Source organism: Marmota monax, unplaced genomic scaffold (assembly GCF_021218885.2).
Source record: "Marmota monax isolate L192 unplaced genomic scaffold, Marmota_monax_Labrador192_F-V1.1 WCK01_AAM20220418_F8-fsc00076, whole genome shotgun sequence".
Lineage (NCBI taxonomy): Eukaryota > Metazoa > Chordata > Mammalia > Rodentia > Sciuridae > Marmota > Marmota monax.
This window is the reverse complement of record NW_026692843.1, coordinates 1066154-1210332: the sequence shown is the minus strand read 5'-3', so window position 1 is coordinate 1210332 and position 144179 is coordinate 1066154. Positions and strand designations below refer to the sequence as shown.

The 144179-nt window shown below is 44.4% G+C and overlaps 3 protein-coding genes across 5 annotated transcripts; all 3 read right to left on the bottom strand.

The window, feature by feature from the left end:
- Window positions 1-32049: 32049 nt before the first annotated feature.
- On the bottom strand, window positions 32050-97915 carry Bub3 (BUB3 mitotic checkpoint protein). Of its 3 annotated transcripts, XM_058580725.1 has the most exons (9): window positions 97763-97915; window positions 97210-97404; window positions 96638-96707; window positions 94908-95059; window positions 91660-91818; window positions 89562-89739; window positions 89112-89328; window positions 34269-34365; window positions 32050-32256 (listed from the first exon to the last, which is right to left on the bottom strand). In XM_058580725.1, exons 2-9 carry the CDS (start codon window positions 97402-97404, stop codon window positions 32065-32067), a joined length of 1260 nt encoding a protein of 419 aa, XP_058436708.1. In that variant the 5' UTR covers window positions 97763-97915; the 3' UTR covers window positions 32050-32064. The 3 variants fall into 3 exon arrangements, with proteins under 3 accessions (XP_058436708.1, XP_046304798.1, XP_046304799.1); XM_046448842.2 differs by lacking the exons at window positions 32050-32256; window positions 34269-34365 and adding an exon at window positions 85937-88160; XM_046448843.2 differs by lacking the exons at window positions 32050-32256; window positions 34269-34365 and adding an exon at window positions 85937-86911.
- Window positions 97916-101415: 3500 nt separating this feature from the next.
- Hmx2 (H6 family homeobox 2) lies at window positions 101416-109606 on the bottom strand. The gene is made up of 3 exons (XM_046448873.2): window positions 109491-109606; window positions 103448-103716; window positions 101416-102551 (listed from the first exon to the last, which is right to left on the bottom strand). Exons 2-3 carry the CDS (start codon window positions 103713-103715, stop codon window positions 101998-102000), a joined length of 822 nt encoding a protein of 273 aa, XP_046304829.1. The 5' UTR covers window position 103716; window positions 109491-109606; the 3' UTR covers window positions 101416-101997.
- A 1651-nt stretch (window positions 109607-111257) lies between these two features.
- Window positions 111258-115657, bottom strand: Hmx3 (H6 family homeobox 3). Its single transcript, XM_046448704.1, has 2 exons — window positions 115162-115657; window positions 111258-114534 (listed from the first exon to the last, which is right to left on the bottom strand). The coding sequence occupies exons 1-2, from the start codon at window positions 115559-115561 to the stop codon at window positions 113861-113863; spliced, it is 1074 nt and encodes a 357-aa protein (XP_046304660.1). The 5' UTR covers window positions 115562-115657; the 3' UTR covers window positions 111258-113860.
- Between the last annotated feature and the right edge of the window lie 28522 nt (window positions 115658-144179).

Sequence of the window (144179 nt, the reverse complement as noted above, 5' to 3'; positions counted from 1 at the left end):
AGATTTTCACATGGATTCTCATGGCATACTTCCTGTGTAAGCCCTCTCTTCATAGGTGCAACCTAGGGATGCAACCTTGAGGTGACAGGGAGCCCCAGGATTGAGCAACAGCAGTGAGCAGAGAAGCAGCAGAGATGGTGACCAGAGAAATGGCAAAGCCTAATGAGAGCTGAGGCAGTTGTGGGAGAAGGTGGTGGGCAGATGAGAGAAATAATGGAAGACTCAAGTCTGGGGACACCTGGCCCCATTTGCAGGACTGGCACCCGTGGAGGAGATGAAGACCGCAGAAAGGGACATGATGCCAGCGGGCATCCCAGGAGAGACCTGGGCTTGAGAGCAAGGTCTCGAAGGAGATATGAACACACCAATTAAAGGCAAAGAGACAGTGACCATGCCCTGTGATCACGTGAGCGTACCAAGGGAGACACACATGCAAATATTTATTTGGAACCATTTCTAAATGTGCATAAAGGACAAGAATTTAAATTACCCACAGACGTGAATGGAAATGTGATCAAGTCCCTTAGGAAAAAGGAACTCTTGCCCTGATGGGTTCTAGTCAAAATATACACGGCCTCTTCTTCATCGTTTAATTGGGTGGGCTAATCTCCTCTCTGCCATAGAACATTGGCAGGGGTGCTTATTTTCCTAAAAGCCCTAAATTCAAAGATGTAGGTTTGTGTTTGCCTGTAATTAGCGTGATGTATCTATTCAGAATAACTACAACATCCCTTCCTGGTAATGAAAAGTGATTAATTACCAATTACAGCAAGTATCCAATTCCATGCAGTTCACCACTGGGCTGTGTCTCTGAATTGCTAGCGCTCTAATTGCAGACATTAAAAGTTCTGGGTAATTATTGTTGAAAGATCAGTAATATTAAAAATATTGGTTGCAGCTATTATTACATTTGCTCTAAATGCAACCAAGACTTAAATTTCTGCCTGAGCTACAGCCATCTCACAGCTATTCTGTGACTGGTTCGGAACAACTGGTTTCATTTCGCTTGCTCAGAGACTATTACAACAAGTCTATTAACAGCTCTGGGCTCCCATTTTGTAAAGCTTTCATTAAGTGAAACAAGCTAAAAAAAAAATCACTAGTAGGTGCCTTTAGCAAAGTAAGGAGGTAATTATCTCATTTACAGATAACTACGTGCATTTCATTTTTCAAAGCACAAAGAGAAAACTAGCTCTAAATGACACTTTTTCGTACTCATTAAATTCACCAGAGAAATATCAAATTAAGACTTTTCAGTACAAATGCCACCATGAACTCTGACAGCAGTTATCAACAACAGCGACGTTTGAGGGAAATGTCCTCATGCCCAACACAGAAATCAAGGCAGAGACCTGGGAGCTTGGAAAGGTTTCCAGTATTGTTGAGTCTCAGTGCCCCAAACACCTGAGTTATACTTCGAAATGGCTTCTCTGTGAGCAGGTCGGGCCCAGTCCAGAAAACTGGAGGTTCCATGCACACCGAGTGGTCCAGGACATGCAAGGTGGCTAGTCACCAAGACAGATGACTGCAGCTCAGTTGTAGACATACAGGTGATCTAAGGGCCAGTCAAGGCAAACCAGAGAGATTACTAAATACCAGTCAGAGATCCCACTGACCAGCTAACATAAAGGTCAACAAAAAGAAAGGTCTTTTGACCTTTTTCTGTAGAGATAGTGGGAGCAACTCTACAGAAAAAGAATTCACAAAGGACAGCTACTTCAACTGGGTCTTGAAGATGAACAGGAGTTGGTTGGTTGCCTAGAGCTGCAGATCAAGAAAGGACATCCCAGCAAGACTTCACACATTTGTAGAGGACATCGGGGCTTCATGATGTTCTTGGAAAGAGAGGAGATATTTTGGAGACTAGGCTGTGTCCATTTCAGTAGGTCATTAAATTTGGTGCTATTTCAGAAAGGCTGTCAGTATGCCTAAATAAACTATGGCTCACACCAGCAATGCAATCTGACCATATGGAATTTAAATGCTTAGGAAATTAGTTTAAAAGCAAGAAAAAATTGTACAGACAGATTATCTCAGCTATGTAAAAATCATAATGTGAAGAAGGCAGGAAATATACCAAATTCCAGCAGAAATTGGCCCCTGATGTAGGGGGCAGGTTTTTCCTCTCCGAACTTCTCTGTAATTTCCAAGCTTTCAGGAATGAACTTACGTTTCTGATGAGAAAAACAAAGAGTGAATAAAAATGTCTGCAAAATAAACAAACCCTAGCCAGGGCCTAGAATCCAGAGGCACACAGAAAACGTACACAAAGCCCAATGATACCAAATTCACTCAGAAAAGCAGGCCTGGTGTCTGAGAGCAAACTCTAAATCTGCACTCAGGCCTTCTGCGTGACTGAGCACCTACTGAGAGTCTACGATCACTGATCACGGGGGCTAACTCCGCCTGCCCTCCCTGCCTTTCATGCCTCAGCACCACGTGCTGCTCTGTGTGGTGAACCTTTAAAGGCGCCATCTTGACACCACCTTGTCATGGTCATGGGAGATGATCACTGGAAAGAATGGGGTGCTCCAGGATGAGACCATCCCTCCCACCAGGACCAAGAGCTTCCAGTTGCCATCACGAGGACTTTGGAGGCAGAGCACCATGGGCACATGAAGCATCGTGGAGCCCGCGGGAAGGAATGCCCTGCTTGGTGCTATGTATTCATTCTGGGCACATCTATTGTGTAAGTGGTTTTCCTTTTAACGTGCTGTATACAGCAGGCAGGCCTGCTGCGAGGAAAACCAAGACTATAAAATCCGATTGATTGATATGACCCATCACCATTTTTAGGGTCCGTTGCACAAACTATTTTGACAGTTGAGGCTCATAAATTAACGAGCAAGTCCAAAGTGACACAATGAAGAAGATGTTGTGGCCGCTTCAATTTAACCACTGGGTGATTACTCAGAAACTCGGGGTGCAGAAGGCTGCCTCCCTCTTTTGTTCCTGCTTAGCTGAAAGATAAATGTCGGAAACTAAGGACCCCGGGCACTCAATAATAAAAACCTTTTAGAGAGGAGAGCCTTGCACTAGTTAAAGAAACCTGCTCCATTTTTCTAGGGGAAAAAATGGAAGTGAGGTTTCCCAATGGCAGACATCAAGCCCTTTTATTGAGACTAAAAAGTGCAAAGCCACAAAGGGGGGAAAGGAGGGGAAAAGGAGGAAGGGAGAAGAGAGAGATAGGAAAGGAGGGCGGGGAAGAGACAAATAGGCTGGCAGAACCATGACTGAGGGTGGGTGACAGGATGGACGGCTGGGGAATCAGGAGAAGGAGCACAGAGCCCTGCGTTGGGAACCGCTGCACCTATGAAGTGTTAGCAGGATTACCAGGAAAACCCACAGCTCCAAATCCAGATTCCCAAGGAGTTACTGCAGCACTTCACAGCAGGGGGTTTGCTCAAAACAAGTGGTGGCTGGAGTGTTTTAATCCCTGAAGAGAAAGAAACTCATACGTGAGTGGGGGGGCTTTGATCCTGAAAGGAGATGTCTATATGCATAAGTCACCGAACATAGCCCCCCAAAGGAACTTTTTGTTCACATCCAAAAGTAACTATTGCCGGAGAATAAGCAAAAAGGTTTAAGAGATGGCCCTTCCCATGAGGTGTGGTGAAAGGCAGACCGGAACTCCCATTTCATAATTGAGTAAAATGCACTCTTTCTCCTTTTCCTTATGAAAGTAATTCTCTGGGGAAAAAAAAAAAAATCAAGTGAATTGAATTACCCAGGTACAAATGGCACCCTTTCGGCTGAGCAGGCATCACCCGTATTTCAGTCGGAGCAACTTTTAAATTACTTGGAGAATTCGTGGAATGTTTTTCAGTTTGACAGCTGTCGAGCCAAAAAGCATGCTGCAGTGTAGGAAGTAAGCCCTCTGAAGATTTATTTTTTTAATGGATTGGAAATTAAAAGGGCTTCAAAATGCCCTTCAGAGACCCAGCTGGGGGAATTGGGCTGTGTTACAAGGAGACTTTTCCTTACAAGTGCTGAGAATTGGGACTGAAAGGGCAGGTCAGAGGCACTTGGATTGTGTCCACATGAAAAACAAGTGTTTGAAAAGTGAAAGATACAATCGAGCCAGGGGTGGAGGGGTTGTATTTTGTCCACACAGTACCAAATGCCAGGTTGGCCGGACGTCTTCTACCAAGCCTGAGTCACAGAGAGGGAACCAGAAAGGTGTGCTGAGAGATGAGCCAGAACAGAAGAGGAGACCAAGGCACAGGACAGGGGTGGACTTTCTCAGGGACTCAGGACCAAGGAAGGGATAAAGCAGGATAGATCTTGGGTATCAGCAATCTCAGAGGGATTCTCTACACCAATAGGCAGTGACCCCAAGTATGGCATTTTCGTGGAGGAGGAAGAGCCATTGGATGGTCAGATTTAGTAAATTTAAAAAATTTTTTTTCTTTAAATATTAAAAAAACCTCAGGACAAGCAGTTAATTTGTAATTCAAATAAACATTGAGTGATTTTTAGTATAAGTAAACCCCATACAGTGTTTGGACTATACATACACTTAAAAAATTACATATTGAGTATCTACATTCAAATCTAACTGGGCTGCCCCTATTTTATGTGGCAATACTTTAAGAGACATTTCTTTTGTGTATACAGGGGAGGGTTTGCTAGGGATTGAACCCAGAGACACCTTACCCCTGAGCCACATCCCCAATACTTTTTAAAAATTTTTAAGTATTTTTTTAATTGTAGATGGACACAATACCCTTATTTATTTATTTTTATGTGGTGCTGAGGATCAAACTCAGTGTCTCACACATGTCAGACGAGTGCTCTACCACTGAGCCACAACCCCAGACCTAAATTTTTTTATTTTGAGACAGGATCTCACTAAGTTGCTTATGGCCAACTTAGAGAGTTGTTGAGGCTGGCCTCGGACTTGAGATCCTTCTGCCTCAGCCTCCTGAGTCACTGGGATTACAGGAGTGCACCACTGCACTGGACTATAAGGGTTATTTCTTGAAGAAAAGGACAGAATCTGATGTGCCTCTCTTCTCTTATCTATAAGCAACCAGAACAGTGGCAGGCCCCAGGGAATGAATATCTGAACCAACCTGGAAGATGATGCCAACAGGCATAAGTGGTTACCTAAGGATTTAAGCTGGAGACATAGAAGAGCCTGCTAAAATGGCAATTCTCAGTACTAAAAGGTGGATACAGTAGAAAGGAAGCTACTCTTGTTTAGAAGTTAAGTCTTTTAAGTTAAGATGAGCCAAGTCTTTTCTTTAAAGTAACCTTCCAAATAATCCACCAGTTACTTCCCAGTAACTCATTACTTCCCAGCCTCATTACTTCCCAGGTTGCAGGTGAGGAAACCGAGATTCAGAGAAGACCTTGATGAGTAGCAAGAAAAGGGATTTTCCTAGTGTCCACCCCTAGATCATGGCTCCTTCCACAAAGGTGCTAAGAATGGCAAACCCCTGGCATATTACAATATGTGCCGGGCATTATTTCAATTTTATCCTAGTTCATCTTCTCAATGACATGGATAGATTATTTTCCTCATCTTCCCCTGTAGAAACTGCATCACGAGCAGTTAAGATACTTGCCCTGGTCTCAGAGCCAGGACTACTCTTCCAGCTGTCTGACAGGCGAGCTCCCTGCTATGCAGCTCCCATCACGCCACCTGTCTCCTCCACGATACCCACCCATGTGCAGTTCAGACACAGCCAGGCCCCATCCAATGTTCTCAGCAGAACGGAAAACAAAAACATGCTCTCAAGGAGGACTGCGCTGGTCTCCATACCAGACCCGCTCTCTACATGCCTGTGCGGGAAAGCGGCCACTCTGCTGGATGAGCAGCCAGCTGTGGAGCAGGGGCACCCTGAGAGAGGCGCGCCGTGTTGGGATAGAAAGCCGGGCTACAACACAGAAGCTCTCCACTCTGAAATGCAGACTCAGGCTTGCTCTGGATTTTGCCATAACTGCATACAAACTAAAATTCCATTTGATGGACATTGAATTTTAACTATTTCTAGAACAACTGAACAAAAGGCACTAAAAGGATGTGCTGCCTGTGCTGTCCACAAATCGTGTCTGCCCAACTTAGTTTCTGCTGGTATATCCGGATGCCTTGGAAAAGATCCCACTCAGCGGGAATGCTCCAGGCCTCTGATTCTCACACTGCTGGCTTCAGCACTGCCCCAGAACCCACGTGCCAGGCACTCTGCACAGACCCCACCAGGGACAAGGCTGCTGGGATGGGGCCCTGGGGGGAGAGGCCCATCTGCAGGGGTACAACTAGGTCTCCCTAAAAAACACTGTGCTACCAGATGCAGTTCTCACCCTTGGCTATCAAAAGTGTGAGTTGAGAGCAAGACTCTGAAGTCAGACAACTGCTCCCACATTCCAGTATCCCCACGTGGGATGACGGGCAAGTTTCCCAAGGCGAAGCCACCCTCATAACACAATTGGAGCACCCAATAAATATTAACCAAAAAAAATCAATGAAGAAATACATCCTGTTTCTGAACCCTGAGCTCTGTTGTGCTATGAACTAGAATCACAATGTAAAGATGAAAAAAATGGAGCTTGCAATGGACACAGCAGTATACCCCTAATCAAAAATTAATTAATTCCCAGTATCAAGGCTACTGTGTAAAAGAGTAAGATATATAAAAATAGAACTTCCAGAAAATTTCTTTCATCAAGATGGGAAATATACTTGTTTCTGCATTAAAAAACCACCCTCTGCAAGTTGGGTGTTCTGTTAATATGTTCTTTGCATTCAGTGAGGTAAAGGGGAGTCACTTCCTGTCCAGGTGTGCCAGCTGCTGAGACCTGCAGAACATGGCTTCAGTCCTCCCCTGAGCCATGCCCACATCAGACTCCTGCTTCACAGCTCCAGTCACCACGGTATCCTCCTCCCAGCACACCTGCTCCTGACTGACACCTACTTCCTCAAAGGCTGAGAACAGGGCACCCCAGAGTCAAGACTTAGAGTGCCACCACTGCAAAACCCCACAGGTATCACAACAGCCTTGGCACACAGGAGCCCTGCCTACCATGCCCTTCCTGGCCAGGAGGCCCAACTGCAGAACCCTCTCCCTCTCCTCCAGTTCTCACCTGCCCCTTTTGGAGTAGGACCTTCCCCAGGGCATCCACGTTGATGTTCTGTGACTACTGTAATGAATTACCCCAAACAGGTGACTTCAAACAAGAGAGATTTATCCTCCTGCCGTCCTGGAGGCAAGATGACTAAAATCATTATCACTGGGCCAAAGCCAAGGTGCTCCCCCTTGAGGCCTCAGAGAAGACATTCCTTGCCTCTTCTGGATTCCCGTGGCCATGTCACCCCAATTTCTGCTTCATCTTCCATGAACTTCTCTCCCTGTCTGTCAAGTCTCCCTCTGCCTGCCTCTCATGAAGAATGACATCTGTAGCTGCATTTAGGGCCTGCTAGATAGCTAGGATAATCCCCTCATCTCAGGATCCTTAACTTAAATCACATTTGGGAAGACTCTTTTTATCTATAAGGTGACAATCTTCACAGGTTCCAGGGACAATGACCTGATCATTGACAGGCTGCAGCATCCCTCCTCCAGGGCCCTAAATTGGGAGGCCTTTCCTCCTACTCTACCACTGCCCCCCCCCCCCCCGCCCCGCGCGCGCGTGCTCAGTTCTTTCCTGTGGTTTATGCAAAGCAAAGCTTTCCCAGGTGATGGGTTTGGTGCTGTCAGTATGCCGGCACTACTCTCCCAAGCAAAATCTGGAAACCTCCGATGTGGTCTGACATTCTGAGCCCCAGAATCCAGCTGCAACCCCAGCCCCATCCTCCAGAGAGTTAAGAGGATCTTTAGATCCCAGAGGGAAAAGGATATAGAAAAGCAAAGGGCTGCCCCAGGGGCCCTAGGGAGCCCTGCTGGGATGGTGAGCAGGTAACAGTGAGCTGGATCGCCCCAGGCTGGGGAGAAGAGGGTGGAAATGATGCTTTTCTGAGTGACAGTTTCAAGAAGGGATGCTCAGAAGTGCCAGGGACACTCCTCTCTCCTCTCCCCCCAGCTGCCCTCTAGGAAGGACTGCACCTCTGGAACATCTGCCGAACTTTGGTTTGACAAATACTTGCAGAAAGAAGCCCATTTTCAGAAGCCAAGAACGTGAAGGATGAGGAAATAGGGCTAGGTGGTGACTTCAGGCCCTCTCTGCCCCAGTCCCACCCTTCTTGGGGTCTTGGGTCTCAGTAAGCAAAAGCCCTCCTCATAGCCCCAAACTCCCAGCCCTGCCTAGCTAAGGTTTCAAGGACCCAGAAGCTGTGAGCACACTGTTCCTCAGGCAATGCAGCTTTGTTTCTGAACCTGCAATTGAAGGCAGCAGCCTGACTCCCGCCTCTCTAGCCCAGAGGGGCCTGTGAAATCCTCAGAGCTGTTGAGTGGGAAGACCCTACCCAACAGCTCTGCTTTGGGGTGACCTCTCAGTGGGAATGAAGCAATTCATGTTGGGCCTGGAGCTCAGGTCCTGGAATAACCACAAACCTAATTTCTACCTTTTTCCTATTAATCAAGTGCAGGTGTATTGCTAATACTGGTCAACTGGGGTTCTGTCTGCTGCCCACCAGGTTTGGGCATTTAAATTTGACCCTCTGCTCTGCCCTAACAAGAGGCCCCGCAGAGGTCCCTGGCTGGGGCCTGGCAGCAGAGCTACTGGGATCCACACACAGCCCCCCTTTCTTCCCTGCCAGCAGCGACTACCCAGCACATAATTGCAAAAGGAAAAGAGCCGCTTGTTTGCTGCCTCATCCGGGAATGATTAAAGGTAGAAGTTTTTCAGACATTAGCCACAGAAAGAGTATAGTTAAAGCTGCTTTAAAAAGGGAGAGGCGTATAAAGAGATGGTACTCAAAGCACTATTAAAAGCATCATGCTTGTTAAAACCAGTAAAAAGGCCGGGAATCGGCGAGGGAAGGCAGCTTCCTCTCCAATTACCGCGAGGGGCACACACCTTGACGGTGTCTTTGAATTGTGGCCGCCAGCCCCTGCCCCCTCCCCTCCGCGGCTGCCCCCTCCCCGGGCCATTCATCCGGCACATTAGGGAGGAGGCGGAGGTGACAGCGCTCCCCCAAGTTCACTCCTCGCTTGTTACAGGCGACCCATTTAGAGCTGAATGACTATGTTCAGAGACGGCACAAAATGACACCCTCCACCTCTTCATGAAGCCACTTGGTTTTGTCTTTTTTTTTTTTTTTTAATCCAGGAGAAATAATTGATAAACCGAACGAGCAGCCGAGCACCTTAAAGGAGGGCGCCTCCCTCACCACCTGGTTAAAATTCCTCCTCCTCTCCCCACCTCCCCACATCCATTTTGCTCGGTGCTGTTTAAACAATACTTCATCAAATGCAGCCTGGAGCAAATAAGAAAGCTCAGTAGAGTAAATAAAAAGTCAAAAAAAAATCACCGGCTGGAGGGTAAGTACTTTTATTCCTGTACTTTCATTGCCTGGGGAATTATTATTCCATCGCCCGATCTGGGAGGGAGGGAGGCCGAGGAGGGCGGTGTTATTCACAAAATGGATTGCTTCTCTCCTTTTTCACTCCTCTGGCTCTCGAGAGCCCACTGATTACAACCAAGTGTGGCCATCCATTCCGTCTTATTGACAAAGGTCCTTAATTACCACGGCAGCAGTAATACCTGCTATTAAATTCTGCTAAACAGAGGCCGCAAATTAGCTGCGGATCTCAGGCACCTTTTGTGTGTAATTACGGGAGTGGGATTGACGGGAGGCCAGATAACTGACCCCAGCCGGAGCAGCGGGGAAACCTTTGTTTATCACCTGCGGTGGGGGCCAAAATGTGAAATTAAAAGCTCTCCATCAGCTGAAGGCCTTCGCAAGGCCCAGGGGAAGAAAAAAGGAGGGGAAGGGAAAAAAAAAAAAAGCAACAGGCCAAAGCAAAGCATGCTTACCGGTGTTTATAAGCATTCTCTGGCCTGCAACTTACGCTGACAGTTGATTAACCGAAAGCTCTACTAATTCTGTAGGTAAGTAATGCAAAGTCCAAAATGGCAAAAATTTCGGCCACATTTTAAGGTATATTCTATATTTCACGGAGGCCTTTAACCTGCATTTAAGAGCCTGTTTAATGCAATTGCGGGCCATAAACACCTGTCACTTACAGTCTGAACTTTTCACATCGCTCCTTCTGGAGCCCCTGGATTAATGAGAACCGTGCCAAATACGGTAGCTCTCATCTGCAGCCGGCCCAATTTATAAATTCAATCCTGACGCCTACTTGGTGTTTCATTGAAGGCAATTACTTTGGGGGAAATTTCATTTAAATATATTCAACTTTCCTTTCCATTAAGGTGGAGGTAGGGTTAGCTGCCCCAAGCTTGCAGAGAACAATGAGTGGTCAGAATGCAATAACTTAACACAAAACGCTTAACATCAAGATAATTAAATTTCATTAAGGTTTTAATCACTATGAATGGAGGCTATTAAAATTCATGGGGTTCCTATCACACTACAGACAATGGGCCCTGGGCCCTGAACAAGCCTGGAAAGCCCACTTAAATGCTTGTCCCAGAAAACAAGTAACAACTGGGCAGTGGAGCTTTTCCTCCAACCACCCTTGAACAATGACCAGTTCTTGAACAGGGTCTGGGGGCTCTCAGAAATGGGGTGCCCTAAGCCCAGTCTAGTGTTTAACTTCTTATTGGAGCCCAGTATGAAATCTTTATCTGCCATTCATGAAATGATAGAAATTTAGGTGTATGTCATTTGGCCCCATGCCTTCTTTGAACAGGTAAGGAAGAATTTAAGGACCCAGGCAATGAACACATCCTCTTTTTCAGGTCTGGGCCAAACACCACCTCCTCTGGAAAACCTTTCCTGTTCTAGGAAAATTTCAATGTTCTCCTTCACAGCATGAAGGATAGTACCTCTCTGAAATCATTAGCTTATTACACAATAATTGTGTGACACTCTTCCCATTATACACAAAGTCCCATGGAGATATTTGGATTTCTATTCCCCAGTATACTGTGGATGTTTGGTAAGGATAGATGGATGGATAGAGGGATGGATGTATGGATAAACAGGAGCTAGGTGGATGGATGGATAGACTGATGAGCTAATGGAAGGATAGATGGATTACAGGATAGACAGATAAATGATTAAACAGACACAAGGATGAATAGATGGGCCGTTCACAATGTAGCAAAGCCCAGACTCTTCATTCCTCTCTTCTCTCAGCCCACAGTTACCTCTTGCACACATAGCTCAGCTCAGCTCTTCCCTTAGACTGGAGCGTCTTACCTTGCCAATCCTGTTCTACAGTCCTCGTATCCTTCTCCCAGTTTCCCACACATCATGGTAAAGAATTTTTCCCTCACCCCTTCACAGTCTCACATGGATTCATTCATAGAACTCACTCAACATCTTCCCTGATAGGAACGGTGCCCCTTGTGGATCACTGAGAGGTTGCAGTCTCTGCCCTCTGATATCTTCAAGTCTAGGAAACTAATAGCTTTCATGGAAGAGTAGGCAAGTAAGGCAATGAAGTGGCTGACGTCAGGAGAAAACGGCTGGCTTTGCTCCCACAGCCAGATGCTCTCGTCCAACTTCCTCCAGGCAAGAGGGTACCTAATGCAATCACCCTGTCTGAACTTATTCTTTTATTCATTCTGTTGCCATCAACCTCCTTTTGCCAGGAAAGATATGGCCTCAGGCATATGCACCAGGCAGAAATTGGAGAATGTTTGTAATTCAACATGGTGAGAGATATGGAGAACATGCTCTGGGGACCATAGCAGTGCATCTTGAAAGGCAGGTAAGCATTTGCTAGGCAGATGTATTGTTTTTCCAGAGTAAAAGAGCCAATAGGATAGATAGAAAGGGATTCATTATGAGGATTGGCTCATGATGGCCAAGAAGTTCTACAATTGCCATTTGCAAGTTGAAGACTCAGGAAAGTAGATGATGTAGTCAGAGTGAGCCCAAAGGTCTGGGAACCAGGAGAGCTGATGCTCTCAATCCGTTTGAGGTCAAGAAAAGACAACATCCCATTTAGGCAAGAGGGGTGAACTGTTCCCTCCTCCAACTTTTATTCTATTCAGACTCTCAATGGATTGAAAGATGCTAACCCACATTGTGGAGGGCCATCTGCTTCACTGAGCCTAATTCTATGCTAATCTTACCCAGATACATCCTCACAGACACACCCAGAAATAATGTTTGGCCAAATATCTGGGCACCCAGTACCCAGTCAAGTTGGCACATAAACTTAACCATAACAGTAAAGGAAAGAAAGGTCTAATCGCAGCAGAGGGTCAGGTCAAGCTGGAAAAGCTAAGCAAATCTACCAATAGGAGGGAGAGCCACAGTCATCACAGGATAAAGTTCAAACTCAGTGAACCAGGAGTCCTGGCTTGCCTTGGTCACCATGTGTTCCCAGATGTCAAGAGTTAACTGCCTGAGGGCTGGGGTAGTGGCTCAGCAGTAGAGCGCTCACCTCGCTCATGTGCAGCCCTGGGTTCAATCCTCAGCACCACATAAAAATAAATAAAATGAAGATATTGTGTCCAACTACAGCTAAAAAATAAATATTTTTTTAAAAAATTAACTGCCTGGCTTCTGACAGGAATCGGGTCACAGGCCCTGAGAGGAGCTAGAGACCAAGGCTATGAAGAATGGAAGATCAGGGACCATCTGTACTGTCAGCTGGGGGTGGTGGGAATGGGAAAAGAGATGGCCAACAGGCACTGTGCAGAGAGCTTGAGAGCCAGGCTAGGGGATTAGACGTGGCTATTCAGGGGGCTCACCAAAGGGAGTGATGTGGCAGGACTCTGTTTAGAAAACTTTATGAATTTCCATTTTGGCCTGTTCATTTGGGGTATTCCATATTCCATATTATCGAATATGGAATAGATCAGGAAATGAAAGACCAATTTGGAGTTCTGGGGACTGTAGGAGATTTACAAAAATAATTTTCAAAAGCCAGGTTTAAAAGTTCCACACCTGGGGGCTGGGGTTATAGCTCAATGGTAGAGCACTCACATAGCACTTGTGAGGTACTGGGTTCAATCCTCAGCACTGCATAAAATTAAATAAAATAAAGGTTCATTAACAACTAAAAAAAAAAAATTCCACACCTAACAGGGCACACACAGGTGTCAAGGGAGACACAGCAGCAACAGGTAACACCAAAGCCTATTCTCTGTCTATAAAATAAATCATCAGTGAGTTGCCTATCTCATTAGCATACAAGGCTCAGTCCAGCTAAGCCCTAGCATTAAATTCCATTCTCCACCATTTGGGTTAATATCAATCTAAAGAGTTTCTGGCACAAAACCACAGCCAACAGAGCCCAACTATTAGAAATATGTGAGGTTTTAGAAGAAGAAACCAAAAGCCCACCCTTTTAAAAGGGGAAAGGTCAACCCTAGGTCATATTAGAAATTATCAGAAAGGACTGATTACATTGTTAATAGGGCAATGAGGAATATGAAAGGAAATTAAACAGTATTGACAAAAGGATTTTCCTAATTATCCTATTAGGGATAATCCAGGTTTTTTTTCTCAGCTTGATCTATTCCTCCCAGAGGCCCATCTCATAGTTTGTTTTGTGGCATGTTTGGTGTTTGAACTTTGGAATGAGGCCAAAAGGATAATTTAGTGATCGCCTTTTCTCTCCTTGGGCCTACAACACAGAACTGTGTAAGCCCACAGTCCCAGACTCTCTACATCAGGTCAGAGTAGCCTTTTGCAAAGCAGGGATACCCCATGTTGGGCAACACTTAGAAACTCCATTTTGGGTAAAAATTAAATTTTAGTTTCAACACTCCAGAAGTCCTTCCTTAAAGGAAACTTTTGCATAACAAATAAATCCCCATTCTCATTCTACTTCGCCCTTTTGGTAAAATTATTGTAAATCTGGATCAAGCTTCTCCCAGCAATGAGACAATGTGAAGTTCTAAAGAACTCCCTCCCAGTTGTTACGCCCAGAAATGCTGGGTAAAATGAAATACACAGATAACTGTAAAGAAAGAGAGGAAATCTCCAGGGGCCAGTATTTAAGAGGGCATTTGAAACCAGAATGGCGAACACAGAAGGGAACAGCTCAAGGTCCAAGAGGGTACCATACCCACACACAGCCTCTCCAGCTCAGGACTAAAGGCAGACCACCCTGGAAAGGAGTCAGGGCTCTGGCCCATGCTGAAAGAAAATCACCAACTGAGACACAGCATAACAGAGGGGACCCTGGAAGCCTGCCCCTCCATCAGAATGTGACTGGAAAATTCCTATCTTGGGAAGAAGCAAAAAAGTAATATCATCTGATGAGGCTCAGCAGGGGTAGAGGGAAATGTCTCCCATCCTCCAAGCAGTTAATACCCCAAGCACAGGGAGGTGAGGGTTCCAACTTTGCTCAATCCACATGATACAGGAATCTAAAACAATCAATGTGTGACTGTCCCAGCAGAAAAAGCAGCCATTGCTGCAGGGAAACAGGCAGGCCCACACACTGTGGGGGTCGTTGCAAGATGGGGGCCAGCCCTGGGAGGGGAACCAGCCCCATCTAACAAATTTGCCCTTAACCAGCAATCCTATTTCTAAGAATATCCTGAAAAAAATGCAAAGCCATGTAATCACAAAGCTATTTGTTTCAATGTGGATTATAATACCTACATGGTACAAAATTTCCAACACCTAGAATAATATCACAATGCCATACTGTGCAAACCAAAAAGTATGCTATCTTTCTCTGAGAAAAAAACAAGTGTTTGAGTGTTTGTTTTTTTTTTTTTTTTTGCTTATATTTCCAAAAAGAAATAACAGAAAGATAAACCAAAAACTCATGAAAATGGTTACATATAGAAGGAAGGAAGAAACAAAATAGAGGGGAAAAGATGGAAACAAAACTTCTGTATCTAACCCCTATTGTATACTGTAATTGTTTTTTAGTTTAGAACCATGTTTTGCATGGTTAAAAAGACAAAAAAGCAAAAAACTTGAAAACATGCTGAAGCAAATGCATGTAACTATATAGCAAGTGGGTGGTACAGACAAACAGAGCAATTTCTAGACAGTTGCTTCAACTGACTATAACACACAGTGTTACAACTGTATATCCCTAGTGGAACATAATCTAAGGACAAAAATAACTGAAAAGAAATCTTAAGCTGTGTTCAGTAGTTTATTTATCATATAAACATGGCTCTTGTTATTTTGAAGCCATTAATGATACAATCTACAATAAAATCAAGAATGATGTTAGTCTAACAGAATCAAGGTTTTCATCATAAAAGAGAGACCATATGGTCAGGCCAGCTACTGGAGAGGCTGACACAGAAGGATCTCAAATTCAAAACACCGACTCTAAATTTGAACTTAAAATGTTAGTATAACTTTATAGTTATTCATCTTTTTCAAAAAAAATTACACATCTTGGCTTTCTTTACTGAAAAGCCTAGAAACATGACAGTCCACTAGTAACGAGCACACCACATACCCACCCTCCACTGTGTCCCAGAGGCACCAGGTCTGACTGGGGAAATGAGTGATCTCAGGGATGGGTATAAAATGTACAAGATTAATCTGGGTATCTTTTTATGCCAGAAAACAAAGTTGTGATAAAAAGCTGCTGGAGTTGGACCAATAAGACTGGAACCAATGTGAAGAGCTAGGAAACCAGTTGGCTTTAAAAAAAAAAAAAAAAAAAAAAACTTCTTGGGTCACCTTTATAGAAGATCTAGGAACCACCAGGTTGTCTGGAGGATACTTTCTGCTTCCGAAATGGCACCTTGTAGCTGCTGTATCCTGTAGAAGGACAAGTGAGCTTCACACTGTGCAAATCCTCCTTTATAAGGGATTTAATCCCATTTACAAGAAGGAGTCCTCGTGATCTCGCCACCCTTAAAAGCCCCACCAACTCTTAACACCATCCCATTGGCGACACTTGGATTTCAGAGGGGACACATTCAAACTGTAGCAGGGATGAAGGGAAACTTCTGGAGGTGGATTGCAGTGATGGCTGCACCGTGATGCAGACATGCTGAATGCCACTGAACTATATTTCACTTTTAGAATATTTAAAATGGGGGCTGGGTTGTGGCTCAGCGGTAGAGTGCTCATCTAGCTCGTGTGAGGCCCTGGGTTTGATCGTCAGCACCACATAAAAATAAACAAATAAAATAAAGGTGTTGTGTCCAACTCCTAAAAAAAATGTTTAAAATGATAAATTTTGTTATGTATATTTTCCTATATTTATATATATTTGACCCCAATTTTTTCTTTTTTTTTTCTTTCTTACTTGACCATATGTTTTTTAAATAAAAGTTCTTGTTTTATAATGAAGCTGGTATCACCTGAACCCTGACAAATAAAAAATGGAACACAGACATTTCTATGCCGCTTAATGTGATCCAATCAGGCCACATCTCCAAAGCCTTATGACCTCCAAAGCCCTGAATCTGAAAGAGTTGTGGAATTCAAACTCGTTTATCTTAGGAAAAAGAAGGATAAACTATAGAACACCAGGTGGAAGAAACCTGAAAAATTCAGACCATGGGGCACTGCATATTTTCTTCAAAATATAAAAAGCTTTTTAAAATGAGGACATGGGGGCATGGTACACTTAAGAAGATATACAATGTGGTATGTGAAGCTGATCTGACCACTCACTCGAATAAACCAGTTTTTAAAATGACAACTGGAAAAATGTATATATGGAGGATAGTAGTATTGCTATTTTTATTTAATTTTGTTTAAATTAAACAAAATTTAATTTGAATACATTAAATTATTAATTTAATTATAATGGCTTAGTTTTTATATTAAAGGGGGAAATTCTTATTAGCTGCAATTATTTCTACATGGAACGACATATCTGGAATTGATTAAAAAATATTTCCTCATTATAACAAATGCCGACAGTGCCAGGTGTGGTGGCTCACACCTGTAATCCCAGCAACTTGGGAGTCTGAAGCAAGAGGATCACAAGTTGAAGGCCAGCCTCAGTAACTTAGTGAGGACCTAAGTAACTTAGACTCTGTCTCAAAATTTTTAAAAGGAGTGGAGATGTACCTCAGTGGTAAAGCATCCCTGGGTTTAATCACCAGTACCAAATAATAATAATAATAATAAACGCAACAGTAATAATAATAATAATAATAATGAGATGAGTAGATGATTAACACTGCTAAAATGTTAGTGCTACCTCTGGTTGATACGTAATGTTCCAATGATCTCATATCATTTGGAACCAGGATAAAGAAACTGAGGCATTCTGTTAGTATAAGTATGCATGTTAAAATGTTAAGTATAGCCACTAAATGGACAAAAAATAACACATATAACTTCCAAATCTTGGTTAACCCAACACAGGACTGCTAGGAAAAGCATCAGAATTAAAGCCAGGTGACCAGAATCTCAAGTAGAGGAACTAGGAAGGAATTATTCTATATACAAACTGTTACCCAATAATCAACTTGACTTTGAGCTTAAAACATGCAACAAGCCCAGCAGAAATTAGTGAAGAATTGGGCTGGCACTTGCTCTGGTGGTTCCTCTTGGGCCAGATGCCACACGGTAACACTGAAACCACGGACCAAGAGTTTGCACTAAATCTGGAATCGGCCATGTCCCAGGGAATGGCCGATGGCCCCTCCCAGTTGGCACAGCCCACAGCACAGGCCAGGTCTCTGTCCTGCATGTTCTCAAGCGCCAAAGCACTTACCCCTCATGAGCTGAAACTGTGGTGACACCACAGCACCCACCTTACCACCTCCACTTCATAGAGAAAACTGAAGCTTCTCACGAGATGCTGCTTGCTGGTGTAGCACACCAGGAAGTGCTGGGTAGGGTGAGTCTCACTAAGCATTCAAGGAGTAGGAATGGGTACTGAGAACCCAGGTCTATCTGAAGAAACCCATTCCTGAAGGCAAAGCTCAATAATGAGAAAGAACGGAAAGTGACACCTAAGCCTGTGCAGGTCAGGAACGGTGCATTGCTGGTGAAAATTACAAAAATATCAGAGATGTGTGGCCTCAGGGGTGCAATTTGGATTTACGATATTAAGAATGTACAGTATATTGTTGTTTTATAAGTTCTCACTGACCACACAGAGATGGGTGAATCTTGAATACCTAAGCATATCCTGGAAGCCTAAGTAGACTCTTCAATTCATTCTCAGAAGATAAAAATTACCAACAAAAAGTGTATAATAATTGTACACAACCATCTGCTAAGAGTTTTAAGCAAAATTCTTGCATTGGAAGGGAAAATAATTTGAGGCACTGAGGCCAGGAAGTATCTGGGGCATGAGGTTCACCTCAGGCAACCATCCCCATTTGCCTGAGATTCAGTGGCCTCCCAGTTCATTAACAAAGACACATTGTGGGTTATCTGAATTGAGCTAGTCACCCACTGGTGGCCTTGAAGCCAAATGCATGACACAAGTGATTCCACCAAATACTTGGAAGTATCTGCAGTGGGTGCAGCCCAAATGGAACTAAAACTCACTTAGCTGCTTCTGCAAAGGGAATTCTGGAATAAGTAATATTTTGGAAGTACAATTAAAAGATCAATCTTGAAATTGAGATCTTCCCCCCACTAAACGGTGGGTAGGAGCCTCCAACTCCCTGGGGTCTGTTTTTAATGGAGGGTCAGCCCTGGAATCGAGGTCAGAACTAATATACCTACCTACTTTCACTTTGCTTCCCTGGTCATGCCAATTATTAAGAGAAAAATTTTACAGAAGGACTGCCAACTTAAGTCCCTATAATCATGGGTCCATCCCATGAATTAAGACCAAGCTTGGCAAATGTGCTGAGTGAGGAAGAACAATTACCAAGTTCACAGCTCCAGCTTCTGTTTATCCTGAGACTGTCCAGTATCATCATTTATTTCTTGCTGCCTTCTAAGTTTTATTAAGCTGTTTAGAAAAGTTTTAGCCATGCTTTATGGCTATGTGAGCTGCCCTGTATCCATTTCACAACTTGATTCATTCTGATTAAATTGTTCAACTGTTAATGAGTTTTAGATTGCAATATGGAGAGGCAAACAATTCAGAACATTAAGGCAGTAAAGTATCTTAATATTTCACAAGTTCTCACAGAAAACATAAAACAAAGGGCTCATTTCTGAGAGGAGAGACTGTAATAATTACCCTCTGTAAAAATAAATGTGCTTGGCTGCCCATACATTCTCAGGCACCTGTGTATTCACATGTAGAGAGCAGGCGGCACACTGAGATCTCATAAATATCCAGAGAAATTCGGATACTTCCCAGCCAATTTCAACAGACGAGATAACCATTTTGACGTATTATTCCAAAGCATTTCTGGGGCTAGACAAAAAATTGATTCCTACTCATTTACTTCACAGTCGAATGAGCTCTGCACAGGTGAGATGCTGGGTGGCCCAAGCGCTGAGGGCTTGAGGGCTTTGGGATGGACTGGAATTGAGACCGGTGACCAATATCCAGCCTTCAGCAGTGCGGGTCTCTCCTGCTCCCTCCCCAGCTCCTGCAGGTTCTCAGCCTGCCTCTGTTTCTGGGGGCACAGTGTTTACTTGGACAGTAACTGAGTATAGATTCAATGGCCTCACCCTTCGAATATTTTTCACTGGAACAGCCCCCTTCTTGTGAACCCTCTGAGAGAATAAACACACAGCAAGAAGAGTCTCCCAAGTTCCTGAGGGTCATGAGATGGCACTGATCACTTGAACTCTGGGGGGAAATTCAATTGCTTCATTTTAAAAATGGGAATTAAAATCCACTTCCAGCCTGAAGGCAAAGGGCTCAAGCTGATGATGTCTTCTGTTCCTTCCAGCTCCAGAAGCCGTGCCTGGAAGACACATGGCTTCATTTCATTTGAGCAGCTCTTCAAATTCAGGAAAAGAAGATAGATTTGAATTTGGCTATGAAGATGGGAGAGGTCTTTGCACACTTTTCTTAAAGGAACAATGCATTACTCAGGGATCTGGAAAAGTGTATGCCATATAAATTGCAGAATATGAAGAATAGTAGGGCCTCTGAGGCTGGCAGGAGCAGTGATACCATTGTATCTTTATAAGTTGATCATCTCAGGGATTTGTCGAAGTGCCAGAAAGGTGATAAGGTCCAAATGACCAGGTTGGCATAATTAGAGACATTTTACAAATGAGACATATTATTAGACACAATATTAGGCCACAATCAAGGAAACAGCAGAGCTGGGTCTAAGACTCCAGTTTCCTGACACAGACGATCTGCTCCTCTATTCCACGCTGCCTTTTGGAGAGAACACTGCACATGAAGCCACCCTAAGAAGAGAGAGAAGCCAGGAGCACGTGCAGGAGCGAGACATCTCAGTTCATCCAGACTTGGTATCCATGACTCCCAACGTTTAGAATCACTGGGACAGTACCTCTGCATTTCCCCTTCCTAAGAATCTCCCTTTCCATTCTAATGTGAGAAATTCCTATTAACATGAATTTTTAAACTGAATTAATATAAATCTGTTTTGCTTTAGGAATTTTAAAAGACTGGAAGCACTCCTAGTTGGACCAAACCATATTTGGAATTGGTGATCTGTAGCAGTGAAAAGGCAGAACAACCATTGGGTGTCTTGTGATAAAATTAGCTGCCAGGCTCCAAAACCTACAGTGAGACCCGAGTCACCTGGGCCTGGCTGCCAAACTCTCAAGGCAAAATGGCAACTGCCCCCCTTCACTGGGCTCTCCCCTGCTTCCCCACCAACTGCAGCCTTGCATGTAAGCTTGCATTTCAGCACAGGCCTGTGTGAAACATCCTAATTGTTTCCAGAAACAAAATTTTCAAAATGATGCTCATTACCAAATACTCCATGAATGCATTGAATCCTAACCTCTCACAGCATCTCTCCTTCCCTGAAATCTCCAGCCTTCGTGTCCTTTGGGCCTGATTTCAGCGGACCCACCTTGGTTTGCATTGCATCACCCACCACATGAAACCACAGAATTCTCCTGGAAACCAGCCAAGTTGGCAGCCAGGGTGCCCTCAGCTATGCCACAGGGACTAGGCTTTGAAAGGGATACCTCAGACAGGAAAAAAATATTAATAAGAACAACAAACCAACCCACGGGCTGTATATAACTGTGGATATTCATTCTATTATAAATAAACACTAAGATGGAAGAAGTAAAATGTTTATGAGAATCGTTCCCTCTGTGTAGTGTTTGGATGTTCCCGGAAGCTTTTTTCCCCCTTATTTTGGTAAAGTACAAGATATCTCAATAGCAACATAAACGCCATATTGTCTACTAGTTACTATAGCAACTACTATCCATGTAATTTGCTCATGCCTAAATTAAAGCTACCTAGGGTAGCTTTAACTTGCATCTCTCACATATTACCTTTTGATGGTGTTTTTCTTTAATGAGAATTGTGTCTCTTAAATTGTAGGCAGGATGCTGTAGCAATCTGCCTTACTTGAAGCTGACTTTTCTTCACCTGACTTTGTTTCCCTTATTACTCTTAGGCGTTCATCAAAGAGAGAACATACTTTCTTGATGGAATGTATGTTTCATGGGAGAGGAGAAAGGGAAGAAGAAGCAAGTTTTCCGTGTGAAAAGAACTTAAGCATCTTCTTCGCTCTGAACTTCACTGCTCTTGACCTCAGCAATTCTTTTCTGCCTCTTCATTCCACACAATGCAAAAGACATAACCTGAATGAGAACAGGACAGAAAAAGGTACTGAAATCCACTAAAGAAAAGGCTCAATAGTTAATCAGCTCTTCTCTGGCATCCTTCCCTCAACCATACAATATAAACAAATCAAGGAGTTCTTCAATTTTTGTGACCAGAAGCAATGTGGTGAATTAAGGTTCCTAAATGCTAGCACTGGATAAATGAATTCATTATTGAGAAAGTTCTGGATGAGTCAGTAGCCAAGGATTTAATAACTCCATTGAGGATGCCTGTTTGTGTCTATTCTAGGGTAGAGTTGGAAGAGAAATATTGCTATGAAGGAGCCCACTTAATATGTCTGCTTTTATTAAATATTGCATTTCAAACTAAAGATTTACTATGCTTTTCTAAAAGAACTCAAAATTCTCCAAGATATGCAACGTGGTTCTCAAAAGCTGTATCAGCATGTAGGTGGTTACAACTACCTAATGAGTTTTGACTGACTAAATATCCACCTGGAATAGAATCAGGATGCACTCATAAGAAAGCCTTCGGGGTCACTGTCCACCATGGAAACCCTCTAACAGACAGCTGAGAGTCTCCAAAATGCCACTCTGCATAACTCCTGAGGGACTCTCTATAGGAAGTCCACCTTTAATATTTTCATTTGTGCCCTCAATACATTTCCAGCATTCTTAATTCAACTACTCTCACCTAATTCATATGCAGAATTTTCTTTAAATTGGATCCACTTTGAAAATCCTTCTTTTCCCTGCAAAGCTTTACCTAAACCTCAGTGCCTGAGTGCCGGCTACTCCCAGCAGCGTAGAAGCTCAGAAAGAGTCAGAAAGCACTGCGTGCTTCTGGACTGCAGCAAGCCTTTCTATTTGCCGGTTTAATCCTCCAGACTTCCCGGTTTCCCATTTGGTCCTTCACATCATCTTGGGCTAATCCGTCAAGCATTTTAGACAGCGCAGCCAATCTCCAATTGCTGAGGACTTTGCCACAAGCACCATGTCTGTTAATAAGATTTTCATTTGGAAAGATGCCAGGGCGTCCATGTTTTCTCTCACATATAAATACTAAGATTTAATAACCGCAGGTTTTGTTTAATGTTAACGTCAACTATTTAAAAGAGAAAAAAAAGAAAGAAGGTTCTCAAATGCCTGGCCCACAGTGAAATACCCCACTGACAGCTATTTGCAAGGGTAATGTTGTGGAAAACAACATCCATCTTGGAAACAGTTTCATTAGCCCCATCTAGCTGACCTCCCCACATAATGTTGTCAAATGTGACGGGCATCAGATTATTGGGAATATGGAGATCAATAAATATGCAACACCGGCGCTTAGAATGCTTCTGGCACCGGAGTCATACAAATGCCATCTAACATGGCTCAGAGTCGCTGTCATCTGTCACACCAGCTAGTAAATAGACAAGCTTAAGGGGAAGGCTATCCGTAATGGTAAAATATATGAGTGAAGATGAATTAGACAGGGAGAGTGTAGTCAAGGTTCTGATGCATGAAGGTTCCAAATGAAAAACACCAGGCAGACCCTCTGGAGCAACAGCCTGCCTTCTTTGGGGAATTGATGTGAATTCTTGCTGCATGGTCAACAGCTGCTCCATGGGCCCGCCTGTGAGTTTTCCACGTCTGCTGCCAACCGAGTTATGTCTGCTTCGAGGATGCCTGCTAGGAGCCTGAAGGGTCTCAAGTGCATTTCTGCACAACACAGGGAGCCAGAGCACACATTCCCCCAAATTCTTGTACGTGTCAACCACAATGTATCTTTCCACATGATAGCTGCTGGGGCCAAAATAAGTGCCTGCATTGTCCAACTACTCTCACCTCAAGTGCCTCCACCTTTGGGCCCACCAATGAGCTATTTGATGGAGTTGCTAAGTGAAACTTCAACCCAAGCTGATGATCATCAAACTCCCAGGTAATCAGACCTTTGAGAGCCTCTTCTGATGGCAACTTCTGCACCAGGCCACCCACTTCTAAGATCTCCAGTGCTGCCTGCCCAGTCTAAGGGTGGCAGAGCACCACAATGGCCAGCCCACTCTGCACATGCACACTCTGCCTGACAGTTGTGCGCCCTGGTTCCGCCCCCAGAAGTTCGATCAGATTCCCCAGCCCAAGTGCCACTGCCTGGCTGACCCATTTTCATAAACCCCCTTTCCCCTCCAAAAAGTGCTTAAATCCAGTCACATCTGCCCTTGGGTTAAAGGAACCTAAAGCAAACTGAATTCCCCAAACAACAAGCACAGCGGATGTGAGCTGCGTTTGTGCAGATGTCCTCAAATGGACACTATGCACCAGAACAAACGTGTCCCTCCAACCCAATTAATGGTGATGACCAGTGATGACCAGCATGCTCCCACCCCTCTGTGTTTTAAGAAATGTCATTCATCTCTATGGAAAAGAGAACAAACAAGAAGCATAAAGGTATTTTTGAAGTATACTGTTATGAGGTACTTGGCTAGTAATTTGCAGCCTAGGTACACACCATACCTTTTAGCACGGCTATTTATCTCTCAGAGAGAATGCTGCCGTACTTACGATAAAGGCTCTGTTGGACCTCTTCATCAATAGCAAACCTTTAAGCACAGCACATCTCATAAATAGGAGTTCCACTAACACAGACTTCAAAAGGATAGAACTTGATAATTCAAAAATAGAGCTATATTAAGTGTTCCAGCAGTCCATCCATAAAAGCCGTTGTATATTCCAAACGCCCGAGTCCTCCAAGCAACATGACAGGTCTATTAGAATAATAGCAGGGGAAAGCATAATTACAAGTAATCATTGGCTGGAAAGGAGCTAGTTGTTTTTGTAGAGCAAAATACCGCGCTGAGCCCCTCGGAAAATGCAGCCCGAGCAGCCGCGGCGAGGGCAGATAACCATCGAAAATAACCATGGCGCAAACCCTGCACTATTTATTTCTATTTATTAAGAACTCTTTGTATACCTTAATGTTTTCCTGGTGAAATCATCTTAATTTGAGCCCACATTTTCTTTGGACAAGATCATGACGTAATTGCTACTTACCAGCCACTATTTTCTATACATTTGTTGGTCAAACAGTTAGGGTGTCTGCCTTTTCCAGCCCGGCAGAGAGATCATTCCGCCAGGCAGGGTTCCTGGATGGCTCCATGGAGCCATATTGTATGGACATATGTGCCAAGAGGAAGAGGAGAGGTTGGCTGGACACGAGCTTTTTAATCCACAGATTAATGGCTCTAGCTGTCAAAGGATTGGGTGCCTCCTCATTGAGGTGGTGAAAAATGGGCTATTCCTGGGCTGTTTTCCTGGGAGCTTGACTGAATCAGATACCAGAAAGCCCAGTCCTCTGCTGGCTTTTGTTTTATCCTCCTCCTTATTTGCACAGATTCCCTATCAGAGTCAAACATTTCAGAGTTTCCAAAATGCAGGAAGAATAAAAGGTCTCATCTGAGCCTTGTCAACAAGCCCAGAAGGGAGTAAGGACAGGGATTTTAGCTCATTTTGCATAAGTACAAATCCAGGTTCAGAAAGTGAAGGGACTCCTGGAGGGTACACAGTCAATGTACACATGGGACCTGGGTCTTCCTTCCCACTGCGCCCCCCCCCTGCATCCTGCCCTGACAAAATGCTTGCAGTGCAGCCGATCTCCGTCTCACCTGTTCTCTGGGAAGCACCTGTGAAGATGAAGGTACATGTGTGGGCTACCACTGCAGGTGCCAGCAGGGCCTCAAGACATTGCAAGAGGCAGGTGCCTCAGCCCCAGCCTCCAGGTAGAGCCTCCGTCAACAGGGTGTGCTGTCTGCCAAGGTCAGATCTGCCTGCACCACACCATCATTCACCACTCACCTAACAGCTACTGACTCAGGAACAGGGTACCATGAGTCAAGGGAAGGGGGCGGGAGGAATACACCAAAATAAAATTTCTAGCCCAGACATGAGAAAAACAAACATTTGATGGCACCCCAACAACAGAAGATGCTGCTGGTGTTGAACATAGGACAGACACCAGGGAGCCAGTGGCAGAAGCGAACACTTGGAACTCCAGCTCTTCCACTCTTCTTTTCACTGCTACCAGGCCACTGATTTAACCTCATTGATCCTCAGTTTCCTCACCTAGTAGAGGGAGTAACAATACTGCCCAGCTCAAAGAGTTGCTGTAAAATAGGTGATTCATGTGATGGGCCTAGCCCTGTATGTCACAAGCAGGAAATACTCACTGAGTGGCCTCTTGTCTCAAGTGTCGTAGGAACCCAGAGGAAGAAATGTGGCCCATAAACCCTGCATTCTTAGGAAAGGTTCCCTGGAGATGATAGGAGCCCAGCTGGCCCTTAGAAGGGCAAGGGGTAGTTTTAAAAAACTTGCACCCTGGGCCTGGTCATGGTGACCCAGAAGCTCAACAGGTCTCCTGCCAGAGACTCATGTTAATAAAACAAGGAGAGAAGAGGCTGTGGAGCTCGGGTTTGTAGGGGAAGAACATGCTTCTCACCGAGACCCCTGGCAATATGATATGAGTTGGGATTTAAAAACATTTTGGATTTCAACAGTATATCAAAGCTATTTATAAACTTGTAATACAAAATTCTACCCCTTCCTCTGATTCAAGTTCAAAGTTGGTTTGAAATAGTGAAACCAATATACCATCAAAGCCAGATTAGAACCCTCAACAATCCCATGTATGTAGGACGTTAGCTACTGGATTTTCAACTTCTCAAGAGCAAATCTTCATCCTCTGGTGAGATAAGGTTCCCATAATGCCCAGCAAGACCATGTCCTTGGGGACAACAGGGAAGAGGATGGTGGTGGTGATGATGATGGTGGCAATGACCATAGAAGCCGGGAGTAAAGAAAGTTAATCCCAGGGTTAGTTTTGAGAAAGAAATAGAGCGCAGTGAAGAACGCTGATCCACCTTCCACCAGTGGGAATCGCAAACATCGAGGCCTGAGACAGAGGCACTGCGCCTTCCCTCAGCTTCTTCTGAATGGGGGGCGGGTTGGACTAGCTGGGGATCCACACTCTGAGATCTGTCAGAGGGCTTCCTGTGGAGAAGATCATGGGCATTGCAGGCTCAGAAAAGACACAAACAAGTTACCCCAAGTAGGCAGGAATCTGTAAGACTTAATCAATGCCACCCTTTCTGTGTTTGGGAACGTGACCCATAGCTGGCTCTATGGAAACTGCTGCAAGTCCCGGCCCACTCCTCCTTGAACCCACCACCAGGTTTGTCAGGCAAGTTCTGAAATCACCTCTTGAAGAAAGCCTCATTACCCAGTGACATGTTGTAATCCCAGCCAATGCTCCCAGGAAAGTTTCAATGTCCATTACATTAGCTAGCCTTAAAATTGAATACAAATCCATTTTAATCAATATGTTGTAATAAATAGATATTAAGGCGCCATGGCACTAATGTACAGGTAGACTAATTAAAGCGCTGGCATTTGCAGCACTCACATACCTCAATTTTCTCTACAAAATCCTTATTGAACCACTGCTTTAAAAAAAAATAATTGCATTTGCAATTAGAAACACTGAAGTTACATTATCGATTTTCTGCTAAAAACCTTTTTAGTAAACAAGCACAAACTACATTCATTAAATGTAAGTGCTTGGAGCTATGGTGTGAAATTCAATTCAGCCATTATCATGAATTACACTGATTATTGCTGTAATTATTTTCTCTTGGATACAACTGCATTTCTGTCCCTTGCTAGTTCTGTTGGACATATAACCATGTTCATTTTATAGCTAATAATACTCAACTGTAGTCCCAGCAATTACTATCACTTATACAAATCATTAAGTTAAGCTACGGGTACCTAGTAAGATTCAAAAAAATTAAGTAAAACATCCTTTTTTACCCTTGAAATAACTAATAGCATTGGAGAACAAGGAAAATTACAGATGTTAACTGATTCACATTGCAAGCTTTAATCACTTCTACTTGACTTGTCAGAAATTTCCGTTGTCCTAACCACACATTCTGAGAAGAAATCCACCAACAGATGTCTTTCCCCACCTCCCCAGAAATGAGCAGTCAGTAGACTGGCATACACATCTGCAGCATTCTCTGGGTAGAGACAACCATGATCATACAGTGTTTTGCAAGAGAACAAATTCTATGCTTTAATCTGAGCAAACCATGGCCTTGCATTTTATGCGTTTTTGTTTAGGATTCTTATTAACCAAACAGATTTTAGAAAAGAAATTTCCTTTTTATTTTTTCTTCCAGAAGCAGCTAGGTTTATATTGTTCTTTTAGTGAATCCTCTAGGGAAAATAGATATTTTCTAAGGAGACCTCCCTTCTCCCCTGGGGTGAGGGCACTGTATGGCCCACACAAGGGTCGTAGAAGTAACTTGGCAATATCCCTCCAAGTAAATGTGGTCTCGGGGGATCCCACAGGGAACTGAAGATTGGCCTCAAGAGAAACCTGGTACAGAAGAAAGGGGTGGGGAGGAGGAAGGGAAAAGGAAGCCATATTTTAAAATCTGTATGTGCATATTTCACCACAAGAGGGTTTGCAGATTCAGGTTCATAAGCTGGGCACAGAACTCCAATCATTGGCCAAAGAGGCCCTGCTCATGTGCCCTGGCTGCATTCCAGAGCTAGAGACCAGGAAGACCTCACTCACAAAGAGCAGAATTGCTTCCTCCAACTAGGCTGCAGAGCCCTTTGGAAAGTGAGCTTCCTGGGCCTCCTTGTTAGCAGCTCATCAGCCATCTCAGCGTCCCAGCTTTATCTCCTTACTGCCCTCCCCACTGGGCACTGGGGGCCCAGCTCTGGGTGGGGTCCCAGGTGGGATGTAAATGAAGCAGAGTTACCCGAGGAGGAGACCCCAATCCCAGCAGAAAAATTTGGCCTTGGGAACTGGTGAATCCTTCACCATTTTCTCACACTATATAATTCACCTTTTTTTTTTTTAAGGTGGAAAAGGGCAGGTGGATTATAGATATCCATAAACAACATTTTTAATAAATAAGAAAGAACAGGGTAAGTAGGGGTGGCATGGAGTAGAATTCAGAGATACGGTTTATATAACTGGTTCAGCACCATGGGGTCCTATAAATCACCAGAAGCCATCTACAAGTTTGGTACAGAGCTTCCTGTGGCCTAAGCAAAATAGCAAATAATCCTGTAAGCATAAGACTCACGGTTCAGAAAGATCAAGTATAGATTCTAAAATAAGAAGAAAAAAAAAAAACTTGGGGCTAGAAAAGGAAAATGGAAACTGACTTGTTAACACTCAGAAACTAAAAATTAAAGCATCTTTTTAAAAAGTCAAATATTACTTGTTTCCTAGATCTTGCTCTCTTTTTTTCAAATAATATAAATCTCTAAAGACCATTAGTTGCAATTCGAATGCTATTTTTTTAAAATATTTATTTTTCAGTTTTCGATGGACACAACATCTTTATTTTATTTTTATGTGGTGATGAGGATCGAACCCAGCGCCCCCGCATGCCAGGCGAGCGTGCTACCTCTTGAGCCACATCCCCAGCTCTTGAATGCTATTTTTAACTCTAAGAAGAAGTGTAAAAAAAAAAAAATAGGACAAAGTAGCATTGTCAGGGCATCTTCCATGCTGAACAGCTGGGAGATGGGATCGCTCATGATGCCAAAACACATTTATAGGACTCTGAACTGGCTGATTTGTGTCATCATTTTGGAGTCATTAGAATCTCTCCAAAGCAGCTAAATAAATTTTCTGACCATTTGAGGCCATTTAAAGTATTAATTGGTATCATGCATCCAGTATGAGGTCACACTTGGCAATTCTAAAAAAATTTTTAAAGAAGATTTTTTTTAAATGGATATTTCTTATTTCTCCTGAGAAATTACTGACATCCACTGTGTCTGGTTCTGGAAATTATTAGAAATCAGAATTCTCAGCCCCCTTCTTGTATCTATTTTACATGAGTGGGAATTTTTTTTTTGAAGCAATTAAGTAATGATATTTATACATCAAAGGAACTGGTCGAATGAAGAGACAGCCACTGTAAGACAAGCAGTGGAGTGTACTCTTGTTCTGTGCCCTCAGAGAAGGAAACATTTTTAAATACTCACAATTTGACTCTGTCCTGTTGTCTCACTGGCTCTGGGTACTTCCTGGGGAATCATATTAAAGAATTCAAAGGCAGGTTTGAAAATTCAGAAAAAGGAAAATTAAATTCCTAGAGATAGTCAAGAATATCTTATTCATAAAGAGCCTTTTCCACAGGAGCTTGGAAACCTGTAATATAACCTTCAAAGTAAAAACGGTTTGTTGCATTAGTTCCGCTCAGCTGACCATGAATTCTAATTGCAGGAAGAATCAACTATGCTCAATACCTGGGGGCAGAAGCACACAAAAGTGACCAGGGAAGCCAACAATGAAGAAGGTAAAAAATGAGCATCCACACCCCTATTCAGCTCAACATGATCTGCAACAAAACCCCAAATTACAATGAGGTCAGTATCTACCTCTCATCCCCAGAGATTAGAAGAAAGAGGGGTTAGTTGTGGTGAGGTTGGGTTTTGGGGGATAAAAATAATACCTGCTTTTGCTCTCCCTTCCCTTATTCAGATTCTCTTCTTTTATTCTTTTTCCTTTATCCCAGTTATTGCCATTCCTCCGGAGTGTCAGAAAATTTATCACATTGATTAAGCATCTAATTCTGCACATCATGTCTGGGAAAGGGAGAGCTTAGTTGGGCGTAAAGATCAGCTTGGATGTGAATTTCTGCTTTGCAACTTACTAGCTGTGTGACCTTAACTGAATCACTAAACCTTTCTGGGCCTGTTTCTTCATCTGCAAAATGGGGACAATTCTGGAAATAAAATGAGGCCATTAAGGGATCCCTTTGGGAGAGAGAGCTAGCCCTGTGTTATGGGGGAGGCGGGGGGGGGGGACAGTGGTATACTAGAATCATCTCATATATACCAGCTCCCAAGAGATGATCATTAAATTATCAGAAATTTTGCAAGTCAAATTGTTACCCCAGCTATTATTAAAAATTAACTTGTTTGGGGTGTAGCTCTGTGGTCTAGTACTTTCCAGTCATATGTGAAGCCCTAGATTCAATCCCTAGCAACACATACACACACACACACACACACACACACACACACACAAATAACATATAAATCTAAATTATATTGAAAATAAGGGTAGGGCTGGGGTTGTGGCTCAGTGGTAGAGAGCTTGCCTAGCATGTGGGAGGCCAGGGTTCAATTCTCAGCATCACATATAAATAAATAAAGTAAAGGTCCATTGGCAATTAAAATATATATATATATATATATATATATATATATATATATATATATATATATACTCGAACTCATCACCTCCTAATCATGTTATTACATTTTATTATTATGAGTGCTCTTGAGAGTATCTGCATCCATAATCCACACCAGGAAAACCCTCCGGTGCCCCTGACGTTTCTTCCCAGCTCTGCCCTTGTGCTGGCAGCTTTGATCCCGTGTTCGCCAGCCTCCACGTGGAAGCGCTGACACCATGGGTGGGCAAACACTCCAGAGAACCGAGTCTCAGCTGTTTACCAGAATTCCAGAATTCCAGTGAGCGAACTTCCAGTGGCAGGGGCTCGCAGACAGCAGAGGTGGAGAGTCCTGGAGCTTTCCTGCCCCAGGCCAGCCCTCTCCAGAAGTCTCCTTTCTGTTCCTGCCTTTGGAGCAAGACCCACCTCCCACATCCTTCCATTGAAGTCCTTTGTTAGGTTTAAACTAGCTCAAGTTGGTTCCCGTCTCAGCCAATGAACAAGACACAAAATCAATGAGAACACAGTGCTCTTTCTTCAGGTCATTTTAATCTATTCTTAGCTAAGCATAATAATAAAGCCCTAATCACTAGTCAGCCATTGTTGAAATTTTTTTAGTGTCTGTATAGCACAGTGTATCCTGGAGATATTCTTGCTATTTCTTCCTCAGGGCAAGAACAATGGAGCATGGGTCTTGTTGGCAGGGTCCCACAGCCCCCTCCGCTTTCTGGGCAGTGCTTGCAACTGCTCACACTGACATTTATGGAACTACTCCCGGGCTGTGCGTTAATTACCGTGACACCACACCAATGATCCAATTAGGCCTTAACTGTAGACTTAAGAGAAAGCTCTGTTCATCAAAGAAAGATGGGCTGGCTGGTGGGAGATAGGAACATTTGTCCTAACAGGTGATCCTCACTGATCCCAAAGTCTGAGCTTGCACTTCACACTTTACCTGGGCTCCAGTCAATTCAGTTTTCTGAGAAAAATCAAAATGCTTTCAATTTTCGATTTTTTCCTCCAACAAAAGCTGAAGCTCCACCAGACAGCTTGTCTCTCCTCTCCTCCCTTCCCCCACCGAAACTTTCTCCATTCCTCTTGGCTAAGTCTATCTTTTTTTTTTTTTAATAAAATGCACCCATTGTAAGTGAATATTTTTTTTGAGAGAGAGAATTTTAATATGTATTTATTTATTTATTTTTAGTTATCGGTGGACACAACATCTTTGTTTGTATGTGGTGCTGAGGATCGAACCCAGGCCGCACGCATGCCAGGTGAGCGCGCTACCACTTGAGCCACATCCCCAGCAAATAATGATGGTTTCTGACATAGTGCAGTCTGCAACCTCTTCAAATCTGCTGGCTTCCAGGATACTGAGATGGCAGGAGCTCCCTAAATGGCAAAGAGATGCTGATAACGAAACCCTATTCCAAGTCATCCTTCCCACCCAATGAAACAGGTTGGATATCTCTGTGCCTACCAAGTCGACTTGCATAAAGTGCATGTAGCAATTAAAAAATTTATTATGAGCTCTCACACATACCACAGACTCTTACTATTAGCATCTACCTCAAAAGCAGGCAGAAGGAAGGATCTAAGTAATACAGATGTGCATCCCAGCAGCCGGGCAGATTAACTTCAACTAGCTCATCAAAGTCCTAAATATATTCAAGTTCCCATTTGCACATATTCCTGAATTAGGATTTGGAAAATGAGCTACTTAACCACCATCTGATCTTTTCAATAATCTGAAAACAGGTCAGTCACCAAGCAAATTGTACACAGATATTCTATACACAAATAGAAATGACAAACATTTCTCAAGAGGCAGCAGATTGGCCGAGTACAGTGGCATACGCCTATAATCCCAGCAGCTTATGGGCTGAGGCAAGAGTATCACAAGTTGAAAACCAGCCTCAGCAATTTAATGAGGCCCTAAGCAACTTGGCGAGCTCCTGTCTCAAAAAATTTTAAAAAGGGCTAGGGATATGGCTCAGTGTTTAAGTGTCTCTGAGTTCAATCCCCACTCTCCCCAGAAAAGTCAGTGGTTGACCACAATTAAAGACCCCTATCTTAAAGCTCCCTTTTCTCCCTTCAAGGGCTTATTATTACTCAGACATGGTTTAACATATCTAGCTACAATTGAGCAAAAAGGGTTTTTCTTTATGACTGCAGTCATCAAACTACAGCCGCTGGCCAAACCCAGCCTCCCACCCGTTTTTGTATGAACTTTCAGCTCGGCTTGTTTTATATTTTTTAAAGTTTTTTGAAAAAAATCAAAAGAATATTTCAGGACATGTGAAAAATAATATGAAATTCAAATTTGTGTCCATCAATAAAGTTTTATTGAAATACAGCCCCTGCCCATTCAGTTATTTATAAGTTATCTACAGATGCTTTCATGAGTCAGTGCAAAGTCAAGAAGCTGAGATGACTGGCCTGAAAAATCCAGAATATTTACTATCTAGCCCTTGGCATGAAAAGTTTGCCAACCTCTGCTTTCAGAAAGAGACTGCTGAGTGTATTAGTCTATTTAGGCTGCTGTAACAAAATACCAGAGGCTAGGTGTCTTAAACAACACAAATTTATTTTTTTCATGGAAGATCAAGGTGCCACCAGGGTGACTCTTGGGGAAGGGCTCTCACCCTAGATTGCAGACAGCCCCTTCTTGCTGTGTGCCCACACAGCCCCTCTCTGGGACATGCACCAGAGAGAGAGAGAGAGAGCTCTGGTATCTTTTTCTATAAGGTCACTAATCTTTTTTTAATATTTTTTTTAGTTGTAGATGGACACAATACCTTTATTTTGTTCATTTAATTTGTTTATGTGGTTCTGGGGATCAAACCCAGTGCCTCACGCATGCTAAGCAAGCACTCTACCACTGAGCCCCAGCCCCAGCCCCAGGTTACTAATCCTAACAGATCAGGACTGGGCCTGGCCCATGGGAGCTCTCCCTGACAACGGTGTGCGGTGAGTGAATTCACCTCCTCAGCTTCCCTGTGCACACTTACACTCTCTTCTTCCACAGATGCTTCCTGGGGCCGCCTCTTGGACTAGACTAGCTGCCTAGAGAAAGGCTCTGTCTTATCAGAGTAAATCCATGCCCCTCTGACTGCATCTGCCAGAGAGTACATGCTCAAGAAAAAGTCAGCTCTCTGCAAGTTCAGAGTAGTGAGAGTCTTTCAACCAAGACTACAAATTATTAGAAAATGAAATAGTATTGAAGCACCCTTTTAGCTGGCAAGTTTATTCCTTAAAGTGTCCGTAGAGTGACCAAAAGAAGGGAGTTGATCCCAGGAAACAAGAAAATACCAGCTTCTCTGTTGGTTACTCAACAAGTCAGGGTGCAGCCCAACCAAAGAAACACCTCACTTTCCAAGGCTGTGTTTTACCAAGTGTCTTACCCGTTGGATTGTGCTGCCTCTTGAGAAAACATGAACCCCAGGCAGGCTGTCGCATTCATTTTCTCTCTGTGAACTCCCTTTGTTTCTTCTCACATCCCTGAGAAACAGAAGAGCATCTACTCTAAACTTAAATGAGTAGAGACATATCTCCTTTAGAAAACTGGCCCAGGCCATGGTGACTAGAATGGAGACCCAGACAGATGAAACCCCACCCAGGGAAGCACCAAAGGACTCCAGATCATCGGGACAGCAGGTGGTGCTGGACACCTGGCAGGCCTTCAGAAGCCAGAGGAGGAGAGGGTAGATGTGCAGTTTCTGGTCAACGACAAGGAAGAGAAGGGAGACCTGCCCACCCCATCCCACCACCTACACCATGCTGTGGGCCCAGCACGCAGCCAAGGCCAAGGGTGTAAGGTGACTAGTTACTGGGCGGCCCCCCACTGATCCCTCCAGTTAGAGAGGGAATATGCTGATAAACAGGCCCTCTAGGAAAAACCAAACTATACAAAATTGCTCTGACTTGTAGTGTTCACAGCTTTCCGCGGTGTGACTACCTCCACCATGCTGATTTCAAGCTATCAGTGGGAGATCACTAAACCTGAGCTGGGAAGAGATGCCAAGCAGTGGCTCTCTCAAGCCAATCTGAGCTGGTATGAGTTTAAAGCAGAGATCTGGAGATGCCTTCGAAAGGAGTGACCCCTGAGCCAGGTCCTGAAGGTGAGGCAAGAGGCAAACAAGCAAAGAGAAGGAAAGGAAGAGGTGGGAAAGGACATTGCAAGCAAAAGGAGCAGTGTGTGCAATGACCCTGTGCAGAGGCAATGGGAGCAGGACCTGCTGAGGACAGTGTGGTGAGTATGGAGGCAAGGTATGGGAGGGAGAAGTAGGAAAGGAGCCCCGAGTATGGTCTGTGCCCTATCCTGGGACTTTGCTGATCCTCTGGTTGGCAAAGAGTCACTAAAGATTTTAAGCAGAGGAGGAACCTTGTACCTTCACATGGAAGGATCCCTCTGGCTCTCGGGAATAAGGGCAAGATGAAGGGAAGATCTACAGGGTAGATCCAGATTTGTATGGTGGTGCCTGACTAGAGTCATAGCAGGAAAGACAGATGCTCTTGGGAGCTAACCAGGGTAGGGTATGGGCCAGAAATAGTGCACAATTTGATGGACAGGGTGGGGAAGTGAAAGCAGGAGATAAGGACTTACGCAGGTTTCAGCTTGGGCCCCAAAGTGGAAGGCAATGCCAATCAACAAAGCAAGAGAGAAAAAAGAGACCAGCTTGCAAGGTGAAGATGAGTTCCTCTCCTCTTGGATTGTTGTTAGGATTGTGATGCCACCCAGACTTCCACATGGAAATGTCCAGCAGGCATCCAGCTCTACAGGTAGAGAACCCGAGGAAGAGGAAAGAGCTCAGACATACCACTCCGGCTTAAGTGTTTTCCCTACAAAATTGAGAGGTTGCCCAGGTAATAGTCTTGGGAGATGGGGCTTAAGAGGTGGTGAAGCCCTGAGGGCTCTCCCATTGTTAATGGGATAATATGCCCTTATAAAGGGGTTTGATTAGAGAAGTTGGTTCTCTCTTGCCCTTCTGCCTTCCACCATGTGAGGATACAGCAAGAAGGCCCTCACCAGATATCAGGACCTTGATCTTGGACATCCCAGCCTCCAGAATTGTGAAAAATAAAATTTCAATAAATTACAAATTGCCCCATTTGTGGTATTCTGTTTTTCTAATACAAAACAGGCTAAGACACATACAAATATATTTAAGAAAACCATGGTGTCCAGGGCAAGTGTAGAAGTGAAAAGAAAATTGCTGAAAATAATATCCTGAAAGCACCAATAGGGAAGAGAAGTGGGCAGGTCCAAATGCTCCTGGTTCCAAGTAACACAATAGCCAACTCATGCAATAGATGAAATTGGAAAGTCCAGAAGTAATCTCTGGCTTCAAGGCAGCCATGCATGCTTCAGGGATGCATCTTCCTTCCATTATTTTTTCAGCTTCCTCAGTGTAGAGTTTACCTTAAGGCTGATTCTGGGAACTACAACTTTCTTCAAAGAAAGAGGATCTCTGGCCAGTACTTGGTCTGAGCTTCCTTATATTGTACTGGCTCAGATCTATGCCCAGACCAGCCAGTTCCCCTGACCAGGACTATAGAATGTGCTGACAGGCTTAATCCAAGTTGTGGGTTCTGCCTCAAGAACCTGAGGTGCCATCAACTTCTCCTAAACCACAGAATCATCCAAGGAAATTAGAGCTGGTTGGGAAAGAGGAGATATTAGATGTTCAGGAGGCCACCAACAAATGTTCATTGTCAGGGTCCTCCAGGCAGGAGGCTGCATCAGCAGACCCAGAAGAAAAAACAGGCAGGGGTTTTAAGATGGAAGTTTTGAATACCACCAAAAGGTCAAATAAGAAATGGGGATTGATTGATTGCACCTTAGTCTTATGACCAAGAGAGTAGGAACCTGCTTACCAAGATCAGAAAATATTTATCCAGAACCCCAACCATACCAGGCTGTGCTAGACTCTGGGATGCAGTGTTGAACAAGACAGACTGTCCAAGTCAGGCTACAAGACTAGTGGGGCAATGGACAGCTACATAAGCACTTATTTAGGAACAGTAATGGAAAACTGGGAAGAATCTGCAGGGGCACCCCAACCCATACTTGAAGGCTAAAGAGAAGTTTTAGCACCTGACTTATGAAGACAATAGGAGTTGAACAGGCAGAGGGGTAGAATGTGAGTCACACTGCAGGCAGGGGAAGACCATGTATGGAGCTCAGAGATGAAGAAGGCTTGGTATCTTCAAGTGACTTTATGAACCGAGGTGTGGCTTGAGCACAGAGGATATGTCAACTTTCCCTCAACCAATGCCCTGCATGGAACAGGTCAAAGCCAGCTCCAGAGGCCTCACCCACTCAGTCCATGAACCATGTCTCTCCAGGTATGGTCATCAAGCAATATGTGGTGTCTCCATCCCATGCTGGGACTTTAGGGAGGCCTGATATATGGTGCTAAGTTCTTCCACTTGACCTTAACCTACCACAACACAAGGGTTATCTGTTTGTTCACTGCCATATATATCCCTGGCACCAAGTAGAGTGCCTGGCACATAACCGGCTCTCAATAAATAACTGTAGAATGAAGAGAAGGAGCAAGCAAGCAAGGATACCACTGACCTCCCTGTGTGGTTCACTTTTGTGGTCACCCTATGCAGGTACCCTTGCACGTGCCACACAGGATTAAAGTTCACAGGTTACCCTTGAAACCATCTCTTTGAGGACTGATGTCAAATCTCTGGGTGACTCCTTCATTTTGTTGAAGGTATGGGCTTCGTCTGCCTGTTTCTATTTATAATGAAAGCTGAGAAGGCAGATACCAGGGGCAGGAGAGGCCCTGGCTCCATCTCTAGGTTCCCTCTGATTCCCTATTTCCCCATGCCTATTTCTATTTAAAGGTATGCTGTATTTTGAAATGAAATTGGTCAGGATCTTTCCACCTTCCATTTCAATGAGGTTGTAGTTTAATTAAAAGTAGAATAACATTTACATACATAATCATCACATCGCAACAAGAGGCAACTAAGAGCTTATGAATGCATGTCCTGCCTTGGCGCAAATTTCATGAAACATTCCTGAAGATTTTCTGATTTTCACTTTGGGTGATAGTTTTTGGCTATATCATTAAGAAAGTTTGTTAAATTAAAATGTGTCTGAAGCATAATAGAGACATTTTTGGTATCAGTTTCTCATATTTGGAACAAAATATATCACAATCTTAAGCAGAGAGATGACAATTTAGGTGCATATAAATGATTAGTGTTTTTCAGCCTCTTTCAAACAGTACTATTTTGCTCCACCCTTGAAACACTCAGTCAGGTATGTAAGGGAGACATCACCCCTTATTTGCCAATGAGCAAAACAGAGGCCCTGAAAGGTGAGGTAACCTATCCAAGGTTAATGGGGTGACCAAGTCTCAGTTCTTAATAAGTACCCTTCCTGCTGCCTCATGCCATAAGGCAACAACACACCCATCAGGTTTTCTGCAACTATTGTTTGCCAAAAGTTAGCATCAATCAGGTACAGAGTGGCGGTCCTAGAGGAAAAACCATAGAGTTAAGAGTTAGGAAATTATAGAAGGACCCTGGCTCTGAGAAACACCCCTCAAATAAAGCTGCCAGGGTTCAAATTCAGGCTGTGTCACTTATTACTTTCATGAGCCATGGATCGTGGTATCACTGGTCTCTGGTAAACACCTGAGGTTTCTCCAGCAACTATTCCCAGGGCTCCCATCTGGGGGTCCTCATGGATCCCAAAACAATGACGATAACACCAGCATCAGGTATAGCATGTTGATCTAAGTGAAGCCCATCTGTCCATTTATTGACTCGTCCATGGCCATGTGAACAAAACTAGGACAATCAGAAAGAGCCCCAGGACTCTTGAAGGGAATGCTGGGACAAAGTCATCCCACAGGATGTCAAAAGGGAAGCAAAGTGAGATGTCCTGGGAGCTGCTGGCAGCCATCTTGGAACCATGACGGGAGTCGGCCTGAAGAAGAAGTGGACACTCTAGAAGGCAGAGACCCGAAAAGAAACGGGGTCCATGACAACCTGGTGAATCTCTGATGGAAACCTGCCATTAATCTCCTTTCTTTCAGTTACTTGAAATAATCAATTGCTGTTTAAACCAGTTCTGCCATGGGTTTCCTGTTAACTATAAGCAAAAACATCAGAGTGTTTCCTCAGATGTAAAACAGCAGTAATCATATTCTCCTTCATGGGTGTCTTTAGAGACACAGACAACCCACGAGAATGGATGGCAGGTCCTGGGTATGGCAAGACCTCTACACACAGTTGGAATGATCCCATCGTCTTTTTCCCCATTGTCACATCTAGTTCTTTGTGCCAAAAAAAGGCAGATATCTCAAAGATGAATATCACATTTAACCTGAGGGCCCCAGACAAACCACATTGCCCACACTTTTAATCACAGGCTCATTTAGGATATATTTTCAGAATATGTCATGTTAGAAACTGCCATAGCAGGAGGGCAGAGCTATTTTGTCATAATCATATTGCTCATCATTTTCTGGCATTTGGTGATTTTACTACCTTTTTCCCAGTATCCCCTGGGTTAGTGTCCTTAACCTATTATGTAATGATATTTCAGGGTCTAGGAGATAAATTGCTCTCTGTGTAAAATATGGCAGTGGATCTATACCCCTAAGCTCCGATAATTAGTTTTTAATGTAACTACAATTCTTTTGAGGAGATGTTTTTGCACTCTAAAATCTTCTTAAAAGCATCCCTTAGGCTGAAATTAAGTTGGAAGGAGTGTCATGGAGGCTGGTGAGAGGTGAGGCAGGCTCAGGTTACCAGTCTGACATGATTCATGGGCCTTGGGCAGTGAGAGGCCCCGCCTCCCTCTCACCTCTGTGGCCAGACCTGTTCTTACATGCAGCCGCCAAGGCAAAAGGCGAGAATGCACTTCATCACCAAACATGACACTCAAGTAAGGGTTACAAATGGGTTTTCAAGGAGGGGGAGGCTGAGCTGGGTGGGCCTCACAGGGGGGTTATAAGGGGAGCTGGTGGAGGGCGCCCACAAGGGCCTCCTTTTTTATCACTGCATCAAAGAGCTTTTCTTAATCCAAATAATTGGGATTTCTCTTCTAATATATCAGCAAATGTTTATTTCAGGTAAGGCATTTAAAATTCATAAGGGACCACAGTCCATCTGTTCCTTAGGAAGAAATGTCAAATTCTTCCCGAAGTCTTTTGAGCCATGAGTCCCAGTTATGGATTCCCAGTGTTACCCACTTTTTCCCTACTGTGTGCAAAAGCGTCCTCACATCATTTGAATTTTCTCAAAATAGGGTTGTTCGGTCTCTGCAAAAACCAGCAGGTCACCTTGCCCACAGGCAGCAGTACATAGACTAGAGGATGCCATAACAGGACATCATCCATGGCAATGTTATTAGCCTCCATGCAATCAACCCAGGACAGGCCTCCTCAGCTACACAGAGCAAAGAGAACAGGAACCAGCACAAACATGAAGAGCCAGAGGGGACAGACGCCACAAAATGTGAACTCTCTGTGAATTCCAAAGAAATTCCAAATCCCCACATGTCCAGCAGGTCATGAAAACACTTCCTTTCCCTTTGCCCAAAGCTACCCTTAAAAAACTTTGAAGTGTTTGAAACAAACAAACAAAAAAAAAACTAGAGAACTTCACTTTGATCATCAGATTTGAGTAGAGGGGAGCCAGGCCCCTCCCAGGTCTCTGCCAGGCTGTGCTCTGCAGGTGGGAGGCCTAATTGGTGCTGAGCTAAGGGGAATTGAAGGTTTAGTCCCTCTTCACAATGTGAGGTCCTTGTGGTCACAGACAGATTCCCAGAGGAACTGCAGTGACAGAGAGAAGAGAGTTGATACAAATGGGTTTTCAAAAAGTACAAACAAGATTTGATCACACATGAAAAAAAAATAAGAAATGGACTTTCAATCTAATTCAGAGAGGACATGCTACAAAAGCATATGCTAATGTAATTAGGGCAGGCCACTTTCTGATTATCTAACATGATACCCAAAGTAGAACTTAGAATCCCCAGAGGAGTTGATGGGGCGGGAGGGGATTCCTTTACACTGTATTCTAAAATTGACACTTTCCCTCTTTTTTTGATGGGGGTATGCAGGCTGGTCATCTAGGAGGAGCAGTATGCTCTGTTAATGGCTGAGATAGATCTGTATAAGCCCTGAACCCCAAAGAGTGAGTGACAGGCCAGACCAAAGACCAAGGATCTCCAAAGTACCCATCTAAGCAAAGACAGAGGGGAAACAGAGCTTTGTACCTCCAGAGATTTCATGGGGACATAAACCTGTCTGCCTCAGTCCATTCAGGCTGCTATAACAAAGATACCATAAACTGGGTGACTTGTAAATAACCACTTATTTCTCACAGTTCTGGGTGCTAGGAAGCCCCAGGTGCTGGTAGATTTCACGTCAGGTGAGAGCCTGTTCTTTATAGATGGCATCTTCTCACCATGTCCCCCACGAGAAAGGAGTGAACAAGTTCCCTTAGGCCTCTTTTCTCAGGGTAGCAATCCCATTCATTACCTAGGCCCCACATGTCAGGTCCCAAAGGCCCACATCTTCATACCATCACACTGGGATTAGGTTTCAACACTGAAACACTCAGACCACAGCCTGCTGTCAACACTGGAGAAACTGTCTTACAGAAAAGAGATTGTCCCAATTTTCATATCATATCAGAGGGCACAACAAGGGCCATGTCTTTGAGATAAAAATTGCAGCTCTGCAAAGGAAGCACATTCTGAGATTTTGAGTCACCAGACTAAACACTGAGCTTCCACAAAAACTGAGGCAGCCTCCTGGAGGCTGGAAGCAGATGACAGCAGGATGGAGACCAACCCACTCCCTTTCCAACCTCCTTGCCAGCTGCTTGATAGGCATCACCTCATTTCATCTTCTGGGGATAAACAGAGAGCATTGCCAATTCAGAAGAGGAAAACCGAGGCAAATGCTGGTAAAGAAGAGCCAAGATGCAGCCCTGCTAGCCCAACTCTGGAACTTCCATGTTTAACCACTAAATTGTCCATCCATCTCCTCTGCCACAGAAGGGATGCCTACTTTTGCTGGAAGATTAGACTCAACATTCCGTCTAACACCCAAATTAAATACAATCGTGCTAAAAGCAAGGGATCTCCTAGAAGGTCAGAAAGGTGAGACCTGGTTGACCAGGAAAGGAGAGGCCCACAGAGTCTGCTAGAAAAGGCAAATGTTGATGCAGGTGAGAAAGGAGGGACATGCTAGGCCAGAGATCAGGGAGAGCAAAGAGGCAGAGCAGGAACAGGACCAGAGAGAAGACTGCAGTGGCTAGAAGATCAATTTTGAGACCGTAACTTTAGAATGCTTGATAGGGGCCAACTACAGAAATCACCAAATATCAGGATAAGATTTTAGAGTTCATTGGTAGATAAAAAGAAATCATTGAAAAGTTTTAGGGCGGGCTGGGGATGTGGCTCAAGCTGTAGCGCGCTCGCCTGGCATGTGTGCGGCCCGGGGTTCGATCCTCAGCACCACGTACAAAGATGTTGTGTCCCCCGATAACTAAAAAATAAATATAAAAAAAAAAAAAAAAAAAAAAAAGAAAAGTTTTAGGGCAGGAGAGTGACACAATAAAAGCACCAGTTTAGAAAGATTAGCCTGGCAGCAGGGTCAAGAATAGATTTCAACAGACACGCTGAAAGAAGGGCAAACCATTTAGGGGGCAAAAAAAAAACAAAACAGAGCAGTCTGCCCATGAGGTGAGGAAGCCTAAGAAGATATGAGAGGAATCAGCATTAAGGAACCGACATTTCATAGATATACTTCAAAATAGGGATCTGCATTCTAGGTTAAGGACAAGGCTGCAGATTAGTGCTGATCTCCATGATCAATGTGGCTTAGCTAACTTTGCTGTATTTAGCATATGTACACTTTCTTGGAGCAGCTCATTAAATAAATAAATGGATGAATGTGTTGGCCAGGTTGTTTCCTGTAGTAGACAACCCTGGGCTCTTCTTGGTGGTCCCCAGTGAACCACACCCCCTGGTATCCATGCCTTTCCACAGTTCCCTCCCTTAAATCTGGGCTAAGCTGCAACCTATCTTAACCAATAGAGTACAACAAAGTAACATCATGCCAGTGCTGAACCTGGGCCTCCAGAAGGTTTTGAAGCTTGTGCTTTTAACTTCTTGTGGCCCAGTACTGCCATGTAAAATGTCCAGCCAGGTAAAATGTCCCTACTGGAGACTCCAGAGGGACAGACTTGGCTGAGAGAGATACCTGAGACAATGAGCCACACACACATGACCCCTTAGGGTTGTGCAGCCCCAGGCACCACAGCCTTCTAGCTGAGCCACAAAACATGTGAAAAAACATTCTGGCTGTTCCAGCCACTGTAGACATCAAGCGGGAAAGGGGCAAACCAATCCCACCATGCTCTGTTCAAATTCTCAGACCACAGAATCATGGAAAATAACAAAGTTGATTGTAATTTTAAGCTACTAAATTTGGGGACAGTTTCCTACACAATACTAGATAAGGGAAACAGTTATCTCCCAAACCCACTAAAAACTTATTTCGGTGAGAACTACTTCCCCCAACCCAAGGAGGAAGGGCCCAGCAGTCATTCCTAAGGCCAAGTGAGTGGCCTTAGGAAGGAGGTCAGAATTGAAGCTGGAATAAAGTCGCCTTGGTCCCTGAAATCCCAGCTAGGATGAAGGCACATAAACTCCAGATTAAGACAAGTATAACAAGACAGCTGCCTCAGTACAGTTCCTGCTACCCTCCATCATTAGGACTTGCAGTAATACAAATAATCTTCGATAACTTCCAATTCCCATTTTTCCTTACTGTAGTATATAGTGGGTTTCTCTTACTAGCAACCACATATGTCTGTGTGTGTATGTGTGTGTATGGTTAAGAAGGCTTCCATTTTTGCCTTCCCCACAAAAAAAAAAAAAAAAAAAAAAAAAAGCTAATGTTTCTTTTGAATTGAATGAACCCCCATTCAAGCTAAAAATAGTTAAACTGGGCTGTAAGGGTAGATACAGCCTTAGAATACCAACTTGAAAGGAAGGTTGAATCCACAAGCCACAAGCTGAGACCATCCTGCCTATACCACACTGAACGGTTTTCCAGTTGATACCAGAAAAAAAACACCCCAGGATGAGAGTAGCCTTTATTTATTTATTTGTTTGTTTGTTTGTTTTGGTCACTTCCAAGAATGCTGAGACTTGCCCTGCAGTTCAAAGTTTCTCCAGGAACATGCAAGCAGATGGAGCAGAAACCTGTCCTGACAGATGTGATCATAAAATTCCCACCAAATGTAACTTCAAGCAAATTGAACTGATCCAATCTATCACCAGAGATGGGAGGTGGAGACCAGTTCTTCTGTATCAAGTGCAATCCTTTGCAGAGGAAGCAACCCATAACTTTCTATTGTCAGCTTCATCTCCTAATCTGTTCTCAGGCAGTCAAGCTATGGCCACAGGTCTGGGGAATTAAGCTAAACTGACACCATTTCTTGCTTGGACATTAAGAAGTATGTCCTCAGGGGTGATGAACCTGGAGAGACTCAAGGCCAGATCCATTCAGGGGAAGTGTCATGCTAGGACACATCTATGTGAGAAATAGGGCCTTCCCTTCAAAAGAAATGAGTAAATGAAGAACATATATTTAACTGTAAGCTTTCTTCTCCACTCAACTCGTTCTCCTCCAGGGATGTGTGTGGGTAGCAAAGCAACTGCTGTTGGCACCCCCTCCCCTGCCTGGCCTATAGGTGCTAGTCCTAGAAGAGAAATCTCACTATGTAGTTTTTCCAAGGCTGAAAACAGGCATTTGATTGGTTATTCAATCACATAAGCAGCATTAATGCAATCCTGAAGCCTTCAAAGGAACACCTCTTTTCTACAATGATCATGTATATAGAGCCCCACAGTTTGCCAAGCAAAACTGCTACACGTGATTGCTTTGGATACTGATGATGATAGCTAATATTTATTTAGCAGACACCCCACTAACTGCGTCGCATACTCCAGGGCATTGCAGCCTTACAGCAGCCATATGAGGTAGGGATGTGATCATCCTACTGCACAGAGGAGTAAATTTAGGCCCAGAAGAGAAACCACTTGCCCACTCAACTAGGAAATGGCAGCCTCACATACCATATCAATTCTGAATATTTGTCCTAGAAATGAAGGCTTATGTCCTCAGAAAATCCTGTACAAATTTTTGCATTGCAGTTTTACAAAAGAACAACACCAAAAAAAAAAAAAAAAAAAACTAGAAACAACTCAAAGGGTAATGGTTAAACAAACTGTAGTGCATTCATACCAGGGAATACTTTCTGTAAGGAAAAGGAATGAACTACTGATTTAGGCAACAACGTGGATGGATCTCAAGGGCATTATGTTGAGTAAAAAACACCAACCTCAAAAGAAGTTGTATACACCATATTCTCCCCTGCTCCCCGTGCTGGGGATGGGCCTCACACATGCCAGAAAAATACTCTACTATTGAGCCACAAATCCAGCTCCTATAGAGCATTCTTGAAGCAAGATTTAAAAGGTCTGTGGTTGTCACTGGTTAAAAATGGCAGGAGGGAATGGTAAAATACATGTGACTCTAAAGGGGAACATATTTTGGGTGATGAAATAGTTCTATACCCACACAAATGATAAAACAGCATAGAACTATCTGAACATATTTAACCAATGATGTCAATTTCCTGGTTTTGATGCTGTACCACAGTTATGAAAGATGTAACCACTGGGATAAACTGGTGAAGAGTAATGCCCCCATATCACCTTTGCAACTTCTGTGAATTTAAAATCATTTCAAAATAAAAAGTTTTATAGTAAGTTACTTCCTCTGTGACATTATCCCCACCACCCCAAAAAGCTTCCCTTTGATCCGTAGTCCTGTCTCCATCTGGTTTCCCACCAGTCTTAGAACAGGGGCTAAGCCCTCTTTTTCTTTTTTGTACTTTCTCAAACAGAGAAAAGGAGGTAAAAGGGAAGGAAATTTTCCTTGGAGTTCCTCTTTCCTCAAGTTCCTGGCTTAAAGCAAACTAATATTTACTAATGACTACAAGAGGGTATGACTTACTCGCAATTCAATCAAAGAATAACCTAGATGCAATGGAAGAAGAAAATCACTGACAACTGACTAAATCAAGAGAAAGTAAGGTAAATTCTAAGTGACCACAGAGAAGCTGGCTTCTTTCTGGTCTGACTGGATCCTTCTGGCTGCCCAGAAACATATTCTTTTACCCAATACCTGCATCTCCAGGAATCTGGCTGCTGTATCCTGCTAATGATTTAAAAAAATAAAAAAGTGAGAACTGCCAATGGAGGCTAAAAGTACTGGGTAGAAGTTTAATGGGAAACAGAATATTTACAAGGTTTGATTATTATTTACAAAGAAGAAAATAATAATTTAATAAAGGCAGATACTACTTTACTTACTTAATGTTAATCCAAATTTATGTCACTTGTAATGAAACAAATCAACATCATGTGCCCCCTGATAGAATATACTAGAAAGACAACATCTGTGGTTTCCTGCCCAAACACATAACCTGAATCCAATCATGAAAAAACATCAGGCACACACAGATTGACTGACACCATACAAAACAAAACTGTTCTGTATTATTCGAAAATACAGCTGCTGCCCAAATTGCCATGATTTGACTTACAGTGATTCAACTTTTTTTTTTTGCTTTACAATGGTGCAAAAGTCATACATATTCAATAAAAACTGTACCTTGAATTCTGAATTTTGATCTTTTCTGTGGCTAGTGATACGCTATGTGATAGTCTGGTGATGCTAGGCAGCCGTCAGTGTGTCATCAGCAGGGGAAACAATTGTGTCGATAAGCTATGATGTTCAGTAGGTTAAGAAATTAAATGCATTTTTTACTTAATGATATTCTTAATTTATGTGGGGGGTACAATTCCATTGAAAATTGAGAAGCATCTGTGTCAAGGTCACAAAGGCAAAGAAAGGCTGAAGAACCATCCAGATTAGAACTGCATGAGTCATGTGGGATCCTTGATTTGATCCTGGAGCCACAAGAGGGGAGGGAGTGAAGGTGGACACTTACTATAAAAGACATTTTTGAAAACTGTAGCAATTTGAATGTGGCCTCTGGATCAGATAGTGGCATGCATGGATGGATGTGACATCTTCCAGTGTTGATAACCTTAGTACAGTGTTTTACAGGATGTTCTTATTCTCAGGAGATGCACAACGAAGCAGTTATAAGTAAAAGAAAAACTGTAGAAATATGTGGCAAATGGTGAATTTAGGTGATTGGTAACATGGCAGTTCTTTTCCATGGATTTAAAATTATTTCAAAATTAATAAACTCCACATGGACAGATTTCCACTGAGAGGAAAGGCAAAATTCTGAATTGACAATCAAAAAGGAAGGGAGGGAGGAAGGGAGGAAGAAAAAGAGAAACGGGGAGAGGGAGGAAATCTTCCTTGGATTTCCTCTTTCCTCAAGTTCTTAAATGCACACCAGCTCTTTGCAGTCCCCAGCATGCTGCTCAACTGCTCAGCGGGGGACAGGAGAGGCCCCTCCTCTCCCAGCAGCTGTGCTCAGGCCCAAGTGAAAATGGCTGGAGGAGGACCAGGCAAGTGCAGGAGGCCCGTGAAGCATCTGAGACAATAAGATAACCAGCCCCTGCCTGAACCATGGCAATTTGATCAAAATGGTCCAGGAGATGCTCTCTCTCACCTCTTCTCACAATGGCAGGATAGCCCTATTTGGCTCAAGCCAACCCACAGATTTTGCTCATTATTTTTCCTGTTGAACTCTTGGTCCACAGTGAAGATCATTTGCAAATAAAACCCAGGGTTTCAGAGGGGTTTATGAGACAATCAACCAGGCAGGAATATAGTCTCCCATGTCAAATCAGCCTCTGACTATCCATTATTATTCTTTTTTTTTAATATCTCATTTTTTCCTCTGTGAAAGTTGTTTCTATTCATCTCACTTTACCATTGCCCAGACCAATCTTCCTAAATTAGCAGAGGCCTGCAGCACCCTGCACGGAGAAGGGAAGTGGGGGCAGGGACAGACAGACTGTCTGCAGCAAAACTATTTAATTTGAGCTGGTTGCCCCTTCTGAAAAACGATGTCCACATCAGATAAGGAGACAGGCAGTTTAAATTGTTCTATCAGAACCCAGTTGCCTGTTTTTGAAGCTCATTGCAGACAATTGAAAACTGTTCTCTTCTCCTTTTTTTTATAAGGCAATTGCCCAACTTGAAGGCTGTTTGTGATTGAAGTAGAGGCCACAATAATTTATACAGTAAAAGCCTCTATCTAGATCAAATTGTGTATTTTCTAGGCAACTATGCTGGGTAAATAGTCCCTCTGTTTTATCTTTAATGCAGGATCTTTATGCATTCTGTCAAGCTAACACTCCTTGGGGAATATTTTACATGCTGGTACACAGGCAGCTTGCTACTTAATGCATTTAATGTGGTTTGTCTTTTTGCAGATGAGAATATTAAGTGTCATATCTTCCTTCCTTAGAATCAGTTTGCCCTATGAAAGTGTATTTGTTGCCCTAATGGGTCTTTTCCTGTTCTAATTAATATGACAACACAGTATTTCCACCAACCAATATTTATGGAGCAGCCTGTAAGGTTTGGGGCCTGGGCTGGGGGCTTTAATTAAAAGGTCCTATCTTATTGTAGGGATCTATGCTGAGACTCTCACACAGCTGTGCAAGAGCAGCTGTACAAGCACTGGCTGCAGCATCATTTGCTATGGGGAAAACAGTAGAGTAGGATTGACTAAATAAATTATCATACAACCACTAAGAATTAAATCAATGTATATTAACTGAAATGGAAAGATACCATGATATATGGGGATGTTGAAAAAGTGAACTAAAAAAACATCACTGATGAAATGATTCCATTTTCAGAGAGGAAGAAATCTCAGTATTTGCAGTGTGTGTGCATGACTGTGTGTATGTGCAAGTGTTTCTAAGTGTGTATCTGTTCACATGTAAATATACATGAAGCTTATAGTTACATTTTTAAGGTGTAGAATAATATTCAAACTGTTACTACCCAGTTGCCCTAGGGAGTAAGATGAAAGCAGGGGCAAGGAGATTATTTAGACTTTATTTCAGACATTTGTATATTATTAGAAGTTTCCACAAAGAATATGTTACTTTTATAAATAAAGGAAATAAAAGTTTGTTTGTTTTGCAGTATTGGGGATCCCAGGGTTACTCTACCACTGAGTTACGCCCCAAGTCATTTTTATTTTATTTTGAGACAGGGTCTTACTATATTGCTGAGGCTGGTCTTGAACTTAAATCCTCCTGTCTTGACCTCCCAGGTGGCTGGAATTACAGGTGTGTGCCACCAAGCCCCACAATACAAAAGATTTTTAAAAGATGGTATTCATTCAACAATCACGTATGGCATGCTTTATGCAGTAGGCACTGGGCTACCACTGTAACTACAGAAATTAGCAACAGAGAGACTAAAAGAATTAAATAAGCAGAAATTTAATCCTTACAAACCAAAACTCTTTAAATTAGCTGTTTTACTTTCTTTCTTTTTTTTGAATTTTTAATATTTATTTTTTAATTTTCAGTGGACACAACATCTTTGTTTGCATGTGGTGCTGAGGATTGAACCCGGGCCGCACGCATGCCAGGTGAGCGCGCTACCGCTTGAGCCACATCCCCAGCCCCATTAGCTGTTTTTCTTTCTTTTAAGATGTTTCCTATCCGCATTAACAGCTAAAAAATCTAAGAATTAAGATCCACTTCCTGAACATTCAGGAGGATGAACCATTAAAACAGTGGAACAGTGACACCTCCCTGTGCCTAGGGGACGCTGTGATTTCCATTTATTTGTTATAGAAAAACTACAAAGGGATTTCCTCCTGGAAAGACAAAGAACCCTGAGCAGGTAAAAGAGAAATCTGAAGAAAAGTTAATATTAATAATGCATTTTTCTTAAAGGACTAAGGACTTGAAGCCTTGTTATTTTCTGAAAACACTGTCTTGCTGAGACGATAAAATCACCAAATTTCTGGGACTTAAACACATGGTGTAGAGTAGAGGGGGAAAAGGCAAAAGCCTGTGGCCAGCCCTGAGTTTGCTTATATATCAGACTCTGGTAGGTGGGTGAATGTAGTAAGCCAGTCGTGGTGGAAACAGAACAGATCCCAAATGCACTCCCACTGGCCCCTCTTCTTCTCTGCTGGAGTCTGGCCTTCTCCCAGACTACTGCAAAAACCACATCTTTTAAGCCTTGATTGTGAAGGTCATTTGTGACAAATACTAAACCACTTTGTGGTTTGGTCCAATGTACACAGTGTCTTAAGGCAAATTGCCAGCGTCAAAATTGTCTCATAACAAGCTCTGCTGGAGCCCTCAGTAGACCCTCAGATGGACCCTGTTATTAACCCATGGTTAACTATTTCTTGACTGTATAGAGGGGGTAATCTTATCAAAAGAAATAGTTTCCTAGAAGCCAACTGCGCCTTGGTGAGTCTGGAGCAGTAGAAGTTGTCACAGACTGACAAAACCTGGACCTAAATACAATCTTGGCTATCTCTTTCATCTTTCAGGAACGTGAAGTCTGGAAGGTACAGTAGAAAGTTGAAGGTCAAACAGCTCAAGGTGGAGCAGGTTCCAGAACTCAAATCTCCCTAGATCCCACTTCCTAGCCTCATTCCACTTCTTTTTAGTCTACCGTTCAATCCTTGGGATCCAAGGGACATAGGTTCCTGGACCTCTCAGATACCAAAATTCACAGATACTCAAATCCCAGATATAAAATGATGCAGTATTTGCACATAACCTGTGCATGTCCTCCTATATACTATAAATCATCTCCATATTACAATATAGCATATATACTATGTAAATATAGTATATAGGGGGACTGGGAATATAGCTCAGTTGGTAGAGTGCTTGCCTCACATACACAAGGCCCTGGGTTCAATCCCCAGCATCCTGAGCAGGTGAAAGAGAAATCTGAAGAAAAGTTAATATTAATAATGCATTTTTCTTAAAGGACTTGTTATTTTCTGAAAACAATGTCTTGCTGAGATGATAAAATCACCAAATTTCTGGGAGTTAACCACATGGTGTGGAGTAGAGGGGAAAAAAATTATAACACAGTATACATGCTATATAAATAGCTGTTTTAATGTTATTCTTTTAGAGAATAATGACAAGTAAAACAGTATTTGGTACAGACATGATTTTTTTTAATATGTTCAATCCACAGTTGGCTAAATCCAAGGATGCAGAACCCACAGATACTGAAAGCTATATATGTCTAGCAGAACAGCACCGATTTATAAACTTTGGGCAACCAAAAAGGTAAGTGAAACTTCATTCAAATCATCAAGTACCTGAATGTAATGCCAAATGCCAACACGGATTTCCCTGCTACCACACAGCAAACGGTTTTTATATGCTGCTTGTCAATCAGAAGGCCCTCATGCTACTCCAGATTGTCCTATCATTGTAGGTGTCACAAAGGGAGAAGCATCATCACCCATCTGGTGGACACAGTCACTGATGACCCCGTCTTATCCCTTGCACTTGCACTTGCTCCAGGGACCACACACCAAGAACACAGCATGGACACGCAGCTGCAGGGGAACAGATGCTGCTGGCCTTCCTCCTCGCACCAGCAGCTGTCTTCTTCTTCTCAGTCTGGGTGCTTGAGTTTCAGATAAAGTGCCCATCACCCACAGCCGAGAACAGGTCAAATTAAGAATGGTGCTCTATTTCGCAACCACAAAAAGTGCTCATTTTCTCATTGAGTAAAGTTCCCTGATGGCTGGCATAGGAGCCGGATTTCTATCCAGCCCTGAACTGGACCATTTCCCTAGCAGCGGTATGGGCTCCCCGTGGGGTAGATTACCACAAGCACTGCAGGGGCCTAGAGGCAAGGGCAGAAATCATCATTTCTCCCTTCTAGGCTTCTTGCCTTTAGGGTTTTAATCCTGTTCCAAAGTCCTAAACTTTACAAGGGGACTGAGAAGCCACAAGAGACCTTAGACCCTTTGAATTGGATGCAGCAGCCCATATTGATTTAAAGAAAATCAGTTCCTCCTCTCTAGGCTGGCCTAGAAGACAGGGGATAAAATTGGATGAGGTCAGGGGGAGTCTCATGCTGAATAAATGACCAAAAATCACTACCCAAGGGGCTCTACAGCCTTTATATTAAAGACTTCAAAAAACCCTGGAAGCCACCCCACCCAAGCAATAGTCAATGTACCAAGGTATATTCTGTCTCTGCACCATGAAGTAAATACCCAAGGTTCCTGGGCTCCCATCTAGGCCCTGTGTCCCCTGCCTGGCTGTGTCTATTCCTGGTCTATGCCAGAAACTCTGAGACACACAAGCCAAAAGCCTCTTGTTCTCCAATGCAGCAGATCAAAGGCAACCAAGAAGCTTCTGGAACACTTAAGAAACCGTAATATGACTTTGATTCAGGATGTTAAGGCAGTTGAAGTGACCTCACATTTCTGGCTTGTAAATCCAGTGACTCTTGCTGTAGCCAATGCTGTCACCTCCAGCCTGGCATCTTCTGATGCCACTTAGCCTGCTCAGGCCACTTAGCCTGGAAAGTGGCTGGAGCTACAGGTACAATGTTACCCTTCATTCATTCATTCCAACACCATTTGGTGGCCACTGCATGCATCAATGCATGAGGCAGACCAAAGCCCTGCCCTTAGAACTGCTGAGATTCACATCTTAGGGGACAGGTACTTTGCTGGTTTCAGGCATGGAGAGGCTAATCTTGTTGCTGAGTTCCTGGGTTCTCTACTACTGCCAAAGAAAAGGGACACATCCCTACAGTGGTCCCTCTTCCTTGGCCCCCAGCCCTGAAAGACCTCCCTGGAGGAACTTTAAATTGACAGTCTCCAGCTGAACTTCACTGGGCTCCATTTCTTGTGTGTGACTTTATACAATCACTTGCTCCATGCTCCATGCAAGTGATATCACTTCCTCCTCAGGCCCCAAGGAGTTAGGTAACTTGTCTGAGGTCACACAGATACCTGATTCCAAGACTAGCTCTAGTCCCTTGATGCTAAACAGCCTCCTTCCAAGGGTCCTGATGGTTTGCCACTCATTGGGCATGCACAGGCTTTGTCCTTCCATACTGGGAGTGGGTATTCACTGAAGCCACTGCCTCTCTCAGGACAAGCAGAGGGAAAGAAAAACCATCTGGGTTTCTCTAACACAAGCGGGCTGCCAGGCTCACTGATCTGACTCTGCTCCATGGAGCAATCTTCTGTGGCTCCCTATCAGCCTGGCCCACCAGCCCTCCAAGATCTTGCCCCAAGTCTCCTGCTGCCTTATGGTGTGGAAGCTCTGACAGGGCACACCAAGCTCTCTCCCCTCTACACCTTGCCTTGGGCTGCTCCTTGTACAGGAAACAGTGTTGCCCTCCTCGCCTGCAGCCTCACTCTCACACTTCTCCCTCTGCATGCGACTACAAACTGACTCAGATGAATCCTCCCCCCACCCCACGTCACCTCTAACTCCAGCCCCTTGCCTAAGCTCCACAGTACCCTTCTCCCATACCCTACCAGAGTCCTTCCCTGTCTTATAGCAATCTGTGGGTCTGTCTCCTCCAGCAGTTTCTGGAATATAGGACCTATGTCTTATCACACCTGTGTCCCCAGCAGAGCCCTCAGCTGATGTGGGCAAGGCCAAACCTGTGTGGGATTGTCCAGATTCCTAACCTGGCAAAGGTACTGGACCAAAAAAGGCTGCAGGCACCAGCCCCACTGAGACCCTGAATTTCTGACCCACACTGCAGACAAAGCCATGCTTACTCAAGGGACAGCATCGTCACCTCTCCCACAGCCTAGAACAAAGGCATGGCACGTGGGCATCACCCTTGCCTGCAGTGGCCACTCTGCACCCAGCTACACATACCTCACTGGTTGCCATGGCATGTTTTAATTAAGTGTAAGGATTTTGTGTCTTGATAACAGAAAATGCAGCTCCCTTTGGTCTGTGTCCAGTTCTTTTAGGAACAGACATAGGATATGGAGCTTGGAGCTAGTTCTTAGCAGGGAGGTAGGGATAGGCAGGCCCCTGGGGAAGTGGGGAGAGCTGCCCGGCACTCTGACATGCTCCTGTGCACTGTCCTGGGACAGTCTCCACTGTCAGGTGGACCTCTCCAAGCTGTTGCCCATGCTGGGCTAAGGAGTGCTGGGCAGGCTGCTCTGCTCTCAGCCTCTAGTAGACAGTCTCTACTTCCACCAAGGATCAAGTCCAGGCCACAGTGGGACACAGAAACAGAGCAGGAATATCATACAGTCCACAGGAGCTTCTGCCAACAGCCTGCATGCAGCCTGCCCCAGGTATGTGCACATATGCACACGAGCTGCCCCGCTTCGGCCTCGTCCCACCACTCAGCCTGAGTCGCTCTCAGCCTGAAGCCAGCATGTACTTACACTAAGAGCTGGCACCACAAGCCCTCCCATGGGCACATCTTTAAATTGAGCAGACTGTGCTGAGCAGAAAACAGCAGACACATTCTGTAGATGTGCATTCTCTGGCTCGTTCAAAGAGGTTAGAGACCCCCAAGCAGGAGCTGATTCAGGATTTGAATCCATCTTTGACTCCAAAGACTGTGGATTCCCTCTGCCCAGAGTACCTATTCCACATTCCCTAGACACTACATCCTGAGCACTCATTTGGACATGTATTGAGCACTTACTGTACACTGAGCCCTCTGGAAAGTCTAGGGAGATACGGATGAGAACACCATCCTGAGCTCATTGTCCAGGCAGCAACACGCGACAGAACAGAATGCCAGCTGCATATCTTATTTTACGTTTTCTAGTTGCCACATTAACAAAGAAATAGCTGAAATCAATTTGAATAAAAATCTCTTTAAACACACTACCTAAAATACCATCTCAACGTGCTAATGAGATAATTTCCATTCTCTTTTTTGTATTAAGTCTTAGGACTCTGAACTGTATTTTACATTCACAGTATATCTTTATCCAGATGTCATATCTACACACACACACACACAAAAGAGGGTTTTTTTGTTTTTTTTTTTAAGAGATGAGATCTCATCATGTTGCCTCAGACTGGCTTCAAACCACTGGGCTCAAGTGATCCTCATACCTCAGCCTTCAAGTAGCTAGAACTACACACACTCAGGCCTCCTGCCCACAGCTGACACACTCACTTACCAAGAACTTTGAGCACCCTTAGAAGTGAACCTTCAGCCCAAGTTGAGGTGGTTTTTGTTTTGTTATGTTTTGGTCAGTCAGTTTGTTTGTCTGTTTGGTACTGGGGATTAAACCCAGGAGCGCTCTACCACTGAAACACATTGCTTGCCGTTTTTATTTCTTATTTTGCACAGGGCCTCATTAAGTTGCTAAGCCTGGCTGCCTACTTTTGTTTCTCCTGCCTCAGCCTCCCGAGTTGCAGAGATTATAGATTGGTGCCACTATGGCTGGCCCCAGTTGAGTTTGGAAATGAGTGAAGTACCACAAAGAGCAGCTTTTTGAGACCTCTGAGTCAGAGCCAACCAAACAAACTCTCCTGGATTTGTCCCCACGAAAACTGCTTAAAATCAGGATTTCTGTTTGAAGACAGTGAGGTTTGGGGTGTTCATTATGTGGCAATTGATAATTACCAGGCAGGTAAGGACACTGGCCCAAGCTGACACACCTCAGGAGCATGCAGCTGAGCAAACCAGGCTCCTACCTGGGCCTATTCCAAGGACCCTAGTCAAGCAGCCCAAGGTCACACGATCCCTCCCTGCTTCTCAGCTCTAGTTGCTACTTCTTCCCTAAGACCTTAGTGCTGAATTTCTCCATGACACGTGCATTCTCTCCAGGGCCTCCAGGAGTCCTGATCAGAGACCCATGTTTGATGGATGATTGGGAAAGGTAGAGGCTGCTGCCAAGCAGCAAGGAAGGGTGTGTCTCACAGCCCAGGCCTGACTGCTTCCAACAAACACCTGGTCTCTGAGCAGCATCACCCTGTCTCTCTCCAGCCATGTCTTTTCCCAGACTGCTTCTGGGATGGCCTAGGATTCGCCTTAAACCCCCTCATCTGGCCCACCTCACATTCTGATGCAGTGAGCATAAGACACAGTATTGCAGAAGTCCAGGGGAGGTGGGAGCATGTGCATGACCTGGGGAGGGAACAGTTAAAACAAACACCCCCTCCACCCACCCCACCCACTCTCAGGTTTCCTCTGCTATAGAGAGATGCATGCTGGAGTATACTAGGTTTTACACTTAAAACTGTTAAAATAGAAGGAAGAAAAGGAGTGGTGGAGGGAAGCAGAAGGAAAAAAACTAGGTGCTGCCCTGATCCTAAAGTTCCCTTCTTTTCAAGACTAGGTTTCCTTGTTTGTTCAACAGATGTTCGCTGAGAACCACCAGAGAGAAGGCTCTGTGCCCAGCTGGCTTGGAGTGCTTTGTCACCCAACCAAAACTGAGTACAAGCACATCACTACCAGCAGGAAAACTCCAGGTTCAGAGAAGAAGGCACCTGCAGTACTGAGCACTGTTCTACCCACAGTCTCTCTCCAGGTGTTGGAATAGAGGTCACATGTCTCCCCAGCCTGTTCAGGGAGGATAAACAGTGAGAAAGTGGGGGCAAGGGTGTCAAGAAGGATTGGGCAGGCCCAGAGTGTACCTACCCTGACAAAAATAATAAACATGAGAGATAGGGGTTTAATTTCGTTTTGTTACATATGGATTTCCAGTTTTCCCAGCACCATTTCTTGAAGAGGCTATCTTTTCTCCAATGTATGTTTCTCACGCCTTTGTCTAATATAAGATAACTAATTATGTGGGTTAGTCCTCTGTCATCTATTCTGTACCATTGGTCTACCAGTCTATTTTGGTGCTAATACCATGCTGTTTTTGTTACTATTGCTTTGTAGTATAGTTTAAGGTCTAGTATAGTGATGTCACCTTCTTCACTCTTCTTTTTTTTTTTTTTTTTTTTTTTTTTTTTTTTTTTTCATTTATTTATTTTTTTTTTTTTTATTTTTTTTTTTTTTTTAGGAGAGAGAGAAGAGAGAGAGAATTTTTTAATATTTATTTTTTTAGTTATTGGCGGACACAGCATCTTTGCTTGTATGTGGTGCTGAGGATCGAACCCGGGCCGCACGCATGCCAGACGAGCGCGCTACCGCTTGAGCCACATCCCCAGCCCTTCTTCACTCTTCTTGCTGAGGATTGCTTTAGCTATTCTGGGTCTCTTCATTTTTCCAGATGAACTTCATGACTGCTTTTCCTATTCCTACGAGGAATGTCATTGGGATTTTGATTGGAATTGCATTAAATCTGCATAATGCTTTTGATAGTATGGTCATTTTGACAATATTAATTCTACCTACCCATGAACAAGGGAGATCTTTCCTTCTTCTAAGATCTTCTTTAATTTCTTTTTTTTAGCATTCCGTGGCTTTTCGTTGTAGAGGTCTTTTACCTTTCTTGTTAAGTTGATTCCCAAGTATTTGGGGGTTTTTGTTGTTGTTGTTTTGGTTTTTTTTTTTTTTTGAAGCTATTGTAAATGGGTTAGTTTTCCTTGTTTCCCTTTCAGAGGATTTGTCACTGGTATACAGAAATGCCTTTGATTTATGGGTGTTGATTTTGTATCCTGCTACTTTGTTGAATTCATTTACTAATTCTAGAAGTTTTCTGGTAGAACTTTTTGGGTCCTCTAGGTATAGAATCACATTGTCAGCAAATAGTGCTAATTTGAGTTCTTCTTTTCCTATCTGTATCCCTTTAATTTCTTCCTTCTGTCTAATTGCTCTGGCCAGTGTTTCAAGAACTATGTTAAATAGAAGTGGTGAAAGAGGGCATCCCTGACTTGTTCCAGTTTTTAGAGGGAATGCTTTCAATTTTTCTCCATTTAGAATGATGTTGGCCTGGGGCTTAACAGATAGTTTTCACAGTGTTAGGATATGTTCCTGTTATCCCTAATTTTTCTAGTGTTTTGAACATGAAGGCTGCTGTATTTTGTTGAATTCTTTTTCTGCATTGTTTATTGCAGCACAATGTACAATAGCTAAACTGTGGAACCAACCTAAATGGCCTTCAGTAGATGAATGGAAAAAGAAAATGTGGCATATACATGTGTGCATGTATGTAGGTGTGTGTAGAATATTACTCTGCAATGAAAGAGAATAAAATCATGGCATTTGCAGGTAAATGGATAAAGTTGGAGAATATAATGCTAGGTAAAGTTAGCCAATCCCAAAAAAACAAATACCGAATGTTTTCTCTGATATAAGAAGGCTGATTCATAGTGGAGTTGGGAGGGGGAGCACGTGAAGATTAGATTAACTCTGGATAGGGCAAAGGGGAGGGAGGGGAAGTGAGGGGGCAAGGGGGTAAAAATGATGGTGGAATGAGGTGGATATCATTACCCTAAGTACATGCATGGAGACACAAATGGTGTGAATATACTTTATATACATCAAGAGATATGAAAAATTGTGCTCTATATGTATAATATGAACAGTAATGCATTCTGCTGTCATATATAACAAATTAGAATAAAAATTTTTTTAAAAAGATAATGAAGAGTTGTGTAAGGAGCATGGGTTTTATAAACTCATAATAATAAGAAGACAAAGCTAACTCTCCCTAAGGTTTCCTACAGGTTCAGCACTGGGACATGAATTCAACTTGCATTTTCTTGTCTGAGACCTGCAATAGCCCAACAAGGTAACTGCAATTATTATGCCATTTTACAAATGAGAAAACTGAGTTCAGAGAGAAAACATGTCCAAGGTCTCACTGCTGGAATAATGCTCGTGAGGTGGAAATTTTGTGCAGAAACCATTTTTATCTTATTGTCTTCTCAAAACTAATAGGGGTAGCCTGAGGACTAAACACACATAGGTAATAATGATGGTGTCTTGAACCCAAACCTTCCCACATCTATCTGACCCCAGAGCTGACCTCCGAGGCCCCAGCCAAGAATGTATGGCACACCTGTCACCCTGAATTGTCTGTGGATGTAAGGCTCCATTTGATGCCTCTAACTTAGAACAGGGGCTCAGTAGAGAACTGAGAAAGAGCCCTGGATTGAACTCTGTCTCCCTGTTGACCTCTTTCTGGGAAGAATCTTAGTCCCTGGCCTTGGCCCTGGGCTTCAAAATTAATAAGGCATTCATAAGCATGCTTTCATTTAACCCCTCCAGAACCTGGTAGAGTAAAATATCTTATCTCCACTTCACAGATGAAATGAGGCTCAAAGAGGCAAGCTATTCTGTCTCAAAGTTCTAGAGGGAGCACACAGTCAGCTACATAATTTGTGGGGCCTGTTCAAAATGAAGTGCAGGGTTCCTTGTTCAAATCTTTCTTTTTTGATATATTTTTTAGTTGTCAATGGACCTTTATTTTTATTTATTTATTTATTAATTTATATGTAGTGCTGAAAATCAAACTCAGTGCCTCACACACGCTACGCAAGCACTCTACCACTGAGATACAACCCCAGCCCTCAAATCTTTTTTAAGAATTTCAAGATGGCAGCAACAGAGCACCAACCCAAAAGCAGCCCTTCTCAACACAGGAACAGGTTGCTTGACCCTGAAGTCAGCCCTGAGAGTTAGAAAATGAGTCAAGACTTGGGAAGGGGTTTAGAGCATGCTCCAGCACACTACAGCTGCCTCTGACGCCCCTTCTGGCCCTCAGCCTGCAGCCCCTATGATGGGGAGGGGTCCTCTGGAACAAGACTCCAGGCAGAGGCGCCTGGACAGAGGGCTCCAGCAAGGGCCCCCAATCACTGATTGCATTAGGTGAATTCAATTGTGACTCCCTCTAATTACAGTTCTTTTCTAGGAACAAGAGGGCCAAACTGAATTAGCAGGGGGAAACAGCCCATACTTTCATTCAGAGGGGGGGAAAAAGAAATAAAAGCAAAATCAGATTTAACTATGGGTCCTGAATTTACAGAAGGCCTGATAGAGTCTTGACTGACGTTTCAACTTACCCATGACTAAGACAAAGAATCTCCTCTTTGAGCCTTGGTTTTCTTTTCTGAGAAATGGGAATAAAATAACTACTTTTGGTACTTTAATGAAAATAAAATTAAACAATGCAGTGAAACTTAATCTTTCAAGGGAGACTCTCAAAAAATATATCTTTCTGTTAATTTCAAGGAGTTTCATGGTCCCCTGAAATCCAAGTACAGAATATCTAGAAATGCCTGTAAGTCATCAAGAAACACTAAATAAGTAAAATATTTTTTGTTATTTTGTGGGATTTCAAACCACTGTTATATGAATGCATTGAATTGGAAAGGATTTGTTGAAATGACTTTTTAACAAACAAGCCAGAGGACCTATGCATTACTTTATTCCACTCTAGCATGAATATTTCATAAATTACATGCAATTATTAACAACATCAACACTAGCAAATTAATTACTGTCAATTTATATTAATAAAATTGCATTTTGTAATAAATAAAGTTAGTTTACTGCGCCCCATCAGTCTCAGAGGAATTCACATTTGTCAATTGTCCTCTACTTCAGGCTAAAACAAAAGTAATCAAATAACTAATTATTGTACAAAATGTATCACTGCTTACACGTCAATGAAAACTCACAGTTATTTATAACCCTGAGGACTGAATATTCAAATCAGTGTTTATTACTCTGTGAAGAGGAATTTTCCAACCCTCTCCTTTTTCCTACTCCCTCAGTCTGCATCCTCAGCCACCTGAAGACTGGTGAAGCCCAGCAGGGACAGCACCAGGGGTTTGCTGCAGTGAACAGGAACTAACTGGAGCAAGAACTGAGCAAACTGTAGAATCTGACAGTGGTGTCCCCACACCAGTGCCAGTGGCTCCATTTCTTGAATTCAGTGTCACATAGACTCCTCTACCATTTTTCATCGTAACAAATAAAAAAAATCCCTTCTCCTTCAATAAAGGCTCTGGAGTTGTAACCTGGGATGGATGCAGCACTGATTTTACCTCTCCTGTCCATTTCAAAGCCAGGTGTAATCAACTCACCAAACTGAAATCGAAAGAATAGCAACAAAAATGATCTACAGAGCCTGCTGCAGTTAAACCACCTGTTCTTGAATTCATTTGGTGCTCACTCATAAGCTGGATGGTTAGAAGTTCCATTTTATAGTGTAGCAGAAACTGGGGCCACACTAGCTTATGACCTGTGCAAGAGCGGGCATTCAGGAGGGAAGAAGGCAGCCAAAGCTAGAACCTGTTCTGCTGACCTCACTTCCCAAGATGTGTCCATTGGATGTCCTGAGGATCCCTCTAGGTAGCCACAGACACCTGGGTGCTTGGCTTCCTCCCTGGGGATGCTCATGTTTGGCCCTGTAGACACAATGCCTGGGATTCAGCCACTTCCACACAGGCTTCAGTATTTAATCAACAGTTGGATCAACACCTACTTTGCCCAGAGGAGAAAATTATTTTCTCAGATTTGTACAGATGTTTACAAATGCCAGAAGTATATCAAAACTATTCACAAAATAGGCCTCATCACCAGAGTTTCTGCCTCGATACAGGATTATAGAAGGTGGCTAAGAGCCTATATTTGTTTCCTAGCACTGCTATAGCACATCAGCACAATCAGGGGCTTCAAACAAGAATTTATATTCACACGGCTCTGGAGGCCATGAACAGAATGAAGGCGTCAGCAGGGCCATGCTCCCCACCTCCCCCAGCCTCTAGAGAACCATCCATTCTTGCCTCTCAGCTTCTCCCAGCCCCAGGCCTTCCTTGGCTGTGGCAGCATCACTATAATCCCTACCTCTATCTTCATGTGGCCAACTTTTGACTATGACTCTCTCTGTGCCCAATTTCCCTCCTATTATCAAAATACCAGTTACATGGGTAACTAGATTTGGGGCTCACCCTAATCCAGTACCACCTCATCTAAATTTTGTATCTGCAAAGGCCCTATTTACAAATCAGGTCACATTCTGCATGGACAGAAATTTCAGGGAAGGGGCACTATTCAGTCCAGTACAGAGCACACATCTTGATTCAACTGGGGGATATTTTGCCATGTTAAACACAGGCACTGGCCTGTCCAGGAGCATGTGCCTCACAGGTTCCCAGGCTGAACACCAGAGCTATCCAAAGAGCCTGCAAGAAACACCCAGACTTGCAGTTCTAACTCAGGAGGTCAGGGTGGATACCAGGAAGCTATGTTTAAGGGCTGCCATTTTCATGGGACAGTGCCTGGACCTATGCCTGGGGAGGGAGCAGTCAGGAGCCTCCATGATGATCCAGGGGAAAAGTGAAGTAGCCAACATAACTATTCTACAACAATCACCCCAACTATAGTTTCTTAAAATAAAAACTCCAGATGGGAGGTTTTATTGCAAGCTAATTACACAAGTGAGAAGACTCATCATTTTGATAGACATTCTCATTCCCCAGATATGGAGAAATTAGCCCACAAACAGGCTCTTTCTATTTTTCTGAAAGGGACAGTATCATTCCAATACACTTCTGTGACTTTGAACATGCAACCCAACAAAAGGAGAGTCTTTGGTCACCCTCAAGGGGAGGAAAATACTAGGACATCCATCAGAAGCCATGTGGACACATTTCCACAAAGGGAAACAGCAGTGTCACTCATGTCTGAAATGGATCCCAAAAAGTTTAGTAGACACCAGACAGAAACAATTGGCGACCCAAGGAAGGAGATACTTGAACTCACAGGAAATAGCACCATTACAAGGGATGGTGGAGCTGGTGGGATCCACACAAATTTCAAATCTAGGCCATTCTGAAGACTCTAACAAATTCCTTCCACTACTTGAAGACCTTTGGGGTTTCTAAATCCTGGAGACCATATGCCCAAATTCATGCATTTTATACAGGATGGAACTGAGACTCAGAGAGGCGTTCTTGTCCAAACCACACAGGCAGGCAGGACAAACAGAGCCCACCTTCAGCCCCAGCCTCAGCTCCCAGTCCAAGGTCCTCTTTCCCTCTTCCACTCTCACTCTGTCACTTCTTCCACAGAAATGTTTCTCCTGCAGAAACAAAAGCAAAAAAGCAAACACATGTGCACATACATGTACACACGTACACACACACACACACACACACATCCTCAAAATCAGTAAAAATAATTGAATCCAAGAGACCAAAAGTCAATGTGACATTTAATTAATGATACTCTCCCATATTTTTCTCTCTTCAAATTTGCTTTTCAACAACAGGAAGAGTTAAGTAGAGTGATGTTATTAACTTGCTTTTTAATAGTTGGAGTCACCACCTCATATGATTCAAATTTAGTTGCTTTGCATCTAATTAAAGCATTGCACAAAAAAATAAAAGGTAATTTGACATCCAAAGAAGGAGTAAGAGAAGACCAGAGAAAAGAAGGGACATAATACTTAACTTTATGATGATAATTACCTGAGCACAAAAGCACTTATAAGAACATTCTATGTTGGAAATCATCTAGAAAAATTAAACCTATGTTGCTGCTTCAATACATCTGAATACTGGGAATTGGCAGAAAAAGTCTATTCTATGAATAATAGCCTCTATAGTCCCAGAGGACAGCAGTACATGAATTTAAAAAAAAAAAAAAACAAGAAGAAGAAAAGAAAGAAAAAGAAAAAAATAAGGTCTCAAGCCTTTTCCAAAATGGTGCTAATGCGCCAGTGAAACTTAATTTTATAATTTACTGGCAGTCAAGATGGCAGGAAATAAAATAATTTGCTATATTCTGCACAACAAACCCTGCTTTTCCTGGGAAGGGGTAATTATCCCCATGGAAAAAAAAAAAAAGAAAAAAATACGCCATCTCATATTAAGCTAAAGTCTCATCAAGAAGAGAAAAAGTGCCTCATTACATGTAATTACCAGAGAATTAGAAACATCATTTAACTAAATGAGCGAATAATGCTCAGGATATTGAAGAAACTTGCCTGCACTTCTGCAAAGCACTCTAAGTCCCATTACAAAAATTGCCCCTCTTTAATGGAATAATTTTAGGCCTTGTCTGCCTTGCTTTAAAAATAAAGAGCCTCCGAGAGGCAGAAAGAGGCTGAAACTGCCATAAACAACTGTTGAAAGGGACTGGAGAGAAGGCGCTGTCTCTCTTGGAGACCAAGACTCAGAATGACTCATAATCTACCATAATCAGGAAAATTAAACCTGAGGACTTGAAAAAAGGATTGCCCCCTTCTTAATTGTACTTCCTCAAGCCTGTGATGTACTTATGAGTATGTATTAAGGATAAAAGATGAAAGATTTTCAAGTTCGGGTACAGCTTCCCTGCTCCAATACAAAAGCAGTTACAGCCATTCGATGTTCTCTTAAAAAAATAAAATTATAACATACCTGCAGATTGATGTTTATTGTGGCTTAATGCAGTGATTTTCTAACCACTCAAAAGCTTCCAGGCTTGGGATACCCTCCCTCTTTTCTTTTTGCTCTTAATATTTGTCAAGATTTAGCATAAAAGCAGTGAATTTAATATAAGCATCTCATCTTCCAGAATACTAATTCATTCACCCAGGGAACTAGAAGAGGAAAGGACACAAATACCCATGGCTTCATTTCTTGACTTTAGAGCAAGTGAAATTTAGAAAGGAATTGGAATTGGTCAGATTCTTAACAGATGACCCAAGAAAAGTCTAAAGAGGTCACTTTAAAGAAGAAACCAGAATGAGATTGATCAAATTATATTATGTTCATGTACAAATATGGCATAAAGAGTCCCACTATTATGTGTAGTTATAATGCACCAATTTAAAAAACAAAAATCTTAAGAAGAAACAAGAGACAGGGAAGAAACCACAGTATCATTCTGAGTATCCTGCCCTGAGATCCAAGGAGCTGCCCACCCACGATCTCACACAAGGACCAGGACCTTCCCTGGGTCAGGTACAGCTAGCTGGAGCAACAAAAGTGCCATTTCCTCAGCTGCAGACTTTTAGTCATTATCGACTGCAAACCCTCATTTTAGCAATGAGGAAGCTCAGACCAGTCAAAGGCAACAGAGCTCCCAGCAAGGTAGTGATGATATTCTTACTTACCACACCCTCAAATGTTCCATATACTCCTTCCTGGTCCAGCACACATGAAGGATGGTAAGAGGAAGAAATGACAGAGTCCTGCCCTTGGGATGCTCGGAGATGGGGGTGTGGGAAGGCAGAAGTAGTTGAATCTGATCTATTCCAGATCTATTCCTCTGCCCCCCTGAACCCTTATCATATCTCTGGGAACCACTTGCAAGATCTAGGGTCCTATACCCAAGAAATCAAAAAAATAATGAAAGGCAATCAGTTAGTTTTCTAGGCAATAAAAACAGCTTCATAGAGATAAAGCTCTGGAATGGGAAATCACTTCTGGGGTTGATGATAGGCAAAGTGCCTGGACTTTTAGGTCTACTCATTAAGTCTGAGCCAGAACTTGGCACTTCTGAAATTCACAGATGAGGGGGAAAGGGAAGTCAACCTCCTATCTCAGGTAAATGAAACAAAGTAAAAAGGACACAGTAGGAGAGCTACTGCATAGTTTAGAGTTCATCTCAAATGAGTCAGCTTAACTGATTTGCCCATGAAGATCATACACCTGACAAGAGGAACCCAGAATCAGAACACATATCTACCTGCTTCAGAAAGGCTTTCCTGGAGCTGGGACTCCAGCACAGTAATCACCTCCTGAAGCCCTGGGTTTCACTCCCAGAACCATAAAAATTGCTTTGTTTTTTCAGAATGCTTTCCGTGGGCCTCACAACATTGCCTTCTCCACTGAGCATTAACAAGAGTATTACCAGGAATGCCTCTCGGGGTGGCATAGCACTGCTAATGCTCCAAAGTGTTTTCACACTAGTTTTCTCCATTTCACACCAAAACTTGAAATGATCCATCAAGGTCATCCTGCCAACAGCTGTCAAGACCAATGACACTTCACCCTGACCTGGTGACCATAATGGCAATGATGATAGAACAACTCTGAGAGAAGAGTTATCTGCCCTAAAATTTGTATTTAAAAAAAAAAAAAAAAAAAACACTTTGAACCCTTTGTTCATTTTGCCATCTGAAGTTTATATTCTCAATGTAGGTAAATAGAAGACTATAAATGCTTGAACCACACCTTACATTTTCCCAATTATTTACAGTCAGAACATCTATATGGTACCATTAGTAAAGAAAAAATAGTTTCAATCACATGAGTTAGCCAGTAGAGCTGACACAATAAGATCACATTTTGATCACTCTCTGCTCCAAACACCATAGCAATGACAGCTAAGTTATGAAAGAAAACAAAAATAACAGACTCTAAAACAAAAAATAAACAATTCTGTAGAGTTGAGCAGCTGATCTCTGGGGGCAGGAAGCAGGAAGCAGCAGCAACTGTAAGACAGGAAGAAGAGAGTAGAGAGAAAAAGCCTAACAGCAACAGTGACTAAAATTTAAAACCTCCAACTCAAAAAAAGCCCGAAGGTCAAAATCACAGGTCAGGCATCAAAACCAAATTTGAAGCATGTAAACCCACACAGTGGTGCATGCCTGTAATCCCAGAGGCTCAGGAGGTGGAAGCAGGAGGATCTCAAGTTCAAAGCCAGCCTCAGCAATTTAGCAAGGAGCTAAGCAACTCAGTGAGACCCTGTCTCTAATAAAATAAAAAATAGGGTTAGGGAGGTGGCTCAGTGGTCGAGTGCCCCTGAGTTCAATCCCCAGTATTCCTCCCAAAAACCTGAAACATGTATTTATTCCATATTAAATTTATAGTTTCCAATAACTAGAAGGAAGAATTTTGAACATTCTCATGGCAAAGAAATGACAGATGCATGAATGAGGTGATAGATACACTACATACTCTAATCTGATCACTACTCGACACATACTGTATCAAAGCATCACACTGTACCTTATATGTACAATCACTAAGTGTCAGTTAAAATTAAAAATAAACAAAATTTTAAAAATAAATTTATAGATACACCTACCAAAGACTTTATGTTTAAAATGTTTAAAGAGGTTAAGGAGCACAATTAAATGAAGTTCATTTAAAAATAATTGCCAAAATGATGTTTCAAAAGTAAGAAAACATAAAAAAGTAGATAAGAATAAAACAGAAATCCTAGAAATGAAATAAAATTAGTAAGTGAAATAAATTGTGGTCTAGTCACAAATAGAGAATCAGTAATTATAAGAGAGTTCTAAGGAACTCACCCAGAACACAGCATGAAGAGAAAACAAAATTAAAACACGAAAGAGTAATTAACAGAGGAGATATATAAGGTTTCAACATTCATCAAGCAGGAGAACCAGAACAACTGGTGGGGAAGAAACAATACTCAGAAATATATATATTGAAAATCTTCAAGAGCTAAAGATCTGTACTACATTTTGAGTACCAAGCAGGGATACATAAAAATAAATCCACAACTATACAAATCACAGTGACACTGCAGAATATAAAAGACCTCCCTAGCCCTAAGTTCAATAGCTCCCAGAGTGTAATTATTAATTTTATCAATGTGGCTAGGGTATCCAGATATTAGGTCAAGATTATTCTGATCTTCCCATGAATGTGTTTTAAAACAAGATTTCCATTTCAATTGGTGGCCTCTGAGTAAAGGAGACTGCTTTCCATAAAGTGGGTAAGTTTCATCCCATCAGTTAAAGAACAGACCAGAACAAAGGCCTGACAGCTTCCAAGCAGGAGGAAATTCTGCCAAAAGACTTCCCCCATAACACTGGCTCTACCTGGTTCACCAGCAGACCACCTTTGCTTGGTCTTAAGTGCAACTCTCCTGAGTCTCCAGCCTGCCAGCCTTCCTATCCAATTTTAGAGTCATCAAGCCTTCATGTTGTATGAGCTAGTTTCATAAAACAAAATTCTTTCTCCCTCCCTCTACCCCCCCCCCACTACACACACACACAAACACACACCCCTTAGTGGTTCTGTTTCCCCGGAGAATCCTGACTAACACACAGAGGGAAAAGAATTTGTCTCTAAAGAAACAATAATTAGGCTCACAGCAGACTTCTCATCAGGAAGCACAGCTAAAAATGTATGCAAATACCCATGTTTATAGCTGCACAATTCACAATAGACAAATTTATGGAACCAGCCTAGGTGTCTTATCAATGTATGAATGGATAAGGAAAATATGGGCACACACACACAAAAGAATTTTATTCAGCCATAAAGAATGAAATTATGTCATGTTCAAAAAAAAAGATGGAACTTGGAAGCATTTGTGTTAAGCAAAATAAGTCAAACTCAGAAAGTCAAGAATCATATATAGAAACTACAGAGGAAAATAAAAAAGTGAAGAAAAAAAAAAAAGGTGTGGGTGGTGGCGGATCTCATGAAAATAGAAGGGAGACCAGTGGAGTAAAGAACCAGGGAGAAGAAGCATGAAAGGGAAAGGGGAAATACTGGGGACTAATATTGACTTATATTCTTTATTGTGTGTATGTACAAATATGTAACCATGAATCACACTATTATGCATAATTATAATGAACCAACAAAAAAATGGAAAAACAAATAAAAAGGTGTACAGAGCACTGCCAATCTAACATTTTATATCCAGCTAAACTATCCTGCAAAAGTACAAGTGAGAGGATGGGAATTTGGCTCGGTGGTGGAGAGCTTTCTTGGCATGCATGAGGCTCTTGGTTCAATTCCCAGCACCACACACACATACCAAAAAAAGTATAAGTGAAATAGACATTATATGGAATACAAAGACATTTTGTGGTTCTTATTTAAAAAAAAAAAAACTAATAAAAGATATATTTCAACAATAAAAAAATGAACCCAAATACTGCTCACCCATGTAATTAACTGCTGAACCATAAAAATAATTAACTCTAATAATATTTGAAAATTGGGGAATTTGAAAATTAGTGAGCTTTGTGCTCAACTCAAGAAGGCATAAGGGGCTGGAGTTGTGGCTCAGCGGTAGAATGCTCACCCAGCACGTTCCAGGCCCTGGGTTGGATCCTCAGCACCACATAACAATAAATAAATACAATAAAGGTATTATATTCAACTACAACTAAATAATAAAATTTTTTTTAAAAAACGGTATAAAAGCCTGGATGTGGTGGTACATGCCAGTAATACCAATACTCGGGAGGTTAAGGCAGGAAGATTCAAGTTCAGCATCAGCCTGGGCATCTTAGTGAGATCATCTTAAAAAAAAAAAAAAAGGCTGGGGATGTGTAGCTCAGGGGTAGAGCAACCATGGGTTCAATCCCCAGTACTGCCAAAAAAAAAAAAAAAAAAGCCATAAAAACTAAGGATAAACCTAAAGAAGGTGAAAAGCAGAAACCAATGAAAAAGAAAAACATCAGCAGAGAAGATCACCAAAACCAAAACAAAACCAAAAAAAAAAAAAAAAAAAGTTCTTTGGAAGGTGGTTAATAAAAGAGACAATCCTGCATGCAGCAAGACTGAACAATAAAAAAATCAAACAATCAATATTAGGGACAATAAAATAAACACATTTTTCTTATAAATAAGAAATGTGAAAATCTACATGCAATGAGTAGTTTGTCAAAATATATTTCAATTACCAAAAAGATTCAAGAAAGAACTCTGAATAAACTGAATTGCTCACCCAGTCTTCCTACTATTCCTAACACTTAAAATGTAACATGATTCACATGCATGCGTTACCACATGTTCAAGGAATATAATGCTTGTTTTAAATTGTTTCAGACTAGAGAAAAAGAGAAAACGATATAATTTTTGCAAGGTGAACATTAACTTGATATTAAAAGTGGCCAAGGTCCATACAGGACACAAAAATTACACCATGTGCAGTAACGGCACTGAGATGAGGAGCTTTATCACAGATCTGGAAGGGCAGGACACACTTTACTCCCCAGGACCCACTTTTCTCCCTACCCCAAGCTCCAGGTTTAAGTAGTTACACTCCTGCCAGCCTCATGAAAATTTCAAATGGAAATCCATCAAGGATTAGAAAGAATGTTTTCATTTTCTCTTCCAATTTTTTTTTAAAATTCCATGTCTTCTCAAACTCCCAGGGTTCAAATGATCCCATCTCAGTATCATTTGAGTATGCACCATTGTGCCAGTCTCCTCTGTATTTCTAGAAGTCATACTGGGCAAATTCAGATGGATTCAGTGAAATCAGACAATCCCTAGTTATGAAGACACCATCTCCAGATTAAATAATACACATCCCAAAGGGACTTTCACTTTTTAGCAGCCAGTGTTTATTCAGAAAGGATACTAAACACTATGCTAAGTCAGGTGTGTTAAAAAACATAAAATTTACTACTTTAATTATTTTTAATGCCACAGTTTAGAGGCATTAAGTAAATTCATATAGCTGTACAACCATTACTATCATCCATCCCTAGAACTTTTCCATCTTCCCAAACTGAAACCCTGGACATGACAATTACCCCTCTTTATCATCTGGCATCCACCATTCTACCTTGTTTCTAGGAATCTGATTACTCTAGATACCTCACATAGTGGAATGCAGTACTGTCTTTCTGCATCTGCCTTATTCCATTAGCATAATATCCTCAAGGTTCATCTATGTTGTATCATGTGTCAGAATTTCCTTGTAAGGCTGAATATTTCACTACATGTGTATACCACATTTTGTTTATTCATTTTTCTGTTGTTGGACACTTGGGCTGTTTCCTTTTGACTATTATGAATAATGCTACTATGACTATAGCTGTGCAAGAATGTTAGTCAGAGCCAGGCATGGTGGCACCGGCCTCTAATCCCAGAGGCTCAGGAAGCTGAGACAGGAGGACCATGAGTTCAAAGCCAGCCGCAGCAATAGTGAGGCACTAAGCAACTTCATGAGACCCTGTCTCTAAATAAAATACAAAATAGGACTGGGGATGTGGCTCTGTGGTTGAATGTCCCTGAATTCAATCCCTGGTACACACACCAAAAAAAAAAAAAAAAAAAGAATGTGAGTCAGCTTTTCATCATTGTGACCAATATCTGACAAGAACAAAGAAGAGAAGGAAGAGCCTAGTTTGGGTTCAGTTTCAGAGACCGAGTCCATGGTTGGCTGGCTCCATAGCTCTGGCCTGAGGCAAGGCAGAGCATCACGGCAGAAGGGCATGCAGAGGAAAGCTGCTCAGCTCATGGCAGCCAGGAGGCAGAGAAAGAGCAGGCACCAGAGACAAGATATAAGACCTAAAGGCGTGCCACCAGTGACCTGTTACTTCCTTCAGCCATTCCTGACCCACCCTGTAGACAGTCCTTTCAATTAATCTTCCAAATGGATTAATCCACTGATTGTTATAGCTCTCATAATTTAACCATTTCATTCTGAACATTCATGCATGTCTAGCACATGAGCTTTCAGGGGACACCTCATGTCCAAACCATAACAAGTATTTCTTTAAATCCCTGTTTTCAATTATTTTAAGTGTATGCCTAGGGGTGGAAATTCTGAATCACATGGTAATTCTTAATTTTTTGAGGAACCACCATACTGTTTTCCATAGAGACTGCAACATTTTTTTTTTTTTTGAGAGAGAGACGGAGAGGGAGAGAGAATTTTTAATATTTATTTTTTAGTTTTCGGCGGACACAACATCTTTGTTTGTATGTGGTGCTGAGGATTGAACCCCGGCCGCACGCATGCCAGGCGAGCACGCTATCGCTTGAGCCACATCCCCACAGCACCATTTTAATTTCTACCAACAATGTACAGGATTGCATTCTCCATATCCTCACCAGCACTTGTTACTTTTTGGATTTTTAATATTAGCCATGCTAATCGGTGTAAGGTGTCATCTCACTGTGGCCAGTGGGACTCTGTTCCACCAGACAGCATAGCAGGCATCCCCAGAGGTAGGTTGTCCATTCCCAATTTAGCAGTTCAGACTTTACTGAAGAGACTAGGATCGGCGCTGGGGCTATAGCTCAGTTGGTAGAGTGCTTACCTTGGATGCACAAGGCCCTGGGTTCAATCCCCAGCACAGAAAACAAAAACAAAAAGAGAGAGAGAGAGAAAAATCCTGGGATTAGGATAGGAGTTAGGGGGAATACAGTCATAAAATGTACTACCTGAAATAAAACTCCTTTCAGATTAGGAAATTAGGAAGAGAATATTAGATTTAATGATTATCCTGAGAGTTTCCTATAGCCCAAGAGGAAAAATAGAAACTTACACTTGTTTTTGGCTTTATCAAAAACTACCTTCAAATGAATATATAATAGCCAATATTTTATATGTTTATATATATATATATACACACACACACACACACACACACACATATTTTTATTATAGATATATAACTATTTAGCATGTATTTAGCTCTAACTAGATGAGACATGTTACATACATTTTCATTTAATCCTTTTTAATTTTTTTTAACTCATGAGGCAGCTGCAGCCTAGGACACAGAAAACTTGCCCAGGATCATAGAGGTAGACATTGGCAAAGCCAGGAACTGAGCCACAGGTTGTCTGGTTTAGAATTTTCCATTCCAAAGGTCATCTGATTTCAAGATGTTTTTCTGCTATGCCAATTTTCTTCCTTGAACTTCAATTCATGCTCAGAGGGGAATCTTCATCAGCTACACTGTAGTTCTCAAATGAACTTGTTGATTCCCAGTTTTTGACAAAACTCTTCTCCCAGCACAGATCATGGAAAGCACACCTCCCCCGCTGGGTCGCCTTTGGACTACTGCACACATCAAGTGCTGAAGGCATAAGACTGAACATCCTTACACACTAAAAAGATAATCAGGTGGGGTTTTTAACACCAAAAATAAAGCTGCTAGTTTTTAATGAGATAGCATATATCTGGTGAACAATTACTAAATACAATTCAGAACAGAAAAAAAAAAATGCCTACAGAAAAAAAAATGCCAATGGTATCAGTAATTTCCAGCCTACAGAACTGCACCCCAGAGACCCCAACAAAGTTGAGGTATGTAGGAAATGCAATAGAAGACACAGCTTAGATGTCATTGCAAATCATATATTGAAGCCAAATTCAACAGAAGATCCCCATTTCTCAGACGTCCCATGGTCTCTGCTCCTCGATGCACACCTCTATCCCCTCTCTACTTACTCATTTGATTGCATGTGCATCAGTACTGACGCCTCTTGCTCCCAACTCTACACAACCCTCCATCTAGCTATAGAGACCACACCCAATGGACTCAGTCTCAATTAGTACCCCAGAAGTGAATTCCAATTGATCCAGCTCATCTTTCTTGAAACCCAAAACCCAAGTTCACTATCTTCAATCCAACCAGGAAAAAGAGAGAGAGAGGGAGAATTTTAATATTTATTTTTTAGTTATCGGCGGGCACAACATCTTTGTTTGTATGTGGTGCTGAGGATCGAACCCGGGCCGCACGCATGCCAGGCGAGCGCGCTATCGCTTGAGCCATATCCCCAGCCCAGGAAATCAGATATCCTTGAGTCAAGTATCCATCTCACTTAAATATGGAGAGGTGTTGAGGGTGGGAAAGTGTCATGGGTGTACTTCTGTGGCTATGGGTATCTTCTCAAGGAAAGGACTTGGCACAGGAGTGGAAAAGCCCCTATGTAAACGATATGCTGTGAGATATGTTGGGAGATAACAATGATTATGTAGTATGTTTAAATTTTATATGTATCCACATAATGTTCACCCACTATACCTCTAATATCTTTTAAGGTTTAAGAGAAAAATGACTACATATATAAAGGGGAAGAAAGAATTACAAAAATGTGATGACTCAAAAAGAAATGACATATAGGGTAAGTGGATATTACTGACACCACCAGTTTTGCTCCCCATATGTTATGGTACAACAGTAGAGAAGCACACCAAGGCAGGCATATAAAGTAGGGTTTATTTAAAAAGGGGTAACATAGACTTCTCCCAGGAGGCAGAAGGGGGCCATACCTTCCTGGTATCCCCATAAGTGAGGGTGTTCTATCTTTTTATATGTCCTAGGCTTCCTTTGTTCTCCTCTCTTGCCCCTATCTTTCTCCTTCCTGCATATGGTGATTAGGACTAGGAGATGCTCCGATGGGACGGCCCAAAGCTGAGAAGAAGATGGGCTGGAGGGGCCAAGGTGGAGTGATCTGGGCAGGAAGGGGACATAATTTAAAACTTCCTGTAGGGAGGGACAAATCCCTGGGACAGGTTCCCTTAGCTGCAGGTTGGAGCAGGGGCAGGTTATCTTGATAAGGGTGAAGAAAGGGTTGTGAAGGAATTAGCATTTCAATTCCTCCATCCTCTGGATTGGCCCTTGCCTATCTGCCTTCTAATTCTGGTTCCATTACTTTGGGTAACTTTGGGACTTGCTCTAATGTGTGTGTTTGCTCATTCACATCCTCCTTAGGTCAGGGGAAGCAGGCTTATTTCTAAATGACACAATGGTTGACTCAAGGTTTGAAGTTGTTCGCCTCCGAGCAAGATAAATTGTTAGAGGAAGGAGGCACCCCAGTAAGACCAAGAACAGTTAAGGCATATGTTGATACAACACAAAAATGTAGCCCATGGCTTTTTAAAGACAAATTATTAAGTATATCAATGGGACCATCATGGTATCCTGTAGAAGGATTTTTCTTCAACAAGAAAGAGATGGCTAGTTCTGTTTGCTACACTTGTCTAAGATCTTGGTTTTTACAGACATCTGATTAATTTACAAAGCTAAAATGTTGAAACAGCAACTCTTTATTCCCGAACTCACACCAGCCGTCTACAATCACGTTCTGGGGGAATCCACGTTCTCTTCCCAAATCCACCTCCACTGGGCTTCTATCTCCAAAATATACTGTCTGAATCCCGTGAGAACTCAAGGGGAACTCGGGCAGCAGGATACGCCCTATTCCCAGCAGGAATAATCTTAAACCTTAAACCTGGAACCTAAACTGGGAACGCCCTAAACACGATTATCGTAAAACCAGGAACACCCTAATCTGCCTTGGTCCTTGAGCAAGGTCACGTACATTAAATGTCACTGCAACATGGGGTACGCTGGCAAGGAAATTGTCATACCTACTTGGCTAATGGCTCCCAGCACAAATTAATGTCTCTCATTCCTCCAGCCTCAAGTCACTTTGCTGACTTAAATGCCTGTCCCATCCCAGTAAACTTTAAGACAAAGATTACATGTGACCTGTCTTTGAATAATAATAGCAGTTGTGCAGTGATAATATACACACACTGTGCTAATCACTTTATGACTGTTATCTAATCTTTATAATACAACAAAATAGGCTTTGTCTGTATCAGCACTTAAAGACTGAGACTCAAAAGTAATAACCCCAAATCCCATACTTAGTGACTCATAGTAACTACATTCAAATTGGCAAGTCTACTATACAGTCCACCCTCCCAAACTTAATGCTATGTCCAAGGTTAGGCTCAGAAGACAGATGAATGGACAAATGAATAAATCTGTTGAAAAACAAAAGTGACCCACAAAAGGACCAGTTTCATGGCCAGTAAGCTTGGCACACCAAGGCATTTTTCTTGAGTGAGGGGTCAACAAATTGAATTTGCTGTATTATTGATCTCGATAAAACTTAGACCTCTAATAAAAAAAAACCCCACCACTGGCCCTAAAATCCTAAAGATTTTATTAAAGGGTGGAAGAAATAAACAACAGAAATAGACAGGTGGTCAGTATTGACTTGGAAGCTTCACAAATCTAAATGTGTCTGGATTAGAACAAAACTAGCTTTAGAAGTCAAAAAGGCCATCTTCACAGGAAAAAAAATACTTCATTATGTCCTAGAGACCAGAACCAGAAAGGTTTAGCACCTTCATCCACCTCTAAATAAGCACTTGCTTTTCATAATTTTGAAAGCAAAAGGCTCTGAAAGAATGGAAGTCCTTTTGAAAAAAGACTCAGGTTGACTCTTAATTCTCCTACTCTTGTGTCAGGGCTCAGATGGGAGTGATACCATGGTCACAGAGTAGGGCTTTATTTCAAGAATCCGAACTTATACAGCCATGGGGGAAGCAGGAAGGGAAGTGAAGGTCTGCAAGGAGAATCAGCAGTAATGGCCGACTACCAAAAGAACTGCAAAGGAGAGCTGGTGAGACACCTCTGTGTAGCCAACATCCTGTGGTCTGCACGAGCATCTGGTTGTGAGTGATGGGCTCCCATTGGGCATCAGGGTGGAGAAGAGAGTAAGGACATATGAGAATCCAGAAGGTACCTCTGCAACCATCACTGCACCTGACCGCAAAGAAATCCAAGAGTAAAAGCCACTACTTTTCTTTGGCCTTCCCAGTTCTCTCTTTGGAAACTCTAACCAGGAACCAGAGAGGGAAGAGGATGCTGGGAAACGTAGTTCATGGCTTACTCAAGTTGACCTAGTAGCTCACCACACTCTTTAATTAAATATAGAATACTCAAAAGTGATTATTCACATCTTTGGGGAGACTGCACATTTTAATCATAATTACCTGATAAATATTTCATGGTATATATCTTTGTCATATAATTAGAATAAAAAAATGTAATTTCAAAAAGATGCTAAATAATTCAAATGGCTGAGGATGTGATTAGAGCCATGACTGAAATGTGGTCAGAAGGTAACCCAAGGTCTTCAAACATGATCCCCCAAGCAACACGTCTGCTGAAAACCAGCCCAAATCTGTCATCACTGCTCAATTTTTTTTTTTATGAAGTCTTATTTCAGGGTTAAAAACAAAAAATTGCTTCAAGAACAAGCTCAAAGGGGGGCATATAGTTCAGTCATAGAGCACCGGCCAAGGTGGTTCTATCGCCGGCACAAACCCAGAATATTTCCCTGTCATCCTCTCTTTAAAAATTGGAAAATCTAGATATCATTCAAATAGCCATCTTATTACTAGGCATATTTAACATCCAGGGGTACCCCCAGATAGTCTTTTGAAATCCTATGTTCAGGTAACCAGAGCTGAGCCCAGAAGTGGGAATAAGAGCATCTCCTAAGCTACTGCCTGACAGAATCCCTGCACACTCCACATTTTAGGGTTTTAACATACAGGAAGGAAAACAGGCTGTGTCATAGCATTTTCAAGAGGCCCAGCTACTTCATGGCATACATATGCTAGATCAGACCCAGACCCTGGTTTACGGGCACGCAATGGGCTGATACACTCATAGCATCCACCACCACTGGAACCAGATGGCACAAAGGAGTCTCAAGCATGTTTCAAAACCTACCAGCTAATGGCCACATTTTCCTAAATCAACTTTGGCACAAATGCCTTCTATTGAAAGGGAAAAATAATACAAGGGGGACAAATGAATGTCAGTAGAGGGGGCAGAGAGAGAAGAGGGGAGGGGAGGGGAGGGGAGGGGAGGGGAGGGGAGGGGAGGGGAGGGGAGGGGGGATAGTAGAGGATAGGAAAGGCAGCAGAACACAACAGACACTAGTATGGCAATATGTAAATCAATGGATGTGTAACTGATGTGATTCTGCAATCTGTATATGGGGTAAAAATGGGAGCTCATAACCCACTTGAATCAAAGTGTGAAATATGATATATCAAGAACTATGTAATGTTTTGAACAGCCAACAATAAAAAATTTAAAATAAATAAATAAATAAATAAAAAAGAGACACTAAAAAAAATGCCTTCTATTATCTGGTTGTGGATTGAAGAGAAAAAAAGGAGGGAGAAAGAAAAGAACTGAGAGAAACAAAGAGGAAAAAAAAAAGACAAACCCCAAATTACAGATCTGTGAGCAGTGGCCAAGAGAATACCTTGAATAGCACGGCCATTGTCATTCAGCCTGGCCAGACTTCTTAATCTCTGAGGATCATAAGGTTCTCATGAAGGAAAGATATTTTTTTTCCAGCAAATAATCGACAGTGATGGATGATTCCATCAGAAGAATGGCCATAACTCCATAGTTTCTATGGGGCCCTCAGCATTCAGGAAAAGGTGAGGCCCTAAGAACCCTTTTAGATCTCTATTCTTTGGATGCCCAAGGACTTGACACAACCCGCCACCATTCAGTGGCTTTTAATGTAGGTCAGAGGAGGCTTATTTCAAACTAATTTCTTTAGTTTCTAATTCCCCATCTTTACATTTCTGAAGAGCTAACAAAAATAAGATTAATCCCTTTCTCACAAAAATAATGCCAATGCTACCCACAAATACTATAGGCTTACATTTGGCATAGCTGTCACCCCATCCTACACATCATCTTTTCTGTCTTGCTAGGTTCTTCTCGAGTTATCAAAAAAGCAGGACCTTTTACAACCATGTGTGCCCTTAATTACAAATCTACAATCAGATGCTTGCAGTAACAAGTATTAAGAAATAACTTTCCTGCCAGGCACAGTAGCACATACCTACCTGGTAATCCCCACGATTCAGGAGGCTGAGGAGGGAGGATATGTTCAAGATCAGCCTCAGTGACTTAGGAAGGCCCTCAAGATTTCAGTGAGACCTTGTCTCAAAATAAAAAATAATGAGGGGCTAGGATGTAGCCCAGTGGCAAAACAGCCCTGGGTTCAATCCCCAGTACCGAAAGAAAGACAAAGAAATAACTTTCCCTAATATTTTTTCTTCTCATTCACTCCATTGAGTTCTAGTTAGGGAGAAACCAATGTAAATTAACAAGCTGAAATTGTTCAGGAATATTGCCTGTCTAAAAGAAAAAGTAATCCTCTCCCCTAGGTTCTAATTATTTCAGGGATTATTCCCTAATTAGAAAACATTTTCTGAAATTTTGGTGGCCAAAGTAAAATTTTGCCTTGACTCAATTAAAATTTCAATTTTAAATTTTTGAGTTAGTCTGATTTCTTAATTCATTCAACAATGCTAATTTACTCTACATATGTCCATGGAGAGTTGTTCTAAATCACCAGATTGGAGGTTTTGGGTAAATCTGTTTTCAACCAAAAAGTATGTTTAGAAATATTAAATTTTCAGTCTCAGTAATAGAAGTAACTAGTCAAGCATGCTCAGGTAGAAGCCTTGTTCACTGTACAGACTCAAATATCACTTTAATAATGTGTTAATATCTGCAAAGAATTCACTATTTAGGAATTAAATATATCCTCTCTGATCTCACTTTTTCTCCCAATTTACCATAAATTTTGTTAGAGAAATCTCATTTATTTTACCCCTAACTTTGATAGTTTAGGTAAGTCAAAAGCAAAAGCTTGGGTAATGACTGGCAGCACAAGTAAAGAATGTTTTTTTTGCGCTGGGGTTGTGGCTCAGAGGTAGAGCGCTTGCCAAACACACATGAGGCACTGGGTTCAATCCTCAGCACTACATAAAAATAAAGATTACTGTGTCCACCTATAACTTAAAAAAAAAAAAAAAAAAAAAAGTGTTTTTTTCCTCCTGCCTCAGCCTCCTGAGCCAATGGGATTACAGGCATGCGCCACCATGCCCAGCCTCCAGCCCTTCTAATTTTAGAGAGAGTCTTACTAAGTTGCCAAAGCTGGCCTGGAACTTGTGTTCCTCCTGACTTAGCCTCCTAAGTGGCTGGGATTATAGGCATGTGCACTGCACTTGGCCAGTACAGGATGTTTTGAAGTGGTATGTTAGCCAAAGTAAAGGTGAAGAAGTCTAACACTTAATGGTACATTCTATCAGTATAAGTAAAATATAAAATAAGCAGACTGCCAAGGCACCAAGTACCAAGTTCTCAACACCAATGCCCATTCTAGACTTCTGCTGTAAACTGGAAGGTCAGCATTCACCTCATGAACAGCAACAAAGGGCAACATGTTGAGAGGCTAATTGTCCATATGCTTGTCTTCTTCCATGATAATCTCTATGCTAGAGTTACATATGGAAAGCCATTATTGTCCACAGCATCACCAGCAATCTTAATGAACTAACAATGAACCCAGCAAGAGAGCCACTTCTATATCTGAAGCTTGATGAAGTTGTATATTGCCATTCTTCCAAGAAAAGGTTTTTAAGTGGAGAACGCTAATAACTGAATGCCATGTTGAGCAGTGAAATAATCAAAGAGCTGGAGGGTCCCCCACCCCCCCGCAGGCAACTCAATAGTAATGCTAGATCTTAACAGCTGAGGAGATATGGATAATATAACACTGAAGACAAATTGTCTGGGCTCTTTAAGAATACATGGCTGGTGCTAAGAAAATCTTCAAGAGCCAAGTATTTTGAGAATTATAAAGTGATGTTATAACAAGGTCAGGAGTCTAGGTACATAGGTTTTAAATTACTGCAATAGCCTATAACAGAGTCCTATAAAAGGGGATGAAAGGTACTTCATTACAACATTGGAAAAGCAAACTTAGGTGCTTTGGAGACCAGTGGGTCTAATTTGTATGGCTTCTTCAGGTTTGTGTTAACTGCACATAGTTGGCTAATATGGTCAGAGGTGAAAGAATATTTCTTGGGAAATTAGTTAATGAAATAAGCCATGGGAAATGAACCTTCAATTACTTAATGACACCCTGCTACATTAAAGGTCAGTAACGCATTTCTTTTTCCATTTCTCTATTCAACTCGGGTAATCTGGAGAGTCATACCACCAGAAGTGTATTCAAGGAAAATAAAACAACAAAATAAAATCAATTGCTTTTCATTTAAAGTAAGTCTGAAGACCAGTTGCCAAATCCTGAGGTATATTAATAAGCAGGCTAACAAGTCATGTTGTCTGAATTATAGTCCTCTATAAATCAGTTTAGTTTTTACCTTCTCATTTTTTTCTCTCTCTCTCCCAATCAGGACACAAAACCCTTGCTAACTAAAAAACCAGTGCCCTACAACAACCCAGGACAAGTTCTGAGGGTATCCTTCAAAAATGAAAGCACTGTTACAACACACAACTGATCAAGGGGAAAGTGCCTTTGTACTCAAGGGTCCAATTGGTATTTGTAGCCACCAGAGCAGCAGCTTCCATTTCTCCCAGCGCTAGTTCCAAAGCAATGTTAGCCAGGTGCCATTTTGAAAGGAAACTGCTATAGCTAGTCCTAACGGCTTAAATCAGTACTTTCCCAAGTGAAAGATGGGCCACCCAGAGACATATCAAAGACCGAGGTGGAGAAGTCAAAGGAGAACCACCACGAAACTTCAGTTGTGTTTGCTCTCCAGATTGACAACAGAGATGTGATATTTTTTAATACCCAAACTACTGGATACTATTAACACACTAGTAGTCTCCTGGAGGAAAAAAACTTTTGGTTAGGTTATACGGTTTCCATCCTTAAAAGACAAAAATAAAAAGGGCTAGGAATTTAGGTCAGTGGTAGAGACAGCTGCCATTCCTTTCATCATGAAGGCTGATCTATTAAAAAGAGGTACGTAGCTTAGCCACTCCCCTGGACAACTTTGCTGCTGCTGAGTCATTTGTAGCTTTCTTCTTTCTACCCTTTCCTTCTATCACATTTTTTTAAATATTTTTTATTTTTATGTGGTGCTAAGGTTTGAACCTAGTGCCTCACATGTGCTAGGCAAGCACTCTACCACTGAGCCACAACTCCAGCCCCTCTATCACATCTCTTAACCATGTGTGATGTTGAAGGAGGATGGGCTCATTCCAGGATAGGAACTATCATTCATGCAAATTTTCAAAACTCCAAAATACATCTTGTATATGGATACTACAAAAGCTAAGTACAAATAAACAAAAATACTTAAGAAAAATTAAAAATGGGAATGGGGTGAGGAGGGGTACAATGACATTTCAAGTATGTGCAAAATTTCATTTTAAAAGATGAAAATGGCAAAATACTGTACATTTTAAAATCAAGATGGTATTTTATGGATCTGATCTTGAGTCTTCCTAAATGTTTAAAATATTTTTAAAAGCATTTGCTGGCATATTTAATAAGATTCAATAGTTTGAAAACTACATTAATTTATAAGAGAAAAAAAATCTGTCAGCTGACCAATTATATCTGATAGATTATTTTTCATTCCAAGAGCAGAGATTTGCTATTCATTGGCTGTGTCTGGGGCACCCTGATAAATATTTTTAAGTATTTGTTAAAATTCTATAAGCTAGGTATTACCTTAATTTTACAGATGAAGACATTATTATTTAAACTAATTTGGCTAGAGATGCAAGGAATATAGCGGTAAAGTCAGGATTCAAAGGCTCAACTCCAAGATTCACACTGCCATGTCACACTGCCTAAAAGATTCGATTCTGGAAGAGTGACAGGCTCTTTGAGGTTCAGGAGGCTAAAAGATTTGACAAGATGCTATGCTTCTAATTCTCTGAAGTACTAGCCAAATTAATCAGGTGGTACCTACCTGTAATGGCAGTTACTTGGGAGGCCAAGGCAGAAGGACACAAGTTTAAGGTCAGCCTGAGCAACTTAGTGAAAGCTGATCTCAAAGTAAAAAATAAAAAGGGTTGGGGTGTAGATCAGTGGCAGAGCATCCTGGGCTCAATCTCTAGTACCACAAGGGGGGTGGTACCGGGATGTGGGGAGAACTAGCCAGATAATTGAATAGCTCTCTACCCAAATTGTTTTCTGGTGTACTGGTTGTCACACTGCCTGAGTAAACCGGTTAGGTGATCTTAGATTTAAAAGCAAAAACCAGGGCTGGGTTGTGGTTCAGAGATACAGCATTCGCCTAGCAAGCATGAAGCACTGGGTTGGATCCTCCGCACCATATAAAAACAAAATAAAGATATTATGTCCACCTATAACTAAAAAATAAATATATTTTTTAAAAAGTACAAAAACAAACTGTTTTTGGGGGGTGGTGCTGGGGTCAGACCCAGGGCTTTACACATGCCACCAAGCATTCTACAACTGAGCCACATTTCTGGCTGAACAATCACCAAACTTAGCTGACTCCTTTGGTAACAGGGTAATAGTTTTAAGGACCAGTTAGCCAAGTTCTTTAAAAACAAAATGTGGCCACACAATGGTATCATAGCATCAGCCCCATACTGATCTATCAAGCATACTCAATGAGAGGAGGAACCTTATCTATTTTCACTGGTGTCCCAACACCTAGCAGTGACTGGCACACAGCAGGCACTAAAGGTTTGTTCAAAAGACTCAAGTATTAATTAGTTGACCATTAAAAATAAGAAAAATTTGAATTTTCATAATATATTAAGTGCATCAAGCAGCATAGGTATATAAGCCAAAAATCATATGAAGCACTAACTGGCCCCCATTGTTGCACAGGAGCATTTCAGCCATAGGTAAATATGTAAATACCAGCAGCCCTTTACCCTAGAACAGCAAAAAGAGCAAAAGCCTGTGTGAGAAGCAGCTAATTGTAGATCTGTCATCAGCCATTTGGAGCAGCTTGAGGCTGTCCATGTGACACCAAGGATGCAAATCTGAAGTTGCTGTTTCCTGTCCACATGGGGGAATTCCCATGGTCATGGTCAGAGATTTCTTGCATCCAGACTTCTGATGCGCCAGGGGGTAACCAGGTACCTAGGATAGCTCCCCAAAGCAAAATGTCATACAAGCCATGTTGCCTATACCATAAGTCATAACATCTCAAAATCTTCAAATTCACCCACCCAGGCATTTTTCATATTTGGTTAACAATTTTATGGAGAAATAGCCCAGAAAATCCTTAGGAATAGAGAGAAATCAAAATGCTAAAAGTAGACATCTCCTATTAGATGAATAAGTTCTGGAGATCTAATATACAAGGTGACAATAGTTAATAATTAAGTACTGTATACTTGAAATTTAATTCACCACACCCACAAAGAATGGTTAACTGTGTGAAGTGACAGATCCATTCAATATACGCACACCAAAACATCACACCATAAAACATACATCCATAAAAAGCACATATGTAAATATGTGTATTTTTACCCAATTATAACCCAATGAAGCTAAAAAATCTTATCCTCACCATGCGCAGTGGCACACACCTGTAATCCCAGCAGTTTGGGAGGCTGAGGCAGGACGATTACCAGAGGAAAGCCAGCATCAGCAAGAGAGACACTAAACAACTCAGTGAGACCGACTCTAAATGAAATGCAAAATAGGACTGGGGATCTGGCTCAGTTGAGTGCCCCCGAGTTCAATCCCCAGTAAGCCCCTGCCCTGCCAAGAAAAACAAAAAAAGCTTATCCTCCATCGTAGGATTATACCATAATTTCTGCATCTGTGTTATCTCAATTTTTTTAAGTTAATTCTATTACTTTATGCACTTAATAGGCTCAGGTCACATCTAGGGTACCAAATTATCTACATTCCAAAACTACATTTCAAGTTTTTATTTGTTTGTTTTGTGGTGCTGGGATTAAACCCAGGGCCCTGTGCATGCTAGGCAAGCACTCTACCAACTGAACGACATCCCCAGTCCCTTTAAGTTTAAAAATAAATAAATAAATAAATAAATAAATCACTTCAACAATATTAAAGTATTCCAACATTCACGTGCCAGAGTAGACAAAAAGATGTAGTCCCTGCTCCTAAGCACCGAACAGTACAAGCAAGTACCTCCAAAGGTACAGAAGTAGAAGGCACTTCATTTCATGTACGTTTTGAGGTAGGGCATACATATTTGTGAGCTGCAACAAGGATGGAGGACTACACGGAAAAAAGGACCTTGAACAGGACCTTGCATGATTCAAATTAAAATTTGAAAGATGGGGTGGGATAGTGGCTCAGCTGTGGAGCACTCGCCTAGCACGTGAAAGGTCCTGGGTTCGATCCTCAGCATGACATAAAAATAAAATACTGTATCCAACAACAACTAAAAAATAAATATTAAAAAAAAAAAAAAAAACTTGAAAGAGCAATCCAGGAACAAAAACTGTGATTTGGGAATCAACACAAGCCCCTGAATTACAATGAAGCAACTAGTCAGACTCTCAGCATTTTCAGAACCCCAGTGCTTTCTAGGAGTGGTGAAATATAAAATGATTGGAGGGTACAGTGCAACAGGAGCAAGAAGTAGACTTGACAAAGAAGGAATGTGGGGGATGACGAATAAAACAAATTTAGAAAGACTTCTTTACTGCTGGATTTCTCCAAGCTCTCAGTAGCCTAATGCATGCTGAATCCCCATCTAGAGAGGGGAACTAGCTTTACCTAACCAAAGAATCTTATTTTCACCAAAAATAAAAAAGCCACTAAGCATGGTGGTGCATGCCTGTAATCACAGTGACTCAGGAGGCTGGGGCAGGAGGATCTTAAGTTAAAGGTCAGCCTCAGCAACTTAACAAGACCCTAGCTCAAAATAAAAATAAGGAGTACTGGGATAGCTCAGTAGTTAAGTGTCCCTGGGTTCAATCTCTGGTACCAAAAGAATGGAGAAAAACAAACAAAAAAAAGCCTTAGGAAACATTAGAGTTAAACAGATAACAAAGGTATAATACTGAGGAGCTTGAATGTCAAAGCTAAAACGGACAATGTGACCTCAGTTCTTATAACAAAGCCTGGGTTTCCCATAGAACAAAGAATCACTAGCTAATACATCTTTAAATCTGTACACAGTGGACTCAGAACCATTTCTTCTACTTAGAATTCCCAATAAAGGTTAGTCTCCCAACTTTCTGAGAACATTCAACAAAGGTTTTGGAAGGAACTAGCCTTCTTATGTAGATACTGAAGAGCCACAATGAAAATAAGAAGCACTAGAGGATTCCAAGTATGGCATGATACAAAAGTTTTTTAAAATCTTGGAAGGTACTGAGCAATTTCTGCAAATTACAGGTGGCAATGTGTTCTGTTATAAAAATCAGTTCAGAGCACCATAACCAGCATTTAAATGAAAGGAAAAAGAAAAATAAACATACACCAGGTACATCACATGAAGGAAGGGCAAGTAATGTTCATGAACCTTTTGTCTTCACATATGTTCCAGACTGTAGTTCAAAATTTCTTTCTCACTTGGATCACAGCTAAATATTTGCTCTTGAAGACAGAGGACTTGGGGCAGAGACTAAAGACTTCAGCATTCAACAAGAAGGACACAGAACAGAAGCAGTAGGAAGAAAGATAAACCTGAGACACTTAACATGTATATAAGAAACTGATATTAAAAAGCCAAGTTAACCACAACTGGGTAATTGGGGGGAAAGGTGGCTATAATCATGAACAGGCAATTATGAAAAGGAGCTGGTTAAGTAGTATGCAGGGGAAACAGGGAGGCACATTGGATTTTAAGAGATAAGAGGACACTCAAATGGAACCACCAAAAAAAAAACTCTCCTACACAACTTCAGAAACAGGTCCACACATGGCTTTAATTTGGTCACCTTTAACAACACTATATTAATTCTCTTTCAGTTATACAATGTTTTAAATTTATGCTGTCCTCAACCAAGTGGTTATGACTTTTAAAAGCACATAATCACACTAAAGAACCAATACCATCAGTTAGTCTCTGGCTATTACATTATTTACCATCCCAAGGGCTTCACTTTGATTTAGCATTTGATGGATAAGTCCAGAAGGGCCTGTCATTTGGCTCTCTGCATGTGGACGATGATTTCATCAGCACAGGGATGTATGAGCTGCATGAGCTCCACAGCACTGGCACCACTAAGAAAACACCATGCCAGGAGGCGACCAGAGGCTGCCGTAGTGAGGGCCCATCCTGAGAGAGGCCAGGGGATGGCTCAGGGCCCTGCGGAGCCTCCAAAGGGGCACCAGGGAAATGGCTGAACTCCAACACATCACTTTATCCAGGACTGAAGCCCCAATATACATCAGAATAGACATAATTAAATGAGGCAGAGTGGACTTAAAGGTAAAATGTCATCCTCAACATGCCCTTGATGAAGAGTTTTGCTTTACAGAAGCCTTTTTATGTAGTAAATTACATTCATTACCAATATTTAAAAACATCCAACATTTAAGTGTTCCAAATCTGATTTATTATACAGCAGGGAAATAACAGGTTTAGATTATACTACAAAAAAACTGGAACTGCTCATAAACAGCAACTGGGCTTACTTGGGGGAAGATGGGAGGAATTCTTCACAGTACTGCGTAAGGACGCAGACTCCTCATCCTAAACAATCTATTAAAAAATAAACAGGCAAATTTCTTGTAAGACAAAAAACAAATCTACATACTAAATAACATGTCCACAATGACTATAACACATCCCTTAGGGGATAAGCATGTATTTGTAGGAAGCAAACAAAGCTTTCCATAGAGAAACCATTTTCACGAGATGATTAGGTGGACCTGCAATGAAGAAAATACATTTCAAAAGATGCGTTCACAATGAACTCATTTTTCACTGAAATATTTAAAAAATAAGACCCTTCTCTATATCTAAGAATTAAAAAAAAATACATCATGGATAAAATAAAATTTCAGTAACAGTCTAAGTCCTAATCAGAGATATACATTTGCAAATAATATAAATTAAAAATAAAAAGCGTGACTGTATAATACTATTTGGAACTACTCAGAATAGGCCAAGCTGAGTTCGTGTTCTGATTTAAGGAATTACTTTGAAATGAGTCTCATTCGCACTATAATTTTTTTCATTTTAACCTTAATCACCAGTGGCTGGACAACTAAAATGGACATAAGAACTATATAAATGTCAGAGAAATATGTAAACCTCATTAATGTTTCCAAAAATTCATTTAGAGATAGAAACAGGTCCAAATAGATGCCTGTCTAAATGTACTGCAATTACGTTACAATTATTTTTCCAAATACACAGATATGCTCTGTCTTTTCTCAGCTCATTACTGACTCAAACAATTTGCCCTTCTGGGATCAATTGTTTGCTAATAAATAATTGTTTACAGTCACAAAATGATGTTAGGAGGTTTTCTTATTAGTTTTCCTTCTGCACCCTAATAAGATTGAAAACTAGCTGATTCCCAAGAGTCTAACCTTAACCTCGCTTTGTTTAACAGCCCAGGAAATGATGAACCATCTGCTTCAGAAAATAATGGACAGCCAAGAGGAAATATTGTTTAATTGTAGATTAACCTCCTCATGAGGCAGTCTGAAGCAGCTTTAGAATTAGCAGCTACAACCAGAAAAAGAAATAGCTCAAGAGCATTTTCCCCTACCATTTAAGGTCCAGAAAGAATGCAAAGGGATTTTTATTAACTCTATTTATTTACAAACATTTATTTCCACAGCGGAAACAAAAATCATCAAGGTCAAAACTAATTCTTAAAAGTGCAGTCACTGCCCTCCAATTTTGTTTGCCCAAATACCTTTAATGCAGCAAACCATCAAACCATCTCATGCATTTAGGAAATTGTTCATTTAAAAAAAAAAAAAAAAAAAAAAAAATTAAAAAAGAAAACCTCTTTTCCATTATTTTCAGGTTCTTATAATATTAAAATTAATATTTTCCCTGGTTTCTTTGTTAATAGTAATAAATCCACCATTGGGGAGTACGAATTGTTTTATTATCATCAACATGGCACTTAAGTAAATGAAATCTTGTCAAGTACATGGTGACCTACAAGTTCAAAAGAAAAAAAGAAGAGCATGAGATCAAAATGGCCGGCCAGGACAAGAGATACAAAAGTGACAGATCAAATGTAAACACAGCCCTTTATCCAACAGGCTTCACATGCTAAGACTTTTCTAAAGTCAAATATGCTAATACTGAATATTCAACATTCTGCTCCTTCTCAGGGGCTCAACTGATTTAGCAAGGGTACCATACCCATGTTAATTGAGAAAAGCATAAGAATCCTGAAAACATTCAGTTATTCCACAAATATTTACTGAGGACTTCCTTCAAGGGCCTGAACACAGGGACACAAAATCATACAAAGACTCTATGGGTATTTTATAGTACCATAAGCATGGTAGAGGCTACTAAAGTAAAAAGCTTTGCCTTACTGATATGGAAAAATGCAAATGATTCCTCTCAGTCAACAATTACAACCAAGAGCCAAAGACATCTATGAAAATTTCAAAACTAAGGAAATTTGCTATTCTAGGCAAGGGCATCTTATTCTGGGTTTTTAATAAGACCTGAAGGTCATTTGCTTTGTGTAAATACTATAGAAATGACCTCTGTGGAGAGGGAAGTTTTTGGCAGTTCAAATTCTTAAATATCTTAAATAGAATTTACTAAAATAAATTATTCTTGAATTCCTCAACTTAATTTTGAAGCAATGAGCTAGTAATAACTGCAGAGATTCAAATAATAGAGTCTATTCAAGAAGAATGAGAGTTTGACATTCTTCTCTACAAAACAACTAGGCACAATTTTATCCATCAGACGTCTATCAACCTACGGATATTGAAAGCTTGGGAGAACAAGATAAAATCAACTCCAACCCTACAGTCGGCTGTAATATCGAGCAGGCATCAACAATGCTATTCATGAATGTAGAAAAATTAATAAATCCTGGGTTGAATGCAAGAAAAGGCTCAAATACAGGTGAAGCATACTCACTTGGGTTTTGTTTCTGCATCTGTCACTTGGCGAATGAAGATACCATCTTCAGGATGTTCCGTGTCATCCATTTCATACATATATGATGATGCTATTGCAAGTGTAGTCCCATCATTGCTGAAGGCAAGTGATGCGATGCTGGTAGGGTACCGATGGAACTGGCACAGTCGTTTTTTATTAAATGGATCCCAAATATTTACAAATCCATCAGAACCACCTGCAAGTAATTTCAAAATAGTTAAACTGGTTAACACCATTATCTTAAACATCTAATTTTTAAGACCATTTAAGTTACATTTCTCCCAAGAAGTGCTACAGATTTTTTTCCTTAAATAGCTTAAAAAAAAAAAAAGCACAAATTTTTAAAATAACTCTAAGCCCAAATAATGTTCAATTTTAAAAACCATATAATCATAATAATTAAATATAAGTTAGCTTGCCATACTTTACCTGTGGCAAATGTATTGTGGATATTGTGAAATGAAATGGCATTGACTGGGTAAATCTGCTCAATATTATTTTCTTTTAGTCTGTGACATTTGAAAGCATACTTCTTCTTCTGTACCTCAGGGCTTGGGTCCAAGTACTCAACTGCCACCCGGCCTTCAATAGAGCTTAATACATAGCCCTGTCAAGAGCAAACCAGAGAACAAAAATGGTAAACCAGCTTCCATAAACAAGGCACTAGTTCCCAAATTCAATCCATACCAAAGAAAGATGACTCTTTCAGAAATGAAAAAAAGTACGGCCAGGTTTTAACAAAATGTTTAAGCTGTACTGACAATTATGACAACTCTAAAAAGCTAGAACATTAATTTGTTTTATCTTAAAAAAAAAAAAAAAGGCTGTCATCACTTGCTTTCTTTACTGTGTCTTACACATGATAATCAGAAAGGTCCAACTATTTTATCAAACCTAAACAAGAATTTTTAAAGTGTTTTAGTACCATTTATGTTTCCTGTCCAGAAGGGACTCAAATTTGTTCCCTCAGTTAAATATATTATTTTATCGTTCTATGCCTTTTCATCTCTAACAACTGTTAAGAACTGTGTTTCCGTCACTGGGAGCATCAATAACACAAATCGACTGGAATATCAGTCCTGCATTTCAGTTGTTCCACCTCTTGAATTTACCACGGCTAGTACACAGCAGACACTTCAGGAATGGTCAAAAATGGTTTACAATTTCAAACCTTTTCTCACCTTTCCATGATATGACAACATGCTATAAAACTTAAGATAATATGCTGAATATAAAATCTGTTTTCAATCTTCATTTTTTTCAATCCTTTCGAGAGAAAAAAGAGTTATGCCTAAAAACTGCTTATGAGAAAAAGTCAGTAAAAATCTATGTTAAATTTCCATTATGAAGTAAAGACAGTCTGACAGAAAATTAAAACAGGGGCTGGGATATAGTTCAGTTGTTCCAGTGCTTGCCTCGCATGCATGCACAAGGCCCTGAGTTCAATTCCCATCACAAGCATAATAAATAAATTGACTTTAAAGAAAAAAGGGAAGAAATAAAAATAATTTCTATAATACAATAATCCTTTGATCACATACTTAAATCCCAAAGTTTCACCTAACTGCAATTCCTTGTCAGGGATGAAAAATGTATACTTTCCTGGAAAAGAACTGTGATGACCATATAAGATACTGGCCTTTTGAGATTAAAAAAACCAAGAGAATAACTGACTTAACAACTGCTTCAAATTCCACAACACTAAATGACAGGCACCATGATTTCAAACATACCTGCTGATTTCTAATGACTTTTTCTCCTGCAAAATTCCTATTGTAACTTACAGCATTACCAGCTCCCCTTATAACTTTATGAATTGGGGGTAGGAAAGAGCTCACTAATAAACAAGCTAGTCTCCTTAATGAAGATGGAAAGCAATTCACCCTATATATCAAAAGTTAGTCTGTAGGGCTGGGAATATAATGCAGTGATAGTGTTTGCCTAGCATACATGAGACCCTAGATTCCATCCCCAGAACATCATGCACACGCGTACACACACAAAATAGAATTAGTCTTCACGTGAAGGACACTACCTCTCTAACCTCAGTGGAGTTCAGAAAATCAAATTTCTAATGTCAGATGGAAGAAAAAACAATTATTATTACAATTAGAAAAAGGCAAAAAGAAAATAGCGAATCCTATAAACAGATTTTCAGATCTGTTTTAATTCACTGGTCTGTAAACTAAAATATCTGCAAAACTCTTTAAATTATTGTACATGATCAGAATCAACAGAAAAATCCAAAGACCTCTATTCTAACTATTGAGTGATCCCATTCAGATCATTTAACCTCTCTGAACATTAAGGTCTTCTCTAAAATGCAGGTTATTAACACATTACCTTTTAAGATGAGATTGTTTAAAGTGTTAAGTAATAATATAGCTAACAGCAATTTTTTTTTTCCTAACAGCAAATTCTAAGTCACTACTCAAAAAAGAAAAACACCTTGAAAGTACTAGCCAAATTATCATCATATAAGATATTATTCTCAAATACCAGAACTGGAGAAAGAGTAGATCAGTACCTGCTTGTTAGGAAATGCTCTTATGCAGCGAGTCTGGTATTTCAGGCTGGACTCCCTGCGCTGCTGCACATAGCCCATGTTCCGTAAATCCCACACCAACACTCTGCGGCCCGCTGTACCTACAATCAGCCGGTCTCCAGACACTGAGAGGGTATACACCTTTTAAGAGAGATGAGAAATTGCTAAAATTCATCTATATCTTGAAAATAGCATTTCACCTCCAAATGAAATCCATGTAAGTATTAAAAAAATTAATCCGTTAAATTCCAAACACAAGCAACAATTTTAGATGCTACAGTTATTCAAGTCAAATAATGCACACAAAATAGCAAATCCTGGATATTAATTCTTCATCAGTATCATATAAGGTACATTCTAATCCTGTAGAGAAACTTTTGAAGACAACTCATTATCAAAACAATTTTTCCCAACCTTCTTTCATTTAGACAAAAATGAAAAAAAAAAGCACTCAAAAATGAGACAATAAAACATAAAATAATTCAAGATACCTTTCAATGAGCTTCTAACCTTTCATAAAACATTTTCCAAGTTACTTTTCCACAACCACCTTTTGATTTCATTTGTTGACTCAAAATCTTGACTTATCCCAACTATTATAACGAAAAAATAGGCCTTTCCAAGTAAAGTGAGGGAGTCATTATTAACTTTGGTTGCTTTTGGTGACACACAAACTCAAAATTTACAGGCAAGGTGCTGGGAGTGGTGGCACAAACTTATAATCCCAGCTACTCAGGACTCTGAGGCAGAAGAATCACAAGTTTCAAGGCTAGCCTAGGCAAAAGACCTTGTCTCAAAATTTAAAAAAAAAAAAAAAAACGGTGAGTGGAGGGGAGGGAGGGTTGTAGCTCAGTGGTAGAGTCCTTGCCTACCATATACAAGACCTTGGGTTCAGTCCTCAGATTTTAAAAAAAAAGACAACAAGAACAGTAATCTGCATGTGTCAAAGCTAATTCTTTTTTTTTTTTTTTTTTTAGAGAGAGTGAGAGAGAGGTAGAGAGAGAGAATTTCAACATTTATTTTTTTTTTAGTATTTGGCGGACACAACATCTTTGTTTGTATGTGGTGCTGAGAATCGAACCCGGGCCGCACGCATGCCAGGTGAGCGCGCTACCGCTTGAGCCACATCCCCAGCCCTCAAAGCTAATTCTTATGGCTAACATCTTCAATAACATTCAAAGCAGAAGTTTATATTAAGGAAAGATTTTTAAAACTATTTCATGCCCTTTAAGTGTCTAGTTTTTTACCCTAATGCTTAATCTTCAAAACCAAAATAGCCACAAAAACTTCTTTATAAGTCACCAAATTTCCTGCAAGCAAAATATTTAGTGGTTCATTTACAAACATGTTACTCACAGACAGAGGCATTAAATTCATGAAAAAGGAGACAAAAAACATATTTCCTGGTCATGTTAAGTCACTATTTTCAAATCTAGACTAGATATCCAAAATTGAGGTTATAATTTTCAATTAATATGTAACTCTAACCTGACCTAATATTTTTCACCCTGAAGAATTGCTATAAAAAAAATAGAGGGCAGGAAATATAGCTTGGTGCTGAGAGTGTGATCACCTAGCATGCCCAGGGCCCTGGGCTGTTAAATCCCCAGCACCTAAACAAAGTAAAAAAGCAGAGAGGCCCCACAAGACAGTGCATCTTTAATGCTCAGTAAGTAAACCATACAGTTTTTAATCTCTAGTGTATTAACTACAATCCACAACAAACAACCAAGTTAAGTTACAACGCAATGCCCCCATGGCAGTTTCTAAAATATGGACTTAAAATTCAACAATTAGGGGTTGGGATTGTGGCTCAGTGGTAGAGCACTTGCCTAGCATGTGTGAGGCACTATATTCGATTCTCAGCACCACATATAAACAAATTAACTAAATAAAGGTCTACCAACAACTAAAAAGAATATTTAAAAATTTTTTCAATAATTAATATGACCAAGGGAAAAATAAGAACTGAAAAGAATGAAATTAACAGATGTAATTCTGGGAGACTTAAATATGAAGAATAATACCCTAAGATTCACCATAGCTTATTCACAAACAAAATATTTGCAGAAAATACCAAATCCAGAGAGATCAATTTGTAATGGTACAATCATATCAGGAACTTTACCTTAAATCTTTACTGAACACGTGACACACAAGCTTCTAACGGTTCTTTCTAACCTCACTGATCATAAATCAAGTGAAACCACTGTCATGCTACTGACTAGGTATATACATTTATCAAAGAAAGTATTAAAAAAAAAAGTGACATAATGAACCTTGCTGAACCAATAAGCAGCTTGATTCAGTATGGCTGTCCATTATATGATATTCTGTCAGCAATTTATCACAGTTCTTAACATGTTACATACAACCATAAATCAAAACTAGAAACAATGCAATTATTTTATTCTGAACAAAGGTCTTGCCAGGAGTAGATTCGAATGTGATGTGACAAAAATAATGGCTCTTTGGATGCACCACTATATGTAATGATAGCTAACAGCAGCTGAATAGCATATTTACACTGAGGAAATAGACTCAAGTGAAGGATACCTTTAAACTGCTAAAACAATCAATCTTTAAAATTAACTACCCCCTGATAAAGTCTGATGAGGATACAGCAAGAATGCACTATTTTATCATGCAGATCAAAAGGTTAGAATAACAAAGTTTCACTTTTTAAAAACTCCATTCAAAAAGAACCTTCAAACTACATCAGCATTAAAAAAAAAAAAATGTGTATATATAAACAGTCAAGAAGTAGGATACCTTTCTTGCTAAACTTGAAATGACAACCCATTTCACCCTTGTAATAGTTAACTCAAATGAATCCTCAGGTCACAACTGAAAATGAGTGATGCTCCATCCCATTTTCTGTTTGGGGCATGTCAAATCCAATTTACGACAATCGAACAGTTTTTGCTAAATGACCTCTTTACAAAGACCATGAGCTGCTTCTCAGTCCTGAGATTTAAAGTATTAATACATGAAGCAGGTTCATTTAAGCTCTCACTTGCTAGTACAAGTGTTAACAACTGACAGAAAAAAGAGATTAAAATTCATTCCAAAGTTAATTTCCTTTGCACTAAAGCATTTCTATGTTGTTGCATTTATAAAAAGAGACTGTCACAATTCTTAACCATTAAATTCAATAGCATATTAATCATTAAATTCAACAGCATAGTCACCCTGAGAACTACAATTCCTGATAAATATAAAAATCCTACCTTTTCAGGCTGAGAGAAGGTCCCAGCATTGCAAGGAGTTCTGGGATCCCACAATTTAACTGTTTGATCCCAACTTCCAGTAACCATCACATTCACTTCTGGACAGTATTCAACACATCTGATAGGGGCATCATGGGTTCCAACAAGATTTTCTACAAGAAAAAAACCCAACAACTAGCTTTACTACCTCAACTAAACAAGAGTACTCAAATGAACAAATGCAATGAATCTGCCTCATTCAATATCCATGGAAATGTCTGCATACACAAAAATATCTTCATTACTACAAAGTTATCCATTCATCTCTGGTCATCTTACCGCGCAAGTCTGAACCACTAGCATATTGCATATCAAAGGCTGCCTTGAGTTTCAGATTACATTTAAACAGGTGGCATGTTTACTACTTTCCTTACTGAATTTTAGATTTCTTATCAGGAAGCTTGTTTTTAACTCTGTATCTAATGAAAGGTCTGGTGCACACTAGGTGTTCAAGAAATACCTGTTGAATGAACAAATGGGTGAAGAACCCTAGGTTCTGGAACTCAATAATGTTTATCTTACACATTAAGCCAATACTTTAAAGAAAGTTATTCATGTGGTTATGGGATTATGAGAGCTGGAGATGAAGTCTTATAATTTATTCCACTTGGTTTTCATGGTAGGTCAAATTTCCAACACATAATTTCTTTTCTCAATTTCAACCTTCACAATATCTCATTTCTTCATTCAACTTCCATCTAGATATGAGCCCAAATCCATGCAACCTAGGCATACAAGAATAGCACATGGTCTTGACTCTTAAACAGGAATGTTACCTTTCTAAAAGCATATTAAAACAAGTTGCAAGTATCTCATGAAGTCTGGCAATGATGATCAGAATAAACAACTAATTATCTTTAAGTTACAGCCTAAACACTGAAAATCAAGTTTCTTTTTCCCAAGTTTGTGAGTAAGTAGGACTTAACCTACAGGGTAATTTACTACACAGGGCAAGCTACAGACAAACAAAACCAACAACATTAATTTTAAGTTCCATAACAAGTCTTTTGCAAGTCTCTTTTTTTTTTTGACAAAATGTGCCTGTCCTCCATCCACCATCCTGTTGATCAACTCAGCTTCTAGGTTCCCTGCCATCTCCTTCAAATTTATCTGTCTAAAGTAAGGACAAATGCTCAGCTAGAGAGCTCTGATGTTTGGGTTCTACTCCAATGTGTGCTCTGCCTTAGTATGATCATAAAAATTTGGTCATTTCATATCTGGGTCTCTAAGAAATTATTTTCTTAACAAATGCAACAGAAACATATTCTACTAAGTAAATAAGCAGAATTAATAAACATTATTAGCTTTTCTACAATGTTTTGTTTTTATGAAAATACCTTCCTTCAGTTTTAATTACCTTCTGAAAGAAGAACCCTAAAACATAAGCATTATCCTGGAACATTCTATTAAAACATGGACCACTATATGTTCTAATTCACTTCTAAGGATGAGGTAAAAGTCAAATAATTAAGTATCACTTCATGTAAACACTTAGGATGGAGATCAAAGTGCAAAAATATATGCATAATGTTTTGTGGCCAGTAACTTAATGGTTATTCAGACAAAAATATCTAAATTCATACCACTTTTACCTCTATCTCCATAACTAAGAAATTCAGCAACCATTCTTCCTAAACTTTTACACTCTAATAATCAGTGAAGAAAAATGGTTAAAAATGTGGTTACATTACCTTGATCAGTGTTCAAATCATGCATTTTCAACTGATGATCTAATCCCCCACTCCAGGCATGCGTTGGATCCTACAAAATAAAGTTTCAAGGCACTTAAAACTTACAGAGCTTTTAAAAAGCATTTCAGAATGCCTACCTCTATGGCCAACTGTTCAGGTCATGCTGGGAACAGCACACACTGAGCACAACTATTCACTGTAAACAAAAAGGGCGGAAGTGGTCACAAAAACCACTGTCAACAAACTGAGGGAGGGCTCAGTTCATCCCACTGGCTGAGGGTAAAACAGGCATTCCTTCTACATGTCCCTTTTAATGGGGCAACCACATCGGTCCAGCTGCAAATTTCAAACACGAATCATCGTTAAGTCCACGAAGTTCACAGGGTTTAGGACATCTGCACGTTCCCAACAAGAAACAGAGTGTCCGGCTCGAGCAGGTGTTGCCGAACACCAACGAGCGGTCCAAAGAACTCCCACAGAGATCTACCCGACACCGGAAAAGGGGCGCTGCTAACCGGACACTTCCCGGCGCGGCAGAGGGCAGGGGGAGGGGGGAGGGGGCGGGCACCTACGTAGAAGGCGCAGTCCAGGACGGCGCCGGTGTGCTGGTACTTGAGCCGCATCGAGTTGGCCGGCACATCGTAGAGGCGCACGGACGTGTCCCAGGACGAGACCAGCAGGAACTGGGAGGTGTTGGGGCTGAACTTCACCGAGGAGATGCCGTCCTCGGGCGGCTGGTTCAGCTTGAACTCGTTAGAACCGGTCATCTGCGGAACAGACGCGCAGTCCGAGTCCCCAAGGGTCCCGGGTGGGAGGGCAGAGCCCGCTGGCCGCCCGAGGGCCCGAGGAGGGCGGCGTCTGCGCCTGCGCGGAGTCCGGGTCCGCCACGCACGGCCTCGCCCCTGGCCCGACGGGCCGCCGCCTCCGCCGCCGCACCCCCACCCCAGCTCAGGGCCGCCCGCCCCGGGCGCCCACACCCGCCCTGCCGCCTCCCCTCCCCGGGGCCCCAGACGGTCTTAAAAGCGAAGAAGGCGAAACGAGCTGCCCTGCAGACGGCTCCGCCAGCGCGGACCCGCGAGGTCCGCGGAGAGCACGCTCCTGCGCCCCACCGCCTCGTCCCGCTACCTTGAGCTTGCCTCCGAAGTAGCGTCTCAACGGCTTGCCGCCGCCTCGCAGCTTCCCTCGGAGCACTCTCCGGCCGGGCGTAGGAGGCGGAGAGGAAGCTCCAGCATAGCTCTGCCATTGGCTGCTTTAAAACGCCAACGGCTCGCTCTAAGCAGCCTATTGGCCCGTTCGGCTGCTCGGTGACGGTCAAAGCAGTCTTCCAGTTCCGGCTCAAAGGGAAACCGCGGTTTTTCCGATCACGTGGTCTCATTTTACCAGCACGCTGAGACCCCCGAACTCGTGCCGTAGGAGCAGAAACTACAACTCCCAAGTAGCATCGCGCCAAGGACGCGCTCTTATCCGCCCACGCCTGTGCGTGTCATCCTGGGTGGTGTAGTTTCCACCGGGCGGATGCCCTGTTTGTGCTCTGAACAGTAGGCGGGAAAGTAGGTCTTAAGGTCCGCCAGTGGCGCCCTCCTCCCCCGTAATCACTCAGACTTAAGAATCCCTTTTTGGTCAATACTCCTATAGAGCTAAATCATTCTCTTTTTGGCGTGTATACGTCTGTAAAATGAACCAGAAATTGAAATAGAGAGGAAATACTTGCTCTGATCAACTGCCCTGTTTTGCCTTGATTCTTTCTCATTTTCCTGGCGTTTGTACTATCAACCAGGTCTCATGTTTCCCATCGTCTTAAAATTCTGCCCACCCCTTAGAATCTCGTCCTTATTGTTTTACCTCTTCACCCCATCGTTATGAACTTATTGAGCATCCACTGCATGCCAGCCCTGGTGAAGGGCTCTGGGAAGATGTATTTAATCAGACTAGTCTTTGTCCTGAAGGAACTCCCAGTATTCAGAAGGATGAACAGACTAGTAAACAAATACTCTGCAATGTGTTACAGCAGATTTGTCCTGGAATCCTCAAAGGGCAATGACAAGCCTCTTCCCTTCCACCATACCCTGCTACTCCACAAGGTTTCAGGCTGTTTGCTCCCATTTTTTTCTGAAGTCCTCCAGAATACAGAGCACCAAGAAGCTTTTCAGTAATGAGAAATTATTTCATCTCAACTAAAGAAAATTAATGCCTAATCAATAGAATTCAGTAACTGAGTTACTCTTGAGCCTCAATTTTTCAATTTAATCTATATTCTATGATCTCTTTTTCACTACCTTTTTAAGAAAAAAAGTTTTATTATATAATTTTGTATGAAGCAGGAGGCAATTGTTGGGGTTAAAATGTTTAACTTTTAAGGTACATTAATAAGAGAGAACTGTTGATCTTTATGCATTCACACTCTGAATGAATGCACTTCTTAAGATTTCTGACAATAAACATGTACAATGACAACCCTTCTACTTATTACATTGATATTACTGCTAAAAGATTCTTGCCCTTCTTCCTTACCTTTCCTAGTTTTTGTTTCTCTATTTCTTCTCTTTTAACAAGTTAATAGGCAAGTTGAATGATTTCATATGTAGTGTCTTACTTCCATTCTAAGTTAAGCTAAATAATTTTATCTCCTGACTTATTTGGTTCCCTCTCCCAGTTGTTTAATTCTATTAGTGTTTCAAGATTCTGAGCATAAATTATCCACTAACAAAATCTAAGTGTATTTCATTATCCAGTGTATGATTCAGGTCCCTCTGGGCATGCAGTTGCAGCCCGACTCAATTTGAGTTTTAAGAAACGTCAATCTTTTAAATCCAGTTTAGATCCTGAAAGGAGACTGATGATTTGGCTTATTATTCAAATGAATTGATAGGCTTGAGATAGGAAATCTGGCAACAATGGAGTCTTGAACATATTAAATCCAAATGCAAAGTTCTATGTGTACATGTGTGTTAGAGTTAACTGTGAAATTCCTAGAACGTAATTACACTGTTAGATCATCTATGACGGCTAAATCCTGGATTAGAAAATGGGTGAAATATACATTATTTAAGATAAACTGTAAAAGGGTCATTCCCTAAAATCGCCAAGGCAAACTTTCTCCTTAAATGCCTCCGGTGACTAGGGGAAACCACTTCCTATTAAAGAAGCAAGCCTAAGGAAAATGTTATTAAAACCCATCAATATTATTAAAACCATCTTCAAACTGTAACTAACTTACTGAAATGCAGACAAAATGCTATGGATGGAATATCCCTATACAAGAAGTTCCTTGGATGTCATTTGGTTGTTTCTGCATGGAATATTCAAATAGCAACGGTTAGAGGAAAACAATTTAAAGAGGATTATCTGGAGCAAGAGAACTTCAGTGAACTAAATATGTGTACACAAAAAGTCAGAAAATGGATCCTCCGTGAAACCTGTTTTCTTTCTCTGACCACCCAAAATTTAGAATGGGTTCTCCGTATGTTTCAGGGCCCAGGAAATATGCATTGACCTGAACTCAGTTGAAACGCAGTAAATGCAATTGAACCAACCTAGTATTGGCAGATTCATCCTTGGGTAATATTCTTCCTGACTTCACCTTGAAATAGTTGTGATTTCTATGAAAATGTGAAAAGCAAAAAAGGTCAATGTAACAGCAGATCTTTTTGGTCAGATAGTTTACACAGAATACTGTGGGTCACATAAACATTTACAGATATTCTGTGTATTTTCACAAAATGCAGATAATTTCTATGTTTCTTGGCTCTAAAAGACAAGTTTCTCACCGAAATGTTTCCCTTCTAGAGGGTGAGATGGAGCTTGGAGCTGTGAACTCCCAGCTCTTTAGTACCAGCTTAAGATGGAGCTGGCTGGAGGCAGGAGCTCGCCCTACTTATTGCTGAACCAAGCTAATGCTTTGCTTTCCGACGCTTTATAAGGAACAGGTGGCTGCAATTTAACAGGAGAGAGAGGGTTTGCTATTTGCACCTCTCTGGCGGCTATTCTTCCGGCGGCTATTCTCTCCAGGCAGCATCTTCCCAGTCTCAACGTGGTGGCAGGTGTCTGGACACGGAAGCCCGTGGGCGCCTCTTATTCGCATCACTTTTCAATTCAGGAACAGCAGCATGCTGGCTGGTGACCCAGCCATTTAGCCACGCACTGTGCAAACTATTAACAACAAAAGAGTGTGGGAAGAGCATTTGTCTCCTGCGCCTTCTTTCGGGCCTCGGAGCCCTCCTTGGCCGAAAAGCGGCCTTTCCGCATTCAGTTCCCGCTCCGCGCGGGTCACAATCTGTTCACGGACCCGGGAACTGTGCGTGACTGCAAGCTGGTGGCGCTGGGCTAAGGGCGACAAGCAGACCCTTCACCAGATTAACGCTGCCCGCTGCCCTGAAGCAGGGCGTTGCGCGCCCTGCTTCAGCCAAGTCCAAGAAGATCACTGTGCAGGATGCTCCTCGCGCCCTGGCCTGGCCCAATCCCGTAAGGCTACTACTTCAGCAGCAAGACCGGTTCGCGGCCTTTGTCTTTCTCCCCGCGGGCTCTGGAGCTGGATTCCATCCGAAGTGAGCCCCAGCCCGCACGGGGATTCTGCGCAATTGGATGGGGGTGGGAGGGAATGTGTAGTTCCAGCCACGTGCGGCCTGGGCAGTGGCTATACCCAGACCTTTAACCCCCGATCCCAGCCCCACCCTCCACAGGGTGCGAGTCCGATCTTTGCAGACGCCTGTAAACTCTACCACGGAAAATGGAGGAAACCTTCCGCGCATTGTCGTGCTGGGCAATTAACCCCTCCAAAGTTAGCAACGATGTTTAAAATGTTTTATTTTTTTTTCTCCGCTTTAAAAATATTTACAGATCGGAACTCTCCCCATTTCGCCCCTACCCATCCTCGGGATGAAGGAAATGAAAAGAGATTATTAGATCATTGTCCACAGCCCCTGAGGGCCTGGCTTGGCCGAGCGTGTGTGCATGTACATATGTACAGGTGTATACATGGGGGGGGGGGAGAATATACCTGGTTTCGTTGGTATTTTTCTGATTTTTTTCTACCAATCAAAGCCAATCTGGCCAAAACTCCTTTTCCCATCACCACCCGAGAATGTCCCTCTCCAAAGTGGTTTTCTAAGCGTATTGGTTTCATTTGGGTAGAAAGCAGGCAATCTGGTTTGAGGAATACCGATAAATACCCGAAACAAAACAAAAAGTAGGGCGGAGGCCATAAATAAGAGATAATGAATACACATGGTGTATTTCTTAATATTTCTGGAATCACGTCGCTTTACTCCGGAGGTCTGTGAAGGGTGCAGCCCGCGCCGGGCTCCGGGGCAGTCGAAGAGGTCCCGGGCGAGCCGGAGAGTGGGCGCGCGCGGGCAGATGGGTCAGTAGTCGAGCTTGTTGTAGAGGTTGTAGAGCGGTAAGGCCGAGAGGTTGCTGCTGGGGTAATAGAGCGGCGCGGGGAAGGCGAGAGAGCGTGGCACCGGCACGCGCAGCAGCGAGCTGTCCCGGAACACCAGCGGCATGCCCACCAGAGTCTGCGCGGACGCGTGCGCCATGTTGGCCGCCTCCAGCTCGGCCGAGAGCTGCCGCTTCCACTTGTTGCGGCGGTTCTGGAACCAAGTCTTGACCTGGGTTTCGGTGAGCTGCAAGCTGGAGGCGAGACACGCACGCTCCGAGCTGCTCAGGTAGCGCTTCATATCGAAGGTGGACTCGAGCTGGTACACCTGGCTGCGCGAGAAGACGGTGCGCGTCTTCTTCTTGGCCGCGCCCGCCTGCCGCTCGGCGCCGCCGTCCCGCGGCCGCTCCGGTCCCGGGAAGGGAGAGCCCGCCGGCAAGAGCCTCTCTTTCTCTTCTTTAAAGTCCGGATGCGAAGGAGAGAGAAAAGGCGAACGCTCGGAGCTCGCCGGCCCTGCGCCTCCGCTGCCCTTAGGAGTACCTGAGAAATAAGAACAGACAGGAAGGCCTTGGAGTTGAAGAGCTTTGGAGATCCACAACTCTTCCCAGGACCAGAGTGTTGGCAGAAGTCTGCAATCTTGGTCCCATGTTACCAACTCCCTCCTCTTCTCCCTCTAACAAGCACCCCCAAACCCAGCACCTCCGCCTATTAAAGCTACAGAAGAAGGACCCAGCTATTGGAGTCTGGGAGTCTGGGGTCTCTGTGCTCCCACCTTTATGAAAGGATAAGTGGCAGCAGGGAGAGGAGGCCTGGAGGGGGAACGTTACCATTATAAAGGTGAGTTTGTCTTGTTATAACTGAGCTGGAAGACTTCCTCCAGCTAAATAGGTCAGCCTCATTTCACAGGCCATTTGTTTAGAAATCACGCTAAGGACCAACTCGGGATCTCCTTCCTCAAATGTAAAGAGGAACCGTCTCTGAAACGCACCATTGTCAATCATCTTAGAGTGCTAATCATTCCGAGGAGGAGACGGAGACACAGACAGAAGGGGGGGGGGGGAGCAGAGCAGAGAATGCAGTAGAGACAGAACATATAGACCCGACTTGCAGACCACCTGTCTGGAAAGAAAGTATCCTGTGTGCAACGGGATTGAGCACACAGCCCTGTGTACAACCAGCCAGGTGCCCAGACCGCTGTGGTCCACATTCTCTCCAACCCGACCTTCCCCCAAGAAGCCCAAGCCGCGCGGTGGGTGTGCTGTCCTTCTCCTCCAGAGCTTTCCCGGGCCGAGAAGCCACTGCCGCGCTGCTGTGCCCTCCCCTCGGCCCCAGACCCCCAGCGGCCAAGATCTGACCCGAGGGGGAGTCAAGACGGGGCACGCAGCCTCGCTCCCCTAGCGCTCACTCGCTGCCAGACTGCAGAGTGCGATCCTTACCCAGGCAAGGAAAAGGGATGTGGGGGTGGTGCTTGGGGCCTGGCTCCTTGGGGCCGTGCGGGTCTGGGCAGAAGCAAGCGGGCGCCTTCCAGCCGTCGTCCGGCTCCTCCTCCTCCGAGGACACCGACAGGCTGCGCTTCCTGGCTGGCCAGCCGGCGGGCTCCCGCGGTGCTTCGGAGGGGCCCCCGCCCAGGATGGACTGGATGGTGAAGCTGGAGACGCCACCGGCAGCTGGACACCCCTTGCCCACATCTTCCTTGCTGCCCATCCTGGGTTCATAAGAAATCGGAGGAAACCAAGAACTCCCTTTAGAGACGATCTGGGCGGAAGGTGGTGCAGACAGGCAGGCAGGGGGGAGGGGCGGAGAGGGGAGCTAGGGGGAGGGGGCGGGGAGGTTGGTGGGGTGCCCCTTCCGCGCAGGGGACACTCGGGTACCGGACGGCTGCGCGGAGGTCCCTGCCCGCCCGGCTGTAGGTACGCCCGCCCAGACCCAGTGTAAATGCCCCTTCCTCGCCCACCAGCTAGCGGGGTCTCCGGCTGCGCGGAGGCGGCGCGGCCTCATTTGCATAGAGGTTACCCGAACGCGGCCAATCGCAGCGCCGCAGAGCTGCCCCGGAAATTTTCAAAAAGCTCGGGCCCCGCACTTAGTGCGGGAGAGCCCCTCGAGTACGGCAAGAACCCGGCCGGCATCGAATCTGTCCAGCCAGGGGCGTCTAAGGGCCGAGAGCCGCGTAAATTCCAGCCTAGGTCCTGGTATCTACTTGGGGTCCCTGCCTCTTCAGGGACGGGGACAGCGCGGGGCTCCGAGCTGGAATGGCCTGCCACTGCCGCAGGCAACAGATCTTCGCGCCTCCGAGGGCTTCCGAGAGGCTGCCACCACACTCCCCAGTCCTCCACTCCTTCCAACCCCAGAGGGACTGGCAGAGCTGTCACTTGGCGACCCTCGTGGGGGTGGAGAGGGTTAAGTGCTTGGGTCTGATTGACGCTGTTCGCTTGAGCGTAGCAGGGAGTCCCAGGATCAGACTTCTGCCCTCTCCTGCAATCCCATCCCTACCCGGGCCAACCGGGCTAGATGATTTTGGGGGCGGGAGATGGAGAAGCCCTAGATCGCGCGTCAAGAGATGCCGGTTCAAGTCCCAGCAACACCGATTACATCCAGCGAGCTGGTTTGAACAAGTCTGGTCTCAGTCAAAGCGTCTCTGACCTCAGGTGAAATGAACTCATTAGTATCTCTTCCTTCTTCTGTTTTGAAGATCACCCAGGTATGGATGGAATAGTGCCAGAAAGCCTACTGTAGGAGCGCTACTAGCACATAGTAGTTACTTCCTAAACCTTTACTGAACAGCGGCCGACCCGCCTTCCCATGCCAGAGATGAATCTCTTTTTCGTTGACTATTGGAGGTCTTGTAATTGCTAGAGAAATAGAAACACTTTTTCCTGGGAAAGGAACGGAAGGAGGTAGTTATGATGACACAGTTTTGGACTTTTGCAGGGTCCACTCAACTAGGCTGGGCGAGATACTTATAACTTTCGGAGGCTCCGTTTCCTAAAATCGAGGGAAGAAATCGCCTACTTCGCAGAGGATGTGATGAGACTCAGATGTCCAACACCAAAGCTGGCACGTGGTGGTAAACAAACCAGGGTTCCCTGTTCCCTCCCTCCTTCTCACAGTCCCCTTTGGAGTTATGGCTGTTGCTCCATAGTTCCTAGAACAGCTATTATCTGATCTATAATCACTCGGGCACCGGCAAAAAGGCTTGGGGCCACAGTCCTCTACACTAGTTGTTTTTTTTTTTTTTTTTTAACCGAAATTGGGGTAAGGCAAGGCCCAAGCGCCCAGGCTAACCCTAGGCTCAGGCTGCAGCTTCCAACTGCTCAGCCAAGAGGTTGGAGCTGTCTCTAAGGTACACCCCAAAACAGCCAGGAGTGAGAAGATACTGTGGAATCGGTCCCCACGAATGTCCTGACGCCACACCATGACGATGCAGTTCCTTCCTCTCCCTCACTGCTCCCGGGCTGAGTAAAGCGCTTATAATATCATTAGCCGCGGTGAGTAACCACTGCGGCCCTGCCAGTGGCAGAACTCCCTACTTAACTCCTCGAAGGGCTCGTTAATGGGCTAATTGATTAGGAGTCAGCAGCGCAGCCGGGACAGGGGGAGGCGGGGAGGAGGGGGCCAGGGTCTGTGCGCCGCGGCCCGGGAGGCTGGCGAGGGGCAGGTGCCGGCCTCCGTCACCGCATTAACCTCTTCAGGGCTCGGCGGCGGGGTCGAGACACATTACAAATGGTCAGCTTTAATCATGGTGTCAGCTCATTAACCCGGAAGGACCCAATGCTGAAATACAATTTGTGAGTCCTCCTATACGCCACCACGGCGCAGGCTCCGGGGTCTTCTCACAGCCCCTCCGGCGCGCTCCCGCTCGTTTGTGGGGTAGAGGGGAAATTGAAGGAAAGAAATGTCCGACTCTCGCTAATCCCCTGCCTCTCACTCGCACCCTGAGCCAAGGCAATCCCTGGAAGGAATTGGCCAGTCCACTTGGGCAGCAGAGCCAGCTACTCCGCTGGGGAAGAAAGCTCAGGGTTGGGGGAGATGGTTTGAACGTTTCTGCGCTAGCTAGTAGTTGGTGCCAGGAACATGCTGGGAGCGCCTGACATTGTTCACTTTAATCCTCAGAGCAAACGTGATGCACCCCCCCCCCACACACACACACACACGGTACAGAGGAGGAAACTGAGGCTCAGAAGAGAAAGTGAATAGGTCAAGCAGAGAAAGCAAGCTCGAAGCTCAAAGTTGTTCCACTTCAGATGCCACGCCCCCTGGGAGAGAAGAGCGGGCATTGACAGTGAGCTTGTAGAAAGGCAAGACCGAGGACACTAGCAGGGCTGGTTTATGCATGGGGTCCAGAGCCCAAGGAGTTGACATCTTTCAGGGAAGGGAGGCAGCGTCCTGGCCTCTTAGGTGGGCTTCAAATAAGCAGCTCTGAGACCTGCAAGAAAATGGAAAGCCCACTAGGGTAGCCAGGCTGGAGGACTCAAACTGGAAAACCAGGAGGTCTTGTGGCCCCATTTCCCCTCTCTGGGTTGGTTTGGGGGAGTCAACAGGAGCCATCTGGGGTAGTATTCCTCCAGCCCTGTCTCCTGTTCGCATTGAGGGTCTGGTCCTCACAGGGGCATTTTCTTCGCCCCCACACCCGGCACGTTTTAAGCCTGGAGCACAAATGCTTACTCACACGCATTCATTCAACAAACGTTCCGTCCCCGCTCCCCACCTCCCAGCCAGGAAAATGGTGGTGGGCCCAAAGCGGAGCCAGTGGAGACAGAGCAGACTTTCCACTCTGCGGCCCCATGGGCTGCAGCTCTCCTGTGCTCTCTTCGATTCCAGTGGTCCTGGAGCACCAACAGCAGTCACAATGCAGGAGTCCAAAGGGTGAAGACACTATTTTCGTAGCCACCCCTTTCGGAGATCTCATCACCGAGAGCTCAGAGGCCCGTAGACGCCCTCTCCTGGGCCCAGCGTAGCTGCAAAACCCACTCCCAGGAACTCAGATGTACCAACCACCACCCATTGACACCGGGTCTCTCTATCCCCAAGTATTGCAATCCTTCAGCTCAGTACCACTCCCACACCCTGCCCTGCCCTCCTAGTCTCGGGGTAGCTCCGCCCCTTCCTACTGCACGGTTTAGGAGCCGACCCCCTGGAGGATTGCCTTCCGTGTCTCTGGGATCGCCCCCCCTCACACCCTCCTAGGAATAAGGAATAACTGGGTTCCAAGGAATGATAAACTTTCCAAGACTGAAAGAACGCTTAAAGTTTAGGTCCCGAGATTATGCCACTGCTCAATATTAAAGCGGCCCAGAGCAAACTTGCCGAGGAGCCTAATAAAAATTGATCCTCTCTGCTCTGCGGCGGTCGGGAAATAGGCTGCTGAGCCGGGTAATAGTGGAAGAAGGCTCCCTCTGAAATGACAGATGAAGTCATAAACAAGTTTGATCTTGGAATCAAGCTTCGATAAATATTAAACACAGCCTCCCCCCCGCCTTTATGCGAGTGGATTATGATATATGGCGCGTCCAAACTTTAAAATAAGGAAATACCAGAGAAAATGATCTCAATAAATTTTCTAAGTATAAACGTTGATTATGTTTCGATTTTCATTCAAGGGCCTCTGCTGTTCGTTCTTTGGTGCAAATGACATCTCGCAATAGGCTTTTGGGGAAAAGGGCTCCCTATTTGAAAAAGAGAGCCCCAGAGGTGTACAATTTATGTAATCTGCGGCTGGAAAATGAATTGTGTAATTTATTGGAAAACAGAAAGTCATGAAGATTGGATCAGCATAGCCGAGTCCTGACACCCCCCCTCCCACATCCATCAAGTTCCAATTAACAGCCTAACCAGAGAGCTTTAATGGGTTTCCAATCTAGTGGCCTGATAGACTCATCAATTCCTCTGGGAGAAATTAAGAAAATCGACCGCCCCTTGGCGACGCAGTGTCATTCCTTTCTGCAACTATATGTCAAATTAAAAACACAATTAAAATTTAAACTGTTTCAATCAAAGGGTGCCCTGCAACCTATGTTTCACTTAATAGAACTTTGATGAAAATCTGATGCGTGTACTCCATCACCAAGGGGGGCGAGGGCAGTGAAGGAGCTCACCAGAGATGGAGATTCTTTATATTTCTTTAAGACATTATCGCTGGGGTGAGACACACCAGGTGACTCCACCTCGCGGCTCCTGCCTGGGTGATGGGCGCAACACAGCTCTCTCCTTCACTCTCTCCTTCGCTCTGGCTCTACACCTCTCCCCCATCTCCTTTTCCTCTCCATTCATCGCAACCGGAAGGGATCTTTTTGGAATACCTGCAACCCAGACTTTGGACAATTTCCCCCGCGAGAGGCAACTCCTGGAGCAGCCTGAAGCAGCAGCCAAGGAAAAGGATCTGAGCGAGTACTACCAGTATGCACCTCCCCGCAACTCTCCAAGGAGGGAGGCTGCGGCTTCCAGCTATCCCTTGCCGGGGTCTCTGGAAATGCCCAGACGCTCTTTAGATACACTGTGGAGTCTGGGAGTTGGAAGTGTGTGGGAGGATTCCCAAGCGGGGAGGGGGATGCCGGGGGAGGGGGTGTGTGTTAGTTCCACTGAGAATTAAGGTGTTTTGCCGCCTCAAACGCCGCTGCCCACCTCATCCCCCCTTCAAAGTACTTCCGCAGGAGAAACAAGCTGGGGGAAAAGTGCATCCCCAATCTTAACCTAGGATCCCTGTCGGAGGTACCAGCCAGTGCTCCAAAGTATACTCAGCACAGTTATTTTCACAGATCTTTCCTCTCTTCCACTACCACCCCTCCTTGTTTGCAGATCAAAAGGTCAACGCCATCCTCTCTGCACACGGAAACCGCAGGGACCTGCACACACACAGGCGTTCACTTTTCCAGAAGCATACACCCAAGAGTTGGGGATGGCTTATGCCCTAAAGTCAGAAGGACCTGCACAAGCCCTAGAGGCGGGCGGCCAGTGGGCGGGAAGCTGAGAGGAGGAGCCTCCAGGATAGCTCCTGCCGGGTCAGGTGTACTCGCCAGTGCCCGCCTTGCGCACTGAGCCTGCCTGGCCGCTGGAGGGATTGCTCCGGGAGTCGTGGTTCTCGAGCCTTGGCCCCGACTCGCGCGGACCAGTGGGGCGGGGCGTAGGGGGGTCTTCTAGATACTCTGTGGAGTCTAAGTTTGGACTATTAAGGGAGAAAGGCCCCCAGCTGGGTCACTGATCATGGACGACCTGCAGAGGCAGGACGGCTCCGCCCGGCTGGCGTGGGGGTGAGGGGGCGGGCACGGAAGCTGTCCTGGACAGCCAAGATGTCCGGTCTATACAGGCGAAAGGGGTGAAAGCTGGACCAATGGACCTGGCCCAGGAAAACAACATTGCTAGGCCTCAGCCAAGCGCCGGAAGGCTGCCGGCTTAGCAGCCCTAGGGGACCCCGCGGTTGAGACCTCCGCCCCCATCTCGTTTGTTCAGCGTGGAGCCCTAGAAAGGAAAGCAAATCCCACCGACCTTTTTGCCTTCTCCTATTTCTCCCAGCTCCACTTCCGGACTCAGACGAGGAGACCAGTGCGCTTTGGGGTTCTCCGGTGTGGCCTCTGGCTCTGACCCGCCTGGAACCGAAGGGGCGTCCTGCTCAGAATGAGTGCCAGTGGCAGGGGGGCAGTTTATATCTGTCTTGCCGTTGTTTGATGTACACACACCCGCACTATTTACTACCAAATAAAAGAAATACATCTGTGTTGCCAACAGAAACAGTTCAGGCGCTGGCTCTGCGGGTCTCCCAGGGCCTAGAGACGCTGCTCAAAGCCACAGAGAACCGAGGAGCCCAACACCGTGGGGACCTCGGTTCTGAGTGAGGTCCTGGACCATAGTAGCAGAAAATCCATGGTGGGTAGTTGCCAGCTCCACTAGTTGACCAGATGGCTTATGAGGAGGCTGCACAAACATTCCCAGGGGTTTTCAGGAGCCACTAGGACCCCCGCCCATCCTTTCCCAGGATTCTTCCCAGTTTGCCTCAGCCTGATGCCATTGGAGAAAACCAGCTGCCAGGGTCACCTCAAACAGAGTGTCCAACTATGTGCCTTGGTCACAGAGAAGATGCTAAACTAACATGGTGTGTGTGCTAGAAGCCTACAGATATGTTGTCTGTTAGGAAGTATATAAAGTGTGTGTGTGTGTGTGTGTGTGTGTGTGTGTAGCATTTATGTCCAGTGTGAGAGCATCCTGTGTTGTTTACATGGGTATCTCTTTGGGCCATATAGAAAGGATTTAGAGGCAAAATGAAGATTGCAGAGACTTGAAAATTAGTTGAGGTGCAGATCAGGAAGAATCAGAAATTAGGGTAGGCAGATTGGGTTCCGAAATCTGGAGAAGTCAAAGGGTAAAGTCAGGGTGTCTGTTCAGTGTCCTAGACATGCACTGCCCTGACTTCCCCTATGGAATGCGCAGGAAGAATCTCAGAAGGCACTGTCACTCTGCCCCAAACTCCAACCCCTTTTAGTCGTTCCTTTGCAGAAGTTTGGGCTGGGAGGCTCTCTGGGTAGGGGGAATAAGATGACACCAGTCAGCTCCTCAGATGTGACAGTCCCATCAAGTGGTTTCTTGGCTTCTCCTGATAGGAAAGCCTCAGAACAACCTGCAGTTGAGGTTAGGATGCTTCTTACTCAGAGTGACTTCTATGTTCCACATCCCTGCACCCTGGCTCAATGTGTCTTGCACTGGGAGAAATACTAGAACTGCAGCCAGGCCAGCCAGAGAAGGAGGTTTCCTACCTGGGTCCACTTCTAGGCTCACACAGCTGCCAGGACCCAGGCCACATTGGCATCACTTTCCTCCCCCAGGGAGGCACCATATTTCTAGGGAGGAAAGCTCTGGCTAGGGCAGCAGAGCTCCCCAACAGGAGGGAAAGGGAGGCTTCTGGGAGCAGGACAAAGGATAAACTGTGCTTGTGGAGAACCAGTTATTTCTTGACTTTGTAAAGACCAGGTCAGTCAAGAACCGTTTTCTAGAATCCAAACAAATAAAGAAGTATTTTCTTGGCGTTTGATAACATCGTGTTCTGGCTGTAAAGTCAAAGGACATGTTTGCTATTGCAACATCATTTTTAATGAGCTGTTACTGGCCTGTCCGGCAGTTAGTATTGCCAACAGTAAAAGCCATCAGTATGTTTGCAGGTAACACAATGAACGACATATTTTGACCCCGAATTTCTGTTTATTTTTCATTTACGACACATGCCCTCGTTTTTATTCCAAACCAGAGGGAAATAAAGGGAAATCGATCTTCACTGGGGTCCGGGCTAAAATTTTGCCATAAATACGCATGCCGGTTTATTTGGGAGCAGTTTTCCATCAACGGAAAACGATACTCCACGTTTCAGCCACAGTAGACTCAATTGTGACGATTGAGTTTGAGGAGCTTGGAACGCCCTGGAAGGAGGCAGCGCAGGCAGGCGCTCCCCAGCGGTGGTGTCCTGCCGCGTGCTCTCAGAAATCTTCTTAGCTTCGGGTTCCTCATCTCCCCGCTTCGGCTCCCCAGCTTCAAACGTGCGCTGCCAGGAGTATGCAGTGACACCCTCAGCTTGAAGGCAGGCTACCACGCTGGTTGGCGAGGACCTCCCAAGCACCTGGCTTCCCCTCGGCCGACCAGCTCTTCCAGGCGGCAGCAGCGCCTTCCCTCTCCAGCTGCCCACCAGCGACGTGGTGGGCTGGCGCCCAGCAGCCCGCGGGAGCGGCTAGCTTGGCGCCGGCCAGGACAGGGGACACGGAAAGGCTGTCCTCGATGCTTTGGGCGTCGGTGGACAGAGAAAGATTGCCCGGGAGGGGACACGGTTCTCTCCATTGCGGCGATCATAGCTAGGTGGCTTCGGGTCCCTGGCACTTGGCATATGAGGACAGCGCCCAATTCCAAACAGCCACAGCGGCGGCAGTTCTCCCAAGCCTTGCTGAAGCTCCCTCCCCTAGAAGTGGGAGCTGCCATGCCAAGAGTTGGTGGGCTTCCCCAGAGGGCTTGCCGAGGCCCGGGTCTCCCAGGTGGTTTTGGCAATTGGCCTCAGGCCCCGAAGCTAAATTCTCAATTCACCCCCTCATTCCCCCCAACACCCCAGAAACAACCAGAGCCACTACACTCCTAGCCAGACATCCTAAGGACCCTCTGCCCAGAAAGTCGCGACTCTTGAAGGAACAGTGGTTTGGGAACAAAACGCTAGGCTGTAGCTCTGCGTTTAAAAATACCGTCTTTAAGCTGGAAGCTGTCGCTTTGCTCAATTTCTCAAGCTAGATAAACCTAGGTCTTTTCCCTTTCGCGCCCCATTCTTCCCTACTCCCAAGGCACTTCAAGCCGCGGAAGATACTGGGGAGAGAGCGCCCCTGGTCGCGAACAAAGCCGCCTCTGTCTCTGCCGCCTGCTGGATTATAGGGGTGTGCCTCCAGGTCGGACTTAGTTCAGAGGCAGCCAGAGGGAGACAGAAAAGAGACACCTGCTCTGGGAAAAATCATCCAAAGTTACACACTCTGGCAACATGAAAACTTCGTTCTTTTCTTTTTAATTAATTCAGTTTCACGACAACATTAAGTGTAACAATATTTTGTGGGTTTTTTCATTTTCTTAAAAAGGGTCTGAACCCAGGAAAAGAGGGGGATGAAGGGAAACAAACTACTGCAGAACAACATGTGTAGCCGACAGAAAGAAAACAAGATTGGATGGCAGAGCAAGGAGCCCTGCGGATTTTGAGGGTGAATTTTACAAGAAATCTGTACATTTATCAAATAAGTTAAAATTCTCCTAAATTGATTGTCCTTCACTTAAAGCGCTCCAGTATGCCTAACTTACTCCTTTGAACATTGCTACCTATCCTTGTTTTCTTCCTTTCCTCTTCCCCTCTGCTTAATTTTCTCTTTCTAGATGAATGACTGCAATTATACTGCAAAAAGATCTGCTTCCCTCTTAGAGGAAGGAGCAGGGCTCTCAGGAAATTTTGTATAGTATTGCACAGGTCAAAGTACAATAGTTACTGCAGAACAAAAAGGTAGGAGGAGAGGATAAAAGATAAGTTTTTTTTAAAAAAAAATCAAAACCATTCTCTCAAAATAGGGAATAAAGTAATAATAGTAATATCAATAATTTATTGACAAGTGAAATTCCCCCAAATAAACGCTACTAATAAATAAGACTATTCAAACCATGCCAGATGTGGAGCTATTTCAATTTTCAGAGTTCTGATTTTTGGCTGTTTTGGTTTTTTTTCTCCTTAAACACTTCAGTAGAGGATTCTTGGTCACAAAGGGAGATAGATGAAGATATTCATTGCCACAGACCTCTCAAGGCGAGAAAAGCTAGGAGTAGGGGTTCCCACGAGAGGCTGCTCAGACTCTGAAAACGCAAGAAGTGACTGACTGGAGGAAGAACCACACCCAGAACTCCAGAAATAAAAGCACTACCATGAATTCTTTCTCTTTCTGGACTCTGAAAATCGCTCAAAGGAAAATGAATGAACTAGAGGGATTAAGGTTTGGGGCTTATTTTCCTTCTATAAAAATAAAACCCAAAAGTCACTGCTCAATGCAAAGTTAGGGGAAGGGCTGCACCCTCTACAAAAGCTTTTAGTGGGAATGTTTGACCTGGGAATTTTGTCTTTTTCCTAATTAGTAACCACAACCAAAAGGAGGAGGAGAAGCGCCTCAAATCCATTAGAGATGAATTGCACGAAAATACATTGCAAATACTTACAAAACTCTACCGATTGGGGGAGGGGAGGCCAGGCAGCGCGCCGAAGCCCCGTTCCCAAGGCCGCCGGACGTCTCGCCGCCCTCGGCCCGGCCCAGTCTCCTGTGGGGTCTGGGAAGGTGGCCGGGCACTCCCTTCCCCTCCCCTCTCGGGCCTCAGACCGGCCGTAGCAGTGGCACGGATGAAACCACCGGGTGCGAGTAGTAGACCGGGTGCGGGAAGGTGAGCAGCGGCTGGCTGACCGGCACGGGGGCCCCTGCGGCCGCAGCCGCTGCGCCCTCGGCCGCCGAGTTCTCGTGGTAGAGAATTGGCACGCGCACTATGCGCTGCGCTGCCGCGTGGCTCAAGTTGGCGGCCTCCAGCTCCGCGGCCAGCTGCCGCTTCCACTTGTTGCGGCGATTCTGGAACCAGATCTTGACCTGCGTCTCAGTGAGGTGCAGCGACGCGGCCAGGCCGGCGCGCTCGGAGCTGCTTAGGTACCGCTTCATGTCGAAGGTGGACTCGAGCTGGAAGACCTGGCTGCGCGAGAAGACGGTGCGCGTCTTCTTCTTGCGGCACGCGGGTTTCTTCTCGGGACTCTCGGCGCCCTTCTTCCAGTCCTCAGCGCCCGGCGTCGCCGCCGCCGCCCCCACGTTCGCCCCTGCCGCGCCCGGAGCCGCCTCGCCCTCCTTCTTGCCTTCCTCGGAGTCGCTCTCCTCCAGAATGATCTCGTCCGGGCTCTTGGAGTCCAGCTCCTTGTGGTCGGGGTCAGCCTTGAGCAGAGGCTCCGGGGAGTCGCGGTCCGTGCCCGAGGCTGGGGAGGAGTCTCGCAGGAGAGCTTTTTCCGAAGCTGGGGAGACAGAAGAACGCACACACACACACACGCACACGGACACAGCCATGAGCTAGGCCCGGCTCTAGGGGCCAGCAGGATCAACCCGCGCCGGCCTCCAGGTTCCGGGCCTTCCTTGAGGCCTAATCGTCCCCGTGGGCCTTCTCCTTCCCGTTTGGGCTGGAGTAGAGAAGCCGTGTCCTGGGATCCCCCTCCTCCCGAAGATAGGAGAGCAGATAGCAGCAGCAGGGCCGCCCCTTTGCATTCCCGGGGCTCCCTTGCCAGGGGCCCTCGGAAAGATTCACCATCCGCTTGTGTCCTCCCGAGACACCCCCTCTTTCCAGACGGTATTTCCAGCCCTGGCCATCTGAAGCCACTCCAGTCAAGCCGGAGGCCACTTTTCCAGGGAAGCGCCGCGCCCCCGGCTCCAACTCCACCTCTTTTCTCACCAAGTGGGATTGAATTCCCGGACAGCGCAACCAAGCGCTCTGGCTGGAGATGCAGGCCAGGGGCGGGAGGAAGTTAGCCAAACACCGGGTTTGCGGGTTGGGGGATCCCAGAACTGCGGTGATAAGCAGCTCCAAGCGGGGATGGGACAGGCGCGGGGAGGGAGGAAGAAGAACGAAAATTCAAAGAGGTCGGTACCTTCAGGTCGCGGGAGGTGGCCGCCGGCGGGGGTCAGGGTGTAGGGGTACCACCAGGCCGGGGAGCGCTCCAGGTAGTGCGCAGGCAAGGCAAACCTCTGCGCTGGGATCTCAAAGCGGGGGAAAGCCAGGTCGCCCACCTGCGAGAGCGCGAAGCCCGCGGCACCCTCCAGGGCCCCCTTGGCTGCGGCGGCTGCGGCGGCTGCAGCGGCGGCGGCGGCCGAGGCCGGTGCGAAGAGCGTCCGTGGGGGCGGCTGCGGCTTAGGGGGTGGCCGGTGGTGGTCTCCGTTGAGCAGGTTCTTGATGGAGAACGGGGACTCCTTGGGCGCAGGAGGAGGGGGCGGCGGAGGCGGGGGCTGCGCGCTGGCAGTGCCGGAGGCATCCGGCCCGGGCTCCGGCATGGTCCCCTCTCCTCCGGGTCCTCGGGAGGGAGGGAGCGGGACAGGCGGGCGGCCGAGCGAGCAGGCAAGCGGCCGGAAATCAGACCATAAACGGAACTCAACTACGGGGCGCAAAGTCGGGGGCCGCCCCGGGCGCAAATCGAGCCGCGGGAGGGCGGGGTGAGGACCGGGCCGGGGAGGGCTCGCATGGGGGAGGGGTCCTGAGGGGCGGGGAGCTGCCCTGCCGCGGCACCGAGGGAGCGAGGCGGCTCAGCGGCGGCTGCAGCTCCCGGGGAGGAGGCAGCAAGAACAGTCCCCGGCTTGGGGCTGCGTCAATCCGGCGCCGGATGCTAATGATGAAATCAAAATGTCATCCAAGTTAAATGCGGGGAGTATACGGCGATTGGGCGCGTACAATGGCAAATGGGATTAGGCAGACGAAGGCGCAGCCGAACCCCGGCCCCGCAGCCGCCTCCGCCACCGCCCCCTCCTCGCCTTCCCTAGGATTTTGGCGCTTTGGCTTCGGGCTATAAGAGCCCGCCTGTTATTGGCTTTATATAGTCCAATTAGGCAGCAAATGAGGACAAACCTATTAGCACAAAAGGATATTGGCTCCCGCTAAAGAGGCACTAGGAGCGCTCCTAGGAGCGCAGGAGGAGCGAGGGACCCAGAGCCCGCGGCGCCCCCGGCCGGCCGGAGCGCACTGACGGGGGCTAGTCAGGAGCCCGAGCCTCCCTCTCCCCCCTGCAGCTCCGGACCCGCTTCTCGCCTCCTGGCCTGCGGGAGGGGGAGGGGCGGGCCAGGCCCTCGCGGGTCACTTCGGGGTTATAAACGCTGGCAGCTGCCGCTTCCCCGCCCCCAGGGGCTTGGCAGGGGCTCGCTGCCCCCGCGCGGCTGAAGAACTCCCAGCTCCGACACAGGAGGCAGGACGCGACCTCGGACCCCAACGAACTCAGTACTTTCCTACCGGTTAGGGTCCGGTGGCCTCAGCATTTCCCCCAAAGCCTGCTAAGAAGAGAGCGGCCACGAAGAGGGAGATTTGGGTTCATCATCCACCGGCTAGTCGTTAGGAAGGGAGTTGGGGAGTGAGTCCTTGCACTGCAACCGCGCGCTCAGGAATCCTCGTAGCTTTGGCCTTTGGCTCTGGACTACCGAAGAGTGAGCTTTCCCTTGGGAAGTGAAGTGGGTGTGCGTCTCTGCGCACCCGCGTGTGCGCGCAGGACTGGCCGACGCCCGCGCGTCACTCTTTGGGGGTGTTGGGGTAGCAGCATTCTGGCACCCGCCGCTGCACTCCAAAGAGCACTTCTCTTTTCCGGATGTCTGCGCTCCAGGCTGAAGGATCAACTGTGAGCCTACAGTCCCGAAGTCACTTTCTTCCAGGAAGTTTTTCCCGCTGGCGTTTGAAGCTGCCCAGTGCTTTAAAAGTAGCTATGTGATCGAAGGAAGGCGTAGCGGAGTATTTGCCTCGGTTTTAGCGGTGGCATCCACACCAGCAGCTTGTCCCAAGGGTCTTCAAGTCCCTGGAGAACCACGTCGGGCCTCTGAGGAACAGCTGGGTGGAAAGTCTCTCTGCTCCTTCGGCTTCAAAAACAGCTCCCCGGGTCGCAAGAGGAGCCCAAGAAGCAGACATTTTTAGACTCTAGATTTAACCAATCATATAAATTAGAATTGTTTGTGGGGTCCCTTCCAGAACGACAAATCCCTAGTCAAAGAAAGGTTGCAAAGTATCTTCACCCACCCTTTGCTTTTGGCACGCATGTAAAGCCAAAATCTTTTTGTGGCCCCTGTACTTCCCCAATGCCTTCTTTTTCGTTAGGCCCTGCATCGACGGACACGACCATTTGGGGTCACCGAATGAGAATTGGGTACGTTTTATTTTTCTGTCACAGGGTGTCAGATCCTCCCCAGTAAAATCTCCATAGGTGCATTTAGTGTTTCAGCAAACCTTTACCTACAGAAGTAGACCTTATTTTTTCTTTGGCTCTTCCATATAAAATTATTATTACTTTAGTGTGTGAAGGGCTTTACTGGAATGCAAAACGCTACAGCATCCAAAATCCGAGTTGGAACCAGTCACATTTTTGAGACTCAAGCAGGGTGTGTCTCATGCTCTGATTTTATAGGAGAAGACAAGCATCTAGAGAGGAGACCGGGCCTAGATTACCTAACCAGTAGTCAACACCCAACAGTCACTTTTCCTAACTGCAGAAATCGTTCTAGGCACGTAGGTCTATGCAGGTTGCGTGTGCATTGCCTGCACCTAGCAGGCCAAGTGTGTGAGGCGGAGGAGAAGCTCCTACGGGTGCGCACTCGTGTTGTGGGAGCTCTCCGGTCACAGTCAGATGCGTGCAAACTTAAAGTTTTGACGCATGAAAGCCGCCTTTCAACTGAGAGAAGTGGAAAAGCTTATCACTTCGCAGAAGAGTCGCGGGTGTGGCCCTTGCCTAGAATGTGAAAGTGCCTGGGTTCAATCCCCAGCACAGGGGTGGGGGTGGGGAAATCTCAGAAAAAGGAGAAAAGACGGAGGGTTTTTGTCTAGGGCGGGTTCTTGGTTGATCACAACTCCAACACTAGACCCCAATGGAAATGGGGCTTGCCTTGGCGTGAGAAGATTTCAATGCAGCTGTCCTTGACCCTTGCCGTGCGGCTTCCGGGTTCTCACCCCTCTTTTGTCGTCCCGACTGTGCTTCCCCTCTCAAGGGGCGCGCAGGGGCACTGGTGCTTGTGTGCGCTCCCTCGCTTTCACTAGGGAGGGGGTTGTTTGGGTGTCAGCATCCCCAGCCTGTTTTCTGAGTTAGGGAGGCTGAAACTGAACAGCAGGATAAAGAGTAAGATCTATCCTTTGGATTCAAGAAATCCCCAAGCGTCGACAGAGCGGTTCACTTGCCCTCTGGCGAGGGTTGTTGCGTGTTACCTGCGCCCACGACTCCATTCAAAGTCTGGCAAACAGCGCCCTCTATGGGGCATTCTCTAAACCAAGCCTGCAGGCTCGTCTGGAGAAACCAGTCCTAGCGCACAACATTTAAAAGCCTTAAAAGCCTCTGGGCCTTACCCTTCCCTGCCGCGGTTAGTGAACAAAAGCATTTTTGTCTGGATTCGGGGAGAAGCAAAGGGTGAAATAGCCTGAAGGTCTCCGCCGATCCTTACCTGGCCATCACAGGAAGTGGTCTCCTCAGCCTCCCGCCCTCCTCTCGCTTTTCCTTTTTTAGGGCCCGCTCTGTGTTCCAGGAGGCACAGAGGAAAGGGAGTGGACTGCCTTATTCGTCTTTTTAGGATTTGGCGTGCCATCCGCCGACCAGTGGACGCTCAGTAACCCCTATGCGAATGCCTGCATGCCTGAGTGCGGTGGGGGGATGATGGATGCATTCAAAGTTCCCATTACAGAGGATAGGCCCACTTTATTTGGGCCTTCAGATAGCTTGACAATACCCCAAAGAAGTTTTTGAAAAGTTTAAGGAACACCTAGAGTCTTTTGATGACATGTTTTACAAAACCTAAAGGAGCCCCAAGGATAGGACCAGGAGGGTGTTTCATGGGCTGATCCCAGGCAAGAGGGCTGGGGGCAGAGCCCAGTCTCCACGCCACTCCCCCTTGGGAGGAGGGGCCAGGAGGGCAGAGGAGATCTAGAGAACACTAGCGATTAATACACACTTTTACAGGAAGCATGAGGCTTGGCAAAGGAGGACTTAAAATAGTCCCCCCCACACACACACACACACACTATTCACAAACCACACATAAGCATATGCACACAGAGAAGTCAGTAAGTAGAGCGTTCTCTAAGGAAGGGGAGCATTTGCATATTTATACCACTTCCCTAAGAGAGGTTGCTTTCCTCTTCAATCAGAACAGGCTTCCTGAGACAGCCTACCTTACCCATAAAGAGGAGTGGAGACTATTTAGGCTTTTTTTTTCCATGGTGGGGAGGACTGGGGACTTGACCATTCTACCACTGAGCCACATCCTCTGCCCTATTTTGTATTTTTTTAAGAGACAGGGTCTCACTGAGTTGCTTAGTCCCTTGTCTTTGCTGAGGCTGGCTTTGAACTCTCCATCCTCCTGCCTCAGCCTCCTGAGCCTCTGGGATTACAGGCATGTGCCATGGCGCCCATCTTATTTAGGCTTTTAACCAAAGCTACAGAGACCCAGACCGCAGGCCCCCACAATTAAAGTAGCCAGAATTTGCCCTGGTCCTGATAGTAACATTTACTCTCTCCATCTCCTGCTTGTGTGACCTTGGTTTGTAGGCAGAATGGATGACAGCCTGGAACTGTGAACCTGGGGAGGCTGTGTCCCTGACCCTCAGTCCTGGAAAGCTCTTGCCCATCTTTTCACAGGCCACCAGGAATGCTGCCCCCAACCCCTTCCTTTGGCTAGTGAATGTGACCCTGAGAAAATACATAGTTCTAGGAGATGAGACACAGTGGTGCTGTCCTTGATTAGGTATGTGTCCTGAGTAGCATACAATGTCCTTAGAGTGGCTGTAAAGGTGATTTCAGCTAACAGTCACCCAGTCCTCATTATATACCAGGCACTATATCTGGTGAAGTAGGTAGAATTATTACTCCCACTGGACAGATGAGGAAACTGAGGCACAGATGGTATAAAAATGGGAGCTGCAGAGTCAACGCTGGCTACTGCTACTATTAATCTTCATGCATTCCCCCTTTATTTACTTATTTATACAGGGGGTTGGATACAGGAGCTCTCTACTACTGAGCTACCTCCCCCTTTTAAATTTTTGTTGTTGTTGTTTTTAATTTTGAGATAGGATCTTGCTAAGTTGCCCAAGCTGACCCCAAACTTGAAATCCTTGTTTCATCTTCCCAAGTAGCTGTGATTACAACTATGTACCACCGTGTCTGGCATTATTCACTCTTCAAGATTAGCCCACAGGCCAAAAATGTGTTCTTGAAAGTCTTCTCTGAGAAAGCTAACAGGGGCCTGGGGGGACTCCTTACTCTGTCTCTCCTACACCCTCTCTCTTTTCTCTTGTCTTTTTCTAAAGCCTTTCTCTCCAAACCAGAGTCCTAGGTTGCTTTCCATGTTTAGTGTTCTCCTGAGGGGAAAAGAACTGCAAATTTTTGCATTTTGCTCCAACCAATCTTGCTGTCCAAAAGCATCTGAATATTCTGTGAACAATGGCTGGTAATTGACTGAGGTTTTGACGGGACCCCGAGTCTGAGTCTCATCTTGATAATAATGCTGCATCAAAATGAACCCACTACAAGCAAAGCAGGATTTGTGTCCTTGGGAAAAGTTCACGGTCCCAGACTCCATCCTGGGTGCTTATCTTCCTCCCAGGTCTCACCCCTGAGACCTGCTGTCTTTGCCATACCTCAGCTCAGAGGGAGGCTACAAACTGCAAAGCTGTTGTGGACACAGTCATTATTCTTTGGTTTCTCTTATCTTGCTAAGACAGGCTAAACTCTGCTAAATGCCAAGAACATCAATACAGTGTATGAAGCAAAAAGTTTTGAGCACCTAATGTACCAGGCACTATTCCAGGCTCTTCGATTGCCTCAGTGTACACAGGAACCCCATCCTGGTGAATTTATCCTCTAATGGAGGGAGCAGGTAAATGAAACAGTGTGGTAGGGGTGATAAACATTATGGGGAAATCTTAAATCCTGGGCTAGGGACAACATTTCAGTATTAAATCTGGTAGGCAAGCGAAGCCATGTTGAGAAGGTGAGATCTAGCAGAGACTGCAGGTGCAGGTAGGATGAATCTTCCAAGCAAAAAGAAGGGCTTCACCTATGGCAGGAACCACAGGGAGGTGTGGACAGGGGGGCCTGGTAAGAGGAGGAAAAGGGACCCAAGGCACGGTACCCTGGAAGCCCTGGGCTTGGAGTCTGTCTTTACACTGAGTGAAATGTAGTAGTTTTTGTTTTTTTTTAAATTGTCAACCCAAAATAATGACAGAAAGAGGCAAGCTTTCCAAGAAGTTTTACAAAGAAAGAATTTATTTAGAGATAGCAGGGGATTGCAATCTGCAGTTGACCTGGTGGATTATAGGTACATCACAGGGACTGGGGTAAACAGGAAGCTTCTAAAGACAAAAAGATGTCCACAGAAGCTGTTTTGAAACAAAGACCCTTGGTGGCAGGGACTTGTTGCAGGAGTTGACATTAGCTCATTGGTGGAGGTAGCGTCAGGCTAGCATCCTTGTTCAAGTGGCTCAGCTGGAATACTGAATTTTTAAAGAGTTCCTTGCACGGTTTCTGTCACAGACACATGTGCAGGTGTGTTTTATGGTAAGTCTTGTTATAGGCACACATGCGTGTCGGCTCCTTGTTCATGGCCTCCTGCCTCCATCTTGTTAGGGTTTGACATAAATGACTTTGACATTAACAGCTTCCACATAATCAACTCTTTGTTGTTGTTGTTGTTCTTGTCCATGGACCTTTATTTTTATTTATTTATATGTGGTGCTGAGAATTGAACCCAGTGCCTCACACATGCTAGGCAAGTGCATTACCACTGAGCTATAGCCCCAGCCCATAATCAACTTTTAAAACAGTATCATTTAATGTGCAATAGAATTCTCACAATTTGAGGATATGGTTCAATGAACTCTGGCAAACGCATGTATTTTGAGTATACGCCCTCCAAAAGCTCTCTCTAGTCCTCAGTCCTTCCAACTCTTGTTCCAAAAGGCCACTGATTTGATTTTATTATCAAAGTTTAGTTTTTCTGGTTCTAGAACTTCCCATAAACAGTAACATCCAGTATGTGTCTTTCTAGGTCTAGTTTCTTCAACTTACATTTTAAAATCAATTTTGGATTCATCACACTCCTATTGCATTATAATCCCATAGCATATAATAAGATACCATATCCTATGCATGGATAAAGAAAATGTGCATCCATACAATGACTTCTTCTTCAGCAATAAAAATGCATGAAATATTAAAACCTGCTAGAACATGGACGAACCTTTGAAAGTTTTATGTGAAGTGAAAAAAGCCAGTCATACATATTGTGCGATTCCTTTTGCATGACATGTCCAGAACAGGTGACTTCCAGGAGACAGAAAGGAGATTTGGTTGCCTGATGCTGGAGAGGAGGGGAGTGGGAGGTGACTGCTGATGGATATGGGGCTTCTTTCTGCGGGTGATGAAGATGTTCTAAAATTGGTTGTGGTGATGGTTCCCAGCTCTGGCTAAACTAAAACCGGTTGAATTTTATACTTTCAATAGACAGATCCTAGAATGCATTAATAAAGTTGTTACTGAAAAATCCACCTCCCAGTCACCATGTGCAGATGTAGTCTTTCCAGTGCCTTTTGCCTCGGGAATCCTATGGGCCTAGCTCATTGTCCCAGCTGGGTTCCCCACATTTCCTAGTCTTCCTCTTTCTGCTGATGGAGGGACAAAGGGATTTTTGGCTTAGCTCCTGTGTGTGAGAAACTCTCTGCCCACAGTGTAGGGGAGGCCTACCCCTCTCCTCCCTCGGCGGGATCATGCTCACCACATTGGAGCTCATCCCCTCCATAGCAAAACCTGTCCCATGGCCTACGTAGGGCTGTCATCCTGGATGTCTCCCTTCCAGCTTCATTGGTACTCCTTTCTTCGCAGCTGAAGGATCGCCCATTCTCCCCCAACCATCAGTTCCCTTCTGCCCCATGGATGCGGCACAGTCAGTACAACCGATGGCCACGTGGTACAAATCACTGGAGACGCTAGGCAAGAAGCAGGTGCAGCTTCCTCCAGGTCATATGTCCGTGGATGAGCTGCCCTTGGGACTCTTTCATACATTCAAACAGTTAACAATATGTCTGGGCAGGCACTTCTCCAGGCTCTGGGGTGGGGGGGGTGAGACTAAGTGAGTCACAGATCCTGTCTTTGGGACAGGACAACCTAGGGAAGGGGACCAAGAAGAGAGTGATCGATGGCCATGCAATGAGCACATGTAGGCACAGACTGATCTGGGATCAAAGAGGAGGGAATGACAGATTTGGTGTGACTGGGGGAGACTTCCTGGAGGAGGCCATCAGCCGGGCCAGGGTCTTGATGAGTGTTATCAGGTAGAGAAGGAAGGACAAAACCCAGAAGAGACAGCTGGGGTATGGACACAGAGGCTGTGGGGAGTGTGCACAGAGGGCAGGAGACAGAACATGGAGTCTGGCAAAGAGGCTGCTTCTCAGGTGGGCCCTTGACTTCCTGCATCAGAATCAACAGGGCTCTGCCCAAACCATCACATTGCAGTGGTGCTGGTGGTAGGGACAGGGGCTCAGGAATCTGCAGTTTTTGTAGTTGTGGCAGACTGACACCTAGAATGATCCCTAGGACTCCTGTAGCTAAGTAGCACAAACTGGGGGGGGGGGCAAGAGAAGGCCTACAAAACAGAAAGTCACTGTCTCACACTGCTGGAAGCCAGGTGTCCACAATTGAGAAGTGAGCAGGGTGCACTTCCACCGAGTTCTGGAGAAGAGTCAGTTCAAGGGAAGCACACCTCTCTCCTAGCCTCTGGTGGCATCTGGCAAGCTTGGCTTTCGGTGGCGCATGGCTCCATCACCCATGTTTCTGCCTCTCTCTTCACGGGTCGTCTTCCCTCTGTGTGTGTCCCTGTATCTTCATGTGGCCTTCTTATAAGAGTACCATTCAGGGTATTTCGTGTTCATATGAATCCAGTATGATCTTGTTCTAACTTGACGACATCTTCAAAGGTCTTATTTCCAAATAAGGATATATTCACAGGCTCTGGGAGTTAAGACCTCAACCTGTCTTTTGGGGGAATAATTCAACTCGCCCACCCACCATGATCCCCACCTCCTAGTATTTACCTATTTGTGTAATCCCCTCCCCTTAAATGTAGATTGGGACCTAGTAACTTGATTTTAAGCAGTAGAATAAAGCAAAGATGTTGGATGTCACTTCCATGGCTGGATTATAAAAATCATGACTTCTGTCTTGTTAGCAGACTCTGTTGCCTTCTCAGCTTGCAAGCTTTGGTGAACGCAGGGTGGTCTCATGCCAACAGCCTGCGAGAACCGGCTTCTTCACCAATCCCACCTTCAGATAAGAATATGGACCCTAGGCAAACACCTTGATTGTTGCTCTGTAAGAGACCATGAAGCCAAGGACCCAGGGAAGACATGACAGGTTCCTGACATACAGAAACTGTGAGCTATTAAGTGTGACCTGCCTTTTTTTTTTGGAATTGAATCCAGAAACACTTAACCACTGAGCAACATCCCCAGCCCTTTTTTATTTTTTCATTTTGAGATAGGCTGTCACTAAGTTGCATAGGGCCTCACTAAGTTGCTGAGACTGGCCTTAGGCTTGTAATCCTCCTGTCTCAGCCTCCTGAGCTGCTGGGATAACGGGCATGAGCTACTGGGCCCAATTAAGTGTGAGTTTCTTTAAGCCACTTAGTTATTTTTGTTGTTGTTGTTATTGTTTTTTGATACCAGGATTGAACACAGGGGCACTTAACCACTGAGCCACATCCCAGCCGCTTTTTATTTTTTATTTTGAGACAGAGTCTTGCTGAGTTTCTGAGGCTGGCTTTGAACTTGCAATCTTCCTGCCTTAGCCTCCCAAGATGCTGGGATTTCAGACGTGCACCACCACACTCAGCAAAGTTACTAAATTTGTAACACAGAAGTAAAAAGTAACACACCAGCTCTCTGGGCATTTCTTATGCCTACCCTGGTCTGAAGGATGAAGTGATGGGGAGCCATGGAGGGATTTTCAATAGAAAGCAAGAAGATCTGATGAGATTTAGGTTCTGGGAGATCATTTGGATAAGAGGAAGATCTGTTGAAGCAGGGAGGGACAGGCGGCTGGGAGGCTGGCCAGGAGCTGCTTCCCGAGGACCTGCACTACCAGGAACTGTTCACAAGCTGCATGCCCCTATACTACCCTGGACAGCCAGCAGTCAGATTAAGAAACAGAGCATTCCAGAGTCCCACAAGGCCTCTTTGTGTTCCCACCCAGTCATCCCTACCCGACCTCCAACAAGCACCACCTCTGTCCTGACCATAGTTAGTTTTCCTGTATTTGAATCTTATATGGATGGAATCAAGTTGTTTTCTCTCTTTTGTGTCTGGCTTCTTTGTGCTCCACATTATGCTTGTGAACTTTGTCGGCTTTGTTTTGTGCAATTGTAGTTTATTTATTTTCATGGTTGTTCAGCGTAACATGGGGTGAGTGTAAAAAAATGTCCTTATCCATTTGATTATTGATGGACACTCAAGTACTTTTCAATTGGCAGCAATTATACATAGAACCGAGGTTAGTACGTTTTCTTTTCTCTCTTGGCAAGTGCTCTGCCAGGGAGTACACCCCCGCCACGCATTGTCTGGTGGTCACGTTTGCGTTTCGATTGGAAGGGAACCATGGACTTGCAAGGAATAGAGCTCTGGGTCTTAGGATATGCATATGTTCTCTTTTCTCACAGGGAAAAAACTGGATGGTGGAAATTCCTGATATAGGAAGTGGGTAGGGTCTAAGCTACGGGTCCCCTGGGAGATCCTCGTGCACCCAGAGCTGCCCTGCTCATCTTGACAAGCCCCACATGTGTGCAGGCATATGCTTTGAGAAGTGATTCCCCATGTGTCTGCCACAGCTTCCTCCCAACTGTGTGGTCAGGGATATTTATTGTTTCCTTTCATAAACAACAACAGTAACAACAAACCTCAGGGATTCCTCTTCCTAATCTGATTTGCCAGAATTTCCCCCCTCTGAAATCTTGGTTTCATTCCATTTACTAGATGTTGATACCAGGCCCTTAGCTGCTGACAGTCAGCCAGATGGGGCTGGGGTCTTCACACAGGGCTGGGCTGTCGTGAAAGAAAAGTCTCTTCTCTTGCTACAGGTTGTAATGGACTCAGCAGGGAACTGGAATTTGCCTGGGAAATGGGAAACAGCCCAGAAGTGAGTCAAGATCAGACACATCTTGCTTTGGATCCAGCTGGGCCACTCACCAGCTGTGTGGATTTTGGCAAGCTCTTCCCCTGGTCTAAGGCCCAGGGCCTTCATCTGAACGACAGCAGGTGAGGTGGTATGAGGGCTCAGCGTGGGGGTCTGGCTCCTACCTCATGCTCAGTAAACAGGAGCTGGTCAAAGGCTGAGGGTGGCCAAGAGAGCAGGGTGGTGACAGGGACTTTTCATCAGTTTGGGCTGTTGTAACCAAAATGCCATACACTGAGCTGCTTAAATAGCAAACATTTTCTTTTGGCATTTCTGTGATGGGCCACGTCTGGTGAGGGCTGTTCCAGGTGACCGTCTTCTCATTGTATCCTTGCACAGGAGGAGAGTGAGAGAGCTGTCATCAATAAGGGCACTAATCTGGTTCGTGAGAGTTCCACCCTCCTGACATCATCATTTGCCAATAGCCCCACTCCCTAATGCCACCACATTGGAGTGAATTTAGGGGTGGAGAGCACAAACTTTCAGACCATTGCCCCAGCCATATGAGTAAGGACGAAGTACTTCCTGGAGGTCTGAGAGGGTTAAAGGAGGTGGTGCATGGGACGTGCCTGCGTGGAAGGTTCCAGGCACTCTCCATAAGGCCAACTGACTGTTCATGTCAGTGGGTGAGATCAGCATAGTGTTTTGTCTACTTTGCAAATGAGAGCTCTGAAGCACAGAGGAGAGGCTTGCCGATGTCACCCAGCTGGGCCGTAGCTATCCTGTCAGCTTCTCTCAAAGTGGTTCTGGGAGCAGGACCCCCAATCTACCACTTCTGGATTTAAGTTCTCTCCACCCTCAGCCCCTTCGTCCCTTAAATGGCCTAATCTGGCAAGACAGGCATGCACCAAAACACACGGTCCTGATGTGTTTGTTCTTTTGGGGCTATCGGTCGGGGGGTTCCCTCCCTTTGTCAGCAGTATTGGAAAGAAGGGGGACCGCCCCCACTGTGAGGACAAAAGAAGGCCCTCTCCTTAATCTGCTCCTTGTCTTTGGAAATTTGTGGCAACTGTTTCCATTTAAGCATATGACAATTAAATCGTTCAGGGTTCCGATGCCGAATTAATTACCCAGTGGAAAAGGGATCAATTGTGTAAATATATCATTTATGTAATGAGTCCTGGCTGTGATTTAGATGTCCAGATTGGTTTTTCTTCCAGCTTCTGTCCTGAAAACAAGTATAGCCTTTGAGCCAGGGCCAAACAAACAGCCTCTATTAGGTCTGAATCCAGGGCATTAAGTGGCCCAAATAGACAGGTGGGGGCAGGTGATACAGGGGGCTGAGATTGTGGGAAAATTGGAGCAATTTGCCAAAATGAGCCAAGTTCCTCCTATTATTCTTCCTGTCTCTGCAGAAAATTACTCTTTAGAAACAGGGAGTGGAAGTTAAACATCCCCTTAAATGACACTTCAGGCCCAGCCCATTCCACCCCCTCCACCCACCCTCCACCAGACACCAGAGTCCAATTGTGACTGCCTTTTCTGAAAAAGGAGCCACCATTGGGTCCCAGGAGGCAGCAAAGGCCCCCAAACATTTAACATTCTTGGGATCGGTGGAGCTGGCCATCAAGCACGTGGCCTGCCTGCCCAGCTCGCTGCTGGGCAGCAAATTCGATTCAGAGCTGCTTTCAGCCAAGGCATTGGGTGGCTCCTCTGGGGTGAAGCAATCACTGCTTCAAATGCTCTTTATTGAGCGTGCACTTTGTGCTATTGTGTAGGCCCCCCCTCCTGGACTCCCCAGGTCAGGTACCCTCTCTCCTCCATGTTCTCACCACACTGGGCTTATTCATCTCTCATGGCACTGAACACACAGCCAGTCTCCCCGGGCCCACAGGAACCCTCCACCATGTTCATGGAATGCATCAGAAGGGCACCTGGCTTAGTGAGTGTGGGGTGGAGCTTCTGTGCACAAACTTCTCAGCAGGTCCCCACCTTTCCTGGGCTTCCCAGGGAGCGTCCCTTCTCTGAACACAGTCCACTACCGTCCTGCCTTCCTCTAGGCCTTTTTCCTCTTTCCTCTCTGTGTGGACCAAGTTCAACCTCTGTCCTCTGCATGTGGTGGGCAGAAAGCCAACTTGACCCGGACGAGTTCTACCTGAACACTGTGAGGGAGGTTGGGGAGCATGCAAGGTTTTTGCCTTGTGACTTAGTTTCCTTTCCTGAATCTCAAGGCCACAATTTGTGATTAAAAGATCTCTGCCATTCTAGCTCCTCCTGCGTGGGTGTATCCAGGAGCCCTCTCCTGGGGGAAAGGGGCATAAAACTCGTGGTCTGAAACTTGGAACATAAATGGCTCAGAAGACTGTGGCCCTGGGGAAAATGAGATTGGGGGGGGGGTAATTATGTATCAAATGCCATGTATTTCTCAGGAACTCATTGCTTAATTGATGTTTTATTGCTCCCACTGACACGTGTGATCGAAATGAAATTGCATCTACAGGGGAGGAAGTGAAATTTATTTCTGCTTGTATCTTAATGGGGGGAATAAAGCGTCAATTAAACAATGAAGATGACATATATTTGATGTATGACCTGAAGAAGGAATATTACTCACTGAAATGTTATTTTACAATTTACAGTAATGGAGCACCTGGCAATAAGGTGAAGAGGCACGCTTCACACATTCTCCATTACTCAGACATCGGGAAAAAAAATATCATTATCAAATAATCCAAGAAAAAAGTGTTTTTAATAGTATAATAGAAGAAGCGAAGCCGGGTGTGGTGGCATACGTCTCTAGTCCTAGCTACTTGGGAGGCTGAGACAGGAGGATAAGAAGTTCAAGGCCAGTCTGTGCAACTTAGTGAAACCCTGTCTCAAAATAAAAGCCTGGGGATGTGGCTCAGTGGCAGAGCACTTGCTCTGTATGCATAGGGTCCTAGCACTGCACACACACACAAAGTTTTTATACTATAGGTACATTAAAAACACACACACACAGTGTAAATGTGAGGAGAGGGGAGAAAATTCCTATAATAAAACTTTCATAATATTCTATAATGGGATAATGGATAATTTTATTTTAGTCTTTGTACTCTTATAATTTTCAAATTCTCTGCAATAAATGAACATTTTTATAATCTGGAAAAATGCTGTTTTTTTTAAAGAGCAAATTACATTTGGAATAAAACATTCTAAGGAAAGATGTTGAGGATAAATTGTTAATGCTATTTATAATAAATCACAAAAATGAACACAAAAGAGTTGGTCTGGACTTCTGTTAAGCACCAATTTGCTTTGATATCTAAGGGCAAAATGACTGTACTTTATATGAACAAATAATGGTAGATTAGAAAGTCACTTAATTGTGAAGCTGATGGTTGAAAATAAATTAAAATGGGCTCAGCCGATTCAGTCAAATAGTGGGTGTGCCTACCTCAGGCAGACTCCAGCTTAGCATCAGGCTACCCACAGTCCATACGTGTGCACAAGGCTTCTTAGGATTGGTGCAGTGTGATTGCTTCTTGCTAAAACCATGATGGCCTTTAGAATTTGGTTCTTTGTTAAACTGGAGACCTGATAGTCTCTTTGTCGGGACGTCAGTATGGAAGAAGCCTTTTGTTTTTGTAGAAGGAAGAGTAAGACTTTCAGTTTATTTTGTTGTACTTAGAAAACAGAAAGGAGAAAAGACACAGAATGGCCCAGGATCTGCCCCAGTCCTCTAACCCCATGGACTGGTCTGGAGGCCAGACAGGGAAAGAAAGTAAGATCAGAAAGTGAAGGAGATGTTTTTACTCAGAATGTCAGAGGCTGTGGGCCCAGGCAACACCCAGCGGGGCTTAGGGTGCTGGAGAGAGGCAGTCCTGTGGCTTTTTAAGAGTGATATCAGGAGCCCCCCAGCATAGGCCCTAGAGTGCCCACGAGGGCCCTGACAGAGGTGGTAGTGGGATTCTGTGGCAGGAAGAACATAGGGTAACTCAGGACGCCAGAGGGTTCACTCAGAAAAAAAAACAGGAACCAAAGGTGTGTAGACATTGGAAAGCACAAAGCCCGCCAGAGGGACTTCCCAGGTAGAATATGGCCCCTGTCCTAGTCACCAGCCCAAGCCCTCAGCAGTCAGGCCACCAGTGCCTGCAGTCCCTGCTGGGAACAGCTCTACCTGCCCTGCCTGTCCGCCTACCTTCCACGGGGCTAGAAGCAGAGCATCATCACAGGTGGGCATGGAGATGCACGTAGTCACACACCTCTGGGAGACCTAGGTACCTGACACCCACACGAGACCCACTCTGTCCTGCTGTTGATTTAGGACCCAGGTGGGTGGAGCAAGGCTTGTTCTCTGCAGGCCTTCTCTCTGCCAAGAACCAGTGTGTCCAACAATAGAGGGAAAAAAGCCCCAGCATGTCCTCAGAGAGCATCTGATTGGCCAAGTCCAGGTCACATGCTTGTCCCAGTGCCAGGAGTGGGAAGGCAGCAGAGTTGCCCCACATCAGCTTCAGCAGCAGAAGCAAGACCCATACAGTGGTGGCATTGCCCCATGTCAGGGGCCACAACCTGTCCACGGCACAGCCTCACGATGGTGTGGAGAGAATGAGGTGAGAAAAGGCATGAGAGTGACTTGGCTCAGAGCCCAGAGCACAAGGAGGGCTTGTTGATGACTATATGACTTATTAAAATCCTTGTTATTATTTAAGTAATCATTGCACGGGAGACCCAGATTTGGCCAACTGGATGCTGCTGTCAGGATCACGGACTCCCAGAGAGTGAGGCAAGTTTTGTACAAAAGCGGTAGGGGAGAGCGCTGTGGGATGGAATTCTTGCATTCAGAATGAGGAATCATCAATAATGTCTAATCAATACAAAGCTAATCAGTAACCAATGCCAGTAGCCATGAGCACTGGACTCCACAAAATCTGCATGTGGTGTCTTTAGATCCTCAGACCAACTGGGCAAAAGAGGCCTCTTTGATGCCCCATCTGCGTCTTTCCCTCTCTTCCTTGCAACAGTCCTTAACTTTCAGGAGGGAGCCTTGCTTCCTAGAATAAAGGACACTGTATTCCAGCTTTCCCTGCAGCTACAAGTGGCCTTGCTGTCAGGTTTTAGCCAAGCAGGTGTGAGTGGAGGTACTTACTGCAAACGCTTCGGGGAAATCTTCTTAAGGTTTCTGTTCTCTGCCGCCAAAATCAATCCTACCTAGCACAGTCTTCATACCGTCATCTCTATTTAGTACACGAGGGAGCGAGGGCTCAGGGCGTTAAGCAACATTTTTGAATATCACAGTGAAGTGGTGAAATTGTCAGACCGACGAGGTCAGGTCTTCTTTCCTCGGGAACCACGCTCTCTCCAATATACCACCCCACACCAGCTTGCCTTTTAAAATAAATGTGATTGAAGTACAATTTGCATCCCATAAAATGCACCTATTTTAATTGTATAGCGCAACAAGTTTTGTCCAATGCATATTCCCATGTAGCCCCCACCATAATCAAGATGAAGAGCATTTCTATTACCCTACAGAGTTCCTACTTCTTTGCAATCAGCCGTCCCTCAGCCTCCGGCAGCTACTGACCTGCTTTCTGTCATTATAGATTAGTTTCGCCCGTTCTAGAATTTCATGTAAATGGACTCATTCAATATCTGCTCTTTTGTGTCTGGCTTCTTTCGCTCGGCATAATGTTTTCCGGATTGACCCAAGTTGTCGCAGATATTAGCAGTTCATTCCTTTGTATTGCTGACTTGTGTGCCATTGTATGGATGTAGCACTACTTGTCTGTGCACCTGTTCAGACCTATTTAACTCATTTACAGGTCAGGACTGCAAAGATGGTTTTTGTGCAAGTCTTTGTGTACATATATGCTTTAGTTTCCTGAGTAAATACTTAGGAATGAAATGTCTGGGTCACAAATAGGGTTATGTGTAATTGCATATGAACCTGACAGTTTTTGAAAGTATGTACTTGGCCCTTTTAAAAAATTGATTTTAAAAATCTGATTTAAAAAATTTGGATTTTGATATGTGTGTGTGTGTGTGTTTTTTTTGTATCTCTCTTTTTTTTATTTTTAATTTTTTATTGTGGGTTGTTCAAAACATTACAAATTTCTTGACATATCATATTCCACACTTTGATTCAAGTGGGTAATATATGTGTTTTTTAAGGTAAAGTTTAGCTGGGCCCTGTGAGGAACCTGCCCATGGGGCATATACTCCCTCAGATACCGAAGAAAGGGCTTACGATCCTGTCCAGCCTCTCATCTAGCGCTGCCATGAATTTGAATCTCAATGAGATTCAGCTTCTTCAGTCATAGTAAGGGACAGACAAATACAGGTTGTTGAATGTTCCCATTCTGGAAATACAAAATCAGAAATGCTCCAAAATCATTGAGCTACCACATGACATCATAAATGGGAAGTTCCACACCTGACCTCACATACTGGGGCACAGTCTAAACGCAGGTGCACTAAATGTATTGTATAAAATGACCCTCAGGACTATGTGTATCAGGTGTACGTGAAGCATGAATGGCTTTTATGTTTAGACTTGGGTCCCATCCCCAAAATATCTCCCTAAGTATATGCAAACATTCCAAAATCAAAAAGATTTTGAAATCTGAAACGCTTTGGGGTCTCCAGCATTTTGAATCAGGGCTCCTTGACTGGTGGTGGTATCTACCTGACCTGCCGTTGTTAGGATTAAGTAAGACACAATTTGCAGAAATGCCTGGCCCATCACATCATGGGTGCTTGTTATCTTGATGTTAGCTTCATGATGATGGGGATTTTGCTGGGGAATAAGGCATCTTTTGTACCCTACAGTTGAAGAGCTATCTATCATCACGTTTTATAAGATGTAGAAATAAGTCCTTTCAAATGGATTTGCTTCAACAGTTCATATTGGAATTGTTGACACTTCTTGGAGTCATCACCGTCTGGATGATGGTGTGTAACTCAGCAGGTGGGACGGCTGCTGACAACATTAATTGTTTCATAAATAGTGTCAAGATGGAATTCTTTTCCCCCCTTTGGCTTAAACCAAGTTACTGAAAAACCAATACTGTGCCATGTGTTTATACTTTTCTTGGCACATAAACCAGATATTTTACAGACAGGGATGGGTAATAAAAGGCAAGTACTCACTCAAGTCACATGTTTGATTCTCCATCAAAGAAAAACAGCCATAACCATCCCAATTCCACTGAAATTTTATCAGAATTAGTTGTAAATCTCAGACACTGGCGACGGCACCGTAAGTAGAAATGGCTACAGAACCTAGAGAAGACCCCCTTTCTGGGTGGGTGACAGATCAAGCAACACTCTGAGCACATGCCCTGTTCTCTCACTGGCTTTCAGCAAGGCAAATAAGTCAGGAGAAACACACCTGATATTAGTAAAGACGCTGTGAATTATCACTGTTACCAATGGTGGATTTGGGGACTCTTAAAATTTTTTAAAGTTCGATTGTTGTGAGTAGAAGGCCCCACCGAGGCCCAGCTGGTCCCCAGGCCCCCTGCAGTGGTTTTCCATCACAGAGGAACTGTATGGTGCACATGCTCAGCCCAGGTAAGTTCGACATGAGACAGGTGTGAGGGCCCCTGATCCTGTCCCACATGTGCCCGACGAGGAGTGTGCCACCAGGACCGGCCCTGCTCCTCCACCAAGGGCTCTGCTCCTTCGCACTTAGAGCGGGTGATTGAGGCTTTCCAGTTCAAGTCCTCTTCCCCGCTGCCCGGCCTTACGTTCCCACAGACTATCCACGCTGTGCTGTACCCCCAGGTGGAGGAAATCCTGGCACCTGAGCTGGACTTGCAGGGAGATATCAGGCTCTCAAGTGGCAGGTACCTGTGGCAACGATGCAGCACTTGGTGTTGGAATCAAAGAACTTTACAGAGTCATTTTGTCACTCTGTGCCATATTAATTTGACAGCTGATGTGTTCCCCCTCCTCTGCTAACTCACAGGCCCAACCCAAATCCAGTGCTCACTGCCCCTCTCTACTGACCACAGCATCCCTGCCAGCGCCTTTGTCCTCCTGGGGTCACTTGGGGCCTTCTCTGTCCCTGGGTGGTGTGTTCTTCGAAAGTGAGCCTTGGAGCAGGAGGGCTCACAGATGACCACCTGCTATTTGCCTGAGCAGGGAGAGTCCAGATGTACTCACGAAGCACAGTCCACGAACAGGGAAGAGAAGTGCTGCTCAAGGGAAGCTGGGGGTGGAAATGGGGATTCAGAGAAACCCACATTTTACTGATGGGAACCTTGATCTGCAGCTTTGCATTTCTGATACTCACAAGCAGAATTCAATGCAACTGAAAACATGTAACTTTTTTCTGAAAGAAATCCTCAGAAATGGTGCTGGGTTTGTAGCTCAGCGGTAGAATGCTCACCTAGCGTGTGTGAGGCACTGGGTTCAATCCTCAGCACCACATAAAAATAAATAGATAGATAGATAGATAGATAGATAGATAGATAGATAGATAAAAAAGTAAGAAATCATCAGAAGCTGTTGATTTGATTCCTTGTGAGAAGGGGTGGACAGAGGGTGGCTTTTTCTTTTCTTTTTTACTCACTTATTTAAGTGGTGCATATATATAATTCCACCTATTGGGGAGGCTGAGGCAGGAGGATTGCAAATTCAAGCACAGCTGGGGTGACTTAGTGAGACCTTGTCTCAAAATAAAATAAAAAGGGCAGGAAACATAGCTCAGTAGTAGAATGCTTACTTAGCATGCGCAGGCCCTGGGTTCGAACCCTCTCTGCACACACACAGGCAGAAGGGCGTAGTGGTGACACTAGAGAGCATGTGTGAATCCCAGCACTGCCCCTTCTGAGCCAGATGATCTCTACCATGTTCCTCAGGTTCCCTGCACACCCACCTTCTTGTCCCTAAAACAGGGATATAGCTGTGTTTGGCTAATGCAATTCTTGAATACCCAGGACCGTAGTGAGTGCTCTATAAACATCAGCTACTTTCGTACTTGAACTTCCTGATTCAACTTTCTTCCTTCCTTCCTTCCTTCCTTCCTTCCTTCCTTCCTTCCTTCCTTCCTTCCTTCCTTCCTTCCTTCCTTCCTTTCTTTCTTTCTTCTTTCTTGGTACTGGGGATTGAACTGAGGGGCACTCGGCCACTGAGCCACATCCCCAGCCCTATTTTGTATCTTATTTAGAGACAGGGTCTCACTGAGTTGCTTAGCACGTCGCTTTTGCTGAGGCTGGCTTTGAACTCACGATCCTCCTGTCTTAGCCTCTTGAGCTGCTGGAATAACAGGCATGCACCACTGTGCCTGGCTCCTCATTTATTTTAGAAAGGTCAATGTGTGTTATCTCTGCAATAGAATTATTGAATTTTCTTCTTTATGCTTGTCCCTATTTATGAAATCCTAATAAGCATTTAAAAAATAAAAGGTGGCGTGGGGGTGTAGCTCAGTTGTAGAGCATGTGCTTGGTGGGCATAACGTCCTGGGTTTGATCCATAGCACCAATGACTTTTTAAATAAGTAAAATATAAACTGCGGTTGCCTCCATATTTTTTTCAAGGGACACTCATAAGAATGGGTGAGCTGGGGAAGAGGGGAGGGGCAAGCATCTGTGTCTTCCTGGGTCACACAGAAACCAAACAGGAGGGCGATGGGCCCCCAGACCCCTGCCTCCCCTGTCTTGCCCCTGCTGGTCTCACTGGCTGCTCTAGACACGGGCTGGCTGAATGGAGCACCTCAGGGGTTATTAGACTGGAAGGGATTCATTCTGGAAGAAATCAGGCCCTCTGGCCCTGGCTCTGACATGAATGCTGAAACTTTTTTCCTCTAACTTACATTTTAATTAAGAAAGTCAGCCTTCGGTGAAAATTACAAAATTCTGGTACTTAAGAATCAATAAAATGTGCACAGTCTAAAATGAGATTAATAATGGCCAAACTGTCTATTTTGGGTGCAATTATTTATTCATCAAAGAAAACCAGCTGCTTAAAACCGCAGTCCATCATGAGCGAGCGAGACAACTCCACTTCAGCTTTGTTGTTAAAATTCCCTTCTATTGCTCCGTCTGGTGTTAAATATAAAAAGCAGGAAGGTTCATTCTCTACCTGCATACATTTTAAATAAGAATTTCAACATTATCTTGTCCATTTAAAATAATTGTATGAAAATGTGAAGAAATATGATCTTGTAAAAGCTGCAGTCTGACGCACCCAGGGAGCGAGCGAGAAAGAGCAAAGCTGCTATTATTTAAAATTCATGGAGATGTGGCAAGATTGATCGCCAGAAGCTCCTTTCTGGGACAGTCCTGGAGCCTAGAGGCAAGAGGCTGAGGCCGGGCGGGGCGTCCCAGACCTCGCAAGGGCTAGAGGAGGGGCACCCACTGCACCATCCTGGACAGAGGGGGACAGAGGATCGCCAGTTCTTTGGGACTCTGGCACTGCACGGATCCTCATCAGGCTGGCCTTGGTGAAAGAGGGAAGGAGCAACGTTTCGACCTGGGTTTTGGGGGTTTGGGCAAACCACACCCCATTGTCAGGGTCCTGGTGGAAGCTAGGATTGTGAAGCAGAGAGGAGGAAGAGGGCTGCGGGGAGGAGGAAGGGAGAAGATGTGACCTCACCCTGCTCAGGACTTTAGCTGGCATTTGAATAATTCACCATCCCAGGGCAGTGACGACCAGCTCCCAGAGCAGAAGAGGAGTTGAGAATAAAAAATATTTTCCCTTTTGGGTGTTCTGTGTAGCTCCCAACTGGCCCCTGGAGTTGGGCTGGGGGCTGGACTGAGATGGCAGTGTTTGATTCTGCTGTTTTTTTTTGGCTTTGTGACTGTATCAGTCACCTATTGCTGCTGTAACAAAATACCATAAAATTAGGGCCTAAAACAACCTAAGTTTATTTAACATTCTGCAGGTTAGAAATCAGAAATGCATCTCACTGGGATAAAATCTAGACATTGGTGAGGCCAAATTCCTTCTGTAGGCCTTAAGTAGGAATCTGCTCCCTTCCCTTTTCTAGGCTGCCGCAGTCCTTGTCTCCAAGTTCCCTTCCCCCTTCTTCAATGCCAGCACAGAGGGTGGAGTCCCTCTCACTCCCAGTTACAGACCTGCCTCCTTCATCCCCTTTTAAGGACTCTTGTGTTCACTAGGATAATCCAGGTCAGTCAATATCTTTAATTTGATCCTTAATTAAATACCCTTGACTTAATCACAGCTGCAAAGTTATTTTCTCATGTAAGGTACCATATTTACTGGGGGGCATGAGGATGTGGATACTTCAAGGGGTTGTCCTTCTGCTTATATAATGAATGACCTTGCACAAGTCACCTGGCTTTTGGGGGCCTCAGTTTCTCTGATTAGTGTCATCTGCCTCCTAGTAGTTTTATGAAATTTGAGCAGATAAAACAGTAAGTGTGCTTTGTAATCTGCTACATTTCTTAGCAAGAGAAGACGTTTTTGGTGAATTTGAAGAAGTTCTGTTAGTTTGTGTGTGATCAAACCCTGGGCCTCACACAGGCTGGTTATGTGCTCTACCACTGTGTTGATTCCCAGCCCTAAACTCAGCCACAGTCATTCTGGAGAGAGTCATGCCCAGCTGAATTCTGCTTAATTGAATTTAGCATGTTTCTCCTTCCCCAGGTCAGTTTGTATCTGCAGGCAGCTTGGCTCCTGTTCTGCCTAAAACCTCAGACTGTGGACAAACTGAATTCTAGACCCCCCTATGTGGGCCAGGATATTTTTGTACATGCCCCCTGTCAGTCCCTAGCCAGAGTGCTGGACAGAGCTGGCCCCCACACGCAGAAAGAAGGTGTGGAGGGTCCAAGGCTTTGTGGTGGTGGTGGACGGGGTGAGCACTTGACCTGTGGCGTAGCAGGAAGCCTGGGACTCTGGCCTGGGAGTCTAAGGCCCAGCTCTGCCATTTCTGTGGTTGACCTTGGTCATTCCTGGACATCACATCCTCTTTCCTGCTGGCAATATAATGGGGGCAGGACACCTCAGCATCTTCAAGCTTCCATTTGGCAGACAAAGCCAGTGGGGACTTAGCCTCAACGAGTATCTGGTTCATTTGGTTGTGGAGCACGTTTTGATAAACCCGAACTCGTCATTACCAAAGGTCCTGAAATCTGGATCTAGAACTGGACTCTAACAAATGTACTGATCTAGGGTTTCTCAAAGTGTGACCACAGATCACCTATGCAAAAGCCACCTTTGAAAAGATGGTTAAAATACAGATTCCAGGGCCCTTTCTCCATCTCTCGGTATAATGGACCCAGGAATCTGCATTTGAACAATAGGTCCCAGGTGATTTGATGGGCTCCCAACTTTGAGCACCACAGCCCTGACCACAGGGTGGGCTCATGAAAATAAGGCTTTCTGCAATTGTTTTTACTCGAACCTTCCCGCCTTCTCCCTTGGCCTCCCTCGAGCCTCCGTTGTTCCCCTTCCCCAGCCCCCTCCCAGGACAGGGGAAGGGGAACAAGCACAGATTTTTATGACCTTGCCCAGCCTCAGTCTCTCCAGGGCCACATGTCCTCGGGTCCTACAGGAAAGAAATCTGCTTATGCTAACGGGGCTCTTGGAATAAAGAATTCCCACCCAGGAGAAGGATTGAGAGGGGCGAGGACGCTCTGTGGGCTGCTTCCATATTTCCTCCCTGCAGGTGAGCGGCCACCTGTCTCCAATATGCCTGCGGCTGCCCGAAAGTCCCTCATCCCCTCCCCATCTTTCCCTTTAAACTCTGTCATTTGTACAGCCTATTAACCTTTAACTTTATGACTACCCAAAGATGAAATACTGGCAGCATTTAAGGCTGAGAATACTCCAGACCTACCTTCTTAGTTTGCAACAGGGGTGAAGCACTTTCTCTTAAATCAGTCATTTTTAATATCAGTCACAGAGACGCTGTCCATGGAGAGTATTTTTGGCTCCACACAGCGACTGATCCATAATAAATGTGGCAGCGCTGGGTCCTACCTCCGCACTCCTCTAGGAGGAGCAGCTCTCCCTGGCTCCTGGGATGAGATACTCGAGGTGTTAATAATGCCAGGGCTATGTCTGATGCAAGATTGAATCCTCCTAAAAACCCGGCTGAAATATGTGCTTAAATATGTGCTTGTACCTCCATTTTCAGAGGAGGAACCTGAGGCATTGGTAGGTCAAGTAGTGAGACTTAGGAGACCCAGCTGAGGAGCAGGCTGGGATCAGATTCTAGGTCTGTTGGACTTTGAACTCCGTGCTGACCAGCCCAAATCAGCCAAGCTCTTTTTCAGCCTGATCATACTTGAACTTTGAGTGACAGGTGCTATCTTGAATTGCTACAGGAACATCTTAGGACAGTGCCGTCCTTAGTGAGAAGATGTGCTTTCCCCGGGGGAGCTGGAGAGGGGGGTTGGTGGAAAGTCCTAGTCCCCCTGTGAGCTTAAGGTCCTGCTCTTCCATTTACCTGAGGGTCACCAATCATCCCAGTGTGCCCTGATGTCCTGGTGTTAGCACTGAAGGTCCCAGGCACACGCAGACAGCGAATCACTGTACCTACCAGTGACATGCTGCCTCTGTGCTAGGGCTCCAGCTCTGAAGAGGGGTTGGTGCTGCCAACTCACAGGGGCTCCAGGCTCCCCCAGAGGATTGCCTCTGGCAGACTGGCCCTGGACGGCACAGGGTGTTTCTAGGGCCCATGGGGACTGGTGGTCAGGGAAGGTAGGGAACCCAAGTCCGGACGGGGCACCCCAAATAAAGGCCTGAGCACCTGGGAGCCTGCAGAGACTTGGTGTGAAGGGCACACACTTGAACTTGTTCCCTTGCCCTGCCATGTAGCTCTCCCTGCAGTGACCACCCTCCCGACACCCTGGAGACTCGCACAGCAGGTCTACTGTGCTGTCACCGCTGGCAGGGACTCTCTAGGAGGCAGGGCGGGGGCTTTGTCTGTTTGTTCCGCAGCTGTAGACCCTGCACCTAGTAACTTTGTTGAATGAGTGAATGAACAAATCAGGGGCTCGGCTGAGGGTTCTCCATTTGTTGTTGAATAGCAGCCGATGGCCCAGAAACTCAGGCTGAGCTGCTGAGGGGCTGCCGAGGGTCGGCCAGTCCAGGATGAGCCCAAGCTTCTGTGCTCTGGAGCCACTACCCCGCTGCTCTGGAACCAGCTCTCCATCCCTGCCACCTGGTAGCTTAAGCTCTTTGCTTCTCTACCACAAGTCTCCAGAGCTGACTCTGGGCTGACTCCTGGATCTAAGCAGACTGCTTCCCAGCCCTGGCTCTGGGTGCCTGACCAGCCTTTTCTGTTTGAAACTATAATGGAATGACCCTCGGGATGTCTGCCCCTATGTGCTATGGCCTGTGACAGAACTGGTCCACTGGGCCCCTGCACACCATGCTGATTTCGACCCTGCTCCTGACTGCAGTGCTCTGACTCCCCGGTGCAAGCAGAGCGCAGCAGCCCAGGAGCTCTGCAGAGCCAGGGACAGATGCACCGGCGCAGGCCTAAGGCATTGCCCAACTGTGACGTTCCTAACTTTTTAACATTTATGTAAAAGTTTCTCTTGTTTTGGCCCCATTTTATGGTTAGTCTAAGGCCAGTCTGGAAGATAATATATTGTGACTGTTATATTATTTATTTTCAAGCCAACTTATTGATTATTGCGTGCTGAAAATGACAAATGGTGTCCGTGCAAGGCGCGGTCAGCAGGTTCTATTAAAGAAATGATGGCATTGCTCATGGATTGTTAAAAGGTTCAGTTTAGGTTCTTTATAGGTTTATATCCATCACTATTTAATGACCAAATGATGAAAAATATGAGCTGTGGGGACAATTTTTTTTCTGTGAGAGTTTTATGTTTAAGCAGTTAGCAAAATAAGATACTCCATTTTGGTGGGGGAGTGGGGTGGCAGTGAGGGGAATGCAGGAAGATTTTATTTCTCCAGATTTAATAAGTTGTAATAATTAATGCTGCAGATATTTAACCCAGCAGGGGGAAGCTGAGGAAGCAGAGGGCTGCCAGGCTGAGAAGAAGCCGTGAGAGTCCAGCATCCAGCCTCCTGCAGGGCAGGGTCCTGCTGCCTTCAGCCCCTAATTGTAGCCACCTGCTTTCTGTGGCTTGGGTAGGGTGGGGGTCCAGGGCTCATGCTAGGGCAAGGAGGCCAGGACAGGCCTCATCAGGATGGGTTTTCCCTGTTGTACAAGGGTCTGGTAAAACCTGCCTGGCTTGGTGGGAAGTGGAAGAGTCCCCAAGGGTAAAGAAAGGACAACAGGCTCTGTCCATCAGCTGGTGGTCCTGAGTCTGCAAAGCCAGGGCTTCCAAAACAACCCCAAATGGGGTGAATGGTGACTGGGCACTCTGCCGGAGGCTCAGGGAGACTGCAGTAGGTGACAGGCATCCTGGGACCTGGAGGCTCAGTCTTGGCACTCAGTATGCTGACCATGGAGAGCAAGACTATGTGCCGGTGACATGGGGACTCCGTGCCTGTCATGTGAAGCTCTGCAGTGAGGAGGCCTGGAGCTGGCCAGGCTGAGACCTCCCCCCCCCCCCCGGTGCCTGTGCCAATTCTCCCCAAAGGCTCTAACAGATCCACTCTCAGGAGGGCCAGCATAGAGCGCCTGCAGACCACGGCTGTATGGTCAAGTCTTTCCAGAGAGGCATAAGGCTGGGTCCTCCCTCCTGCTGTGCCAGATGGTGCTCTTAACAAGAGGGCTCCGCTTGGAACCCCTCTTGAGGTGTCCTCTTTCTGGGGCTCTCAAGGGCACACCGCAGGGCTCTCTTTCCTCAAGATCTCCTAAGCCTGGCCCCAAGAGAGCAGGTGTTGATTAGGAGTGGACTGTGGGGACAGGGGCAGAGAGTGAGATTTGTAGAGTATGCCACCTCTGGAGAAGCTGGGGGCTGGTCACCGAAACCTGTTTCCTCTCATGCTGGGCACTAGCCAAACTGCATTTCCCAGCCTTCCTTGCTGGGCAATGTCACCCCTTGATATCCTCGAACCCCAGGCCTGGCCTATAAAGATTGCTCCATCTGTAATCTCTTCCTTCCCATTGACTGGTGTGCAGGCCCAGGGTGACTAGAAGTTACATGTTGAAGTTGGAAGGGTCTCTACCTGTTAGGGTCTGTAAACAAGTCTGGATGGTACCTGGCATTTTTGCCAGAAGGAGTGGTTTGTGAAGTTATGCCAGTGAACCATTAAGTGTGGAGATTCCTTATTGGTTGACTGATGTATCTAGTTTATGTTAATTAAGATAAGCTGTGTGGAATGTATATATACCCCTCCTGTCCTACAATAAACGGCTCCCACTCCTGCTGTATCAATGTACACAAGTTGCTCGTCACCCCCCGGTTATTTTGCGGCAGCTGGACTGCGGCATCTACCCTCTGTCTCCAGTGATGCCTGGGAAATAAAGCCTTCCTTCAGCTCTGTCCCACCATCCACCTGAATTGCTTTCAGCTCTTTACATTAATGTGAAATCAACTTGTTCATGGGGTCCCTGACTCACCACTGGGGCTATTAGTTGGTCTCAAGTAATGACCAAAAGTACCCGATTTGATTGCCTGCATTCTGTGCAAGTCTTTCAGAAACCCAGTTCAACTCAGCTCAGGAAAAAGGAATTTGCTGCTCAGATAATGGGTAGGCTTTAGGCACAGGTGGATCCAGGATGAAGATGTCATCCATCCCTACCCCTCCTGGGTTTTTGGTCTGGGATCTGTTTTTCTGTCTAGGCTGTCAAGAGCTAATCTCCATCCACCCTCACGTCCAACAGAAAATTAAAGACTGTGACTGGCCCAACTTGGATCATGAGACCACTCTTGGCCCAATCATAGTGGCCAAGAAGACTCCGCCCTCTGATTGATCATCCTTCTACCTAAGACTACAGGACTGAGAAGGGGTCTGAGCAGCCCAAGCCAAGGGCTACTCCTCCTACTTTCTCTTGATAAGTGATTCATTCTCACCTTTCAAATTTTGTTGAGGTAGAAAGAGCTTCATAAACAGGAATCATTTGACCTTTCCTCTGGCACTGAAGTATCATATGAGGAAGCCTGCATTGAAGTGCTTAGCTGTGCAACCTTAGACAAGGCCCTCAACCTCTCTGATCTTTAGTTTTTGCAACTATTTGTTCAGTAGGGCTAATCCCATTACCCCGAGAAGTCAAAGGTTCACATCAGAAGGCATATGTGGAAGGGCATGGCATACCGGAAGGACATCCAGGGAGAAGAGAACTATTCCCATGCACCCTTCCTTCCCCCAAGACCCACACCTGCATTAATTCCCCTCCCAAGTCATGTGACAGCAAGTTAGATTTCCTGCTCCAGAGTGGCAGTGACCTTAGTGTCGTTCACGGGGCAGACTTGCTAAGTCCTAGGAAATGTTACCACCTGAAGGCCTGAGCATCTCCCAGGGAGACTGTTCTAAGTTCCCTGCCTGGGACTCTGGCAGTTGCACTCTAAACTTGCCACTTCCTCCCTAATTTAAAATAATGGTTTTTCTCTAAGGACAAACACTTATGGAAATGATTTGAGCTTTGGGGAACTGGAACCTGGGGTCTGCCTCTGATAGCTCCGTGTTCTCTGGTCAAATGTTCATGATCTCTGAGCCTCAGTTTTCTGAGCAGCATAATGGGCGTAACCCTTCCTCCCTCACAGGGCAGTCGTGAGCATTAGGGGAAATGTGAAAGGCGACCCTACTCGATGATCACTTTGCCTGGCATGTAGTAGGTGCCCAGTGAACATAAATCCCCTTCTGTCAAAGTGTGAATACGTGTAAATGGAAGAGGCAGCACTTGTTTGCATTTTGATTATACTTCCTTCAAAATGGCTTTCCCAATATTAGCAAGTCATACTTTG

What these genes read in the sequence shown, in the direction of transcription:
- Bub3 (XM_058580725.1), bottom strand. Translation starts at nt 97,404, where the DNA reads ATGACCGGTTCTAACGAGTTCAAGCTGAACCAGCCGCCCGAGGACGGC. An exon ending in TCCTGGACTGCGCCTTCTAC is followed by an intron (nt 96,708 to 97,209) that starts GTAGGTGCCCGC and finishes TTTATTTTGTAG; the next exon opens with GATCCAACGCATGCCTGGAG. An exon ending in TGATTTGAACACTGATCAAG is followed by an intron (nt 95,060 to 96,637) that starts GTAATGTAACCA and finishes TTTTTCTTGTAG; the next exon opens with AAAATCTTGTTGGAACCCAT.
- Hmx2 (XM_046448873.2), bottom strand. Translation starts at nt 103,715, where the DNA reads ATGGGCAGCAAGGAAGATGTGGGCAAGGGGTGTCCAGCTGCCGGTGGC. An exon ending in CATCCCTTTTCCTTGCCTGG is followed by an intron (nt 102,552 to 103,447) that starts GTAAGGATCGCA and finishes CTTATTTCTCAG; the next exon opens with GTACTCCTAAGGGCAGCGGA.
- Hmx3 (XM_046448704.1), bottom strand. Translation starts at nt 115,561, where the DNA reads ATGCCGGAGCCCGGGCCGGATGCCTCCGGCACTGCCAGCGCGCAGCCC. An exon ending in CCACCTCCCGCGACCTGAAG is followed by an intron (nt 114,535 to 115,161) that starts GTACCGACCTCT and finishes CTGTCTCCCCAG; the next exon opens with CTTCGGAAAAAGCTCTCCTG.